At 38.2% G+C, this 144,179-nt stretch overlaps 1 protein-coding gene across 4 annotated transcripts; it reads left to right on the top strand.

The window, feature by feature from the left end:
- The first annotated feature begins 46,103 nt into the window (after positions 1-46,103).
- On the top strand, positions 46,104-142,551 carry LOC131063049 (uncharacterized). Of its 4 annotated transcripts, none has more exons than XM_057996826.2 (9): positions 46,104-46,314; positions 107,523-107,731; positions 140,264-140,347; positions 140,465-140,594; positions 140,805-140,918; positions 141,129-141,327; positions 141,431-141,476; positions 141,724-141,799; positions 141,927-142,551. In XM_057996826.2, the coding sequence occupies exons 3-9, from the start codon at positions 140,291-140,293 to the stop codon at positions 142,133-142,135; spliced, it is 831 nt and encodes a 276-aa protein (XP_057852809.1). In that variant the 5' UTR covers positions 46,104-46,314; positions 107,523-107,731; positions 140,264-140,290; the 3' UTR covers positions 142,136-142,551. The 4 variants fall into 4 exon arrangements, with proteins under 4 accessions (XP_057852809.1, XP_057852805.1, XP_057852808.1 ...); XM_057996822.2 differs by lacking the exon at positions 107,523-107,731 and adding an exon at positions 105,276-105,332; XM_057996825.2 differs by lacking the exon at positions 107,523-107,731 and adding an exon at positions 103,977-104,241.
- The last annotated feature ends 1,628 nt before the right edge of the window (positions 142,552-144,179 follow it).

The raw sequence follows: 144,179 nt of genomic DNA, 5'->3' as shown, positions 1-144,179 counted from the left end.
TTTGGTTTGAGTGAAATGATTCTCTTTACATTCATGCAAAATTGATTTGGGAATAGTTTTTTTAGATGGATTAGCAGATTTTAGGTAGAAATTGTAGGACCTCCTACTTTGGATGCGCTGGCCCTCCTCTATTGTCCTCTCTGTGTGCATTTGCAATGCCATAATTTGTGATGAAATTTCTTCTGTTGAAATGTTATTGTTAGCTGCAATTTTCTCCATCTCTTTTTTAACCTAATCCGAGGAGTCCTTGTTTCTAAGCTTTTCTAGCAATGGCTTACTTTCATGTTGACATAATGCTAAAGAGTTCCCATATTTCTTAAGCCTTGCTTGAACTACATTGATTGAATCATACTACCAGAGACCCTCATCACCAAAGTTAAAAACTGTCAAGAAATCATGTGCCACAATGAATGCTTTTCTCTCAAATGTGAACCCTCCACATGAGAAAGGCAAGGAAGGAAATATGCTCTTCTTTTGCTGACCATGGAAGTGTCTATCTGTGCTTTCCAATTGTCGTACATACTCTAATGCAAATACCCTCTCTGTCACATGTATTGGAAGTCTGTATGGTTTTACTGCCGATCTGTAAAACCTTAACATAGTGAATTCTTCCATGAAGAACCAGTCAGCCAATTCTATTTGACTTCCGAGTTGAATGTAATCTCTACAGGACATAGGCAACCTAGGCATTGGAGTGCTTGTAATTTCATTATACATTGGTGCCAAAAAGAAGTCTACAAAATGGTTGTAGTTCTTTTTGTTATCATGCATCCTTATCTTTGGGGTCCAATCATATATTGGACACTCTGTTCTCTTCCCAGTCTTCTCATCAATCTTATAGCTCACAATTTGAAGCTTGTTGGTCTCAAATATTGCACGATACTTGGATAGAAGGAGATAGCACAAGTAGGATGAGAACCTAAATGTCTTACAGGAACCTTTTTTGATCATTAGTAACTATTTTTGCATGGATTTTACAATGTGCTCAATAAAATTATATCTTACTGGCTGACCTGCACAATGGATATTATAAATCAATTCAAGAAGGCTTGCACCCACTTCCCTATCATTTTCCAATCCCAGGCAAAATGACAGCAAGGAAATAGTATCCCCAACCCATGGAACAAAAAATTTAGAATCATAAGGAGGCTTATGATTCTGATCCAACACAATACCAGTACCAATCTTTATTAGAGCTTTGATAAATGAATCTCTGCGACTTGGATCGAGACTCTCATAATTCTCTGCCAGCTTTCCTAGGTCAATTTGGACGTTTGAGTTTTGGGCTTCAAATCCTAGGTTCAACAAATGAGCAAATTCTCCCTCATTTATGGATAGAATTTCCTCTTTTGTATTTTTATTGACAATTGCTTTTTTATCTTCATCATAATTTTCTGTGCAGACCATGACAAAATCAGGGCAAGGGAATACTTTAGGTAACACCATGCTTCCCAATCCAACATCCCACGATGCGATTTTATTTGTTTTTTGTTGTAACATTGGGTTGAAAATAGTAAATTTTGCCGTGGATGCATCTGTCACCTTACTAGACAATGTATATCTAATATCTATGATACGCTTTTTACCATGGATAGCAGGGTCATAAATATCATGGTATTCATCAGTGAAACCTGGTGTTTTAACCAGTTCGGTTAGGTACATTTTGTTTTTCGCTTGGCTTCTTGTAGAACTACTGCTTCGCGTTTTCCCCATCACTATTATTGTTAATAATTCAAAATAATGCTAGATAAAAACCTGAAAATGCTAACCCTCAAATTGGACCACGGGATTACCAAAAGCAAAAAAGGCAGGATGTAGGTGTTCTAGATTTCCGGGTAAAATTGGAATTTCTATTTCACTAGATTGGCGCAGACAATCTCTGTTGCAACTTGCATTCCTCAATCTAGTAGTTGTTTCCGAATCTCCCTCGATTTACAGGTTTGTCCAAGAAATGAAAGACGATTATGATTTACGAGTCTCTTATTTTGAAAACTCTAAAAAGTAGAAAAGTAAAACCTAAATGGCAAAATATCAAGAATCATGTTGTAATTTTATTAATTACTATTAATAACTATTTGATGCCGAAGGACAAAACATTCATTACTTCAGTATAAATTCCGAGGACATTAAGAATCATGTTGTAATTTTATTAATTATTATTAATAAGTATTTGATGCCGAAGGACAAAACATTCACTACTTCAGTATAAATTCTGAGGACATTAAATGTAATACGTTCAATTCCGGGCGAAGTTCTCCCAAATGTGTTCACTTCCCACATTCGGGCCGAAATCCACCCTAAGCCGTTGATCTTTGCTCATCCAACAGACGAGGGACCAAGGTACCTGTTGTGACTTTACGGGTCTGTTTAATAATTTTAAACTTCCGTTCAAAAAAGTGCTTTATAGACTTACTTATATTTAATTAAATTTAAAACGTTTCAATTCTAGGCGAAGTTCTCCCAAATGTGTTCACTTCCCACATTCGGGCCGAATTCCACCCTAAGTCGTTGATCTTTGTTCATCCGACGGTCGATGGTACCTGTTTTAAGATGTAGTGGGTCCCACGACTTCTACCATTTTTCTGGCACGTCACCATAATCGTGTCACTTTTCGGGTTTGATTTTTAGTCTATTTAATCATTTTAAACCTCCGCCCGAAAAAAAGCTTTATAGACTTAATTATATTTAATTACATTTAAAATGTCCAATTCCGGGCAAAGTTCTCCCAAATGTGTTCACTTCCCACATTTGGGCCGAAATCCACCCTAGCCGTTGATCTTTGTTCATCCAACGATCGATGGTACATGTTTTAAGATGTAGTGGGTCCCACAACTTCTGCCATTTTTCTAGCACGTCACCATACTTGTGTCACTTTTCCGGTTTGATTTTTAGTCTATTTAATCATTTTAAAATTCCGCCCGAAAAAGAGATTTTTAGACTTAATTATATTTAATTAAATTTAAAATGTCCAATTCCGGGCGAAGTTCTCAGAAAGGTGTTCACTTCCCACATTCAGGCCAAAATCCACCCTAGCCATTGATCTTTGTTCATCCAACGGTCGATGGTACCTGTTTTTAGATGAAGTGGGTCCCACGACTTCTGCCATTTTTTCTGGCACGTCACCATACTCGTGTTACTTTTCGGGTCTGTTTTTAAAGTCTACTAAATCATTTAAAAATTCCACCCGAAAAAGAGATTTATAGTCTATAGACTATAGACTTTCACTTAATTCTATTTAATTAAATTTAAAATGTTCAATTCCGAGCATTGGGCAATAGTTTGAGATAACTATTAAATATAATGTTAATAATAAATATTATTTGTAATTAAAGATGTGCAATAGTTTGAGATAACTATTAAATATAATGTTAATATTATTTGTAAAAAATTTAAATTAAAAAATAGTATAAAACATGAAACTTAGTTTCTAGAATAAAACAAATAACTAAATAAAAATATAAATTTTGATATGCAATTTGAAAGATAAAAGTTTAATATTAAAAAGAAAACATTCAATATTAAATCTAAAATATTAATTTAACGTTTAACAAAATTCTTTGAAAATATGTTTACGATATATAATTTTCAAAAATAGTTTTAAAATATATATAAAATTTCAACATAAATTCAGTCTATTAATTTAAAAAAATGTGCAACTGCAGTCCTCAACCTGTTAAGGCGAGCAAATTTGGAATGTACAAATGCCAAGGTGGCAATTAATTGTTGCACAAGGAGTTGTCTGCGGCATGCTGCATGAAAGGAGGAAGGGGAGGATGGTAAGAAATCTTTTTCCTGATCTCATGGCATTAATGTCTTATCGTGCACATTCATTACTCGGCCTGTAAGAGTTAAGACGGAGGTAGATTTTTTTACCTTTTCATCTGTGTACCACTTTTTGCTTTGAAGCAACTGCAGAACAAATCTGTAGTTCGTAGAATCGTACCTTCTGTAAGACATTTTTTGCAGGAAGTGATTTTGAAATTGCAGGTGACAATGGAGGCCAATTTCACACTTCGAACAGACAAGAAGTTGGTGCCCTTTTTGGGCAAAGTATCTGATAAACAAATGCAAGGACTGTTCAGGTTTAAGGAGGAGAAGTTGTGGGTGACAGCTCAACCGATGCTTGCGGAGGAGATGGCACATATCAGTCACCGGTATAGAACTAACATGGAGGTTTACTCTCTGATTATGGTATGGGCCTGGAAATTCAAACCGGAGGTGGAAAAGGTAAAACTCACATTGGTCAAATTGATTGATGGGGAGTTTTTGATTAACCTGGATTCAATCTTGGAGTGGGTGGTGCCGGGAGTTGGCATTCGAATTATGGAAGGGGGCGACCAGGAGGAATTGCTTCCTTTTATTCATGGCCCCGAGGATGAAATCAAATACCAGTGCCGTGAACTAGCTCGAGTGGGGTGGGAAGTGATGAAACTCTTTGTTAAATTAACGAGGGTGGATGAAGTCATGAATGCTTTGCATGTGGTGGCAAGGATGGAGGTTGGTAGGGCATTGAGAGATAGGGCTGAAGAAGGAAGGATCATACAGCTATTGGCAAGCTTGGAGGGCGACCCCGAATTCTGTTTCCTAAACTGCATTCCAAAAATGAAAGCTGAAGCGGCAAAAGGGAAAGCCAAAGCATCAACCTCTGAGGAGGGAAGGGACTAAGTGGAAGCGACCCGGGGGGATAGTGAGACTGAGTGAGCGGCCTATCGGCAATGAACTAGTTTTTTTGTCTGCTTGCTATAAGTTGTGGACAAATTTTGTATCTTGAAACGTTTCAATTAATTGAATAAAAATACCTTGACCGATAAACTTTTGTATCTTGCAACTTTTGAAATTTTGTATTTTGAATGACTATATAGTAATAGTATATATTTATAAAATTATAATCAACCATAATCAATGTACAACTAATTAATGGAACGGATTGAATTTTTTTTTTATAGCATTACATAAAAAGATCACGGTATTAAATTTATTTCCATTGTTTAACAAATAATTGAAATAACGTAGCTCATATACAAAAAGTATTTGAAATAAATTAATTAATAAAAATGAAATAGAATTATAGAAAGCATTTTTATATCCATAAGACTGTAAGAGGCAAAGTGAAACAAACTAGAATTTGAAAAATTATCATTAATATTTATGCTTTTGAAATTTATAATTTTTTCGTCAGAGACTTGAGTCCCCCAAAAACTTAAAAGCCAAAATGAGTGAGCCACTGGCACTCAGCCTATTAGGGTTCAAGGACATAGGAAAAAAAAACTACAGGTAGTGGAATTGTTTACAATTTTTCCCTTAGAATCTGGCCCTCCTTCCATGTAGAATTCTTCAGACAGCATAAGCTGAGAGAATTCTTCAAGCCACATGTAGTTTGGAAAGTCGTCCAAGAGGAATCATTTCTGGAGGAAGTCCCTTCCAATCCATGCCCATTTTCTATGACACGTCAGCTGCTCCGCATTTAGGTTTAGGAGAAACGGTTGCCTGGCCACTGGCAATGTTTGGTCAAGGAGGAGAAGCTTGGATAAATCACTCGCCCAAGGGATCCCCACCCCTACTTCTGTAAGAACAACAAGAGTAATGTCGTCTTCGAGGAAGTCTTCCTTAAAAACCTTCCTCAACAGCATCAACATATCCACCTTGTCTCCTCCCAAGTCCAGAAGAGATGCTAAGAAGCAGGATGTAAGGTCCCTGTTAACACGGTACCTATTTTTGTTTCGTAGAAATTCTCTGCCTAGCACCATCCGCACAGCTTCATTGGTGAACAACCCAACCTCCTTGCAGACTGATTGGAGGGTTGGGTCTCTAACAGAGCCTAGAAAGGCCCTCTAGTCCTTTTCAGAAATGCTTCTCAAGCGGATGGGAGTGTCCATCTTGAGAAAATAGATTAACAAATTAAACAACCTGAGCAGTGAGCCTATAAATCTAAAATACTGTGAGCTCTGACGATTTATCTACTAAATGGCAAAGGCTAATTGAAGATGAAAGAAGCAAAGATCGTATATAAATTGTTGAAGCTCTTGATTGTAATAATTACTTCTTTAACAATATTAACTGCTATAAAAAAATTTAAATCTTTTGTATCTCTGCAAATCTTTCCCATAAATGCACGAGTGTGCGAAATTGGAACAGCTATGAACTAGTACCAAATTGGCAAGTATCACATTGGAAGTCATGGGGACAGAGTGGATTGCCGTAAGTGAAAAGATATGTATTAAATGAATGAAATTATTGATCGTGATTCATGACATTTGATACGTGTCTATTGAATCCAATTCCATTTCGGGCACTTTCTGGTGAGCTATGTTCTCTTCAGAAAATTGGGCCGAAACAAAACTTCAGCCATTGATATACGATCATCGAACGGTTTAAAATCATTGATAGATTTTAGGTATGTGTCACCCTTTATGTGTCAAAGAGGCCGCGCTTATTGATACATCGTGTAGAGTCCGGAATCAATGTATTATGTGATGTGATGTGATGTGCCTTGTCTATTAATGGCAATGAATTTATGAAATCACTAATGAATTATATAGTGTACCATAAATAACAAAATATTCGCCAAAACAAATTAAAAAAATTTCAAGCGGTGGATAAAAATCGCCAATACATTTAAATAATTTTTCCTTCGGAGTAAAAATTTTCACTCCTACAATTATATATTTGTTCCTTTTAACAATAATTATTCGCCTCCCACAATAAATATTTTCCCCATAGAACAAGGTATTATTCACCAGAAATTTATGGCATTTTAACACCCTAGAAAAAAATCGCCAATACAAAATAATTTTTTCGTCATTTAAAAAAATAATTTCGCCATCGATATGAAAATTTCCCCCTGAAAATAATGTTTGATTCGCCAGGATTTTACACAGTTGCCCGGGGGGGTTTCTTAAAGTTATCCATGGAAAAGAGGGTACCTCAAACATTTTGGAGAGAAGCAATCAGCACTGCAGTTTACACCCCGAACCGAGTTCAACTGAAGAAAGGAACTATGAAGACACCATATGAGATCTGGTATGACAAGAAACCTAATGTAAGTTATTTTAAAATCTTTGGAAGTAGATGCTATGTTCACAAAGATGACAGAAATGGAAAGTTTGATCAGAAAAATGACGAAGGAACATTTCTTGGTTATTCTTCTAGAAGTAAAGCATTTAAATGTCTGATCAAATCATCTAACAAAATAGTGGAAAGTGCAAATGTGAAAATTGATGAATTTGTAGAAAGAAATGATGAAGGAAATTCCAAAGAACCAGAAGATTATGAAGAATTTGTTTATGTTCAACCGAGAAGTCCTACCGAAAAAGTTGCTAAAGAAAATGAAGATAATGTCCAGTTACCGAGTGATGAAGAAGATCATACAAAACCTACCGAGCCTATATTAGCCAAATATGTCAGAAGACATCATGCATCAAGTCAGATTATAAGAGATAAGGATGATCCAGTGATGACAAGGGACAAACTGAGACAGAACACATGTCTGATATCTGAATTTGAACCGAGAATAGTAAAAGAGGCATTTAACAGTGAAGATTGGGTAAATGCTATGACAGAAGAGATTGATCAAATCAAGAAGAATGACACATGGACACTGATCCCAAGACCGAAGGACAAAAATGTAATCGGTACAAAGTGGATTTTCAAAAACAAGCTAAATGAAAAAGGTGAGGTCATTCGAAACAAAGCAAGACTAGTTTGCAAAGGTTATGCTCAAGAAGAAGGAATAGATTATGGTGAGACTTTTGCACCTGTGGCTAGACTCGAGGGAGTAAGAGCATTGTTGGCATATGTTGCTTTCAAAAATTTCAAGGTATCTCAAATGGATGTTAAATCTGCATTTTTGAATGGTATACTAGAAGAAGAAGTTTACATTGAACAGCCTGAAGGATTTGTTGAAGACAAGAGTAAAGATCAGGTATGTAGATTAAACAAAGCTTTATATGGTCTGAAACAATCACCTAGAGCATGGTATGAGAGACTGCACTCTTACTTAATCAAGATTGGTTTTATAAGGACAAGTGAAAACAACAATATGTACATGAAGAATGATGAGGACAATGGAATACTGATCTCAGCCCTATTTGTTGATGACATTATATTTTGTGGTAATGACTCCTTATGCAAAAATTTTGGTAATGAAATGTGCAAAGAATTTGAGATGTCACTAATCGGCGAGATAAAGTATTTGATAGGTTTACAAATACTGCAAATGAAAGATGAAATTTTCATTACTCAATCCAAGTACATAAAGGAAATCTTGAAGAAATTTGGAATGGAGGATTCTAAACCAGTAAGTACTCTTATGACTACTAACTGTAAACTATCAAAGAATGATGAATCTGCATCAGTTGATGAGACACTTTACCGATCTATGATTGGGAAGTTGCAATATGTTGTGCACAGTAGACCAGATATAACACATGCAGTAGGTATTGTTGCAAGATTTTTTCCAGATCCCAAGGAAACCCATATGACAACAATCAAGAGAATTTTCAGTTACCTGAGAGGCACTGAAGATTATGGCTTAGTATATGAAAAGAGAAATGATTTTGATTTAAAAGTTTATACTGATGTTGATTGGGCAGGCAACATAGATGACAGGAAAAGCACAAGTGGTGGGGCTTTCTTCTTAGGAGAAAGACTAGTAAGTTGGCTTAGTAAGAAACAAGGATGTATTTCACAGTCAACATCAAAAGCTGAATATGTTGCTGCAGCATTGAATTGCACAAATATAGCATGGATCAAACAACTATTGGAAGGTATAAATGAGAAGGTTACCGAGCCAGTAACTATATTCTGTGATAATACTAGTGCCATCAACATTTCAAAGAATCCAGTAATGCAATCTAAGACAAAACATATCTCTATAAAGTATCACTATCTCAGAGAAGAAGTTCAAGAGAAGAAAGTTGTGTTGAAATATATCAGTTCAAAGGAGCAATTAGAAGACATCTTCACCAAGCCATTGCCAAGGGACACTTTTGAGTATCTCAGAAGCAAGTTAGGGGTCCTACCCCTATCTTCTACTCACTGACAGAGTTCAGTGAAAGCATCAATTTGATGAATCTACAGAATATTATGTGTGGATTGATGTCGATTTACACACTTTAGAAGGTTTTCTAAAGGTGTGCAGGAAATAGTGAATAGAGACAAGTTGCTCTGATTGAGACTAGAATGACACGTGTGTTACACAGCAAGGCAAATCACTTCACAGAGGAAGAGTTCATGATTTAGTTCTTTTACTTTTTGTCATTGTTGTCAAAGGGGGAGAAGACTAAATGATTGACTGAATGGTAAAGCTCTAAATGAAGAAGATAACATAATACTAATGATAGGGGGAGAAGATTACAAAAGGGAGAAGACTAAATGGAAGACAACATGAGAAGTCTAACACCAATCTGAATCTGAATCAATTTGAATATCTTGTTGGTATTACCATTTAAAAGTTGGTTTTGCCATCAATGCCAAAGGGGGAGATTGTTGGCATTTCAGTAGAAAGAAAGATTGTTGGCATTTCAATAGAAGGAGATTGTTGATATTTATTAAGGATATTGAGAAGGTTGTTGAAGATTATTTGATATAACTGAAAAAGGATGATAACTATCTTTATAACATTATTTTGTCATTGATGTCAAGAAATTGATTTTCTGATTCAGTATGATGTTGCCATATCTTAAGAAATATGTTTTGATGAGTATTAAGTGGTTGGTAAGTGACACAGAAAGAATGTGATGAATAAGGGGAGAAATAAGATATTCAATGGGCAACTATTACCGAGTTAGACAATGATGAGATCATGATGTTTAGATTGTTTTGATATCCTACATATGTTGTTGATTATAAGGTTAATATTATACTATGTCATCGAGCAAAGAACCTAGTCGGTAAACCCTAAGGTTATCGATATCGGTTAATGAAGGTGGAATGTCTATCGAGTAAAGTTTAGTATTTACCGAGTTGCAACCACGTTATGACAGATCATATTGGATGAATACAAGAATTATTTAATGAAGGACAATGATGAGCTGGAGATGTATAAATGAATGGTATGTCGTGCATGAAGTTTGTTAAGGATCTACGACAATGGAAAGTCAGGAGGAAGATCTACAGCGCATATTGAACCGCAATAACCTTGTGCAAGTTCCAAGAAAGGAATGCAAGTCCCTAGGTGAGGTAAAACATTTTTAGATTGAAGGATACATTGAACCTGGTCAAGTTTGAAGATCTAATGGCTAAGATTGATCATGGGAAATGTGATCAAGGAGATTAAACGGTTAGCAAATTGTTTATAAATAAGAAATTGTTGATAAACAACTTATGCGGGCAAGTGTAAGCACAGGGATGCTACATAGTGATTACCGAGCACAGAAGCTTGAAGACTTGTTTGAATAACAGAGTAGGGAGCCCAGCAGAGGGACAAGATAAGTCCTCTGATAAGATTATTTTGAGCAAATAAGAATCTGCTTTAGCATTTTAGATGTGAAGTTGCAGATATATTTATTACTGTTGTTTATTTTGTAAGGGACAGAAAATCTCTTAACCGAGTGGACTTAACAGTATTATTTGTAAACCCTCTAGCAAGGTAACATTCTAAATGAGTGTTTGAAATCCTTTGACAAGGTCACTTCTAACAAAGTGAAGATCCTAACAGATCTGAGGGAAATCCCTTAACCGGGTCACATCTAGCAATGTGTTTGTAATCTTTAACAGGATTTGCTTTTCACCGAGCATACTCTAGAAGAGTATATTTCTTAGTGGGTCCGAAATCCCACAGTGGTTTTTCCCTATTTGGGTTTCCATGTTAAATCTGGTGTTATATGAGTTATGATGATTATGTGTTTATGAGTTTGCATGTTTAGCAGTTTTTGGTTATCTTGCTGAAGTTTAAGTTATCAAGGTTGAATCTGTTGATTTTATGGAAGATTAAGTTTGTATGATTCACCCCCCCCCCTCTCATCTTGTTAGTTATTGGCATCAGAACTTTACAAGATAGTTAGAGCTATGCTAATTATATTTTCTAAATACCAAAAAGACATTCTTATCATATGGACTATAGGTTCAAGGTATGCAATCACTATCCTATCGTGTATTGTCAAATTCTAAAAAAACAAAATTAATTGAAGATTAAATTTTGAATAGAATAAAGGCTTGAATAGTTTTCAATTAATCTAAATAATTTTCCACTACTTTTGGACCTATCAATCCTATCTCTCACCCCATACGAACCCATAGGTGTTATATAGTCATCATTTATTGGCCTATTAATTAGACTAAGGTTTAATTAATATCCATATTCTTCCAATCAGTCTATTAATCAAATTAAAGATTTGATTAAAATCCTTTTCTTCTAGCCTAACATATTAATTAAACTAAGGTTTGATTAAGTACCCTTTAGCCATTTAATTGAATAAAAATTATTTATTTAATTAAAACCCCCTTTTCCCCTTTTAATTAAATTTACATTTGATTAAAAAATTCCTTTGCATTTAAATAAATTATTATTTATTTGTGAATAGTCCCCCCACTTGCAAAATCCTACAAATGCAAGTTGCACCCCTTTTGGCTAAAATACATCTTTTATTTTATCTAAAAATGCCTATTTCCCTCCACTTGCATTCTCCTACATTTTCCATTAGCATGCTAATATTCTTCTAGAACCTCTCTAATCCCTCATTAATTAGCCTAATTCTTCTAATTATGTCACATCCCTAAATTTAGGGGAGACACTTCTCCAAATTTGAAAGAGTCTTCTAAATGCATTTAAGACTTTATTTTATTCAACAAGTTAACTTGTTGAGTCTTCCAAAGTTTGGAAAGCTCTTACATGAGACTTAAAGGTTATCTAACTTTCAACAAGTTAACCTCCAAAGTCTTCAAAAGGAATTTAATGTCTCTTACAAGACATCATCCTAGCCCATGATGGTTGTCCCTTTGACCATCCTTCAACTTTGCACAAGAGTTTGCCTCTTGGACAATAGCATGCTCCCTTGGATAATAGCATTATCCAATGATATCATCCATTGAGGTTATCCCTAATGCTTGCTTAGCATCCTCTCAAGCCATCTCAAGGTGACATTCGTCAACTTGGGATTGGATTAAATTCCCCTCATGGATTGATAACTTTCCATCCTAGCCCTTGTTGAGATTGCTCAATCTCAACCATCCATTTCTCTAGTTTTCCTATAAATAGATCCCCTTCCTTCACTCTTTGGGATCCATCATCTTGTGCATCAAACTTATAGTCATTTTTCAGGTTATCAAGGAGATCAATTTGTCATCTTCAATCACTTAGATCATCTTAGTTGCATGTTAGTTTAGCTTTCATCATGTTGATAGTATTGTGCTAATCCTATTTTCATGCTAGCTTAATTCATAGCCATTGTATATCAATTTCATAGCAATATCCATGTTAGTTTAATTAGCACACCTGACCTTTCAATTTGGAATCAACCTTTGTCTCATATCTTGCATTCCATCTTTTCATATCATTTGATCATCTATCTAGAATCTTAGTTGCATTCATTTTGATCTTGGCATATCCTTCAATCTAGTTCTTTAGGTTGACATCTAAAAGATCAAGTGATCTTCCAAGTGAGAGCCACCTTGAATCTTGAAGATCCTTGGAGATAGAGGAACATGAGATGTGCTTGGGGTTCTTGATTTTGAAGCTAACTTACTTTAGTTTCTATTTTGATTTCTAACTCTAACTATTATTTCTTTTTTTTAATTGGGTGCTTGAGGTGGAGGTTTCACAATAAATTGTGTAAGTATTATTATGCTACTACAATTGTTCTAAATCTCTTCTTGTTAATGTTCCTATAAAGGCTCAAGCTTTGTAATTGCGTTGTAATTATTGATTATTAAATAATACATTGAGTTGTTTTTCTTTTGAAAATGTTTTCCCACGTAAACCACTTTGTTATGGTATATTGGTTTTGTGTTTATTTATTTGTAACTATGTGATTACTTTGATTATTTTGCACATACCTCCTCTTATAGATTACTATAAGAAATACATTCTACCACCTTTGCTTCCTTTCATTTGTAACATTTTGCAAATACTACACTATTTATTCTCCTTTACATCATATATTTTTTTATATGCCTTACTTTAACCTCTTTTAATTTTGATAATAATTATCCATTTGAAATATATTTTAAAATTCATTAATTGTAAAAAAAACTCAAAACAAATCTCTTTACTAATATTTTTTTATATAATTATATAAATAATTTTGCTACCTATTCTCAATTCAACTTGCTAAACTTGTGTACAATTTATAAAATACATTACTTATAGGCACTTACCAACATCCTCAACTCCAAATTTAATTTCACCAAACAAAAGTTAGTTTAATCTAGGTATTTATTTAGATAGGGGAAGTGTACCAGTAGCCGTTATAGCTAACTTTACGCACCCACAAATTCTAAATGGCACATCAGATTTTGAGGATTTTTTTTGGTTGTCTCTCATGCAACTTAACTGCTTATAGCTATTGTTTTGGCTTCTAGGTAATAATGATTCACGCTGTGGGATTTGTTATATGTGCAAGGGTAAAAAAGTACACATTTCAAAGTGTAACCCAATATTTGCTTAAAGATACCCCCAATAACTATGCACTTAAAATTGCCAATACTTATGCACAAATACCCTAGAAGTAGATGCACTATGTGTACCAATAAAGGTGTACAAATGAACCAATTATGATCTAAAAATGAAAAACTTTTGATACGTGCGAAATTTATAAAGAAACTTTTAATTATTTATTTTTTAATTTTTTTAAAGTTAATAATTAAAAAATTGAATATACAAGAAGTGATTCGATTTTGAAAAATGAATCGATGCTCTTCCCCTATGTTGTTCTAATTAGTCGATAGGCTATTTAACATGGTCATAGCCCACCGGTGTTGCCTCACGCACGTCAGAAAGGAATCACGTGCGACCAGTTTCCTTCAACTCTAAAGTAAATTCGTTGTGAAGTTTCACGTCAGAATATTTGATTTGTCCTACACCGTTTGCTTTGTTGGGTGCATATTTTGTCACTACCGTACCAATGACAAAATATATGATTCACACACAAATATGTTGAGAAATTAATCTCTCCTCTCATCATGGGGAGGTTCCCTTTGAAATTTCTTCTCTGATTAACAAGAAACTAAAATTTGTGGGTAAGTTTTGGTCATATAACTCTCTTTTTTCAGAGTCTATGTATTCTCCCTCCACTTTGTTACAATTCTCTATCACTTTTGATACTTAAAGAAATGAACAAATTAATCCAACAAACTATACCAAAACTTACAATCAAGAAGCACAAAGTCTTTCTTGAATGTAACACTAACTTAAACTAATTATCAATAATGGTAAGAAATCCAACTTGCAGCTCAAAGTTTTCAAGTGCACTTTCCCAATCCTTAAAAATACAAGTAGTAGCAGCAATACAAAGTCTACCTCTAATCACTTAACATCAAAAAATTTCTCAAATATGCAAGGAGCACAAAGTCTACTTCCACAATTAGAGAGCTCTCTTACCCACATAACAATATCACCAATACCAAGGAATTAAAGAACATATATAAGCAATGAACATAGGAACATTAACTCATATAAACAATCTTTGACACAACATAAAGTTTGAGATCAAATAGAATTGCTTTCTTTATTTGATTGATTGAATCTTCACAATAAAAGCTCAAAGTCTTTGTTGAGGCAAAAATTCAGTAGAGTCTTGCTTAGCATAATAAAAGATAAATATGTACAAATGAGGGTCCTCCTTATATAGGAAAAGAGTGGAGAAAAATGTGGGCACAGTTGACTAATTCAACTGCACAATCCCACTTGACTAAAACTACAGCAGAAAGAAAACATGCAGCTGCGAGAAAACTCACAGCATCTAACTATGCAACTACATGAAAAGAAAATGTCAAAAAGGGGACACTTTATTCATCTTTCTCCTCCTCATTAGATTTCTGAAATTCTTCGAACTTGACCAGGATGGCCTCCATCTCATCTTTGTCCGGCATTGGGGTAGAGTCGGTGATGATGCAAATATGGGAAACTGCATCTTCAACCTTTATGTATTTCTTTTTCCCATCTTTCAACATAGACGCAAGGATCTCAAAATTGACTTGAATTTCCAGCAATTTATCAAAGGCAATCAATGAGAAATCTTGTCCTGTACAATGATCCATTAGGGAAAGAAATTCTTGTGTGATGGTGTCATTGGTCACAAGGTTTTGATTATCATCATATAAGTAACAAGGAATGTCAGCAGTTATGGCTGAAATAAGATCAATCTCATTATCACCTTTCTTCCTTTCTTGATCCAACTCTACAATCATCAACCTTATTGTTTCTTTTTTGTGAGACAATAATGACAGGATTTGAATATACTTCTCTCTAGTTGGAATTACCTTATTCTCCACGAGGACATCAATTATGAAATCCTCCATTTTATTCCAAAGTGTCGCACTTATTTCAATATCTTTTATTTCTGGAGATAAAGAAGTTTTAATACCTTGCATTTGACTTTGAATAACTTCAAAATCAGCCAACAAATAAATTGTTGAATCTAGAAGATGAGAACCTTCTGATTTCAATCGAGCAATCCACTCATCCACTACTCAAAACTTGATCCCCACCTGTTCAACCTTTTTGAGAGCCTCGGTATCCATTAAGGAAACTATTGGCTCGATTTCCTCAAAGGATTGTGTAACCTTGAGAAGCACACTAGTTAATTGCTCACATTTTTGTTTTAACTCATTCTTCTCATCTCTTTCCTGATCAAATCTTCACACCAAAGAATTGAAAGAAGTTTGGGAATCCAACTTAACAATTTCATGCGTTTCCACTCCAAGTTCCACAGTATGCATAGTATAGTCTTCAAGTTGTATATTACCTTTATTCTTGTCTGACGAAGGCACCATAACCTCGACATATTTCCTTTTGGTAGCTGGATCCACTAGCACCCGAGAAATAGTCTTTGATTTTTTAGGACCTTTGGGTTTGGGAGGAACCAATTGTTCAAAATCAAATTCATCTAGTGAAATCACTTGTTTCTTTCTTTTGGGTGCTACTACATCCATCCATGGTGCTAATTCTAGGTTAACAGATGGAGTTGTAGCCTCCTGTTGACTATCAACCAATATTTGAGAAGCATTCTGACTTGAATTTGCAGCGGTTGTGGATGCCACCACTGGTATCAAGGCTTAATTGTCTAGTGATATGCCAGTTGATGTAGCAACAGTAGTTGTTATTGATACCTCCTTTGTAACAACTATAGATGGAAGAGTGGAAGGTACACTAGTGGTAATCTCAGTACTCACATGGGGTGGAACATCTACTACAATCATTGTGAAAGGTAAAGTCACCATCTGTTGTTCTGCAAATGCCTGCTCCATAGCTTCAGTAAAATCCAACATTAAGGATTCAATAGTGGATGAAGGAAAATCATCCAAATTGGAAACATTAGACAGTGTGAAATACTATTGAGTAGTCTGTAGTTGTGGTATTTCAATATTCAACTCTTCATCATCAAATCCCTCATCTTCTTGATCTAAATCAAATTCAATAGAATCAATAACAACCCCTGCATGAGTTGATACATGTGAGGTGGTTGGAGTATCACTATCTCCTTGATGTGTTGGTTCTTCAACCTATACTTCCTCTTGATGAGGAATTTCCCCTTCTTCTGGTTCTTTTTCTTTCTTAGTTTCCTTAATAAACTATTGCTATGGCTCTTTTGTTGTCGACTCTTGCACTGTTGAAGAAGAGTCACCTTTTTTAGACCCTTTGATTGTGAATTTAATTTTAGGACCTTTACCCTTAGATTGTGTCGAAGGGATTGATGGTGGTGTTTGCAGATCTGCTATGCTTTTGGGTCGAAGGGATTGATGGTGGTGTTTGCAGATCTGCTTCGCTTTTGGTCCTTGCTTCGACTATAGCTTTTTTACCAACCAGACCATCACTGTTGTCATCATCACCAGAACTGGCAGGGAGTTGTTTCATTCTGATCCTCTTCTTTAGTAACCAAGCATTAGTATGTGCCAAAATAGGGGTAATTATTTGAGTAATAGATTTACTCTCCTTCTTTGACCATTGCATAGGCGGGAGTGGAGAATCAACAATTTTTCATTCATAATAGACTGGGTTTACTATGTCATCAATATCCTCCATGGTCATCGGGATTTTGGCCAAATCCAAATTTTTCAATTTCCTCCAATGTAAGGCGGTTGAAATCCATTTTCCTTACATCTTCTTCATCTTCACAATATGCCCATACATCTTTAAACCTGAATACACGAGTTTAATTTCTTTTGAGTTTATTTTTCATGCCACAAATCAAAATTATTTCGAGCTTTGAACCTCCTCATGGTATTGCATTGCATTTCCTCTTCCATGTTCTTAGCCTTGGGATTGGTCATAACTGAATATCAGCCAATAGATTCTGGGAACTTCAAGCCAGTCTTATGAGCTTGTGACTGCTTTTCATGTACACAAATCAATTGCTGACATAGTTCATTAGTATAATTTTTTCAGATGGATATCTTGGCAAAACAAAGGGTTCTTCTGAGAAACATCCTATCCGGATTTAAGTGAATGTAGGGAACTAAAGAAAGACACATCCGAAATGAGAAACCTTACTATATGTTGCTTCTGACAATCTCTTCTTTTGCAAGTCTTTGTCAAACATACACTTCCATACAACAAAGCAAGCGTCATTAACCCTTCTAAAATGACTCCCTTGATTATTGATTGTGAGTTGATCATAATAATTTCAAACAGGTACTAACCTCTTGTCACCCTTTATAGACATACCTAGATATTGCCTCATGCAGGCAACTTCATATACAAGGTATGAGGTCATGTAGAATTTCAGTGTTACCTTGACCTCTTTCAATTATGCACAAAGTGCATCACTGATTTTCTCACCCCAATCTATCTTGGCAGCTCCTTTCCTGATTATATTCATATAGTAACACATCCAGTTTTGAAAATAGTGGGAATTCTTCAAGCCTTTTACTCGTGCCAACATGGTTACCATCTCATTATATTCCTCATTGAAGTCACTCCTATGAAAATAATTTGGCCATCTAGAAGTGGTGGAATTTCTAGCAGTAGAGAAAAAAAAATGTATTAATTATTTTCTTACACTTTGCATCATTTTTCTCAAAATATTCTTGAGCACTCTCTTGATTAATATCAGCTACTTCCTCAACTGCAGAGCCCTTGAACACACTGTCAAAGAAAAAGTTGTTTAATGTCATAACTACATTTTGCTCAGCATCTTTTACCTGTCTCGTATTTGGATCAAAATGATCTACTACTGCAAGTACGAAGTCTGGATCATGAGCTACTACTGGAAAGTAAGCATACTTGTGCAGCTCTGATTTGATTAGGTTCGACAGATGTGAAGGATATTTCTCAACTTGATCAATGAATTACTGCATACTAACATGACCAATAACTATATCCCTTATCTCCTTGATACTGGAGTGAACTGAGCTTTCTGGATACATATACAAGTATTTATCATACTTGTACTTCATCTTTTTTGCTGATAACTTGTTTGGGGAGGATTCCAATTGACTTGAGGAAAGCTCTGATTTGTCTTGAGAGGGCTTTGACATTTGCAAAGTATTGCATTCAACACTGAGGATTAGCTTTTTTGACAATCATCATCATTATCAGAAAACCGAATTTTCTCAAATGGATCAAGACTTCCGAGCCAGAATGGACTTGGGAACAAAATTGTCAAAAACTGGCAGGTCGGGAAAAAAGTCTGATCTGCACCTTAAGCATCAAGATTTGCACATTGGAATTTAAAGTTTGATGTGTAAGTTGGGAAGTATGCACAAAAGATGAGTTTGGTATGCTTGGGGAAGAACAAAGGTTGACATGTAAAGTTTTAAAACCCAACATGGCAAATGGATGAAGTCGGTCTTACATATCAGACTTTAAAGTCTGATATATAAGACAAAATCCACCTGCTAACACGTCAAACCTGACCTGTTAGCAAGGAACGACATTTCCTGCATATCAAACTTCAAGGTCTGATATGTAGGAGAAATATTAATCCATCACCCTGTATGTTGGGGTTTGAAACCTGACATGTAGGTGAAGAAAGGGGAAGAAAGGAATCGGGGCAATTGGATTTTAAAATCCGATGTGCCCCAATTTTGATAAATGAAGAAAGAGGGGAAAACAACAAACAAAAACAAAAGGAAAATGCCAAGACAGGAGAGAAAACTTGAAACAAAACAAATCCTACCTCAATGAAGACGATTGGCAGGAAGGAGGATTCAACAAGACAATTGAGAGCCAGAATGGAGGAGGAGAGCTAGAGAGCACGCGAGGAGCATCAATTAGCAAGAAAAATGAGAAATAAAAACCCAAAAATCAATAAATAAACCTCCTAATTGAGTAATTAATGACAACATTAATGCCAAGTGTGCCATGCATGTCGGGTTTTAACACTCAACATGCGGGGAAAAACTTCTTGCAAGTCAGACTTTAAAGTCCGACATGCGAAGGGAAAAGTCCATGTAGTTCGGACTTTAAAGTCCAATCTATAGGAAAAGAACTACCTGCAGGTTGGACTTTAAAGTCCGATCTACAGGGAAAGAACCACCTGCAGGTCAGACTACCAAAATATTGCACATCAGACTTTAAAGTCCAATGTGCAATTCTAACAAAGAAATACCCTACATGTCAAACTTTAAAGTCTAACCTGCAAGCAAAACTGCAAAATCTAAAGAACTTAAAAATAAGAGAAATAAAAGGCGAAAAGCAAAAGAGGCTAACCGACGGAGTTGATCAACTTTTAACAGTTGGCTTTAAGTGGGGAACAAGCTACACCGCTTGAAGCTTGTAGAATCCAGAACTTCGAGTGCCTGTATCCATTGGGATATAGAGTCAGGCAACAAAAAGAAGAAAAAAAAACAATACAAATTTATTACAAGAGTACAACTTCCCTTTTTACGTTGCTCCTCATTGAGTAAAGAGCTTCAAATGTTCTCCACTATGAGGTAGTGAGAAAGGGGTACCATCTGCATATGCGAGCAAGTAACTATGCTTGCCACATATTTCATGAATAGTGAAGGGGCCTCTCCATAAGGAATCAAACTTTCTGTGCAAACCCTTTGGTTCCCTCCTCTTGTCTCATAACAAGAGTTGTTCACCAGCTAAGAACTCATGAGAAGTCATCTTCTTATCAAATAACACCTTCACTTGGCTTTGGTGTGCAACAATCCTATCCACCACCTCTTCTCTTGTTTCTTCCAACTAAGAAAGGAACATAATCCGCTTATCAAGCGAATCTCGATAGGTTTCATCTTCAACGGCCTTGGTGAGTTTCAATGCTGGAAGTTCTAAAGTAATAGGAATCTCAGCATTCAACCCTTAGAAAAGTTAAAAAGGTGACATACCAATTTCTCTTTTTGGAGTTATATGATCCACCCATAGTGTATCATAAAGAGCCTTATGCCAAGTTCGTTGTCTCTCATCAACAAGCTTCCTAATAATAGTAACTAGATTCTTGTTGCTTGACTCAGCCTAACCATTTCCTTGCGGATAATAGTTGGATGAATGTAAAAGGGTAATACCATAATAAATAAAAAATCAATGATTCCATAAGATGAAAAACATGAAGCATTATCAGTTACTATCTTATGAGGAACACCAAATCTTGAAACAATGTTTTCTTTCAAGAACTGACAAACCACTATTGAAGTAGCTTGTCATGTTGGAATTGCTTCCATCCACTTGGTAAATTAATATGTCGCAGTGAGAATACACATATGGCCTGCACTGGATGTTGGATTAATAGGACCAATGAAATCTAATCCCCAATGTTGGAATGGTTCTTCAATTACTATTGGCTTGAGAGGAAGCGCAACTAGCTTAGGCTTACCAACAAACTGTTGACATTGTTCACATTTGTGAACACAAGTGTACGCATCTTTAAACAATGTTGGCCAATAGTATCTTGCACATAAATTTTTACGTGCAGTGACAGGGGCAGAAAAATGTCCACCACAAGCAAGATCATGGAAAGCTTGAAGTAACCTTACTTGTTGTTGCTTGTCAACACAATGCAGGAAATTTCCATCTAAGATCTTCTTATACAAACCACTATCCCATAAGACAAAATTCACCGCTTTAAGCTTCAATGTTCACCTTTCATTGTGTGATAAGTGCGAAGAACACTCTCCATATGTTAAGAGGTATGCCAAGTCAGAATACCACTCATCAGTGGTGCTAACAAATAGAACCTTGGGAAGATCTTGATTCATGCCTTCATTTTCCAGCACCACTTCATCAACTGATTTGTTATTAGCTATTAACTGGCACAAACCTTTTCCACGAACCAACTTAGTAGGCTTAATCTCCATGTCATATTCCTGAATCTTAGAAATGCAGTTGCCCCTTTTAGTTCCAAACTCTTGTTGCATTAGAATTGACTTGACAACATCATCAAGAAAAAGTGCAATGACATGTGAATTTAAAATATAAAACCTAAAATGTTTCACCGCTTTAACCATGACAAAAGTATGTTTCTCCATTTCTGAGCATTTCAATTCATGAGCTTTCAATGGATAACTGATGAGCAATGGGTGATTCCACACCCTCATTATTTTTCTGCATCAGTATGGCCAAACAGTTATGATTAGATGCATAGATATACATGATAAACTCTTTAGTGTAACTAGGACACACCAGAACTAGGGCATTTGACATGGCTTCCTTAATATCATGAAAATATTTATTTCCTTCAGGGGTCCATTTGAAAATATATTTCCCTTTCATCATGTCGACAATGTGACGAGTCTTTTTAGAAAAGTCTGGAATAAATCTTCAAAGGAAGTTTAATTTACCAAAGAAAGAATGCACAACAGTCTTGTTGGAATGGAAAGATCACAGATAGCCTTTACTCTTTCGCCATCAATTTTGATACCTTCTTTTAAAACAATATGCCCAAGTAACTTACCTTCAGTAACCCCAAAAACAGACTTCTTAGGGTTAAGATATATTCCATGTTGACGATATTTCTCCAACACTTGCCGCAAATGATAGAAATGATCTTGACGCTCCTTCGAGAAAACTATTAGATCATCCAAATAAACTGCAATGAACTTACCAAGAAAAATTTGAAAAGCCAAGTCCATTGCACGTTGGAAAGTCACTGTAGCGTTTATTAACCCAAAAGGCATCATGCGATATGCAAAAGTACCCCAAGGTGTGGTAAACGCAATCTTGTGCTGGTCTTGTTCAAGAACCTCCACTTCATTATAGCTCGAAAATCCATCCAACATAGACATGATCTCAGATCCAGTAACAACTTGTAAGACATGATCCATAACTGGAAATGGATAATTATCTTTCAAGGACTCCTGGTTCAAATTTCAAAAATCAATACATATCTGGATCTCACCATTCTTCTTACGTATGGGTACAATATTGGCTATCCAAGAAGAATGATGAATGGGGAAGATTATCCTTGCCTTCAATATTTTCTAAATTTTAGCAAAGATAGTATCAGAGATCTTTTGGTTGTACTGCCTTTTCTTTTGATGGAAAGGCGTGACAATCGACTGTAATGGAATATCGTGACGAAGTGCTTTGGGGCGAAAAGACTTTAGGTCTTCATAGGAGTAGGCTAAGACATCAACATATTGCTGCAATAACACAACAAATTTATGTCTTTCTTCTTGTGAACAACATTTTCCAATGTTGATCAGCTTTGGATTGGTTTCAGTCCCGATATTCACTTGCTCATATTCCATTAAGCCTGCAACTAATTTTTGTTGTTTTTTGACATAGCGATCATGCTTGTCAAACAATTTTTCAAGAGAAACCAGAGCCTTACAAATCTTATTTCCTTTCAATTGTAGAAATTTCTCACAAGTTTCTGCATCAATACTTTCAATAGTATCCTTTGAAGGGCACTGACTACCTTCAAAGTACAAGTCATCAAAATTGTCAGCAGTCTATAAGAAATTGATTATAGGAAAATCGTCATTAAACACTTACTAATGATCAAAATTGTCAGGAACACTTGGATGAAAGAAAAATTCAATAATATATGTTGATCCCGAAAAATCTTTGTGAGTAACCAAAGAGGTTGCAGATACTACTAATGAATCCACTCTGTCATTAAATTCACGGGAAACAACAGATATATGAAATATTGGCATTACAGTAAGAAAGATTGTTGATATTCAATAAGGATATTGAGAAGGTTGTTGAAGATTATTGATATAACTGAAGAAGGATGATAACTATCTTTATAACATTATTTTGTCATTGATGTCAAGAAATTGATTATCTGATTTAGTATGATGTTGCCATATCTTAAGAAGATTGATTAGAAGAGAATTAAGATGTCGGTAAAAGACACAGAAAGAATGTGATAAATAAAGGGAGGAATAAGTTATTCAATGGGCAACTATTACCGAGTTAGACAATGATGAGATCATGATGTTTAGATTGTTTTGATATCCTACATATGTTGTTGATTGTAAGGTTAATACTATACTATGTTACCGAGCAAGGAACCTAGTCGGTAAACCCTAAGGTTATCGATATCGGTTAATGAAGGCGAAATGTCTACCAAGTAAAGTTTAGTATTTACCGAGTTCTAACCGAGTTATGATAGTGCGCATGAGATGGATAAAAGCATTATTTAACGAAGGACAATGATTAGCTGGAAATGTATAAATGATTGGTATGTCATGTATGAAGTTTGTTAAGGATCTATGGCAAAGGAAAATCGGTAGAAAGATCTACAACGCAAATTGAACCGCAATAACCTTATGCAAGTTCCAAGAAGGGAATGCAAGTCCCGAGGTAAGGTAAAACATTTTCAGATCTAAAGGATACATTGAACCTAGTCAAGTTTGAAGATCTGATGGCTAAGATTGATAATGGGAAATGTGATCAAGGAGATTTAGCGGTTAGCAATTGTTTATAAATAAGGAATTGTTGATAAACAATGTATGCGGGCAAGTGTATGCACGGGGATGCTACATAGTGATTATCGAGCACAGAAGCTTGAAGACCTGTTTGAATAATAGAGTAGAGAGCCCAGCAGAGGGACAAGATAAGTCCTATGACTAGATTGTTTCGAGCAAATAAGAATCTGCTTTAGCATTTTAGATGTGAAGTTGTAGATAGATTTTATTACTGTTATTTTGTAAGTGATAGAAAATCTCTTAATCGAGTGGACTTAACAGTCTTATATGTAAACCCTCTAGCAAGGTAACATTCTAAAGAGAGTGTTTGAAATCCTTTAACAAGGTCACTTCTAACAAATTGAAGATCCTAACAGATCTGAGGGAAATCCCTTAACAGGGTCACATCTAGCAATGTGTTTGTAATCTTTAATAGGATTTGCTTTTAACCGAGCATACTCTAGAAGAGTATATTTCTTAGGGGGTCCGAAATCTCACAGTGGTTTTTTCCTATTTGGGTTTCCACGTTAAATCTAGTGTTATGATTATGTGTTCTTAAGTTTGCATGTTTAACAATTTTTGGTTAAGTTGTTGAAGTATAAGTTACCGAGGTTGAATCTGTTGATTTTATGGAAGTTTAAGTTTGTATGATTCACCCCCCCCCTCTTGTCTTGTTAGCTATTGGCATTTGTACTTTACATCAAGTATTAGAACTAATAATTGGTATCAGAGCTAAGGACTTCGAAAGAAAATTTTTTAAGGTACTTGAGGCAAAGATCCGAAGATGTATAAAAGGGATGCACCGAAGTTGAACAAGTCAAGTTTCTCCACATGGCAGAAAAGGATGAAGCTACATTTATCAGGAATTAGAGAATATGCAACATATTATTTGGAGAATGATTACATTGCACCGAGCACCAACCCTATGACCTTGGAAGAGATTAAAGCAAAGCAAGAACATATTCAAGCTATGATTGAAATAACATCAACATTGATCGACTCAGAGTTTAATGATCTAGAAGGCTGCAATGATGCAAAAGTAATGTGGACTAAGCTCACATCTATGTATGGAGGTGATGAACATGTTCAAAGAGCAAAAGTAGATAGTTTAAGAGGACAACTTGAATCCATGAGGATGAATGAAGGTGAGAACATTACCCAATACAGTACAAGACTAAAGGAGATTGTCAATCAAATTAAAGGAGAAGGTGGAACTATTGAAGAAAAGGATATAACAAGTAACTTGTCGAGAACCCTTCTACCAGCTTATGCTATTTGAGTCTCTGCAATCAATGAATTGAGATCTGTGCCTAACATGCCAGTTTCTTTGGATGCTACTATTGGTAAGCTACATGCATTTGAGTTAAGTAATTTTGATAACAGTGGGTCTTCGGTAAATAAAGTAGAATTTGCATTCAATTCTTTTCATATTGGTGAATCTGATGATTACAATGATAGAATGAGTAAGTACTCTGAAGGAGATCACAGTGGACCAAGTGAAATATTTTGCATGAACATGGAAAAAGTGCACGTACTATATGAGGAAATCAAGAAGTAAGAAGAATTTGAAGCATTATTAGCCAGAAGGTTACCGAGAGGAAAAGGTAAGTATAAAGGAAAGCTACCTTTAAAATGTTTCAATTGTGATAAAATAGGACATATGGCTTCTAACTGCCCTGACAAAGAATCTAGTGAAAAGAGAGAATATCGAGATAACAGGCACAAAGATAACCAATATAGAGGACACCGAGACTTCAAAAGGAGAGATAGAAAGACAGGTCTAGAAGCAGATGAGGAATCCAATGATGACAAATATGATGAAACTGATACTGAGGAAGTTGTTTATGTGGCTATTAAAGATGGATCTGATGAGGAAAGGTATGAAGAAAAAGCCCTAATATCTCACATAAATAATAATGATTCTTGGATCATAGATAGTGGATGCTCACATCATATGACAGGTGATAAACACAAGTTTGTTAAACTAGAAGACTATGATGGAGGCTATGTAAGATTTGGTAATGATGCACCATGTTCGGTGAAAGGTAAAGGATCTATAACACTTCTTGACAATGCTAAATGTGATGATGTATACTGGGTTGAAGGATTGAAATACAATTTGTTTAGTGTATCGCAGCTAAACAATATAGGATACTGAATAGAATTTCAGAAAGGAATTGTCAAAGTTCATGACAAACATGGAAAGTTAGCTGCTACCAAGACACAAACAAAAGGTAATACATTTCATCTTGACTCAACTCGGAACAAGTGTCTTTATGCAAAGATAGATGATACCTGGTTATGGCATAAAAGGTTTTGTCATGTAAATTTTGATAATCTGATCAAAATAAGTAAGAAACACCGAGTAAGTGGTCTACCAAGTCTTGAAAAACCTGTGAATGCTATGTGCCGAGGATGCCAGATGGGTAAGATGACAAGATCAAGCTTTACAAGTAAGTCCTACACTTCTAAAGGAATTTTAGATCTAGTACACACTGCTCTTTGTGGTCTTATGAAAGTTCAAAGTTATTATGGTGATAAATATTTCATATTATTTGTGGATGATTACCCAAGGATGATGTCAGTTATGTTTTTAAAAGAAAAATTAGAAGCTTTTCAAATGTTAAATGGTACAAGGCAAGAGTTGAAAATGAAATAGGAAGACAACTGAAATGTCTTAGATCTGATAGAGGAGGAGAATTCACTTATGATGAATTTAACTTATACTGCAATGATCATGGTATAAAGAGGCAAGTATATGCACTGAGAACACCTCGGCAAAATCGGATAGCCGAGAGAAGAAACAGATCAATTATGGATTGTGCAAGAACCTTGATGATAGAAAAGAGGGTACCTCAAACATTTTGGAGAGAAGTAATCAACACTGCACTTTACACCCTGAACCGAGTTCAACTGAAAAAAGGAACTATGAAGACACCATATGAGATCTGGTATGACAAGAAACCTAATGTAAGTTACTTTAAAATCTTTGGAAGTAGATGCTATGTTCACAAAGATGATAGAAATGGAAAGTTTGATCAGAAAAGTGAAGAAGGAACATTTCTTGGTTATTCTTCTAGAAGTAAAGCATTTAAATGTCTGATCAAATCATCTAACAAAATAGTGGAAAGTGGAAATGTGAAAATTGATGAATTTGCAGAAAGAAATGATGAAGGAAATTCCAAAGAACCAAAAGATTATGAAGAATTTATTTATGTTCAATCGAGAAGTACTACCGAGAATACTACTGAATAAAATGAAGATAATGTCCAGCTACCGAGTGATGAAGAAGATCATACAGAACCTATCGAGCCTATATTAGCCAAATATGTCAGAAGACATCATGGATCAAGTCAGATTATAGGAGATAAAGATGATCCAGTGATGACAAGAAACAAACTGAGACATAACACATGTCTGATTTTTGAATTTGAACCGAAAATAGTGAAAGAAGCATTTAACAATGAAGATTGGGTAAATGCTATGACATAAGAGATTGATCAAATCAAGAAGAATGACACATGCACACTAATCCCAAGACCAAAGGACAAAAATGTAATCGGTACAAAGTGGATTTTCAAAAACAAGCTAAATGAAAAAGGTGAGGTCATTTGCAACAAATTAAGACTAGTTTGCAAAGGTTATGCTCAAGAAGAAGGAATAGATTATGGTGAAACATTTGCACCTGTGGCTAGACTTGAGGGAGTAAGAACATTGTTGGCATATGCTGCTTTCAAAAATTTCAAGGTATATCAAATGGATGTTAAATCTACATTTTTTATTGGTATACTAGAAGAAGAAGTTTTCATTGAACAACCTGAAAGATTTGTTGAAGACGAGTAAAGATCAGGTATGCAAACTGAACAAAGCTTTATATGGTTTGAAACAAGCACCTAGAGCATGGTATGAAAGATTTCACTCTTATTTAATCAAGATTGGTTTTATAAGGACAAGTGATAACAACAATATGTACATGAAAAAAGATGAGGACAATGGAATATTGATCTCAACCATATTTGTTGATGACATTATATTTTATGGTAACAACTCCTTATGTAAGAACTTTGGAAATGAAATGTGTAAAGAATTTGAGATGTCACTAATCGGTGAGATAAAGTATTTTATAGGTTTACAAATATTGCAAATGAAATATGAGATTTTCATTACTCAATCCAAGTACATAAAGGAAATCTTGAAGAAATTTGGAATGGAGGATTCTAAACCAGTAAGTACTCCTATGACTACTAATTGTAAATTATCAAAGAATGATGAATTTGCATCTGTTGATGAGACACTTTACTGATCTATGATTGGAAAATTGCATTATGTTGTGCATAGTAGACCGGATATAGCACATGCAGTAGGTATTGTAGCAAGATTCTCTGTAGATCCTAAGGAAACTCATATGACAACAATCAAGAGAATTTTCAGATACCTGAGAGGCACTGAAGATTATGGCTTAGTATAAGAAAAGAGAAATAATTTTGATTTAAAAGTTTATACTGATGCTGATTGGGCAAGCAACATAGATGATAGGAAAAGCACAAGTGGTGGAGCTTTCTTTTTGGGAGAAAGACTAGTAAGTTGGCTTAGCAAGAAACAAGGATGTATTTCTCAATCTACAACAGAAGTTGAATATGTTGCTGCAGCATTGAATTGTACCAATATAGCATGGATCAAACAACTATTGGAAGGTATAAATGAGAAAGTTACTGAGCCAGTAACTATATTCTGTGATAATACTAGTGCCATTAACATTTCAAAGAATCCAGTGATGCATTCTAAGACAAAGCATATATCTATAAAGTATCACTATCTCAGAGAAGAAGTTCAAGAGAAGAAAGTTGTGTTGGAATATATCAGTTCAAAGGAGCAATTAGCAGACATCTTCACAAAGCCACTGCCAAGGGATACTTTTGAGTATCTCAGAAGCAAGTTAGGGTTTCCTACCCCTATCTTCTACTCACTGACCGAGTTCGGTGAAAGCATCAATTCGGCGAATCTACAGAATATTATGTGTGGATTGATGCTGACTTACACACTTTAGGAGGTCACCTAAAGTTGTGCAAAAAATGAATAGAGATAAGTCGATCTGATCGAGACTGAGATGTTACACTGCAAGGCAAATCACTTCACAGAGGAAGGAATCATGATTTAGTTCTTTTACTTTTTGGCATTGTTGTCAAAGGGGGAGAAGACTAAATGGTTGAAAGACAAAATGGTTGACTGCATGATAAATCCCTGAATGATGGAAATAACAGAAGACTAATGATAGGGGGAGTAGATTGCAAAATGAAGAAGACTAAATGCAAGTCAACAGCTCAGAATCCTATTGAAAATGGAGAAGACTTCAGAAGATAACAGATCAAGGATAACAGGAGAAGTCTAACAACAATCTGAATCCGAATCAATTTGAATATCTTGTTGGTACTACCATTTAATTGTTGGTTTTGCCATCAATGCCGAAGGGGGAGATTGTTGGCATTACAGTAAGAAAGATTATTGATATTCAATAAGGATATTGAGAAGGTTGTTGAAGATTATTGATATAACTGAAGAAGGATGATAACTATCTTTATAACATTACTTTGTCATTGATGTCAAGAAATTGATTATCTGATCCAGTATGATGTTGCCATATCTTAAGAAGATTGATTAGAAGAGAATTAAGATGTTGGTAAAAGACACAGAAAGAATGTGATGAATAAAGGGAGGAATAAGTTATTCAATGGGCAACTATTACCGAGTTAGACAATGATGAGATCGTGATGTTTAGATTGTTTTGATATCCTACATATGTTGTTGATTGTAAGGTTAATGCTATACTATGTTACCGAGCAAGGAACCTAGTCGGTAAACCCTAAGGTTATCGATATCAGTTAATGAAGGCGAAATGTCTACCGAGTAAAGTTTAGTATTTACCGAGTTGCAACCGAGTTATGACAGTGCACATGGGATGGATAAAAGCATTATTTAATGAAGGACAATGATTAGCTGGAAATATATAAATGATTGGTATGCCGTGTATGAAGTTTGTTAAGGATCTATGGCAAAGGAAAATTGACAGAAAGATCTACAACGCAAATTGAACCGCAATAACCTTATGCAAGTTCCAAGAAGGGAATGCAAGTCCTGAGGTAAGGTAAAACATTTTCAGATCGAAAGGATACATTGAACCTAGTCAAGTTTGAATATATGATGGCTAAGATTGATCATGGGAAATGTGATCAAGGAGATTCAGCGGTTAGCAATTGTTTATAAATAAGGAATTGTTGATAAACAATGTATGCGGGCAAGTGTATGCACAGGGATGCTACATAGTGATTACTAAGCATAGAAGCTTGAAGACCTGTTTGAATAACAGAGTAGAGAGCCCAGCAGAGGGACAAGATAAGTCCTATGACTAGATTGTTTTGAGAAAATAAGAATCTGCTTTAGCATTTTAGATGTGAAGTTGCAGATAGATTTTATTACTGTTATTTTGTAAGTGACAAAAATTATCTTAACCGAGTGGACTTAACAGTCTTATATGTAAACCCTCTAGCAAGGTAACATTCTAAAGAGAGTGTTTGAAATCCTTTAACAAGTTCACTTCTAACAAAGTGAAGATCCTAACAGATCTGAGGGAAATCCCTTAACCGGGTCACATCTAGCAATGTGTTTGTAATCTTTAACAGGATTTGCTTTTAACCAAGCATACTCTAGAAGAGTATATTTCTTAGTGGGTCCAAAATCCTACAATGGTTTTTCCCTATTTGGGTTTCCATGTTAAATCTGGTGTTATGAGTGTTGTTATGATTATGTGTTCTTAAGTTTGCATGTTTAACAATTTTTGGTTAAGTTGCTGAAGTATAAGTTATCGAGGTTGAATCTGTTGATTTTATGGAAGTTTAAGTTTGTATGATTCACCCCCCCCTCACATCTTGTTAGCTATTGGCATCTGTACTTTACATCAAGTATCAGAACTAACATGAAAGGCATCAAATGCCTCAATCAAGTCCCAAACAAGATTATGATAATGCCTTAGCCTATCGCTCCTTGTCTGATATATATTTATGACTTGACAAACAATCAACTCAACATCTCCTTGAGCATGTAAATTCTTAATCCCCTTCTTTTGGACAACATTCATCCCCAAAAAAAGAGATTCATACTCAGCAGTGTTATTTGTATTGTCAAACTACAATTTGAAAGAAAAAAGGAAAAATTTACCATCAGGAGATACCAAAACAATATTGGCTCCTGATCCGATAGAAGAGCAATTGCCATCAAATTCTAATATCCAAACATCATTTGGACTTCCAATGCTGACATTATCAAAATTGAGAATTTCCTCTTGTGAGGTCGAAGATCCCATAGATTCCACAACAATATTCTCACAATCACACGAAATCTCATTAAGTGAAATGACATATTCAATTTTAGAAACAACTTCTAACTCATCATCAACATGCAAGAAATAATTACCCATACCTAATGACTCAAAAAGAATCTGAGCCCGTTGATCATCATATTTCACAACAGTAAACTATGATTCCTTTTCTAGATACAACTTCTTGATCTCCCCCTTGACAAGAATGTGTGCTTCAATCATATCAATGTTTGACTCTCCTCCAACATCTCTACAAAATTTTCTTCCCACTAATACGCCATAGGAAGCCGACACATCGGCTACCAATACCGTCATCTTGATCTTTTTCTCTGGGAATGCAGCAAACACAAATTGTGTATCCTTGATATGACCTTTAAGGGGAATTGCTTGTTATCCATGGAAAAACATCTATCAAATGTTTAAGTCAAAGTTAAACCAAGGGCATTGGCAACTTTTGCTTGCATAACATTATCAGATGCTCCATAATTGATTACACAATTACTTATCTTATAACCATTTATCAACAAAGAGATATAAAATGGTTCTATCTTTTCTATGGGAGAAGGAGAACTCACTAAGTTATTTTGAAATGAGTTAGACTTGGGAAGATTACTTGGGGAAGTATCTTTTTCTTTAACGAACTTGACCAAATGGTCAAATTGATCTAGATTGGATCTTAAAAACTCTACCTCAGACATTTATATTTTAGTTTTCCTAGCATGATCTATAATATAAAATGACTGAAAAGAACTCATCAAAGATTGACTAAGGTTATCATTTTGGAAATTCGAGATATTAGGTGCACTAGTCTTCGATGCAGGTGTAGAAAAATTGATAGCAGTCAAAGAAGCACTTAGAATTTTATCCTTCACAGTGTCCTTTGAGATGAAATTGTCTTTTGGGGGATTTTGTACAGGAGTCCCACACTTAGCAATAATAACTCACAAACGTTGATAATCCTTGGTTTGTATAGAATCATCACTCTTCACATTGACAGGCGGTTGTGCTACCTGTGCTTGTGAACAAGTGAATACTGCAAAGACATCCCCATCACGTGCATCTGGCACATCATCTTCTTGATATTGCATAAACCTTATATTAGAGTTGCCAGCCAATTCTGCATCATCTCCTTGAAATAAATTGGCAGCTTTGTCACCAAATGGAGGAAGATCATTTTGTTCAGCTTCGTAATAGCCCGTAGTTGAATTTTGGGGCGATGCTTCCAATGCAAGTCTCTTTGGAGCGGGAGGTAATTTGTTTAGATTATGTATGGCATAATTGGAAGCATTATTTGGATGTCCTTCTTGGGACATCACAGTAAGAAGTATTTCCTTGTGAGGAAATTTTCTTCTTAAGTGCTAACAACTCATTTGCTAGCTTTTGAATCATGGGATTGGTAGAATTCGTTCAAGAAAAATATGAATCAACAATTTGATTATTCTTGACCTTATTAGGATCTCTACTTATCTTACCAGCAAGGATAAGATCATGTTCAACCGACATGCCATTTGTTGTGTAGCAACCAAATTTGCAGGATTATCCCTACGCAAAACAAAATTCACTTCCGACAGTTGAGCGTTAATAAAGAAACATTTTAAGTTTCTAGCAGTTGGTTGTGAAGTGACAGGAATATGATTGTGCAATCTATTGAACTTTGCCACAAACCCATGCATGGGTTCTTGCGGTTCTTTTTTCATTTGAGTTAATTGCGCTAAAAGTGCATGATCATCTTCGGTAGGCTTGAAATGTGCCTCAAACCTTGATCTAAGACTTTCCCGAATCGTGATACAATTGTTCAGAAGATGATAGAACCAATCAGAAACAACTCCATTGAATGTTTCAATGAACAATCTCACCAAAACATCTTCATGTTCAACACCGAGAACCCCGCATGCAATATAAAATACAACGATGCGCTTGTCAGGATGTTGAGAACCATCTCCCAAAAACTTAGGCAAATTATTTCTTGTGCCTTTGGGAAGTTCGTGTAAAGGCACCGTCAGACTCAATGGACCAAAAGAGGTACCCCAAGGACCAACAACATCCATCCTTAACGGATTATATGGTGGTATTACAAAAAGATTTGCAAGTGGAACAACTAAGACTTGCAAACTTGACGCCTCACTTGGTATGGGAGATCATTGTGCAGTAGGAGGAAAACTCCGTGTCCACTGCAAAGGAGATTGCATCCGTGGAGGTGTCACAAAGGGAAAATTATGTTGTTGCAAAAACTCAAAAATAAGATCAACAACTCCTGCTAATCGTTGTCCACGAGTATAACTTCGATCAACCAGATTATAATATTTGAGAAAATCAGCAATATGAATATTAGAATGAAAAACACACTGCAATCCAAAAAGAAAGTACAGGTTGCATGTCACTCCCCAATAGAGTCGCCAAAAAAATATTGGGTGAATATTTTATCACTAGCGTACCAATGACAAAATATATGATTCACACACAGCTATGTTGATAAATTAATCTCTCCTCTCATGAAGGGGAGGTTCCATTCGAAATTTCTTCTCTAATTAACAAGAAACTAAAATATGTGGGTAAGTTTCGGGCATATAACTCTTTTTTTTCAGAGTCTATGTATTCTCCCTCCACTTTGTTACAATTCTCTATCACTTTTGATACTTAAATAAATGAACAAATTAATCCAACAAACTATACCAAAACTTACAATCAAGAAGCACAAAGTCTTTCTTGAATGTAACACCATCTTAAACTAATTATCACAAATGGTAAGAAATCCAACTTGCAGCTCAAAGTCTTCAAGTGTACTTTCCCAGCCTTAAAACTACAAGTAATAGCAACAATACAAAGCCTACCACTAATCACTTAACATCAGAAAATTTCTCAAATATGCAAGGAGCACAAAGTCTACTTCCACAATTAGAGAGCTCTCTTACCCACATAACAATATCACCAATACCAAGGAATTAAAGAACATATATAAGCAATAAACATAGGAACATTAACTCATATAAACAATCTTTGACACAACACAAAGTTTGAGATCAAATAGAATTGCTTTCTTTATTTGTTTGATTGAATCTTCACAACAAAAGCTCAAAGTCTTTGTTGAGGCAAAAATTCGGTAGAGTCTTGCTTAGCATAATGAAAGATAAATATGTACGAATGAGGGTCCTCCTTATATAGGAAAAGAGTGGAGAAAAATGTGGGTACAGTTGACTAATTCAACTGCACAATCCCACTTGACTAAAACTATAGCAAAAAGAAAACATGCAGTTGCGAGAAAACTCACAGCATCTAACTATGCAACTACATGAAAAGAAAATGTCAAAAAGGGGACACTTTATTCATCTTTCTCCTCCTCATTAGATTTTTGAAATTCTTCGAACTTGACCAGGATGGCCTCCATCTCATCTTTGTTTGGCATTGGGGTAGAGTCGGTGATGATGCGAATACAGGAAACTGCATCTTCAGCCTTTATGTATTTCTTTTTCCCATCTTTCAACATAGACGCAAGGATCTCAAAACTGACTTGAATTTCCAGCAATTTATCAAATGCAATCAATGAGAAATCTTGTCCTGTACAGTGATCCATTAGGGAAAGAAATTCTTGTGTGATGGCGTCATTGGTCACAAGGTTTTGATTATCATCATATAAGTAACAAGGAATGTCAACAATTATGGTTGAAATGAGATCAATCTCATTATCACCTTTCTTCCTTTCTTGATCCAGCTCTGCAATCATCAACCTTATTGTTTCTTTTTTGTGAGACAATAATGACAGGATTTGAATATACTTCTCTCTAGTTGGAATTACCTTATTCTCCATGAGGACATCAATTATGAAATCCTCCATTTTATTCTAAAGAGTCACACTTCTTTCAATATCTTCTATTTCTGGAGATAAAGAAGTTTTAATACCTTGCATTTGACTTTGAATAACTTTAAAATCAGCCAACAACTTAATTATTGAATCTAGAAGATGAGAACCTTCTGATTTCAATCGAGCAATCCACTCATCCACTACTCGAAACTTGATCCCCACCTGTTCAACCTTTTTGAGAGCCTCGGTATCCATTAAGGAAGCTATTGGCTTGATTTCCTTAGATGATTGTGTAACCTTGAGAAGCACAATGGTTAATTGCTCACATTTTTGTTTTAACTCATTCTTCTCATCTCTTTCCTGATCAAATCTTCGCACCAAAGAATTGAAAGAAGTTTGGGAATCCAACTTAACACTTTCATGTGTTTCCACTCCAAGTTCCACAGTATGCATAATACAATCTTTAGGTTGTATATTACCTTTATTCTTGTCTGACGAAGGCACCATAACCTCAACATATTTCCTTTTGGTAGTTGGATCAACTAGCGCCCGAGAAATAGTCTTTGGTTTTTTAGTACCTTTGGGTTTGGGAGGAACCAATTGTTCAAAATCAAATTCATCTGGTGAAATCACATGTTTCTTTCTTTTCGGTACTACTACATCCATAAAAAATACAAAAAAAATCATAAAAAATAAAAAATACAAAAAAAAATCATAAAAAATAAAAATCGTTACTTGGTGAAAACCTAGAAAACATACACCTTGTGACAAAAAAATTAAAAAATCGAAAAAAAGTAAAGAGAAATAAATTCGTCCAAAGGTGAAAACCACTTCAGTGGCGCCCTAGGCAAGTACCATGGTGAAAACTAGGTTATTGGTGCCATGTGTAAAGACATTGGTCCTCCCTCTTTCAGGATTCCATCTCATCCTTTCACTCTTGCACACACTGATAGCCTATCCTGATGGGGTTCACCTAGTTTGCTCAACACTTCACCTAGTTGGTGTTGCTCAATTCCACCAACTCACCAGGCCTAGTTGCTCTCTAGACCTCCAAGTCCTTCTCAGTCTCTTCTAGGGCTTGATTCTTGATCATTCTAAGGTGTTTGCTTCAAGTGTTTTGGCTAGGAACCCTATCAATTCACAGTGCTTCCCATGTGCTCAATTATGGCTTCTTGGCTTCAATTTGTCAATTTGACCCCCTACCATTGTGAGATGATGCAGAGGTGTGGAGGTCTCTTCTTTTATGTTTTGAATGTATTTAGGGTCCATTTGAGGTTTTCAACCATTTGCTTTCTTACCGATTTCAATATTTTGCCTAGAAAAGGGCTACAAGGAATTAGCCCTATTAGGCTTCCTAAAACTAATTTTTTAGGGCTTGAGTGAAAACGGTCCAAAAGACCCCCTAGAAAGTTTGGTTTTTCTTCAATGGTTCGTCTAACCTCAAGACATTTTTGTGTTTTTGGCTTCTTATTCCACTGTACAATATGCTAACCCCAAAATGAGGGTTTTGAAGGGTTTCTAGGCCTTCTAGCCGGCAGTGACTGGTCAAGTTGGGGTTTGAGAATTAGATGACCTTGTCAAGGCTTCTCCTTGCTTTGGAAACTCTGTTCCAACTCCATGGACCCCTCCAAAATTTTAGAAAGTGATTTGACATTCACCTCTGCACTTTGCACAACTTTTTCACCTTATTTCCTCTAGTCGGATTGCTCCTCGACTTGCCTAGAACAAGGTGTTAGTTATTTTGAAACTCTTCTCCAGAACTTGTCCCTAAATATGTACACTGTACAGGTGGTTTCCCTTCATGTACCAACAAGCCGTGATGGCAGCACATGTGGAATTCATGGGGCAACCATTTTTACATAAAATTGCCATATACAAGCCAAAATTGGCTGTTTACAAACTAAAGCAAGAAAACACTATTGAAAACTATCTACAAAGATTGGAATGAAACCAAAAATACTGTAACACACTATAGAAACTCAATCCATTTTTGGATCAATGGATTCAATCCATTTTCAATTATAAAATGAGTAAAATCAAGCCAAAATGCTGCCAACTAGTCTGAAAATGAGTAGTTTCAGATTGTTGAACTTACAAAAAACATTCTCCAACCTTGGTAGCCATGCAAGAGATGGTACTTATAGTTTTTACCACATGTGGAGTCATCCTAGGGCGTTGGACAATCCCTAACTCCATCGCTAACCAATTCAGGACAAAAGTTGTCATGACAACTTTTTGCAATTTTGCACTTTTGCACTTTTTGGTCTTTCCAACCTATGAGACCTATTCTAAGTCATCACACATGAATTTTAAAACATTCCTAAGACTAATTTAACCCTCCCTAATCCCTATACCAAGTTTTGACATTTTTGACCATCAAGAAGGTCAATTACCTACTCAAACCCACTATTTACACAAAAATGCAAAACCTAAGAAGAATGAACTCAACGTAGACCTACATTGACTCAAAAAATTAACTTTTGGACCCTCCTAGAGTCCTTATTCACTAACTGACTTGGCTAGGTTCAGTACAAGCCAAAATTGAGAAAACTACTAGCCTAAGTCCTAGGTGCTCCTACACCATATCCATCCATAATAAACTTACCTATTCCCATCATGCCTTGTTATTGATCTACCTAACATTGGTTAGCCATTCATGATAAACCTCCTATTTCACCCCTTTCCATCCATAATAAATCAACTCCTATATGTGGCTAAGGAAAATCCTACGTCTAGTGATGGGTGTGGAACTAAGAGCATCACACATTCTGAGGAGTATAGTTTCTTCCAGTTTTCTTTAGTCTATTCGCGCACAATCCACAATAAAGAAACACTTGCATCACATATCCACAATAAAGTTACATCTTCTCCACAATAAAGTATCAGTTTTATGGATTCATTCAGTTTCAAATGATACACAAACATCAGCAATGGGCTTCAACAAATCAACTCTTTCACCAAACTCAGACAACATTATGGTTCAGTGCTATCTATCCTTTTGTGAAAGTAAACATTGTGACCACAATCAAATAGACTTATACAAGTGACAAGAGACACTAAACTTGAGGACTATGGTGGATGTTGGTGTCGAGCCTTGGTTTTCTTTTGATTTTATCTTTTTTGGTGACATGTCTTTTAGCTTTTCCGGGATGTCTCTAACTTGACGGCTGTAATGACCTTGTGATTGAGCTTTATCCATGGTTGTGTAGAGGTTTTACTATTGAGTCTTGTTACCCAAAATCTATTAATTACTATATCTCACACATAAATCAATAGCTCTAAGCCATTACAGATACCTAGTTGGTCATGTGGCTAGTGAAAAACCAAAATTTATACTTCAGTGTTGTTGTAATTGTCATACCCAAGTAGGTTTCATTACTTTCAGGTTCTAAGGCTCCTGGTCACTACACCTCTGTTGATGACTTATAGATAACATTGTGATTTCCCTAGTTTCTTGTGTGTATTGCTGTAATAAGAATAAGACAAATATGGTAATGAAAAATTTAGTTTGGGGGCAAGTACAAGTGTAGTATTGGTTTATGGAATGTTCATGAATGTTGACAAAATGCATATAATTGAAATACCACTTTAAAAAACTCAAAATGCACCAGGTTCGCATCAGTCACTTGTCAAACCAAAAACTAAAAGAATCAATCACTTTAGTAGCAGTAGATAGTTGAATGGCAATTATTTTCCAAAATACCTAGTGAGTTGGAAGATAATTTTGAATGCTTAAAGGCAATGCCTGTATGCGTGGCAACTGTTTGACGATATTCCTCATTGACCATTTAGAAGATTTGTGGTGAATTGGACAACCTATTACATTAGGATAGGAACACTTTTTCTTTATAAAGGCAAAGTAGTTGCATACATATTTTACAACATGGTATGAATGTAACAACTAATCAATCACCCTTCAAATAAAAATAGCTAGTAGACGTAATAAACTTGAACAAGGGTATACTTAATGTTATTGCGAGGATACTAAGATAAGAATTGATTGTAATAAAAATAATATAGCATTCACTCTGTTTTATGTCAATATTGAATTGGTTAGAGATCAAATTAGGTTATGAACCTTTAATGTTAGTTATTGTTGCTGGCACAAAATAAGAGTATCAATGTAATTGATTGTCTAACCTCTGTCAAATACACCTCTTGATTGAAATTGAGGTGATCTTAATTTAAAAGTCTTTGCATAGATCTTAGCCCCTTTTCCATTAGTTAGTACAAGGTGTCAAGGTCTAACCAAGACTAACAAGTGACACAAGAATGCTTTACATGAACTAGTTAATGTGTTTGTAAATTTTTGAAGAGGACTACTAAAAGCATCTTGGAGAATGCTTTGACAAGGGGCTAACCCTTTTGAAACTTAAAAAAAAGGAAGACCTGATAAGTATTGAAAAAATCATAAGGAGGACTAATTAAAAAAAGGATCTTGGATAAGGCTTCAAGGAGGGACTAATCCTTTTGATACTATTAGAGTAGAGATAATTATGTCAACCAGGTTCTACTACTAAATTATCCATTGTATTGACTAGAGGTAGCATTGAAGAGTGCATTCACTTAGTTCTTCTATCTTTGTAAAATGACCAATAGAGAAATGAACGCTCGATACCTATATCACGTGCATTGAAGAACTTGACTGAAAATTGAGGCTATTAAAAACAAAGGATTGAATAGTTTGGGAGTATGTTCACTTTATAAAGGAGAGCACATAAGCTACCCTACTTTCATTAAGCCTTTACCTTTCAGTCAAGGTTCACATAATCTTGTGTCAAGCTTCCCATTATCTATCTATCATCTATGTATAATAATAATAATATTTGAGCAACACCAAAGAGAATCTAAAGCTTCTGTTCGAAAATAAAAAAGAACAACTAGAGGGTTTCATGAAGAACTGGGTTCAAAAGAAACATGCCTAATAACAATGACAAATATTTGATCTATACATGACTATTTAAAAAATAACAATCTAGATTAGGAAAGAACAAGGGAATGCTAATTTAATAATAGAAATTTAAGACTTCATATAAATTAAAATCATAGCAACCAATATAAAAATGTAACAAATAAGTAAATCAAATCCATTTTGAAATAAAATATTAAAAAATACTTAGAACATTTTCTAAAGCATAGGGAAAGATACTTCTAATAAGAGTTACAGACATTGAAAAACAAAAACAAAATGTAAAAATCTAGATTTTAAAGTTGTATGAAAATCATATCAATTTTAAAACAAAACTAACCAAAAAAATTATATACATACTTACCTCTTACAGCTCTCACATAGCCTAATAAAACTTCTTTGTTGCAACCTTTTTTATATCAAGTTGTTTCTAAAACATAAGTCAAGAATTAAGCCTTAAATTATTAATAATAATGATAGAAACGTAAGACTATACATAATTATTTAAAAATAAACAATCTAAATTAAAAACAATGCAAATAAATTATGCCAATAATAATAATGTAAGATTGTATGTAAATAAACATCATAATAACCTATACACAAATAATACACAATTTTGTTTCCAAAGTCCTTTACAAATTCATTACATGGACCGTGGAAAAATCATGTCTTTAATCATAGCAATTTTCATAACAATATAACAAATTATATATATATATATATATATATATATATATATATATATATATATATATAATTAATAGTATACTAAAAACAACTAGAATTTTTGATAAAGAAGGAAAGATGGTTCTGAAAGTACATATAAACAAGAAAACCTAGTAATCTTTCCCCACTTATCTGGCTGGTTGGGATAATCCACCTTCAAACTTGAGGAATGGCATAAGATGGACAGTTCCTCCCATTAGATTGTGCAAACTAAATTTTGATGGTGCATCTAGAGACATTCCTAGAATATTTGAAGCAGGTTATATTTAAAGAGATCACAATGGTTATTCAATTGGATCAGCCACAAAACATCTAAGGCATGGAATAAAGAATGGAAGCGAGGCTCAAGCGCTTCTCTTAGGTATGCAAGCATGTGCCCATATGAGGGCAACTCTATAGTTATTATGATATTGCTATCAAGATTCGAGAGTGTTGTTTTTGAGTCAAATTCCTTGATCCATGTTTCATGCGTAGTGCCTCACAAGAACCCATCTCTCATGAGAATGGATGATACACTTAGCACTCATTGCATCTAGGTGATGCTCGCAGAGGTGAAGCATTGGGCCTTCCCGAGAGGTCACCCATCCCATTACTACAACTCAAGTGTGCTTAACTATGGAGATTACCCCAAGGTCAAGCTCACGTAGCTCTCTACCCTATTTGCAAAACCTTCAGCAAGTGTTGTGCCTTATGACCCATTCATTATAGAACCCCTTTAGCTCATCAATTGATAAGTAGGAGACATTTAATCACATAGTATATTATCAATGCCAAAAGGAATAAGGGGCACAAAGTTAGAGAATAAGGGACACAAAGTTAGAGTATTAATACAATCCTAAATCAAATTTGGCTATTGTCACATTTAAATAGTCCGTAGGGAGATTAACTCCCACATGGAATACTTGACCAACTTTGCCATAGACTATGACACGAGGTGAATTGTTGGTGACAACTTAAAAATTTGAAAGAACAAAATGCCCAATATATCCAATGATGATCTGATGTCATTAAAAAAGCAGGTTTCACATAGTGACAGGAAGGAAAGTTGTCCAAGCATGTGCAATTAAGGAAGAATGTCACTTCACAACTAAAGTATTAGCAAATGGAATATCATGGGAAGATATGAAGCCTATGCAATATTATGCAACTCTTCTTACCTATTTTTAGCGGCTTTCCTCCTAGGAGATCATGGCTACCATTGTCAAGTTGATTGCCAAGAAGAAGCAAAATTCTTTTTATGGGGGATAATCCAAGTTACATTTGAAAAAGATATTAAAAGTGAGTGTGATAATAATAGTCTACACGATCAAGGTACGTGATCATGGTGACACTTGGGGATTTGTTTCTCTCAACTTCTAACAAATACCATGTTAATAAAGACATTTCTTCCATGTTTGTTACAATGTTTTTGGAAGTAGGAGAATCAAAAGATGTGATCAAGTCTATGTCTGAGGCTTTGATAAGGCCACGGTGGTGTCGTAGGCTCAATTATATTCGGGACAATGTTGCCTTTGATGTTGGATTTCATCCTGGTGCAGGTCAATGGTTGGGATTCAACACTGCTACGACTGTATAATGGATCTTGTTTGTCATTAGGCAGGAATAGTCAAAGGTCTGTTGTAGTTCATTTTGTAGGCTTGTAGGGTAGTAATATTGTGCAAGAATGTAAATATTATATAATATGTTTGATATTTCAAAATGATGGACTCTACAACACTTCCCTGGAGGATTTTGAACTCATAATCCCACTAACTTTTATATATTGGCCCTCCATGAAGGATCAACCTTGACTATAAATATACTGGTTTTTAATATATGGGTAATGGCTACAAGAAAAAAATAAAACACCGTAATCTAAATTTAAATAATAAAAATAAGAAAATCAATACCTAAAAAAATCCACACTACACAGACCTGCATGCACCAATTCTCAATTCCTCAAATATAAATCCTAATGTTCAAATCTTACACCCAATTGTAAAAACCCAATTACATAAAAAGTGTCCCAAAAAAGTCCTTTAGATTTTATTTCACTCAAGTTAGCTACCATACGATACAATAGTAAACTGGAATTAAAAATAAATAAATTATTGAAACTTTTTTAACCCAAATAGGTGTTGCCATTACATTTTGAAGGCCCCAAACCCCCTATTTTTACTTTAAGAAGTATGCCTATTTTAGATGAATTTGATTTTTAGCTTTTTTTTTGCTAAATTCAATTTTTGTTTTTCAAATCATAACTTTTGATGCTAAAGTTAGATTTTTGCAAACAAATATAATTGGAAAGCTAGTTCTGTATACTTTTAATGGTGCAATTTTTATTATCAGAACTTGTGGTTGGTAAAATTTATTTTTAATTGAATTCAGATCTTCTTTTTTGGCTTTCAAGCTCATACTCTAATTTTTGTAATTCTTGTGTTGTTGAAAGTCATGAAATCCATGCTTTTTTCTAGCTTTAGCTCTAGGTATATTTTATTCAAGTTTTTCCATATTTGCATTCATAAAGGATTACTTGGGCACATTGACACTTGAGAAAGTTTTGCTTTGATTAAATCATTTCATTTTAGTTGCTTGTCATGTATTGATATCTAATTTAATCATTTGAGGAGTGTATTTTTGTTATATTCTTGGGTTTTTCTATTTATATTTTTGTGGGAATTTTGACAATTAATAGTTATGAGTCTTGATAGAAAGACATTTGACACATTTTAGTGGCTTAAACTTTTGATATCTTTATGGAATCCTAATTGAATTAGAGACACCTTGGAAGAACTCACTTTGGGGTAATAATGATGACTGCATCATCATAGAATTGATTGGTACAATTACTAGTATTGATATTCTTGTGGAGATATAAAAAATGAGTACTCGCCAACACTTTGGACTAATATTTGGGAGATCTTTGGAGACCCTCATATCTCTCCATTCCCAAATGATCCTATTGCAAATTGTCTCATTTCCCTTGATGATGTAGATAATATACCCTTTAATGATGATACTTTAGAGGAGCTTGACTATAGTGAATATCTTGAATTTCCAAATGACAAGGAGAATTCTCTTCTTACTTCTCCTCTCCTATTGAGATCACATCCTCATCTACTATTGCTTCTGATAATACTTGTGTTGCTACATATAGGCTTCTTATGATTTAGTGTAGCAAGATATCCATCATATTGAAAATACAATGACTTGGGATGACTTCTTGAAAGGTACTTTAGAATTGTTTGTGGAGTCTCATATTGTAAAATTGGGAGACACTATTGAGGATAGCCGTCTCCTCTTTGATGTTACTTTGCATGGAGTTGCATCATCTTCTTCAAATGGGGGATAATTTAGATACTCTTGTTTGACCTCTACCTCATCATTTGTCATACTCTAACATTGATGCAGAGACCTTTGACGAGCATTTACATGAGAGACACATGTCTTTGGAAAATATTCTACATCCATCTACACTAGGTTCTAAATTATCATTTTCGATAATGTGGCCTAGAATGCCTAATTTGGAAGGGGCAACTTTTGACATCAACATGGACATACTTGAGCAATTACTAGAGACTCCATATATATTGAGTTTTCTTCCCTCCAATTCTTATTTAGAATGAGAATTCTTCCTGCATTTGTACTTGTTTTATTTACTCCCAAGGGATGAATGTTGTTTATAGGCATTGAATTATCTTTTGTCTACTAGCACTTATCATTTTTACAATAAAGTGTATATTTTGGGGTGGGGGAGAGTGGGGAGGAGGGCATGGGCGGTGGAAAGGGGGCTACATAGTCTCTCCTTTTCCTTCTTATGGAGGGGTCATTGATTATATATTGGTGATACTTGAGTAGTCATTGGGGGACATATCGAGTCCTCTTCCTTCTTTCACTTTCTTGCATATCCTCTATTTTCTCCTTTTCTCCATTTATGATAATTTTTTTTACATGGGTACATTAACATAGCCTTGTATCTAGGACCCATCATTGTAGCCTTGCAATTTTTCTCGTTCTCCCTAAGTTGTAGTTAAGAAGGGGGGTGTTGGTGTGAATAGGGATATTATCTAACTAGTTTCACTATTAGGTTCCTTTCACACCTTATCATTTAAGTTTACCCGTGATACATATGAGATACTTATTACTTTATGTGTCATATCATAAGATTAAGACACTTGTTATAATCTTACGATATCCTATTTCTCACCTTGGCCTATATAGCTAACAAGTTCCCTTTGTAATTTCAATTCATAGCAGATTCTATCATCATTGTATATTCACAATCATTGATAGGAATACAATTTATTCTTGTCACAGTGGTCTTCCCATTTCATTGTGCTTTCCATTAGGCTTCTAGATCTTCAATGGCCATCTCCATAGCCAAATCTTATAGACTCCAATATAATAAAAAAATAAATAAAAATTTGGTACTTTATTCTTATCTTCAATATAATTTTTTTAAGCATATAATAAAAATATTCGTTCCAATGCAACTAATAACAATTTCATTCCATACAAAATAAAATTGACTTCAATATAGTAAACACAATTCTATTTCATAATGTTGTTCCACAACCCTTCAAATATGAAATTTGAATTGTGAGTATAAAGAAAAAAGAATAACCAATACAATACAAAATAAATAAAAATAATTGAATCCATTATAAATTGTTTGATAGCCAAATTAATTTATTTGATACTGTAGACACCTAAAATTGTACTAGTCTAATTAAATAAATTATTTTAGCCTAAGCCTTCTATTAATTAAATAAATTATTTATTTATTTAAGTAATTCATTTATCCTTTTCTAACCTTTCCCAATTTGAATATATATTTTATTTATTTAAATTATCCGTTTTCTGAATAAATTTAATTGGTCTCATCTCATCTTCTATTAATTAAATTTATTTATTTAATTGGTTTCATCTCTTCTATTGATCTCATCTCTTTTATTTATTAAATTATTCCTTTTCTAAATTAAATAAATGGTCTCATCTTTATTTAATTAATTAGTTTTTTCCCTTTATGACAAGTGTCATTCATTTCTTAATTCACCTTTAACCAACTCTCTAGTATTTTCCTATTTCTTATACCTATCCTCTAATCCGAGTCAACCATTTATCTTTTCACTTTTTAATCCTATCCCTCCATTTTCTAGGATGTTTTCTATAAAAGAGATCTCTTTCCCTCTCTTCCAATTAATCAATCAAGTATAAACACTTTGTCTACATACTCAACCAAATAATCACTAACAACGATTAATCTATCATGACAACTATACTAATAAGATTATTCAAAAAATAAATTTAATATTTTGAAACAAATTTAAAAAATAGTCAGGAACAATAAAATATAGGTTAATGATGTTATCTATCATGGCAACTTTTGAAAATCGAAGTGTGCATAAATTTTCATCCTGGTTGGGAACTCGTGCCTTTCAAACAAATGCAACGGCAAAAATTGGCAGCATCTTGGAGGAGGTTTGAAAAAGATCAGTGAATTCTCTTTAAATTCTGCAAACGCGGAAATGGGATTTCCACGTTTTCCAGAGGGCATCTGAATGATCTATTGTAAGTACTGTCAACACCAAAATTCTCCATTGAAATAAGAACTATAAAAATAGTCACTTCTAAAAATCGATGCCCCGAGCAGAGTAGGATGAGTAAGGGCTCCAAGAAGGTCTGGTTAAGGATTTAGAGGTCTCTCAATTTAAAAAAAAATCATCGAGTAAATTTGATTGGGAATTTCTTCAATCTTGGAATTTCTGTTTCTATTACACACATAAGAATGATTAATGTGTAAGGAGGGTAGAAGTGTGATTAATTGTCTAATTAATTTTCATTTCGAGGTTTTGCACCCATCCCAAGTCATGCAGTATATATAATCATCTATGCTATTTTTATTTAAAAGTGAATTTGTAACTCAAATACATTTTTCTAGATCATTTAGCGTGCTCCTAAATGTCCATTTGAAATCTTTCTATGCTTTTTTTCCAATGAATTTCTTGTTTTCAATTTAGGGTGCGGAAAATTAAAGAAAGTCTTGTACACGAATGATTCAACCTTGTGTGTTTTTAAGAACAACACATAAACCGAGTATACTGAAAGTTCATGGTTTAATAGTAGTTTCTCCAGGAATTATGTCCTTTTTTATTTAAATTTTGTTTTGGTAAATTGCTTGTGTTTTAACCCTCCTTTTTTCTTCGCTCACCTAGAAAACATGCAGTGTCCATACATTCGGCATTATGCCATTTAGCTTTGATGCCATGGCCAAGGAAATCCATAACAAGTTGACTGAGGACTGATACCCGGCTCTGTGATATATTACTGAATTGACACGGTGTTGTATCCTTGTCTCTGTGACTTGTGCTTGTTTCTGTTTCGCTGAACTTGGGAGAACATAATTGATGTATGTGAGTAAATACTAGAATGTGAAATAATTACTCTGACAATGTATGGATATTATTCAAGTGAATTGCTGTAACATTGGCGAGGTGTGATATCCTAGTGGAAGATTTGAGTGGTTATGTGAGCTCACTTATGTCGTGCACATCAGTGACTGTGTAAGTTAACGTTTTGATACAGCCATTGTTGTAAATGACATTGTTTTTTATCTAGCCAAGAAAGAGAGTGCATAGATCACAAGTTCATAGAAATTTAAAATCTTAATCGTGATCATTATGCACTAGATTATTACTTTGAACTACAACCATGAATTATTGTTATTTGATCTTCTGATTTTTAAATAGCTGGTTTACTGATTTTTAGTGCCATTATGGGCTCAGATACCATTGATTGGGGCCACATTCATAGTGAGTGACATTGATAAGCAATGTTCACACTTTAGAGCCCATAACACATCCATTTACTACAATCCACTTTACATATGCAATATTCACACTTTAGAGCCCTTACAGATTGATTATAATATTGTAGAATCCAGGAGTATCAATTGTTGAAGACACTGATCTATTAATCCTCACTCAATCAGATTTTACTAGGGACTTTATATTTTAATCTTAGAACCTTATGACATTTAAATAGAAAGTAAATAATTATAAAATATTAATAATGTTATAACCATGAGATAAAGTAATAACTATATAGGCTCATGAATGGGCTCAATCGGGTGAATCTGAATTCCATTTTGTTGGTGACTATTGAATGGATTTTCCCTGATGAAGGTTGGTTGAAAATTAATTTTGATGGGACATCAAAGGGTAAGCCGAGGCCTTCTGGAATTGGATTTGTTGTTCGGGACTGGACAAGGAGTATACTAGCCATGGGGGCTCAAAGAGTGGAAGATGGTACAAATAATACTGCGTAGGCACTGGCGGCATTAAATGCAATAAAATTTGGGAAGAAAATGGTTATCACTAACTTGCATCTTGAAGGGGACTCTTTAATCATTATAAATGCTATTATTTCGGGAGAAATTCATGCTTGGCATTTGAAGAAATTCATAGTGGCTATCCGTAATGAGTTGGCAATTGTCCGGGATTTCCAAATCGGACATGTGAGATGTACGGCAAATCAGGTTGCTGATTCGTTATCAAAGTGGGTAGTGAATTTTCAAGAAGTTGGGGAAGTAGGAATTGAGGATTTTCACGCTCTCCCAAATAATGATTAAATTCCTTGGCATGTTGTGAAATGATATTTGCATTCATGAGGAGGAAAGGGATGTGATTGATGGGATGTTGGGATGGCATTAAATTGAGAGGACTCGTTTTCATCTGCACTTCATTTTTTCATGTGCGAGCTGGTGGGAGAAAATGGAGGCGAATTTCCCTCTCATCACCTCCAAACCCCAAGCTGCGTTTTTTGGGCTTGTTTCGGCTAGACGGATGAAGGGCCTAGTTATGTTTGCGGATGATGAATTCATCCATTTGATGGAGTTGCTATTGGGGGAGGTTTTTCTGCATGTGAAGCACAAGTATTAGACAAACATGGACATAGTGACTGCGGTGGTTGCTTGGGGGTTAGAGTTGGGAGATTCCACAGAAAATGTCCTGTGGTTGGTGTTATCAATTTTGGAGGACGAGTGGCTGGTGGGTTTGAATTTGGTGCTAGAGTGGGTGTTCCCTAGAGCGGGCTTTGATGTTCGAGAAGGAATTGAAAACCCCACCTTGGCTGAGATTTATGAGCTAATTCCCTTCATGTGTTGGCTTGTTGGGTATAATCGTGATGAGTGGCGAGCTGAGGCCCTTATTGCTTTGGACTCGTTGAAGGCGTTGCTCCGATAAAGAGAAAGGATTGGGGGTGGTGCCATGGTGGTTGTGGAGGGTGTGGTTGGTGACAGAGGAAGGCGAGGACAGAGGTGCGAGAGGGTGGCAAAGAGGAAGCAGGGTGCATGTGGCTCAGGTGGTGGTGCAAAGCGATGAATATAATGTCCTTGGTTTAGGTTTTTTCTAGTGGTCTCTGTTTTTTGATCTGGTTGTTTTTTTTTCTGGCACACGTTGGTACTAGGGGAGAAGTTTTTGGATACCCCTTTGTATGTAATTTTTTGTCCTTGTAAATAGGGCTTTGGGCGTATGGGTTTTTTCCAGTTCACGGTAATGGTTATACCTGTGTTTTTTTTGGAATGTAACGGGCTATGGGGGGTGTTTGGGTAGGTAGATGCTTTTGCTTTGAATTTTTCATCTCAAAGCTCGATGAATGATGTTATACTGCTCATATATGTAAGCTATTATTTTCATAATTAATAAAATATAACAAGTATTATCGACCAAAAAAAAAGTAATAACTATATAGTAGTAATATTAATTATGTATTTTAATTTCATTTAATAAATTTAATGAAAGATTCAGAAAACTTTGATTTCTGAAAATAAAAGAGGAGAGGTGATTGACCAGGGAAGGAGCCAAACGCTTAGAGAAGTGTAGAAAGTATGAGGATAATGGCACAACTATGCCAGAAGGAATTATGTCATATGTAGGTAGGAGACTAATTTTATTAACTTGACACAATGTTAAGATCTCTCTAAAGGTAAGAAACCAAAAATGGATGCAATTAATAGACTATGAAGCTATTGCCTTTAAGTGAAAGATATATATTTTAATTGAACATCACACCTCCCATTGCCAAAAAGCTTGTTATAGAACTAGGATGCCAATCATCACATCCCACTTGGTGATTTGGAATTTGAATCTCACTTCCTTGTCATTTCCCCTAAAAAGGGGAATTTGAAGGACTCTCCCCATGTTCCTTTAGATGGGATTCCCCCTTTTCAAATTCTTGTCCTCATGATGTGCATGGTTGTTCTAGTTTTACTCCCCATTTGCATGAGGCTTTTTCAAAGCACAAATTATCTAGTACTAATCAAGATCCCAAGATTCCAATAAGTTTGAAACCAAAGCCAGATTTAGAGATGGAGATACGGGGGCAAACAGGTGAGCCAAAAGGATCAATATTGAGCTTTTGAACACTACTGAGTGTAATTTGCAAACATTGGCACTATCTAATATGGATTGGAGTCAAAAGGATAAAGGATCTTCGCAAAGAAACAATGAGCAAAAAATGTCTTCATGTTTGTCCAAAGAAGACAAATCTAACAAATCTTAGTTGAAAATTAGAGATGTCAACCAACTCCCCAAAATTTTGGATTGAGCTTCTTTTGCTCCTTTCAGTACCTTTGTCAAGATATGACTATTGAGTGTCATATACTAAAACAAAATGTATAAGTCTTAATTGCCACACCTTTGAATACTGACAAGTGGAATAAGAATTTCAATTTCTGTAACAAAGTAATCAAGTCAACAATTTTCGATGTGAAGGTTCCAATGGAAAATTTTTGGTGTGAGGACACTCTTAGAATATCTATGAGCAGATTATTGTTCTTTGAAGTTCTAAACTCAAGAAGTTGAGTTTGTCTAGTTCCACCTAAAAAATGCAAACAACAAATCATATTCAATAATGCCTCCTTTTGCTAACTAGAATGAAGCAAATTAAAGTCTCAAAGTTTAAGCTATTTTATCCATGGAGTTTATAACAAATTTGTAGTGTACAAATAACCAACAATAAGTTATATTAATGTCAACATGGTTGACTCCTATTAAAAAACTATAAGCGACTATGATTAATCATTAAAGTAGTATTGCAATAATGTGACTTTGAAATTTATAATCTTTCAAGTGTATTGAAAGAAAATATGGTATAGTAGCACATTGTTGATATCTAGAAAGACCTTTTGTCTCCTTCAATGTCAAAATCTTGGATAGTTTGATGACTGATGCTTGACTATTCTTTGTCCCAATTGCAACACAATAGCCTCAATTTTAGAAGTTAGGTGTAATGTCCCCATTTTAGCCTGTTATCAGATGATGTGTCATTAGCCCATTTTGCCTTGGTCTCGAGGGCTAACCAGGACTTCACAAGGATCAGAGAGGGATTTGGCCTAGGCAATTTCAGTTTCAGGCCAATCAGAGTTGTTTTGGTAGGGTTTCCGGATACTTACAATTTATAGTAAGTCAGCAGTGGCTGGGAATATTTGATGCATTTTATGTTGTCAGTATTTTGGTGATCTTAATTCTTCATCAAGTTTGCAAAAATTAATGAGCCATTTATTAATTGGGCGATTAAGTAAAAATTATTAAAGTTAAATATTTAACTTTAATGAAATAATAATGCTGGGACTAATGTTTTAAGGGAAAAATTAAAAGTTCCCTTTAATGAGGAGACACAAGGGGGATGATATTATTTTTATTATAACTTGTTCAGTCCCACATTTATGGTGCTTTGGGATTTGTGCCCAAAAAGTGTGTTATAAATGAGAGCTTTTAATGCTGAAGAGGTTATCTTGGGAATGGTGATATTTTGAAATTGGTGATTTCTGGAAAAATTTCAGGAGTCTTGGCATTTGGGGATGAAATCCCTCAAGTGTGGCACTTCTCTTACCTGTGAAAGACCAGGTTGGGAAGTTATTTTTTAAAATCAAATTAGTTTGGGATGGACAGAAGTTCTGAGAGTCCCAGCTGAGAAGAAATTGAAGTTCATAGCAGGTATTTTATTCATTTTCAACGCTGGATAAGATGCACATTGCTCATATTGTGTTTGGCGTAGCATATTGCAGCCTTACTGGAGGTAGTCACAGAGTAAATCGCAACATCCTTGTGGGATAGGTCATACTACTCAGTGCAGGAATCAGTGGAAATAGTGTGTGGTCCAGCATGGAGCTGAAAGGAGGTGTGGTCTGCCAATAAGCAATAACGCAGGTCCATTGTGGATAAGCTGCTGCTAACTACAGACAGAAAACGACTTGACTGAGTTCATCGTCCATTTTGTGTCACTTGGTGTACAGATGTTAGCAAAAATGTTGTGCATAGTGTGTGTTTAAAGAATGTTAAATTAACAAGAAAAACAAACTTAAACGCACCTGGTAACAGCAAAAACTCAGGCATTTGAAATAAGAAGAAAGCTACAGAACTTGGGTTAATGTAAGGCAACTGTTCATTAAAATTCCTCATAGTCAGTTCTGGGAAAAAAGTGAAGCGAAGGGGCAGCCTTAGCTACGGCAAACCCACATGCTGTGTGAAGGAATTAAGCTGGGCTTAATATACACTTACTTAGCTGAGTTATGGAGTTCACAAACCTGCTGAAGACGAAACCATTTTGCCATTGAGTACAAATGCACCACAGAAGTTATCTTCCAGCAAAGGGAATCGCTGCAACTTAGCTGCTATTGACGGCTGTATCACTGCGACTTTATGAAGACAAAATATAATCCTTGATGGCTGTAATGAAGATAGAAGTTATCTTCCAACTTGACGGCTGTAATGACCTTGTGATTGAGCTTTATCCATGGTTATGTAGAGGTTTTACTATTGAGTCTTGTTACCCAAAATCTATCAATTGCTATATCTCACACATTAATCAATAGCTCTAAGTCATTACAGATACCTAGTTGGTCATGTGGCTAGTGAAAAACCAAAATTTCTACTTCAGCGTCGTTGTAATTGTCATACTGTTGACGTGTATTTTGTACACAATCATACACAGAATAAAATACCGACAAGCATCTTATCCTCTCTTGAGAAAATAGTCTCTAACTGCTGAAGATCTGCAAAAAGGATCAGTTAGATGGACTCCAAGGTTCTTTTAGTGGGGTCTCCACGTGTGGACAAGCTTTTTAGTGGTATGATGTGATTTGCTGTTTCCTCCAAGGCGTCTTACGTATTCAAAAGCTCGAAGATTTTACTAGACTAAAAGGAATTTTCAAAAAATGGAAAAAGGACAGGGTTTAAGAAAGTCTAATCTAGCCTAACCCTATGAATGACTTAGCATGAATGAGATTTGGCAAGACTCAACCAACTTCAATTTTGCCATAAGATAACAACTCAATTGAAATTAGTGCGATCTTCTAGGGTAATAATGGTATTCAATGCATCAAAGACCAAGGACACTACTACGAAGGTACATATCCTAGATGCGAAAATGCTTGAAGATTAAGGACTCAAAATGTTTTCCAGTCGACCACGCAAGGCGTTCCTACAATCAGCAGGAAGCTAGTGGTTTGGATTGCGAATCCTACCAAATATCAAATCTCACACTTAGTCTTTCAAATTAACAAACTACTTTGATTGAGCGTGATTCAAGTACATCCAACAACCATGAAGATAACTTATGAAATTTGCAACAAAACACCATAACTTCAATATTTTATTGATTTCCAAGTCATCATATACAACAATTGCTTGAATTTCTCTCTTCAAGACTCAATCTTGCTACAAAATAAAAATTGCTTACAACTCTAATCTCTCTATTTCACTCTTAACTCTATTCGACTATTAACTCCTATTCTATATCAAATGAAATGAAAAATGGGGGTATAAATAGCATCCCCAGTTACAATGAAAGGTCCAGATTGAAAGTAAATCAATGGACAAGATCATGACACCTAAACCCTAATTAGGGTTTGTTACAAATGACCTCCTTTTTACTGAACAATATTAAATACATAGCCAAATATTAAATTTGGCACAAAAATCTAGGAGGTATCAACCAATGAGAAATAAGATGTCATGTCATCTGTAACAACCTTTCATCTAGAATCTTATTCCCTTTCCAATTCTCTTTCTTAGCGTATGCAATGAATTTTGTCACGATTTCTTCGATTTCTGTGCTTGGAATCTCGGGAAGATTCTTGATACTCTCTTCTAAGTGGATAACCTGATCAAATGCATCTAGAAGAGCTGTGTCCCAAGTAGGTTCAAGTTCCTTCGTTCTATCAATCAGGAGCATGGTGGCATACATCTGATCATACTGCTCATCTGTAACATCTGCGTCCTTGCGAAAGATGATCTTGATTCTATCCTCAAATTCCTGGATATCCACATCTGTCTCGACCTCGATCCTTCTGCCAAGAATGGTACGAAGTACCTCAAATACTCTGTCCTGGATCGGATTGATCACCTCCTCAACTTGACCACATCTAACACTGATGTCCTCAAAGAGAACACTCTTTATATGGAGTAAGGTTGACCACTGAAACAAACTGTGAGAATCACCTTCTAAGATCCTCTCTTGTGCTAAAATTCTTCTGGATGTGTGTCTTATAACTTTCAAGACAGGGATGACAACGTCCTTGGTATGGGCAAATGCAGCTACTGTTGCCATCAATCTGTGAATAATCTCAAGAACTTGGATAGCCTGATGGGTGATCTTCGACATCCTTGTAACAAACTCAATGGCCACCGTGTGAGATCTATCCATCCAACTACATGTACGCTGGACCATATTCCTGAATCTTTCTGCTTCATTGATTGATTGAAGGGGCAATGCCTGCAATGGTGATCTAACTGGATCCTGACGTCCCAAAGGTTCATTGATGTGACTGAAATATGTCCTCCATGCACCGACCTCTTTCTCAAGCTTTCTATTCTTTTCTACTTCTTCTCTAAACTTATCCTTCAATGCCTCAAATGTGTCGGTGGCATCATCTAAAGTCTGCTCTGCTGTGGATGGTCCTAACTCAATAGTCTGTATATGATAGTCCTCTGCTAGGATCTCACCCTCATATTTGTCTGCTGCCGGTGTAGCTATCTGCAGTTTTCTAGATCCAGTCTCATCTCGAATCATCTTGGACATCTTTGTAGCCTTCTTCTTCTCTGTTGTCATATGTGAACGTCCAACAAGGCTCTCTAAATCAATTGCACTGTCCTCGTCCTCAATTACGATCACCTTAGTCAACCTTTCCTTCAACCAATCTGGGATATTTGATCTTGTCTCTTGAACTTGAATTTCTTTATGTACCATTTCTTCTTGTCTGGGAGGAGATGTTACTTCATTATCATTATCTAAATCATAGTCTTGGAGAGATCCATCGGATGAAACATGCTGTGCCTGTTCTTCCTCCTGTCTGTCATTCTGTACCATCGATTCCATGGATTCTTCCACTCGAACTGTTCTATCCTCTGGCCTGGAAGAAGTACCTGGTGTTTGATTTTTGTTAGCACCTTGCTTTTTCTTGGAAGGCTCTTTCTTCTCTGATCTTTCCTTTCTCTTCGAACCTCTCGAATGGAGATTGCCCTCACTGGCACATCGAAGGTTACCTTCACCTGAATTCCTAGGATTAGGATTGCCTTCACTAACACTGGCTCCACCTTCGGCTGGCTTTTCTTCCAAAGTAAAAGACATGGCTATGCCTTGTTCTCTCAACTTCTGATGCTGAACGTCTACCCATCTGCGAGTACAAGACAAGACTGGTGCCATCAATTCATCAAAATCCACGGCCTCGGGCTCATTCCAATTCAAACTTATTGTTTTGCTTTCTCTATCATACGAAGATTGGATGTGCCTGCCGTTGTCCTGAGCTTGGTCGGCTACTCTGTAAATCTTACATTTCCTGATGAAATCCAGAGGCAATCTAGAATGTATCTTTCGTTTTACTTCGAGATCATCTAGGAGATTCATCATAAAATCTTCAATCTGGTACTCATGTCTAAATCTTCTACCGACCGTCTCCTCTAAATGTCCATGTGGATCAAAACTATTCCTCCAAGCAAAAGATGAAAAAGGATACAAGGCTAACTCCTTCTCTGCGTCATCCATGGCTAAGACATTAGGACATACCTCAACTGAATTACCCAAAATAATAGGTACCTGAACTCCATTCTGATGTCTGTGTCTGAATGCCTTCACATATGCTGCCAACTGCCTTGTTACTTCAAGTAACACAATTCTGTCTGTCGGGTACCTCGACAACATGTATGGAGGTAAAGGACATCCATACACTCTAATGTAAGTGAATTTGGGAAACTGAATGAACCAAGCACCGTACCTCTTGATGAATTCCTGGGCATCCTGAGATAATCTGTTGTGAATTCCTCCTTGCAACGTCCTTGTGATGTTCATCGTGAAAGTATCATTGATTAACTTGTAGTTCTTCCCTGGTGGATGATGCAAGTAGGTATAGGATTCACAAACTCTGACCTCACCGGGTCCTCTTCCAATCACTCCTCTGTGAGGTAGTCCTGCGTACTCAACGCTCCTGATTAAGGCATAGATGACGTATGAACTCATGTGGAAGGACTTAGTAGCCCTGAGTCTTCTCAACTGTACGTCCAAGCAATGGCTAATTATCCTAGCCCAATGTATTGTACCCTTTCCTTGAACAATCACCTGGATGAAGTAAAACATCCATTTCTCAAAATAGAAGGCATGAGGTGCTCCTGTAACTCTGTTGAGCATGGTGATCAAATCTCTGTACTCCTCTTGGAAATCAATCCTGTGTGGTGTGTTCGGTACTTTGCTCAGACGGGGACGACTCTTAAGTAGCCAGTTCTTGTTGATTATGCTTAGGCAAGCATCTGGATCATCATCATACACTGATCTGGCTCCTTCAATGCTCTTGTATATCATGTCCCTGTGCTCTGGAAGATGGAAGGCTTCACTTATGGCTTCCTCTGAAAGGTACGCCAAAGTGTTTCCTTCGTTGGACACAATTGTCCTGGACTGTGGATTGTAATGACGGGCACACTCGATCATCAACTCGTGGCACTGAATGGCTGGAGGAAAACCGGCCGCCTTAATGATGCCACTCTCTATTATTCTCCGGGCGACAGGTGATGGCTTGCCGATGTAAGGAACCTCTCGGAACTTCTTCGTGCTATAGTTCCCCATGTTTGTATCTCCAATGTTGTTCCACTTAGACACGATCTTGGTCTCCACTTCTTCGGTCTTCTGATCTTCTTTCATGAGAGCCGAGCGACTGGTGGATGCTCCCGCCTTTGGAGTCGCCATACCTACACAACATTTCATTATAAGAAATAGATTTTGCAATAAATAACGTAAATAAGAGAGATAAATTTTAGGAAATCTTATGATAAGTCTCTAGAGTTATCATTTCCTAAAATACAACGATTGAGCTAAGAGATACTCAAGGATCAAAATTTCAAAACTTGAAATATGACGATGAATGAATAAAACAATAACAATAAAATCGCCATACCTCGATAGAGAGCTAACTCTAGAATGCAAAAACAAAATTTGCCTAGGCAAAATTGAGGTATAAAAGTAATCTTCAATATGATCTCCTCAAAATTGACTTCGCCACCTCTGGATAGAATGTGATCTTCACTTATCGCCTTGGACGTGGTCTCAAATGGATCTTCAAATTCGCACTAACAAATCTCCAAGTCCTTAGCAAATTCCCCTTTGGCGTGGTCTTAGATAGATCTTCAAATTCGCATCACCTTTTGATTGCTTACGCCACCTTGGATGGAATTCGCACCTCTCCAAACACACTTCGCACTCCACGCAAGATGATACTAGCGCCACCTTTGGTTTGAAATCGCACCACCTTTGAATGAATGAAACTCGCACTACATTCGCCTCTTCTCAATTCGCATGAAGGAAGGTAAAATAATGATGTAGAAAATGATAATTCTATCCCCCTTATATAGCGCATTCATCCTTCACCCCTTAGGCCGACTTAACAAAAATAAAACCATTTTAAACGATTTTTAAATGATTTGCAATAACATGACAAGGCCGACCTCCATATATGAGCGCTTGAAATTGATTTTTTATTAATTAAATAATTAATTATTAATGCCTTGCGTTTTTTATTTGCAAATTTCGATTTTAATAAAGGCAAAAATAATTAATAAATGTCTAACGCCATATTAAATGCCAATTTAAATAGGATTTTCAATTTTTAAATCGATTTAGCATTTAAGGAAATTTGAATTGTTTAATTTGGCGCCAAAAATATGAAAATAAAGGGACATACCTCATCGCTCTGGTCCCTTGGAGAGGGACAGGAGCGATCCATGATTTTGGTCTAGATTCTTGCGTTTTCAACGTTTAACTCCTTTACTTCCATGTCCCAAATTGATCATCTGGTGGTCCTTTCGAATTTGAATGCCTTTCTTGTGCGAGCAAATGCATCTCATGATCATTATCGCCCTGGTCCCTTGGAGAGGGACAGGAGCGATCTCCATGTCTTCATGTTCATCTTGTATCTTTGACCTTCGAAATATCAATGTTTGTGTTCTTTTGCGTTTATTCCCATTTGCTTTTATTATGTGTTTGGATGCATTAAAGGGACCATCGCCCTTGTCCCTTGGAGAGGGACAGGAGCGATCCATTATTTCTCCTTGATCTTGGCGATTTTTAAACTTCGATCTCCTTTGCAATGTCCTTCAAACGTCGTCCTTCGCACTTCCTAACCTCGCTTCGCCTTGATCTTTGAAGGAACGTGAGTGTTTTGATAGTATCGCCTTGGTCCTTGTCCAAAGGACAGGAGCGATGTGGGGCCTTTACACGATTTGGCGATGTTTGGACGTTCAAAACTCTTGTTTATCACCTTGTTGTCATACCATGGACCCTCCAGAACATTGCAATATATTGTCCTTTTGTATGAAATGATCAATACATCTAATATCGCTCTGGTCCCTTCCTGAGGGACAGGAGCGAAGTTCATCATTATGTGCTTGTTCTTGTTTGTACCAACTTGCAATTATCTTCATTGCGTGGAATGACGTCCTTTCGACCTTCTTGGTTGCTCGAAACTTGTTTGCCTTTTGAAATCTACGCCATTATGTAAATATCGCTCTGGTCCCTTCCTGAGGGACAGGAGCGAAGTGGGTCTTTAGAGCGCAAATCCTTCCATGTGATGACCTTTACAACCTTGCGCTTGATGGAAATGCCTTGAAATGTCTTCGCCACCCTTCGTCTTGACTTGGAGCGGTCTTGAACCTTGGAGGAACGACCTTGAACTTGCGTAGAGAGTATTATCATCATCATCGCCCTGGTCCCTTGGAGAGGGACAGGAGCGATCCTTCCCTTGTGGCCACTATCTCACTTTGCCTGGTTCCAAGTTTATATTCAACGGACTCGTCCTTCTTCCCTCCATTCGTTCATGCCTTGACATCATTTGTAACTTTGCAAGAAAAACAATTATATCAAAAATCGCTCTGGTCCCTTGGAGAGGGACAGGAGCGAACTAGGCATTTAGCACTGGTATGGACGTCCAAAAAATCTTCAAATTATATTCAATGCGTTCATCTCATGTTTTCCCTTGTTTTTGAACGTAAACTTGCCTTGACCCTTGTCTGGATTTTGCAAAATGGAGGAAATCGCTCTGGTCCCTGGGAGAGGGACAGAGCTACAAGGTACCTCGCCCTGGTCCCTTGGAGAGGGACAGGAGCGATTTGGTCAATATAGGTCATTCTCCTTCGTTTTTGCATCTCAAATTATATTCATTTGGCAAAGCATCTTCTCTTGGACGTCCTCACATCATTAAGTTGTCGAAATCTTGCAAGGACGAGGCGAAATTTAATTCGTAGCTCCGGTCCTTCACTGAGGGACAGGAGCGATTTTCCTTCTGGAGGCCTTTCTGTGCTCATGAAAATCTTCAATTTATATTCAATGGAAAGATCTCGTCGTTCTTCATCACTTCAAACGTAAAATTTGTCTGGACTCTGCAAGGATGATGAGATATTTGAAATTGAGCTCCCGTCCTCCACTGAGGGACAGGAGCGATTTTGCTCCTACAGGCCAAAATAACAAGATTTTTCACATTTTAACACTTCACGAGGCGAAAACAAATCAATTCCAATGCCCAGGATCAAAATTCAAAAAGGTCAAAATTTGGTCAAAATATTCAATCAGACAAAAATTCATATTGACGGTCAACACTTAGACAAGTTTAAGCTCTGCATGAACATTCCAATTGAAAATTAGACCATTTTGGCGAAATCATTGCATTCAAAATTTGCATTCTAGAAAAGAAGCTCAGAAGCTCTCAAAAATGACTGGATTTTGGCTTGAAAAGGCAAAATTTAAAACCCTAAGGCTTGGCCCTAAATCCAGACGACTAACCGACTAACAAAACCCTAAAAACGAAAGCGAAAACGAGCGAAAAACAAGCAAAAAGAGGGGGTCCCCATTTGGTATGGGGCGATGTGTGAAATGGTCACAACATCTGGCGACACCACTGAGAAATGTTGCAAAACATTTGGGAATCAATCTTTCTAAAAGAAGACTCAGAAAACCTCCCTCAACAAAACCAGGAGTTAAGAAACACTTACAAGAAGAGACCATCATATTGAGACAAAGTATCAAGTCCACAGTTACCCATGTGTGTGCAAATGCGTTAATTCCCCTCAACAAGACAATCATGATCTTCAGGTTCCCCTGTGATAAGCTACGTAGTTCTTCTAAACTCCAAAAGCATCCTGGATAGAGCCTCGCTGCCAGTCAGACGTCCATAGTCCCGACGAGGTTATCGCCGCAAACTCACGAATATTGCTCCATTGCCAGCCAGGCGTCTATAGCCCCGATGGAGTTATTCGAAAATTCCCTTTAGCCAATTTGATATTTCCTTTTAGCTCATTTCTTTTCTTTTGATTTTTTTCTCATTTTTTCATCTTTTCTTTTGATACTGCTTTTCAGTTCTGTCAATTCTTTGGCTCGTGAGTAGTGAAACTCACTAGGGTTTGAGGATTGCGGTGGCGCTGAAGCTAAACTTTAGATTTTTCACCGATCACGGCTTCGCCTGTAAACCATAATGACTCGGAGATTATAAGTATGTGAAAATATAATAACTGGAGGACAAAAATACGTGAGTTCAATAAGCTAATCTACTTCAATGCAAATATATCCTGACTCAAAGCTTCATTAAAAGAAACTCCCTTGATAATTCCAAAAGACCTCATGATTTTCCAAATGCATCCAACAATCCAGCAGGAAGTCAGAGCGTTATAAAACAAAATCACCCAATGTCAAATGGATACCCCTCAGGACAAAACAAACTAACCTAAAACAAAACACCTAAACTAAGAAAAACAAAAGGGCAAAAGCAAAACGGGGAAAACAAACAAACGGAAAACAACGAAAGCAAACTAAACTAACTATGTACATGGGAAGGCCTTGGCATTTTAGGATTGGAAATAATGTTTGAGATATCTCCCATTGACAGGCAACGGGATGTCCTCTCCTGTTAAAGTCTGCAACCTAAATGCATTTTCTCCTAATATCTCTGAAATTTGATAAGGGCCTTTCCAAAGCCTATCAAACTTATCATGTTCCCCTCTTTTCTCATGTGCTTTGTCCCAATACAGGACGAGATCTGAAATTCGGAACGCCTTGACTCTTGCTTGTCGATCAAACCATCTTTTCACCACTCCTTGGTGTTTAGCAAAATTTTCTAGCGCTTGATCTCTTTTCTCCTCTAAGTTCATCAACTGTGTCAACCTAGCTTGCACTGCATCTGTGTCTTCCACGTACTCCTGGATGAATCTCAAAGTCGGAATCCTGAGTTGCATGGGGAAGACTGGGTCTTGGCCATAGACTAGAAAATAAGGCGAAATGCCTAATGCGTTTTTTGTTCTAATTCTGTCTGCCCATAAAGCAAATCTCAACTGGGTGTGCCATTCTCTGGGGCTTCTCTCTAATAATTTCTTGATAACACTGAGCAAATTTTTGTTTGTGGACTCTGCTAATCCATTACCCTGAGGATAATAATTTGATGAAAACTTGAGGGTTATCCCGTACTCAAAAGCCCAATTTGAGAATCTCAATGATGTGAATGCCGATCCATTGTCGCAAACCAACGCATAAGGGCATCCAAACCTCGTGATTATGTTCTCCTCTAGAAACTTGATTACAACTTCAGTAGAACAAACCTTAAGTGCCTGTGCCTCTGACCATCTGGTACAATAATCTGTAGCTGTAATGATGTACTTGTGTTGTGCTGAGGATGCGGGGTTGATGACACCAATAAAGTCCATTCCCCATTTAGCAAATGGTCTGGCTTCAATCACCGGATTCAGTGGCATGGCAGGATTTCTTTCTCTAATAGCTGCGACTTGACATGTGTGGCATGTCTTAATGTGATTGAATGTATCTTTAAAAAGCGTAGGCCAGTAATATCCTGCTCTTAGGATCTGGTGAGCTGTGGCGAGGTTGGCTCCATGTCCGGTTCCAAACTTGGAATGGAAATGTTCAATTATCTGCTTTGCTTCGTCTTTGCCAACACATCTCAGGTATACTCCTTCATAGTTTTTACGGTATAAAACAGATCCTTGAAGCACATAATGTTGACACTTTAATCTTAATGCTCTCTTTTGTGTAGGTGTCATATGAGCAGGACATCTGTGATTAAGCAAATATGTCACAATGTCTTCGTACCATTCATTGTGTGTGACATCCTCTAATTCATAAATTTGTTGGACTAATCCTAGCCCATCTATCGCCAATGTCTGCGCCAAAGCTTGTCCTCGGACAAGTTTCATGGGCTGTATCTCTATATCAAATTCTTGGATAATGGCGACCCACTTTCCTCTTCTCTCTCCTAATTCATTTTGCATGAGAAGAGTCTTGACTGCTGCATCAGGCACTATTGCATAAATCTTGGCTCTCAGGAGGTAATGTCTGAATTTCTTAACTGCCTTTACTAATGCGTATGCTTGCTTTTCAACGTTTGGATATCTGAGTTCTGCATCTTTCAATGGGGTGCTCATGAAAGCAATTGGATTTTCATCCCTCTCTTCACTTCTTTGGGTGAGAATGGCGGCACAAGTGTAATCAGAAGCGAAGGAATATAAATAAAATGGTTTGAGATAATCTGGACTAATCAAAACTGGTGCTTCCATGATTGCGGTCTTTATTTCTTCAAATGCCCTTCTGGCTTGTGGAGTCCACTCGACCTTTGCATCTTTCTTTAACATTTCATTTAGTGGCCTGACAATCTCGGCAAATCCGGTAATGAACTTTCGGACGAAGTTGATCTTGCCGAAAAATGATTTGAGTTCTTTCTTACTTGCTGGCAAATTGATAGTAGATATGGCCTTCACTCTCTCAGGATCAATAGATATTCCTTTCTCTGAAATGACATGTCCTAAAAGCTTTCCTTCTGTGACTCCAAATATGCATTTCTTTGGATTGAGGGAGACACCGTACCTTCTACATCTTTGGAAGACTTTTCTCAAATCCTCCACATGATCTTCTCTCTGTCTGGAAAAAACTGTGATGTCATCCATATATATAATAATGCTTTTACCAATTAAATCTCTGAAAGCGATATCCATAGCTCTCTGGAATGTGGCCCCGGCGTTTATGAGTCCAAAAGGCATTCTCTTATAGGCAAATGTTCCCCATTTGGTGGTGAAAGCAGTCTTCAGTCGATCTTCAGGTTCGACTAGGACTTGATTGTATCCTGAATATCCATCTAGGAAGGACATCATCTGTGATCCATTGACGATCTGCAGTACTTCATCTAATGATGGGAGCGGATAGTTATCTTTCTCTGACGCTCTATTGAGATTTCTGAAATCAACACACAATCTGATCTCTCCATTTTTCTTTCTAACAGGTACCAGGTTGGCGACCCACGTCGAGTGCCTTACTGGGAAGATGATTTTAGCAGTGAGCAACTTCTTCACTTCTTGGTATATCAATGGTTCCAACAAAGGATTGACGGGTCTTTGCCTTTGCCTGAATGGCTTGCTTCCTGGCTTCAACGGGATTGTGTGAGTGATAATCGCAGTGTCGTAGGTCTTGAGATCTTCATAGCTCCATGCAATGACATCTGGGAAGTCCCTCATGTTCTTTAGGATTCCATCTTTTTCAGTCGCTGTGCAGGACTTTCCAATGAAAACATTCTTAACTTGTGTCTCGTCACCTAGATTGATCGCGTCGCACATATTGCCTTCTACATTGTGATTTTTCTTTTCTTTCAACTTGTCAGGATCAAAAATCCTTTCTAATTCAACCATTCCTTTCGGAATAGTGTTTGTCTTTAAGTTCAGAACTCCTTCGGCATCGAACTCAGCTTCACCTACTTCATCTTCATCTATGATCTGTGTTAGGAAGACGTCCATGCTGGTTAGGAAGTCTAGAATGTGCTTGTCATCTTCGAAAACTTGGAAATTGGTGATGTTATCTGGGACTGAAGGGACTGATATTAACTCGATGGTAAACTTCCTTAATCCTTCCATCGCTAATGGAATCAATGAGCTCGCGGCCTGTGCAAGTGAATTGGCCACTTGATTTTGATGTCTATAAATTGAATTGATATTGAAAGCATCAAAACTTTCAATTAGATCCCAGACTCGATTTCTATACTTAGTTAGCCTTTTGTCATGGCAAACATATTGCTTCCTAATTTGCCTTATTGCGATTTCTGAGTCTCCGTATACTTGCAGTATCTTTGCCCTCTTTTGGATGGCTAACAGTAATCCATGAACCAAAGATTCATATTCTGCTACGTTGTTGGTACAAGGGAACTGCAATCTGTGAGCGGCAAGGTATGTTTCTCCTTTAGGACTAATCAGTTCATATCCAGCTCCGGATCCTTGTTTGGACTTAGATCCGTCGAAGCTTAGTGTCCATATTTGATTTTCTTGATTGTTTGTTTCTGGACTTTCATGACTTTCATTTGTTGTATCGGACGAAACTTCATCTTCCACAGAACTTTCGGTGTCTGTAGAGCTTTCATCTTCTGAATCTAGAATTTCTTCTATGATTAGTGTCTGTGGGACTCTTTTGTATACTTGTTCCAATGCGGTCTGGCATAAAGCGCAAGATAATTCTGAGTGGACGGCATTGTGAATTCTACACCAATTTGGAAGAAGCAAATCTCGGACGGATGCTAGATTGCCAAGTTGCACGCTTTGCTGGATGTTTCTTTGTACGAACCTTCTGAAGTTTTCAAACATGCCTTCGTCTTCTTGGTCGGATCCTTGATCGCTTTCAATGACGATCTTAGTCGACTCCATAACCTCCTGCTGGGTATTTTCATCTTGTATATCTTGTATCATCAAGATCTCCTCCACTTTTGGCTTGTATGTTCCTAAGTCGGACTCTAAAAATAGGACTTCATTGTCTTCCCCATATTCAGTTATCATCAACCTCAACCTTGGGGTGCTATCAATTTTAATCTGGTTCGGGACTCCTCTCCATGATAGCCACATGTGTGCGAAATCGGTCGATACATATCCATTCAATTTTCGGGACCAATCTCGACTCAGGAGCATTCCATATGAATCTGGAATATCCACTACTGATATATCTATAAAATTCTTGACTCTTGGGTCTGCGGCCAATTGCATATGAATGTTGTTCAATTCTCCCATGACTGGAACTTCTGTCTTGTCAAGCTGAGTGACTTTTCTCTTGGTAGGTGCGGGAGTTATTCCAAGCCTTTGACAAACAGCCAGGGGCATGACATTGCTTGAGGCTCCAGAATCATAAAGGCAATTGTGTAATAGTTTTCCAAATATTCTGACTGATAACAAGAACGGGGCCGGTTCGTCCTTTCCTTGAGAAGGAGCTGAATTTTCTTCACTTGATTCTTGATGTTTAACTTGATTAATCTTTGAATGATCTTCCTTTGCTGGGCTCTCCTCTTTCGAGTGACTGGCTTTGCTTGTAGATTTACCTTTCTTAATCACATCTTTCTTGATTGTGACTTCCTTTTCGGGAAGAACCAAGTTAGTAGTGAGGTTCTCTTTTACTGTAGGCTGAGCTTTCTTTGTTTCGCCTCTTTTGAGTAATGCTTTTCCTTCCAACATATCTTCCTTTTTAGCTGGGAAGGTTATAGTTTGAACCATGCACTCATTTTGTTCGGGTTGTTCTTGAGAATCGGCCTCCTCTTGAGTCACATTGATAGTGGCTTGAACATTTGACCTTGTTGCACTAGGTTCACTCAAACTATTGATCACTGCCTCTTTAATTTCAGACACTTTGAGCAACTCGTAGAGTGGAAGGCTTATCTTGACTTTCTTAAGTTCATCTAACACCAAGGTGGCCAATCTTTTCATTTCATTGCCAGCGGGAGGTGAAATATTTCTTTGTCTGTATTCTTGAGTGTTTTGCGGGTACTCTGGAACATTGCTGGCTTGGGGATCTGGCGGAGTTGAAAAATTGTTTGGGGGAATCGATGTTGTTAAAGGTTCAGGATTCCTCTGATTCTTGTGATAAACTCTTTGGTTCACTCCTCCTGATGATTGATGGAACACCTCCTTTATTCCCTCTACTAGGACACTGTCATTTAATGGTGGGAAATAGTATTCTGAATCCTCTACAGGTCCATTTGCAGATGCTGGCGGAAACTGAGATCCTGGTGGTACCATCGGTCCATTGGCCGATTCTGGAGGAAATCTCCCATTTTGTACTTGACTAATTTCTTCTTGTGAATATCTGCAGGTTTCAACGATCATGGCTTGACCATACTGCGTGGTTGGAACAATTTCGTACCCTGTGGTGGGAGGATTTTCAGGTGGATTGGTAGTACGCATCTCTTGTTGGAAAATGTCGGCCGCAATTTTAAACTCAGGACACTGCAACTCGGAATGTTGGTTCGTGTTGTGGAGTCTGCACCAACTAGACAAGGCCGCTTCGGCTAAAAACACTTTGCTTGAAGAGGGGTTTTCTTGACTTTGCGCATTTGGTGGATTATCCAAAGGCGTCACCACATTTCCATTGTTTGGAGCCGTGTTCCATGGTCTTCTTTGGAAACCTTGATTGTTGTTTCCTTGATAATTGTTTCTAAATCCTTGATTATTATTCCCTTGGAAATTTTGGTTGTGATTGATCCTTTGCATGCTTTGGAGCTGATTATTCTGATTCCTCAAATGAGTTACCTCGGTTGATAACTTCTTGACTTGTTCAATTAGCTCTTTCATTTCGTCTTTCTCTTCTTGTGTCCTTGACGAATTTGTAGCATTTTGCAGGTACACAGGTTGAGCGGGTGGGGCTTGAGAAATTGGAGCTCCTGGGTGAAGGACCAACTGATTTGCCGGCTGTACGCTTGGATAGGTCGCTTGCGGAATTGGGTTCATGACCGGAGTTTGGTTGGCCAAAGCCGTACCAACTGCTTGCATCTGGTTAGGTGCTGCGACGGATCCTATATGTAGTAGTGGTCCAGTGATGTTTTGTCCCATGTGCTTACTCACTTCAATGGCTCTTGTATAGGCCGCATTTAGATCATTCGGAGTTGGATGTGTCCTTACGAACATAGCTGTGAGATGATCTAAGGCTCCATAGTAAATTTCCCTTGGATCTGCAATAAGATAAGGAGGACGTAACATTGTGTATGCCCGGTGAAATCTGTCGTTGAAGGAAGTAATAGGTTCGTGCTCTCTCCTTCGAACCTCAACAAACAGTCTGTATAACTCTGCTGGTGTAGTTGGGATGCCAAATTTAGCAATGAATGCGTCTTTCATCGCGTCCCAAGTCTTGATAGATCCTGTAGGTAAGTGAATAAACCAAAAGTATGCCTCTTCTCCCAATGAGTAGGGAAAAAGCCTACATGCCACATCTCCATATTCAATTTATCTGTTACGAAGAAGGTCCTCGAACATCTTGATGTGATCTTCTGCCGTGCGATGGAAATCACTAACATTGAACTTGGAACAAAAGTGTTCGGGATTCTTCGGCATATCATGATAAACTGCAAATTCCAACGGTGATGGATTGTTGACTAGCCACGTCGCACCATTAAGTACATGAGGAGGAGGAGGTGGAGGTGGAGCACGATGAGCCATTGTATTCCTTGAAACTGAACTTGATGAACTAGCTTGGCTCTTTGTTTGTGAAATTGCCTGGATACTAGATTGGATCGCCGCTTGTACTTGTTCTTGAAGAACTTGTGATGACTCAGGAGATCCTTCCAATCTTAGTTTGAACTCTTTGGGAGTATCCTCTCTCTTAACTCGCTTTGCTTTGGAAGTAAATTGAAGTTCACTTAAATCTTTGATGCCTGGTGTGGACCTCAACAACCTTTGATGTTTCTCAGGCGAGAATGAACCAATGCGATCCAGCGTGAAGTCTTGCAATGATTATTGTAGGTTCCTTTGATTGCGAAGATTCCTAGCTATGACCCTTTGATGTTCTTCGGCTCTATCTTCCTCTTGCTCTAAGATGATTCTGACTCTGTTATATTCGACTTGACTTCTCCTTGCATTCCAAGCTACTTGATTCAATTGGGAAATGATGTCTTCTTGGGTATTGCCTATTTGCAAATTGGGTTGCACCACTTGATTCAGTCCTTCATTCGGCAACACCATCGTACTTCATGATCATGTTTGCAATATTTTTCTCTTTTCAAAATTTTCGAACTTCGAACTTTGAAATTAAAGAGACCTCCCTCTAGCGCCAATTCTGTTGACGTGTATTTTGTACACAATCATACACAGAATAAAATACCGACAGGCATCTTATCCTCTCTTGAGAAAATAGTCTCTAACTGCTGAAGATCTGCAAAAAGGATCAGTTAGATGGACTCCAAGGTTCTTTTAGTGGGGTCTCCACGTGTGGACAAGCTTTTTAGTGGTATGATGTGATTTGCTGTTTCCTCCAAGGCGTCTTACGTATTCAAAAGCTCGAAGATTTTACTAGACTAAAAGGAATTTTCAAAAAATGGAAAAAGGACAGGGTTTAAGAAAGTCTAATCTAGCCTAACCCTATGAATGACTTAGCATGAATGAGATTTGGCAAGACTCAACCAACTTCAATTTTGCCATAAGATAACAACTCAATTGAAATTAGTGCGATCTTCTAGGGTAATAATGGTATTCAATGCATCAAAGACCAAGGACACTACTACGAAGGTACATATCCTAGATGCGAAAGTGCTTGAAGATTAAGGACTCAAAATGTTTTCCAGTCGACCACGCAAGGCGTTCCTACAATCAGCAGGAAGCTAGTGGTTTGGATTGCGAATCCTACCAAATATCAAATCTCACACTTAGTCTTTCAAATTAACAAACTACTTTGATTGAGCGTGATTCAAGTACATCCAACAACCATGAAGATAACTTATGAAATTTGCAACAAAACACCATAACTTCAATATTTTATTGATTTCCAAGTCATCATATACAACAATTGCTTGAATTTCTCTCTTCAAGACTCAATCTTGCTACAAAATAAAAATTGCTTACAACTCTAATCTCTCTATTTCACTCTTAACTCTATTCGACTATTAACTCCTATTCTATATCAAATGAAATGAAAAATGGGGGTATAAATAGCATCCCCAGTTACAATGAAAGGTCCAGATTGAAAGTAAATCAATGGACAAGATCATGACACCTAAACCCTAATTAGGGTTTGTTACAAATGACCTCCTTTTTACTGAACAATATTAAATACATAGCCAAATATTAAATTTGGCACAAAAATCTAGGAGGTATCAACCAATGAGAAATAAGATGTCATGTCATCTGTAACAACCTTTCATCTAGAATCTTATTCCCTTTCCAATTCTCTTTCTTAGCGTATGCAATGAATTTTGTCACGATTTCTTCGATTTCTGTGCTTGGAATCTCGGGAAGATTCTTGATACTCTCTTCTAAGTGGATAACCTGATCAAATGCATCTAGAAGAGCTGTGTCCCAAGTAGGTTCAAGTTCCTTCGTTCTATCAATCAGGAGCATGGTGGCATACATCTGATCATACTGCTCATCTGTAACATCTGCGTCCTTGCGAAAGATGATCTTGATTCTATCCTCAAATTCCTGGATATCCACATCTGTCTCGACCTCGATCCTTCTGCCAAGAATGGTACGAAGTACCTCAAATACTCTGTCCTGGATCGGATTGATCACCTCCTCAACTTGACCACATCTAACACTGATGTCCTCAAAGAGAACACTCTTTATATGGAGTAAGGTTGACCACTGAAACAAACTGTGAGAATCACCTTCTAAGATCCTCTCTTGTGCTAAAATTCTTCTGGATGTGTGTCTTATAACTTTCAAGACAGGGATGACAACGTCCTTGGTATGGGCAAATGCAGCTACTGTTGCCATCAATCTGTGAATAATCTCAAGAACTTGGATAGCCTGATGGGTGATCTTCGACATCCTTGTAACAAACTCAATGGCCACCGTGTGAGATCTATCCATCCAACTACATGTACGCTGGACCATATTCCTGAATCTTTCTGCTTCATTGATTGATTGAAGGGGCAATGCCTGCAATGGTGATCGAACTGGATCCTGACGTCCCAAAGGTTCATTGATGTGACTGAAATATGTCCTCCATGCACCGACCTCTTTCTCAAGCTTTCTATTCTTTTCTACTTCTTCTCTAAACTTATCCTTCAATGCCTCAAATGTGTCGGTGGCATCATCTAAAGTCTGCTCTGCTGTGGATGGTCCTAACTCAATAGTCTGTATATGATAGTCCTCTGCTAGGATCTCACCCTCATATTTGTCTGCTGCCGGTGTAGCTATCTGCAGTTTTCTAGATCCAGTCTCATCTCGAATCATCTTGGACATCTTTGTAGCCTTCTTCTTCTCTGTTGTCATATGTGAACGTCCAACAAGGCTCTCTAAATCAATTGCACTGTCCTCGTCCTCAATTACGATCACCTTAGTCAACCTTTCCTTCAACCAATCTGGGATATTTGATCTTGTCTCTTGAACTTGAATTTCTTTATGTACCATTTCTTCTTGTCTGGGAGGAGATGTTACTTCATTATCATTATCTAAATCATAGTCTTGGAGAGATCCATCGGATGAAACATGCTGTGCCTGTTCTTCCTCCTGTCTGTCATTCTGTACCATCGATTCCATGGATTCTTCCACTCGAACTGTTCTATCCTCTGGCCTGGAAGAAGTACCTGGTGTTTGATTTTTGTTAGCACCTTGCTTTTTCTTGGAAGGCTCTTTCTTCTCTGATCTTTCCTTTCTCTTCGAACCTCTCGAATGGAGATTGCCCTCACTGGCACATCGAAGGTTACCTTCACCTGAATTCCTAGGATTAGGATTGCCTTCACTAACACTGGCTCCACCTTCGGCTGGCTTTTCTTCCAAAGTAAAAGACATGGCTATGCCTTGTTCTCTCAACTTCTGATGCTGAACGTCTACCCATCTGCGAGTACAAGACAAGACTGGTGCCATCAATTCATCTAAATCCACGGCCTCGGGCTCATTCCAATTCAAACTTATTGTTTTGCTTTCTCTATCATACGAAGATTGGATGTGCCTGCCGTTGTCCTGAGCTTGGTCGGCTACTCTGTAAATCTTACATTTCCTGATGAAATCCAGAGGCAATCTAGAATGTATCTTTCGTTTTACTTCGAGATCATCTAGGAGATTCATCATAAAATCTTCAATCTGGTACTCATGTCTAAATCTTCTACCGACCGTCTCCTCTAAATGTCCATGTGGATCAAAACTATTCCTCCAAGCAAAAGATGAAAAAGGATACAAGGCTAACTCCTTCTCTGCGTCATCCATGGCTAAGACATTAGGACATACCTCAACTGAATTACCCAAAATAATAGGTACCTGAACTCCATTCTGATGTCTGTGTCTGAATGCCTTCACATATGCTGCCAACTGCCTTGTTACTTCAAGTAACACAATTCTGTCTGTCGGGTACCTCGGCAACATGTATGGAGGTAAAGGACATCCATACACTCTAATGTAAGTGAATTTGGGAAACTGAATGAACCAAGCACCGTACCTCTTGATGAATTCCTAGGCATCCTGAGATAATCTGTTGTGAATTCCTCCTTGCAACGTCCTTGTGATGTTCATCGTGAAAGTATCATTGATTAACTTGTAGTTCTTCCCTGGTGGATGATGCAAGTAGGTATAGGATTCACAAACTCTGACCTCACCGGGTCCTCTTCCAATCACTCCTCTGTGAGGTAGTCCTGCGTACTCAACGCTCCTGATTAAGGCATAGATGACGTATGAACTCATGTGGAAGGACTTAGTAGCCCTGAGTCTTCTCAACTGTACGTCCAAGCAATGGCTAATTATCCTAGCCCAATGTATTGTACCCTTTCCTTGAACAATCACCTGGATGAAGTAAAACATCCATTTCTCAAAATAGAAGGCATGAGGTGCTCCTGTAACTCTGTTGAGCATGGTGATCAAATCTCTGTACTCCTCTTGGAAATCAATCCTGTGTGGTGTGTTCGGTACTTTGCTCAGACGGGGACGACTCTTAAGTAGCCAGTTCTTGTTGATTATGCTTAGGCAAGCATCTGGATCATCATCATACACTGATCTGGCTCCTTCAATGCTCTTGTATATCATGTCCCTGTGCTCTGGAAGATGGAAGGCTTCACTTATGGCTTCCTCTGAAAGGTACGCCAAAGTGTTTCCTTCGTTGGACACAATTGTCCTGGACTGTGGATTGTAATGACGGGCACACTCGATCATCAACTCGTGGCATTGAATGGCTGGAGGAAAACCGGCCGCCTTAATGATGCCACTCTCTATTATTCTCCGGGCGACAGGTGATGGCTTGCCGATGTAAGGAACCTCTCGGAACTTCTTCGTGCTATAGTTCCCCAAGTTTGTATCTCCAATGTTGTTCCACTTAGACACGATCTTGGTCTCCACTTCTTCGGTCTTCTGATCTTCTTTCATGAGAGCCGAGCGACTGGTGGATGCTCCCGCCTTTGGAGTCGCCATACCTACACAACATTTCATTATAAGAAATAGATTTTGCAATAAATAACGTAAATAAGAGAGATAAATTTTAGGAAATCTTATGATAAGTCTCTAGAGTTATCATTTCCTAAAATACAACGATTGAGCTAAGAGATACTCAAGGATCAAAATTTCAAAACTTGAAATATGACGATGAATGAATAAAACAATAACAATAAAATCGCCATACCTCGATAGAGAGCTAACTCTAGAATGCAAAAACAAAATTTGCCTAGGCAAAATTGAGGTATAAAAGTAATCTTCAATATGATCTCGTCAAAATTGACTTCGCCACCTCTGGATAGAATGTGATCTTCACTTATCGCCTTGGACGTGGTCTCAAATGGATCTTCAAATTCGCACTAACAAATCTCCAAGTCCTTAGCAAATTCCCCTTTGGCGTGGTCTTAGATAGATCTTCAAATTCGCATCACCTTTTGATTGCTTACGCCACCTTGGATGGAATTCGCACCTCTCCAAACACACTTCGCACTCCACGCAAGATGATACTAGCGCCACCTTTGGTTTGAAATCGCACCACCTTTGAATGAATGAAACTCGCACTACATTCGCCTCTTCTCAATTCGCATGAAGGAAGGTAAAATAATGATGTAGAAAATGATAATTCTATCCCCCTTATATAGCGCATTCATCCTTCACCCCTTAGGCCGACTTAACAAAAATAAAACCATTTTAAACGATTTTTAAATGATTTGCAATAACATGACAAGGCCGACCTCCATATATGAGCGCTTGAAATTGATTTTTTATTAATTAAATAATTAATTATTAATGCCTTGCGTTTTTTATTTGCAAATTTCGATTTTAATAAAGGCAAAAATAATTAATAAATGTCTAACGCCATATTAAATGCCAATTTAAATAGGATTTTCAATTTTTAAATCGATTTAGCATTTAAGGAAATTTGAATTGTTTAATTTGGCGCCAAAAATATGAAAATAAAGGGACATACCTCATCGCTCTGGTCCCTTGGAGAGGGACAGGAGCGATCCATGATTTTGGTCTAGATTCTTGCGTTTTCAACGTTTAACTCCTTTACTTCCACGTCCCAAATTGATCATCTGGTGGTCCTTTCGAATTTGAATGCCTTTCTTGTGCGAGCAAATGCATCTCATGATCATTATCGCCCTGGTCCCTTGGAGAGGGACAGGAGCGATCTCCATGTCTTCATGTTCATCTTGTATCTTTGACCTTCGAAATATCAATGTTTGTGTTCTTTTGCGTTTATTCCCATTTGCTTTTATTATGTGTTTGGATGCATTAAAGGGACCATCGCCCTTGTCCCTTGGAGAGGGACAGGAGCGATCCATTATTTCTCCTTGATCTTGGCGATTTTTAAACTTCGATCTCCTTTGCAATGTCCTTCAAACGTCGTCCTTCGCACTTCCTAACCTCGCTTCGCCTTGATCTTTGAAGGAACGTGAGTGTTTTGATAGTATCGCCTTGGTCCTTGTCCAAAGGACAGGAGCGATGTGGGGCCTTTACACGATTTGGCGATGTTTGGACGTTCAAAACTCTTGTTTATCACCTTGTTGTCATACCATGGACCCTCCAGAACATTGCAATATATTGTCCTTTTGTATGAAATGATCAATACATCTAATATCGCTCTGGTCCCTTCCTGAGGGACAGGAGCGAAGTTCATCATTATGTGCTTGTTCTTGTTTGTACCAACTTGCAATTATCTTCATTGCGTGGAATGACGTCCTTTCGACCTTCTTGGTTGCTCGAAACTTGTTTGCCTTTTGAAATCTACGCCATTATGTAAATATCGCTCTGGTCCCTTCCTGAGGGACAGGAGCGAAGTGGGTCTTTAGAGCGCAAATCCTTCCATGTGATGACCTTTACAACCTTGCGCTTGATGGAAATGCCTTGAAATGTCTTCGCCACCCTTCGTCTTGACTTGGAGCGGTCTTGAACCTTGGAGGAACGACCTTGAACTTGCGTAGAGAGTATTATCATCATCATCGCCCTGGTCCCTTGGAGAGGGACAGGAGCGATCCTTCCCTTGTGGCCACTATCTCACTTTGCCTGGTTCCAAGTTTATATTCAACGGACTCGTCCTTCTTCCCTCCATTCGTTCATGCCTTGACATCATTTGTAACTTTGCAAGAAAAACAATTATATCAAAAATCGCTCTGGTCCCTTGGAGAGGGACAGGAGCGAACTAGGCATTTAGCACTGGTATGGACGTCCAAAAAATCTTCAAATTATATTCAATGCGTTCATCTCATGTTTTCCCTTGTTTTTGAACGTAAACTTGCCTTGACCCTTGTCTGGATTTTGCAAAATGGAGGAAATCGCTCTGGTCCCTGGGAGAGGGACAGAGCTACAAGGTACCTCGCCCTGGTCCCTTGGAGAGGGACAGGAGCGATTTGGTCAATATAGGTCATTCTCCTTCGTTTTTGCATCTCAAATTATATTCATTTGGCAAAGCATCTTCTCTTGGACGTCCTCACATCATTAAGTTGTCGAAATCTTGCAAGGACGAGGCGAAATTTAATTCGTAGCTCCGGTCCTTCACTGAGGGACAGGAGCGATTTTCCTTCTGGAGGCCTTTCTGTGCTCATGAAAATCTTCAATTTATATTCAATGGAAAGATCTCGTCGTTCTTCATCACTTCAAACGTAAAATTTGTCTGGACTCTGCAAGGATGATGAGATATTTGAAATTGAGCTCCCGTCCTCCACTGAGGGACAGGAGCGATTTTGCTCCTACAGGCCAAAATAACAAGATTTTTCACATTTTAACACTTCACGAGGCGAAAACAAATCAATTCCAATGCCCAGGATCAAAATTCAAAAAGGTCAAAATTTGGTCAAAATATTCAATCAGACAAAAATTCATATTGACGGTCAACACTTAGACAAGTTTAAGCTCTGCATGAACATTCCAATTGAAAATTAGACCATTTTGGCGAAATCATTGCATTCAAAATTTGCATTCTAGAAAAGAAGCTCAGAAGCTCTCAAAAATGACTGGATTTTGGCTTGAAAAGGCAAAATTTAAAACCCTAAGGCTTGGCCCTAAATCCAGACGACTAACCGACTAACAAAACCCTAAAAACGAAAGGGAAAACGAGCGAAAAACAAGCAAAAAGAGGGGGTCCCCATTTGGTATGGGGCGATGTGTGAAATGGTCACAACACATACCCACGTAGGTTTCATTACTTTCAGGTTCTACGGCTCCTGGTCACTACACCTCTGTTGATTGGCTTATAGATAACATTGTGATTTCCCTAGTTTCTTGTATGTATTGCTGTAATAAGAATGAGACAAATCTGGTAATGAAAATTTCAGTTTGGGTGCAATTGCAAGTGTAATGTTGGTTTATGGAATGTTCATGAATGTTGACAAAATACATATAATTGAAAGACCACTTTAAAAAACTCAAAACGCACCAGGTTCACATCAGTCACTTGTCAAACCAAAAACTAAAAGACTCAATCACTTCAGTAGCAGCAGATAGTTGAATGGCAATTATTTGCCAAAATACCTAGTGAGTTGGAAGATAATTCTGAATGCTTAAAGGCAGCACCTGTATGCATGGCAACTGTTTGTCGATATTCCTCATTGACCGTTTAGGAGATTTGTGGTGAATAAGGTAGCCTATTACATTAGGATAGGAACACTTTGTTCTATATTACGGTATGGTAGTTGCATACATATTTTAAACATGGTATGAATGTAACAACTAATCAATCGCCCTTCCAAGAAAAATAGCTAGTAGACGTAATAAAATCGAACAAGGGTATACTTAATGTTATTGCGAGGATACTAAGATAAGAATTGATTGTAATAAAAATAATATAGCATTCACTCTGTTTTATGTCAATATTGAATTGGTTAGAGATCGAATTAGGTTATGAACCTTGAATGTCAGTTATTGTTGCTGGCACAAAAAAAGAGTATCAATGTAGTTGATTGTCTAACCTCTGTCAAATACACGTTTTGATTGAAATTGAGGTGACCTTAATTTAAAAGTCTTTGCATAGATCTTAGCCCCTTTTCCACTAGTTAGTACAAGGTGTCAAGGTCTAACCAAGACTAACAAGTGACACAAGAATGATTTACATGAACTAGTTAATGTGTTTGTAAATTTTTGAAGAGGACTACTAAAAGCATCTTGGAGGATGCTTTGACAAGGGGCTAAACCTTTTGAAACTTTAAAAAAAAATGAAGACCCGAGAAGTATTGAAAAAATCTTAAGGAGGACTAATAAAAGGATCTTGGATAAGGCTTCAAGGAGGGACTAATCCTTTTGATACTATTAGAGTAGAGATAATTATGTCAACCAGTTTCTACTACTAAATTATCCATTGTATTGACTAGAGGTAGCATTGAAGAGTGCATTCACTTCGTTCTTCTATCTTTGTAAAATGACCAATAGAGAAAAGAACGCTCGATACCTATATCATGTGCATTGAAGAACTTGACTGAAAATTGAGGCTATTAAAAACAAAGGATTGAATAGTTTATAAAGGAGAGCACATAAGCTACCCTACTTTCATTAAGCCTTTACCTTTCAGTCAAGGTTCACATAATCTTGTGTCAAGCTTCCCATTATCTATCTATCATCTATGTATAATAATAATAATATTTGAGCAACACCAAAGAGAATCCAAAGCTTCTGTCCGAAAATAAAATAGAACAGCTAGAGGGTTTCTTGAAGAATTGGGTTCAAAAGAAAGATGCCTAATAACAATGACAAATATTTGATCTATACATGACTATTTAAAAAATAACAATCTAGATTAGGAAAGAACAAGGGAATACTAATTAAATAATAGAAATTTAAGACTGCATACAAATAAAAATCATAGCAACCAATATAAAAATGTAACAAATAAGGAAATCAAATCCATTTTGAAATAAAATATTAAAAAGTACTTGGAACATTTCCTAAAGCATAGGTAAAGATACTTCTGATAAGAGTTACAGACATTGAAAAACAAAAAGAAAATATAAAAATCTAGATTTTAAAGTTGTATGAAAATCATATCAATTTTAAAACAAACCTAACCAAAAAAATTATATACATACTTGCCTCTTACAGCTCTCACAAAGCCGAATAAGACTTCTTTGTTGTAACCTTTTTTATATCAAGTTGTTTCTAAAACATAAATCAAGAATTAAGCCTTAAATTATTAATAATAATGATAGAAATGTAAGACTATACATAATTATTTAAAAATAAACAATCTAAATTGAAAACAATGCAAATAAATTATGCCAATAATTATAATGTAAGATTGCACGTAAATAAACATCGTAACAACCTATACACAAATAATACACAATTTTGTTTCCAAAGTCGTTTACAAATTCATTACATGGACCGTGGAAAAATCATGTCTTTAATCATAACAATTTTCATAATAATGCAACAAATTAAAAAAAATATATATCTATTTTTAAACAAAATTAATAGAATACTAAAAACAGCTAGAATTTTTGATAAAGAAGGAAAGATGGTTCTGAAAGTACATATAAACAAGAAAACCTAGTAATCTTCCTCCACTTATCTGGCTGGTTGGGATAATCCACCTTCAAACTTGAGGAATGGTATAAGATGGACAGCTCCTCCCATTAGATGGTGCAAACTAAATTTTGATGGCGCATCTAGAGACAATCCTAGAATATTTGAAGCAGGTTATATTTAAAGAGATCACAATGGTTATTCAATTGGATCAGCCACAAAACATCTAAGGCATGGAATAAAGAATGGAAGCGAGGCTCAAGCGCTTCTCTTAGGTATGCAAGCATGTGCCCATCTGAGGGCAACTCTAATAGGTATTATGATATTGCTATCAAGATTCGATAGTGTAGTTTTTGAGTCAAATTCATTGATCCATGTTTCATGCGTAGTGGCTCACAAGAACCCATCTCTCATGAGAATGAATGATACACTTAGCACTCATTGCATCTAGGTGACACTCACAGAGGTGAAGCATTGGGCCTTCCCGAGAGTTCACCCATCCCAATACTACAACTCAAGCGTGCTTAACTATGGAGATTACTTCAAGGTCAAGCTCACATAGCTCTCTACCCTATTTGCAAAACCTTCAGCGAGTGTTGTGCCTTATGACCCATTCATTATAGAACCCTTTGAGCTCATCAATTGATAAGTAGGAGACATTTAATCACATAGTATATTATCAATGCCAAAAGGAATAAGGGGCACAAAGTTAGAGTATTAATACAATCCTAAATCAGATTTGGCTGTTGTTAGGGAAATTAGACGAATTCACGTTTAAAGAGTCCGTAGGGAGGTTAACTCCCACACGGACTCCTCGACCAACTTTGCCATAGACTATGACATGAGGTGAATTGTTGGTGACAACTTAAAAATTTGAAAGAACAAAATGCCCAATATATCAAATGATGATCCCATGTCATTAAGAAAGCAGATTTCACATAGTGACAGGAAGGAAAGTTGTCCAAGCATGTGCAATTAAGGAAGAATGCCACTTCACAACTAAAGTATTAGCAAATGGAATATCATGGTAAGATATGAAGCCTATGCAATATTATGCAACTCTTCTTACCCATTTTTAGCGGCTTTCCTCCTAGGAGATCATGGCTACCATTGTCAAGTTGATTGCCAAGAAGAAGCAAATTTCTTTTTATGGGGGATAATCCAAGTTACATTTGAAAAAGATATTAAAAGTGAGTGTGATAATAATAGTCCACATGATCAAAGTACGTGATCATGGTGACACTTGGGGATTTGTTTCTCTCAACTTCTAACAAATATCATGTTAATAAAGACATTTCTTCCATGTTTGTTGCAATTTTTTTGGAAGTAGGAGAATCAAAAGATGTGCTCAAGTCTATGTCTGAGGCTTTGATAAGGCCACAGTGGTGTCGTAGGCTCAGTTATATTCGGGACAATGTCGCCTCTGAGGTTGGATTTCATCCTGGTGCAGGTCAATGGTTGGGATTCAACACTGCTATGGCTGTACAATGGATCTTATTTGTCATTAGGCAGGAATAGTCAAAGGTCTGTTGTAGTTCATTTTGTAGGCTTGTAGGGTAGTAATGTTGTGCAAGAATGTAAATATTATATAATATGTTTGATATTTCAAAATGATAGACTCTGCAACACTTCCCTAGAGGATTTTGAACTCATCATCCCACTAACTTTTATATATTGGCCCTCCATGAAGGATCAGCCTTAACTATATATATACTGGTTTTTAATATATGGGTAATGCCTGCAAGAAAAAAAGAAAACACTGTAATCTAAATTTAAATAATACAAATAAGAAAATCAATACCTAAAAAAATCCACACTACACAGACCCGCATGCACCAATTCTCAATTCCTCAAATATAAATCCTAATGTTCAAATCTTATATCCAATTGTAAAAATCCAATTACATAAAACCTAAAAACATTCTATTGTACATATAGGTGAAAACCCACATTCCTCAATTCTGCATCACACAACACAATCCATAAAATTCATCTTCTTTTGCCCATTTCACAGAACATCAAATTTGCAAATATTCTTTCACTATATTTATAAACGATGCACTAAAATATTACTTGTGGATCATATGGAATCGGATACTACATATTTAATTGTTGTCCAAGATTTTTAAAATGATAATCTGGGCATAAGCTCAGCCTGAGACAAAATGGGAGCTTTAGAATAGGGTTTGAATATTCATCAAGCTTACAGGATAGAGGAGTTTCGACAGAAATTGCCATTGCCCTTCCTTCGTGTAAGCAATTTTTAGAAGCCAGTCAAAAGGCAAGTGAGTTGTTTGACAAAATTCCCTAAGAGAAGCGTCGTCTTAGGGGATACTGAAATGTTCGTTTAAAGGCCTCGAGGAGATGTAGTCGCGTAGAATGGCATGATGACAATATATACAAAATGGATTTGGTTAAAAGGCATTTAGCAGCTACTGCATCTGCCTAAATAACGACTTTCAAGCAGGGTACGGATAACCATCACAATACAAAGAATAGAGGATTTATGCTAGCTACTGAAAATGCAACTAACTTGACCTCTTAGACCATAAACTTAAATATTCTTTACAAAAGATTTCTAACATTTTTTTTTTGAAAGGGAATAAAGTTTAATCTCAAAATTGTAGAACTCAATGCATTCAAATAGAAAATACGGTAAGTGGCAGCAAATTGGATATTATAACTAAATGCTAAATTTGTGAAAGAATTAAAATTAAATCTCAATATTACAAAATTCAATGCATTCACATAGAAAATACTGTAAGTGGCACCATAATGGAAATTCAAGTTACTCTTCAAAAACAAGCATAGAAGTATACAGAAATTTATACCCTAACATTTCTTGCAACTTAAAAGCCTCGTAAACACCTAAAATTGAGGAAAAAATGCATCAGCAAGACAGCTAAACTCTCTGAAGAATTTCCGAAACACAACAAACATCAATAACCGCCTCAATTACACCTGTGGGAATTTTTCCCAGGCATAGAGCACCGCCCCTTAGACAAAGTACAGTGGGAAACACTCTGAACAAGAGACGCAAAGTGTCATGTTCCTGCCGAGAGTTAAAAATGAGGATGGTAGAGAGGAGTTAGAAAAGGTTTATGTTGATGCTAGATATATGAGATTGTTTGAGTGAAACAAAAGGTAATGGATAATAGTGTTGAAAACAATTTAGTGATAAAGAAAGTCATAATGATAATTGTAATGATCGTGGAAGGTTTTGATAATTTTGTATAATATTGATACATACATAGATAAAATTCCTATTTGTATTTTCTTTATGATGTAAAGAAATGCAATAGAAGAGAGGACAAAACTTTGATGGAGTCAATTTGAACGTGCGATAGGAGATTAGGTTGTGTAACTTATTTCAAGCCAATTGACTTCAATTTAGCAGCAGATCGGAGTAGAATTTTTTGTGAAGTCTGAAATGATTGGTGAATTTTCTATTTGAAATGAAAAACATATACATTGTATTCATAGGTCAATGCCATAATGGTAATTTTACTTAAAGTTTATGTAGTCTTTATAGAAAATTTGTCTAATGTTTTCTTCGACATATGGATTACTCAGAGTAAAACCCCTGCAAGAATAAGGCCGCGCATAATCTTTGTGTACATCACAAGGTGCATAAGGTACAGTATGTGTATGGGTACATTTAAACATGAAATTTGTTTGCAAATGCTACGAATGTCCTTCAAATATAAACCGCATCCATTACATGCAAGCATATTATTTCTATGAAAAATACCATGCAGTGGATATTAGTGGTGGACAACCAGTAGATGAGGCACTAGCAAATAATATTGGCATTGATGTTATCAAGTGCACAATTGTACATGATGTTGATCTATTCATCTATATTATATACCTAATAAAACATCAATACTATCTAAGGTTTTTGTAAATATGAAGAATTGCGACTGCTAGAAGACATTGGATCCAGAGATTTCTAGTAAAGTGAATTTGATAAAAAACATAATATAATAGAGACAATTATTCAATTTCTGTATATTTTATACGGAATTAAACATTGTTAGTATTTAAGATTTACAATATGTGCGTAATTAAGCATAATGAATGGAGGAAATGCAGACCAAGTTCTCCGAGCACAATAACATTTGCAAAAACCGTTGTATTTCTGTATATCACATGCTCAATTAAAGGACATCATCATCAAAGATTCATCTTATTGACGCAATTGAAGGCTGTACAGTTTATAGATACTTCTGCAGATATAAATGTACCAGAAACAAATAGGGGTCACGTTAACAGTCTTTGTTGCTTATAAAGTGCGTACATATAGTCCTCATTGGCTTGCCGCCATTTTGTAACTATATTCATGCGTGTTGTGCATGTGTTGGGTGGATGTTAGATTGATAGGAAACCTGTGTGGTGGCTGGGTGCTATAGACACCAAGGTGCATAGGTATCTGGCTATAGGATTAGGGCGCAACCCTTCCCAGCTGTAAAAGAGGAATTCATTTGGGTAATCAGCACTCAAATTCGACATCAAATAGAATTAACGTTTTTTAATATGTTTGTCAAATGACAAATTAGTGGGAAATACAGCAAACAAGATTCAAAATGTAAGTTTTTTAATATGTTAGCATTGGGAATGTGGCTTGAAAGCATGCAGGCTGCAAGGTGGAGGCGTCGGAGATTGTGGAGATAAGAAAGGGGTCCTTCAATTGCTACAGGAAGTCCTTTGGAGGGATCCATTTGCACACAATTGTGGGCATTGATTGTGCAAGAGAATCAAATCATTCTCTCTAAAGTACTATCATAATTCGCAAGCCTATTTCCAATAGCCTCAAGTCCTACTTCACAAAATTACAGAGGTAAGTAAAGTAGTCAAACCCTAAAAATATTGATAAACAATTAGAGGATCAAAGGTGGGGAACCATGGTTTCATGCAAAGAAAATCAGCTTTGTGTTTTTGAGCTCTTGCGTTTAACACAACTTCTTATCCTTGAGAGAAACAAATTTAAGGATAAAAACCCTTGCATAGGGGTAGATATTCATTTCATTCTCTAGGCCCTCCTTCTATGACTCTTTGACCTAACTATGAAAATCGCTCAATTTGGGCCATATTCTGGAAAATTTGTAGATGAGGGCACGATTCGTTAGAAGTTAGAAGTCACGGTTTTCTATTTCCACATCCATATAGATTTTGGGAATATGATTTGATGTGTAGAAAGGTGGAGGTAGGGAATCACATGTAGACTTTTGTGCGCCCAAAATTGAATAAAGGGTTGTGTTGGCAAGCGAACGCACAACCCTATGTGAGTTGTCTCTTGGCTTGTTATTCATGTTCGTAACATAGTAACCAGCCTTCAAGTCTTGTTTTGGTTGTGTCCTTAAATCTAGATGTTGTAGAACCTAAAATCACCATGTTTTTACCTACCCCACTTGATTTTGTGCTTGAACCCATACTATCTCCCTTTAAGGCATTAAGGTCTTCCTTGTAATTGTGTCCCTCTTCACTCTTTGTTGTGTGTGAATGACTATTGTTTGTTGAGTGAGGTTTAGGATTTGTGTTTCGTCAAGTGGTGGAATTGTGGAGGCTAAAGGCAAAGAAATGAATATTTTTCCCTAATTGACCCATACAAGATAGTTATTTTCTTTTTGGTCGGTAATAATGATTTTTTATTAAGTATTAGGAAAGAAGTAACATTACAAAAATTGGGCCTAATTAGCACCCAGAATAGCCCATAAACCCACTGATTGTCTACAGCCTACCAATTTACATAATTGTTTCACAGCGTTTAGCATATCTGCACACTACATACCCCTAAAAAATTTCAGAGCTAAAGACAACAAAAAACAGGGACCTCCCACACTATCAGTAGACACTCATAACATTTTCATGTGTCCATAAAAACCTGATTACAAAACACCCCTTAAAGGGCCATAAGCTGTAATTGAAAAGACCCAAAAACCGATATCGAACTGACTGTCGAGCAGACTACCATGTATAAACAAAAAACCATCAGCAAAGAACTCAAACCCGAGCCAGTCGATGTCTAGCACTATGCCGCCTCCTAGGAATGAAACTCAGGAACCAGGGCCTCCGGCTTCCCCACGCAAGGTGATGCTTACTTATTGCCTCCACCAACGAATTCCATTATGTCCGAATGTGACTCAAGTAGAGTCTTTGATTTACCATGTTGGGCCATCGCACAAAGGGAACAAATCCAAGCTCCTCCACCACAATTTGACTCTCGAAGCATTCACTATAATCAAACCCGTATCCTGGGTGCGCCTATTCCAGGATAGAGTCCATTCCAGTAATTAAGTCCTGCTAAAAAAGGGAATTCATGACCTAGCGAATGTCATCTTCAACTACCCCCAATTCAAGACCCAATGCCATAAGTATCATTGCGATGTCCACATTACACTTCCATCTATGAGTTGCTTGCTGGAAAAATAAACCCAATGTCCTCTACACTGCATTCACCACCTCCTTTGCTGGGCATTTGAGGAGGAGTTTAAGTCTACGGTTCTCTACCGACCCATAAAGAGCCTTCTGTTGCTTCTGCGTTTGGAAGGTGAACGTAGCCTCCATCAGTCCACCAATCTACACCTGCACATAAAATCAAAGACCAAGCCAAACAGGAAATATGAAGAAAAAACATTGATCTTGGCTTCCTTAAAAAGAAGGCCGGTTCGTGTGAGCTATCAATCACATAAGTGCCGAGGCTCCTGATAATAAATGCGATTTGCTTTGAACATCAAATCACCACCTTCTCTCATAGAAAATGTCATCATAAAAAAGAAACCTGTTTGAGAATAACCCACAAGCCTCGGCTCACATCACCGCCGCCACTGCCATCATGAGAGCAAACCACTTGCAAAGGAGAGGAGATAACATTTACTCTGCCAATATTACATAAGGCAAAAAATAAAAGATAAAAAATAAGTCTTGTATTACACAAAGTTCTCACGTGCCCCCGAAACCCCATAACTGTCATCTGCGGTCTGAAACTACACTCTTGGCTTGTAAACATAATTTTGGGTCATTACTATTTAGAGAGATTCATCCAAATTTCAACTCACCATCAAAAACTTCAAATCTTGAATCCTCCTCTTGATTAAAAGACAGGGCCTATTTAGATAATTTATCCGCCACCTTATTACCCTCCGTCCTGACATGGCTGACCACAACATCTTCAAAGGAGTTCAAATCCGCTAAGATCAGATATAAAAATTCTGTTAATGCCATGCCTTGATTTCTCCATTTTTAATAGCTTGGATTATGATCAACGAATCCCCTTCCATATGTAATTTTCTAACCCCCATTTTTCGAGCACACTGGATTGCCAACAATGCTGCATATGCTTCAGCTTCATTATTAGTTCCCTTCTTAATACGCTGGGCCCCAAATTTCAATTTCACCAATTTGCCACCATGATCCCTAAACACCACCCCCACACCAGACAGACCCATTTTGAATTGTGCAGCTCCATCAAAATCTGCTTTGATCCACCCCCTCGGGTGGAACCCACTCTGTGGGTGAATCACATTTGTTACTTCACTTCTTATTATTCCAGGCCCCATGTCTTACTTTGATATTTGGCCATAATTTTTGGATTCTCTTGTCCTCTAGAGTAAAAGGGACGCTCATGGAATCCAACTGGGAAGCTGCAGCCCCTAGAGTTTCTTCGATTGCTTAATCAATTCTATTTAACAACCTCCTAACATCCTCAGACTTATCTTGAAAAATCCTACGATTTCTTTCCTTCCATATTTCCCATATCTCAAGAGATGGACAAATATTCCATACGCTTGAAAAGGTTGATCGCTTGTTTTGCCTTGGCCAACTTTCAAATTCATCTTTGAGAGAATTCTGCAGAGGGCCGTGCCAATGTAATTTTCCCTTAACCATTAACCAACAGTTTTGTGCTAACTTGCATTGTAATAAGAGGTGATCAAGATCCTCTTCAGCTTCCCCACACATTATGCACTTGGTGGGTCTTGCCAGTCCCAAACGCTTCCTTCTTTCACCTGTGAGTATTCTCCCTTTGATAGCCAGCCATGCAAACGCTCCTGCTTTGGGTAGACAATGTTTGTACCAAATTAAATCATTCGCTATTTGGCTATCTTCCACCAAGCCTTCCAATATCCGATAGCCTTCCAATATCTGATAACCTAATTTTACTGAATAGTTACCATCCTTGGATCCACACCAGACCACTCTATCCTGATCTTTCGTGATATAAATCTTTCTCTGAGCTAAAATCTGTTTTAAAAGTAGTTGTTGCTTCTGAAAGTCCTGTGTTTGAAAGGTCTTTCCAACACCAGACCTCTCCCAACGGACTTTGTTTAACCTCCAAATAGTCTCTGACCTTGTCACCCCAAATGTTGCATAACTGTGTTTTTGTATCTGAAAAATTAGCCATATTTTTTATTACCGGATAAGCAGCCCATGAGTCATCCCAAAATTTAGCTGAATTTCCATTTCCAATATGCTATGTTAGATGATTTGTTAGAACTTTTCTACTACTCACTATGAAGTTCCAAATTGCAGATCCCTTGGGAGGATTTCTGATTGTGAAAATTCTGTGATTCTCCATAGAATCCAAATATTTAGCCCTCATTACCTTGACCCATAGCTGATTCGGATTAGCATAAATGCTCTAAGTAAGCTTTGCTCCAAGAGCCTCATTCATAGTTTGCCAATTCCTGAGTCCAACACCCCCATTCAATTTCGAACTACAAGCTTTTTCCCAGGCCAATAAAGGGATTTTATCCTGCTCATTAGCTTTCTTCCAAAAAAAATTCTTCATTTTCTGTTTAATCACATTAATGATTTTACTTGGAATTTTAAGACACATCATTGAGAATATGGGAATGGCCGAGACTACCGTTTTAAGCATTAGAATTCTACCAGCCAATGTCAGCCATTTACTTTTCCACCCCCCAAGTCTGCTGAAACAACTCTCCATCCAATTTTTCCATATAGCTGACTTATTTGCTCCCCCGAATAGGGGGATGCCAAAAAATTTGCTTGGTAAGTTTCCCAACTTCATGCCAAGTGTCCTACTAATATCCCTCTGTTTAAGGGGTTTGGTGTTAAAGAAAAAGATCTCCGATTTGAGCTAGGTCACTCTTTGACCTGACAGGTGTTCATATCTATCAATAACACATTTTATTACTCTAGCCTCCCTTGCCGAAGCCTCTCCAGCCAAAAAAGTGTCATCTGCAAATTGAAGGTGAGTAAGAGGATCCACCCCTTCTGCAATCCGCACCCCCTTCCAACGGCCAACTCTACACTCTTTAGAGATCAATCGCCCCAAAACCTCCACCATTATGATAAATAGAAAAGGGCACAATGGATCCCCTTGTCTTAAACCCTTATTTGAAGGAAAGAAACCCTGAGGGCTCCCATTGATAAGAACAGAGAAGCGTGGGGAATTGATACAACTGTCTATCCAAGCTATCCAAATCGGATCAAAGCCAAATTTTGCTAGGACTTTTAAAAGAAAATCCCTATTGACCTCGTCATAAGCTTTTTTTATGTCCACTTTTATCATCATTTTCTCCCTCTTTGAAAGCCAAATGGAATGAATTGCCTCATGTGCTAATATGATGCCTTCATTTATGCATCTGCCAGGAGCAAAATCACTCATTAGCCAAAATGTCCCAAAAATGCTGAAAAAAGAGGGCAGGGAAGCCATCCGGTCCTGCGGCTTTATCCGATCCCTTTCCAAATACTGCAAATTTCACCTCCTCCAAAGACACAACACTCAATAGCATTTTATTATACTGTTCGTTCACACAGGTGGGAATGATCTCCATGATGGATTGCATATCCTAGTCTACAATTACTTCTCCGTTGAAAGACCTCGAAAAGTAACCAATAGCCTCCGTGTTAATGGATTCCTAATCTGTTAACAACTCTCCCTCCATATTTTTAATTGAAAAGATCTTATTATAGGTTCTCCTCATGTTAACTGAAATATGGAAAAATTTAGTGTTTCTGTCGCCTTACTTCAACCAAGTTTCATGGGATTTCTGCCTCCAAAAGGTTTCCTCTCTGGCTAAAGTTTCAGAATAGACCTTTTTAAGCTCCTTCTCTTTCAAGAAAGTAGTTTCGTCCATGCCTTGTAGAATTATTTGTTCATGGAGCTGTTTTAACTCTTCCTCTAAACTCAATTTCTCATTGAAAATGTTTTTGAAAGACTCTATTCCATTTCTTTAATTGTTCCTTAACAAATTGAAGGTTTTTGAAAAAAGTGAATGCTTTGTTTCCAGTTCTTTCGGGGATATGTTTCCACCAAGCCTCCATCAAAGATCTAATATTGCTGTCCCTAAGCCACATTGCTTCAAATTTGAAAGGGCATCTATCTGGGGCTTTTTCATCCTGAATAGGGATACCTATGGGATAATGATCTGATCCCATGAAGGGAAGAACATCAGCGATGGATGTCCAAGGGCTAGCTGACCAATCGCTAGCTATGAAAAACCTATCAAGTCTTTCTGTTATGTTTAAAAAATCACTTCTTCTATTGGTCCATGTGTATTCCCAATCTTAAAGGGGATCTCAAGTAAGCCCGACTCTGTGATAAAGGATGTTGCTGAGAATAATCATTATGTCATGTTGTCGTCAGTAATTATGAGTTACGGTAGTTAGTCGTCCTGAAGGGCAGTTGGACGCGACGGTTGGTCGCACCCCTTTGGGTATTATATATTGCATACCTTTCCTTCGTAGTGGCATCATCATAGTCGTATCTGGGTGTAATGTTATAAGCACTTGATGTACATGGATTGTTGAATTAATACAAAACCTGGTTCTTTAATATATTTCACTTATGTTCTGTGCATTTACTTTCTGCGTTTAATCGTTTACCCGTATGTGGCAAACATCTGGCGCCGTTGCCTAGACATACTCGAGAAAGGAAGGAGCGGATGGCGTACGGACACGATGGGCCTACTTGTCGGTGAGATTAACCCAGAGGCCGATGATGCACAAACGGAACTCTACGACGGAGAGGACACTGCAACGAAGGAATTCTCAATCCTGCTTCAGGTGGCCATCAAGACCTACGTCCGAAGAGAGGCCATGGAGGCTGAAGTCCCAACAAGTGCCGTGTGGACCACATTGGAAGTTAGCCCCGCAGTGAATTGGTTGATGAAGCTCCTTCCCCGATTGCTTGCACAGGCATCACTGGCACAACGAACTCGCCTAGAGGAGATTACCCGTGAGGAGCGACGCCAACAAGTCCTCCAACAGTACGAAGAAAACAGCCATCGCTGGGAAGCGGAGCGTGATGACACGAGGCCAAGGGGAATTTGAACCCTGAACCTCCAGGAGGAATAAAGAACATTCTATATTATAATAATGGTGTCGTACTATTGACACAAATTGTATCCGACGGGATGAATTAATAAAGAAGTGTTCTATTTCTATGTGTGGTTGCTATTAATGGAGATATACGGGAATTAATGCCCAACCTATTAAACAAAGATAGAAATAAGAAGGCAAAATGTGAGGAGTGGGAGGCCGCACAGAGGGCCTTGATTCTGGAACAACAAGTAGAACGTAGATGGAGGCTGAGGCAACTTGCCGAAGGACGACCTGCTGAAGGGTTGCCCGAAGGGAACCAAGGAGGTGTCACGGAGGGTGCAGAAGCCGAAGAAAATTTCTACGTGTCGCCAGCACACCGTAGGGTGAGAAGCCACGAAGAGTTTTTGGAGGAAACAAGGCTACAAAGGAATCTGGTCGAAGAGACCCGGGATCAGTTCAGGAACTTATCCCTTATGTCGTGCACGGAGGACCACCGAAGGGAGCGAGTAGAGGACAAGGGTGAGAACGGAGGGGAGGGCAACCGTACGACCATAGGTGCAGAGGTGGCACAAACACATGACAGACAGGACCCCCTCTTGGGACCCATCACACCAAGTACGCGGGTACAAAACACCGTACCCCCAGTCACTCAAGCAGGAAACACCACCGGCGCCGGAGGGAGTGGCGCGGGTGCACGACGGATATAGCCACCTCCGGGGACACGACCCCCACAGACACAGCCACCTTCGGGGACACAACCCCCATCAATGGCCAATAGGCAGAAGCTACCGAAATTCATCGGCAACGGGAAGGAGGATCCCGTCAGGCACTGCAGAACCTGCGAAACCATATGGGCGGCCAACGGTGTTACCGACTAGGACGAATGGGTAACACAATTTTCAGCAACCTTAAGGGGAGTGGCCATCAACTGGTACTCCGATACGGATAAGGTCAAAGTCGGCACATGGCCCAACTTGAAGGAGTTCGAGATAGAGTTTCGCCTCCTTAGAGACGACAATGAAATAGTAGCCAAAATCTATGGCACAAAGCAGAACAAGAACGAGATGGTCTGAGCCTATAGTTGGCGGCTCAAGGAACTGTTGGGGAAAATGGAGAGTCAACCAGCAGATGGGTTGAAAAAGAGATGGTTCGTGGAGGGACTGAAACACTCCCTCCGGAAGAAGATGAAAATTGTTCCACCAACCTCGTACGAAGATGCATATAATAGAGCGATGGATCTCGAGAGCGAGACCAAGACATCCAAGAAGAAAAAGAAGAAGGATAGCTCGTCCGAGGATGATGACTCTTACAAGGGAAGCAACAGCGATGGCGAGTCCGGCAAAAAGGTGCAAGCACTCCAGAAAGACATGGAGCGAATGAGGAGGGAATTTAAAGCAATGAGAAGCACGGGTCAGACCGAAGGGGATGTATGGTGCACGAAGTGCAAAGAGGAAGGACATACGAAGGGTACTTGTCCGAAGAAGGCCTTTTGCGAGATTTGCCAAGTGATGGGACACTCCATCAAGGAGTGCCCATACAACATGAAAACACGAAACCAACAAGTATTGCTTACGCAGGAACAACCAACTACATCGGGAGGTACCGGCAGCTCCTAGGCTAACAACAATGCAACATTGGGAGGCTACTGAGATAACTGGTGGGGAGGACGAAACAACAATAACAATACAAGGAGCTGGATCCATTACGACTCCAAAGGCCGACCGATGATACAATGCAGAGCGTGCAGCCAGTGGGGGCACTTCGCTCGAGACTACCCGAAGGGAGAGGCCACACAATATTTGTGAAAATGGTGCGGACCGGGAGACCACGAAGACGCCACCTGCCAGAAGTTCGGCGTCAACTTGCTCAATATCAAGGAAACCAAAGAAGAGGAAGTGTTAGCCGTAACCCGCGCCCAAGTCAGACAAGCAACGTGCCCAGACCCGGAGACGGAGAAGCGAAGGGTACGGGAAGCACGGGAAGAAATTGAGAAAGAGATACGAGAAAGGGTGAAGGCGAAGGGTACGACGGGTACTTCCAACCGACCGGAGGCGAAGAGGCTATACTAAATCAAATTTTAAAACTGGAGGTGCCTGTGAAGGTACACGACCTCCTCCAGACGATGCCTCAATTACGAACGGCGTTGCTGAATAATCTTTCCCAACCACGCACCAATACCAACCACCGCACAAATGTTCCTGGGGGGTCTGTAGTAGACCCCATGCTGCTGGTAGTTAACACTGGAAGGAACCCGAGCATTGTGGAGATGGGTATCCTTGGCACCATTCTAACCGATACCATCGTCGATGGTGGATCAAGGGTGAATGTTCTTCCAAAAGAAACCTGGCGGAAGCTGGGGAAGCCGACACTGTGGCCATCTACATTCAATCTGCTGGGAGCAGATCAACATGGAATCAAACCCATCAAGACACTGATGGGCCAGCAAGTTGCCATCGGGATGCAACCCTTCATATTGGACTTTGTGGTAATCCCACTAAAGAAAAAAGGGTATGATGCGATCTTAGGGAGAGGGTGGCTGGTGGCAGCCAAGGGCACCCACAATGGAAGAACACTCTGTCTATGGAGAATGGAGGAAGGAAGTTTATCATAGACCTTGGGACGCAGTTGGTTAGTGAGGAACTGGCATCATCTTTGGAATCGGAGGGTGAAGGAGAAGGCGACCTGAGGGACGAAGGACGGGGCTGCAGGGAGCCCAACGACGAAGGGATTCTCAAACTAGGAGAGTGCTCCGAGGATGAGACAGGGTCATTGAATGGGCTCTTCCACTGGCAGATAGAGGATTACGAAAGGTTCTAGAGCTACAGGCTCGAAGTAGAGGAACCATAGCAAGTAACAGAGGAGGTGTACCTGCCGGAATACAGAGAATATTGGAAGGGAGACGCCCCAAACCTCAGTGACGTAGATAATCCCAAGATCATTCGTGTCGGCAATGATTGGAACCCTGTGTGGAAGGCTGCAGCCTTCAAAATCTTTATTCTTCTTCTTCTTCTTATGTACGGGAAGGAGACCGTGGTTCCTGTAGAATTTATGGTTCCAGGTCTTCGGATGGCCATTGAAAATAGACTTGCCATCAATGGGTCCAAATGAAAACCCTACCACAAGAAGCGCGTAGGGGACCCGAGCAGCTGGAAGGACACCTGAGAGGATGGAAGGGGACTTGAGAGGTCAGGCAGGCGACTCGAGAGGCACGGGACCAAAGCGGGAGACTCTCGGGCGAGGCAAATCGAGAAGGATGAAGGGCGATCGTAGAGGCATGGGACTCGAGCCGAAGACTCTCGACAATTAGATTAGAAAAAAAATAAAAAATAAAAATAAAAATAAAAAATTGAAAAAAAATAAAAAAAAGTGGTGGTGGGACCACCGTGCGGTGGGACATCGTACGACAGGACATCGTGTGGTGGAACCACCGTACGGTGGACCATCGTCGACTGAGGTCACCGGCCTCGGAGGGTGTTCATCTACCGTACACCCGTACAGCCAAACAACATCCACAGTACAACCTTCCTAGACACCATAGGAGAGACTAATCATCGTACGACACCAAGCTTCGGGTGACCCTAGTCGTTGTACGGGCTCGAGACATTACAGTCCGTAGGCCTGAAGGAGCATGACGGCGGCGGTTTAAAAGAGGGTGAAAGGAAAAATACCACGGCACGACAGGGATAAAGATGGTGATGGCACGTGAAAAAAAAAAAAAAAACGACGACCAGATTTAAAATCATTCGATGGAGTCTGGAGCCAGGACACCGAAAAATTAGAGTGGAGAAGCAGGTTTTTGGCATCTTAAAATATCACAAAAATGATGTGCGCCATGGACTTCCGTGTGGTTCTGAAGGTGTTAAATTGGTGTTGGCGGCAGGGGCGCTGCCTCTCGACCCCACCCAAGCGCACCTAGGGCGCTGCCCCAGACCCCCAGTTTATTTTTGAGCTACAATACACTTTTTGAGTTGGGCGAAGGCATCAAAGAAGTCACGGTAAGTGTTGGGGTTGTTTTGTACTGTTTGAAAGAAGCCTGAGGCTAAGCATTGGCGGGGAAGCCATAAGCCGTAGAGGGAGACGGATTTGGAGGTTGCGAACAAACAGAGTTTGAAGGAAGGCATTACAAGAACGCGAAGCCGTACAGCACCAGGGAGTTATTCAGTTCAGTTATCAGCCTTTGGGGAGTGTGATGAAGGATTTGAGGCGTCTCCTAGCCTTTGTGCCAGAAAGTTGTGGCCACTTCCAAGCATGAATGGTACGCTTTGAGGAACTCGGAGTGTGTCTCGGTTGGACATGAGGTTGCCTTGGTGGATGCACAAAGGGCTTGGGAGGAGCTGACCACCAGGTTGGAGGCAGTAGTAGCGTGAGACTTAGCTCAACGTACCTGTTGGTGTCTGTTTTATCATCTACTAAACATTAGGATAGGATACCCGAAGGTATTCTATCCTCTCCTGAAAAATCACTACTGATTCCAAGGTCTATATGTGCGAACAAGCGACTTTAGTGGAATAGCTTCTTGGGTAGTGTATGCTGAAATTTCAAGGGGTACTTACGTTTGACAAGTATCTTGAATTGTTGGACTTAGATGGATTTAGCAATTTTACGCTCTTCTTTTTTTTTTTTTGGAATTTTCTGGGATTTAGACTTTCAAAAGAAAGGGAAAAAGGGATAGAGTTTAGGAAGGCTAATTTAATCCTACGAATTCTAGAGACGGTATCAACTGGGTGCTCTCGAGAAACCAAATCTTACTTTGCCACACTAGGGACAACTACAAAAGGCCGGTGCAATCTTCAATGGGTTGTGCTTATGATCGAGATGTTGGGATGCACAGGGGATGGGCTCAGACTAACTTTGCATGGTAAGATGGAAATCATCCATTTACCAAAATTATGAGTGGAGACACACCATCAATCGACACTTATCAAATCCTTCATTCAAATTAACAACAATGAAAGCAAATCTAGATTAATTTTAACTAAGTGTTGAGGCAATTGAAACCATGCAAATCATTCAAATAATAGAGATTACAAAGCAGCGCACATGCAATATATTATCTGGAAATGACCTTAAGCAACAATACATCAAAAAACCTCACCCTTTTCAAATGAGAGGAGGCAACCTTATATAGTTTCTCAAAAATAAATGAATGGCCGAGATCAAACAGTGATTAAGGGCCAAGATTGAAAGTCCTAAACCCTAATTAGGGTTTCCCGAAATACTATCAGTTCAAGCAAATGAAAGAGTGACAAGTGGCACAACTGCTAATTTTACTGAGGTGAGTGGCCACTTTCCTCTTTCAGAGATTCAACGTATCTGGACACAATGAGCTTGACCTCCTCCATGGTGACACTTGGCAAACCGCCAATCTGGAAGTCAATGAGGTCTACATCGTCGACGCATGTGGCAAGGATGCCTTCCCACTCCACTGCTTGGGTGAGGAAGTTGTCCTCGATGGAGAGGAAGTTTGCAATCTTTGAAAGATCGCCTTTGTCAATCATCCCTGAATCTCGGAAGAAGCTCGCCTGAATCCTGGTTCTCAGGTTCTCTGCTTGTAAATGCTTCTCCCTTAGGCTTTCCTTCTTCCAGATCTCTGACGCCACACGGAAAACCTTGCCCAGGATCTCTCTAACACTTGCCTCTGTCTCAAAACACTTGGTCTCAGATTTCTTCAAAACCTCAATCCGAGTGACCAGAGCATAGTACCACGTGCCAAAGTCGTACCTGTCTTCTGTTTGTATGATGCCTGCATCCACTAAGCTCCTCTTTGACATGCCTTGGATAACCTTCAGGTGAGGGAGTATTTCATTCTAAATTTCATCCACTTCTTCCCAATTGGACGCTAGATCCTGGATACGATCAATCAACAAAGAAGTTGCCTCATGTGCCGATACTAAGTTTTCTACCAGGGTGTCAGCACGTACCGAAGCGTATGAAATCCACTCCTTTTCTCGAGTGTACGATCCCTTCATATCATCATAGTCCTTCATTGATCCCTGTTGAAGAGGCTGTGGTGGAGTAGCCGGGACTTCATGGTTGAGCGGGCTGGTAAGATGGAGAACATACTTCTTCCACTGTTGGTTCTCTTCGTCTACTTTCTTCCTCTTTTCCTTTTCATGAGCCAGCCTCGTCTTTAGAATTTGCAGGAGTCATCAAAATATTGGATCTCTTGGTCTTGGGTAGGCTTACCCATCTCTATGGTGGTAACCTTGTAATCATCTGCGGTGACATTGTCCCTAGTCTTCCCTTCTTTGGGCATCGCTATCTGGACTGTCCTGAATCTGACACTGTCTCTCTGAATCAGGGAAAACTTCCTGGTTGGTTTGGGCCGTTTAGTTATAGCGGGTTCATTCACCTTCTCCGAGAATGCTGCGGTGACCTCCTCGGTTGAGTGGGCCTCCTTGGGAACCTTGGCCTTTATCCTTGCTCTCAGCCAATCCAGAATGGTTGATTGTTCTACAGTGTTTCGATCAAACTCATCATCTGCCTCTCCTGGGTTCACTGGTATGCCATCCAAGAAGATTGTAGGGGCTTCAATCTGCCCCCTGTCTGGAGTTCGGAAGACCTTCTCCACCACTTCCTCAACTGGCTGGGAAAGCACTCTTACTTCATCATCAATCACACAGATGTTCATCTCTTGCTCCCCAATTGCACTCTGATCAGGTGCAATGGAAGCAGCACTTAGGATGGAGTGACTTTTGCTGGATTCTCTTCTCTCACCTACAACCCTTTTCCCTGTGACCTTTGTGGAGCTTCCACCCAACTCCTTCCTCTTTCGAGACCCAACACTTTCTGGATTCCGAGCATCACCGACGGAGGTACAAGGATTGACGGACAGAGTATCATCTACTCCCATTAATTCATAAGTTAAAGTCACACCTTTGGCCTTCAACTGTTTTGTCTTTTCAGATGCCCACCACCTTGAGTACTCAACCATCGACCTCATGAGGTCTGCTAGATCTGATTTCTCTCCCTCTGTCCAATCTATCAAGACTAAGGTTCATTCTTCATCTTTTCAAAACCTGGCTGCTGATGTTCTAGACTTTCTTCTACCTAATCGGCAACTCTAAATACTTCCGTTGCTCTCACCATACTCAAAGGAATTCTTGACCAGAACCTCTTCCGGATCTCGAAACTATTGGCTGCATTAGCCCAGTAGTCTTCTAGATCCAGTCTGTGCTCAAACGTTGTCCCTTCGATCTTCTTTATCCTATGGAATGGATCGAAATCCTTTCTTGCCTTGTATTGATAGAAGGGATACTAGGCCAGTTCTTTCTCAGCGGTGGTTGCAGCCTGTGATGATGGACATGTTTCTAGCCCATTACCAATTGTAGGTGAGGACGTCCCTGCCTTCTTCTGCTTATCCCTTTGAATCACTATATACTCCTCCAATTGTCTCACAACCTCGAGCAACACCACTCGGTTGGTAGGGTAAGTTGGAAGCTTGTATGGAGGCCCAGAGAATCCCTGAATTTGGAGGTAAGTGTTCTTTGGATATTGGATGTACCAACACCCGAACCGACTGATGAAGTCCATAGACTCTTGAGAGAGCCTCTGGTGCAGGCCACCTTGAAGGGTCCGAGTAATGTGCATCAGGAAGGTATCATTCACCCTTTTGAAATGGAACTTCTCCTCCATGTGGAGTTGGGGATAGCAATCATATATTGGAAATTGGTTCTCCTTGTTCCTACAAGTGAGACCTCTATATCTGTAGGTCCTGGCCAAAGAATAAAACAAGTAAGAACTCATGAAGAAAGTCCTATTCGCCTCCAGATTCCTTAGCTGGCTGTCTAGGTTGTCACTGATCATCCGGGCCCAGTCTATCATTTTTACTCCATTGATTATTTCATTAATGAAATAATATATCCAGGGTTCAAATGGAGCTCCCTGAGGACTTCCTATTATTCTATTGAGCAGGACAATCATGTCCCCAATGTCCTCCTTGAAGTATGCTCGCACTAGGCTCTTTCTCTGGAGTTTGGAGGTGCCCTTCCTTGGCTTGTCTAGCCAGGAATGGTTAACTATGGCATCATATTCCTCCAGGTGGTCGTGGTATAGACTGTCAGCTTTGTCCTTTGTCATATATACTGCGTTGTGGTACTCGGGGATCTTGAAGGCCTCTCTGATGGCCTCATCGCTGACATTTGCCAACACTCTTCCATTAGGTGCAACAATATCCTTACTGATGGGGTTGTAGTGTTTGGCACATTCAACTACTAGTTCATTGCACTGCATGGTGGGGAGGAAGCCGACAGCGTGCACGATACCACTCTTCATCATTTTTCGCGCAATGGTGGTAGGCACAAGGTTGTCCAGACCAAACATTCGCTTCTTCAACTCCCTCAGATTGATGTGTCCGAGGTTTGTGTCGCTGATGTTCTTCCACTTTGAATTCATCCTCGACTCTGGAGGAGCATCTTTGTCTACCTGGAATTTCATAATGTATAAGGCCTGCAGGAAAACAATGGAAATTTTAAAGTTAGAAAAGGATTTGCAAAGTTTTGAAAATAACGGGGCTGCAAAATGGCTAAGTGTTGGAAAATTTTCCATTTTTTATTCTCATACTTAGCCATAAAAATCGAATTTTCACCTTAAAACCCTCAGTCTTAAGGCTGGTTGTGGTCACCACCAAGTGTCAAAACTTTCAAAAAAATTTCATACTTAGCCAAAAAAAAAAAAGATTTTCATTCTCTAGAAATTCGAATAAGTTTACTAAAAATCATTTCTTAAACTCTGAAAAATACTTAGAAAATTCATAAATCTGTGTCATGAATTCCATTTCACCTTCGAATGGATGGAAGTAAGGCTGGATTTTCTCAAGAACACTCAAGAAATTCAAGAACGATTCAATAACTCTTCCTTATGCTGGTTGTCTTTCTCAAAACAATCTATGAAATCTTCAAACCGAAAATACTTTAGTAAGCTCTTGTTAGTAACTTGAACTTCTTGGTGTAGAAATGAAGTTTACAACTAAGTATTTGTAAATAAAGTTAAATCCTCAATCAGAAACCCTTAAAATCTTCCAACTCATGTTTCCAATTTTAACTTCATTCTTTAGGAAAGTGTTGTCATGTTTCCAAATTCAAAGAAAATATATTCCAAAAGTTTCCAATTTGGCTATAAGTTCGAAATATTTATTAATCTTCCAATATTCTCCTTTTGAAAACTTTCTATTTTGGATTTAAGTTCGAAATCTTGAAGGATTTTCATGACATCATTTTGTATTTTCGTTGATTTTGTTTGACTTTTATGTGTAGGTGGACTTTTTGGAAGTTTATCTTCATCTTCAAGTTTTGGCGGACTTTGCTTATCTCTCCAAGGTATGGTGGAGTTTAGAGGACCTTCCCCTATCATACTTAGCATCTACTTCCTTGGGCGGAGTTTTGAAGGGTCCCTTCAACATGGAGGGCGGACTTTGAGCACAACTCAATCAAGGCGAATTTTTAGCTAAGGCATAGGGCAGACTTTGGAACACACCCCCTAGGCGGACTTCTAAGACATCTCCAACATGGGCGGACTTCTAGACCTTTGCATCATTTTGCAAGGGTAGGGCGGAGTTTTGATGGGTCTCCAACATAGGGCAGACTTTGGACTTCACCCCTTGGGCACCCCACACACATGGCGGACTTTAGAGTGTTGGCCATCATGGCCTCTTCCAAAACATGGCGGACTTTGAAGGGTTGGCCACCAACATGGAAGGATAGGGCGGAGTTTCAAGGCCATTCACTCAGCAGCACCTTGGGCGGAGTTTTGGTGAGTCCCCTTAGGCATGGCGGACTTTGGTGGCACCTCCTACATGGCTCTCTAACCTTTGGCGGACTTTAGACTTGGCTCCATCAAGGCGAAATTTTGGCTAAGGCATGGGGCGGACTTTAGACATTGCTCCTTCATGGCCTCCATCAAGGTGTAAATTTGACTAAGGCATGGGGCGGACTTTGAAGTTAGCTCCCACATGACCTCTCTTCTTGGGCGGACTTTGGTGTCTTCTCCATCTTGGGCGGACTTCTAGCACTTCTCCTCATTGGGCGGACTTTGGAGAGTGCTCCCACATGCTTGGGCGGACTCTGATCACTCCTCCTCCTTAGCCTCCCAACCTTGGGCGGACTTTGGAGAGTGCTCCCACATGGCCTCCAAATGCATGGCGGACTTTGGAGAGGGCTCCATCATGACCTCCATTGTTGATGTTATTTGGCTAAGGCATTGGGGCAGACTTTGAAGTTAGCTCCCACATGTCCCCTTTAGCCTTGGCGGACTTTAGACTTGGCACCCACATGACCCCTTTAGCCTTGGCAGACTTTGAGGTGAGCACCCATGTGACCTCCCAAAACACGGCGGACTTTAGGGTGAGCACCCACACAACCTTCTAAGGCATGGCGGACTTCAAGCAAGGCTCCTTCATGGCCTCTCTTGCATCGTGGTGGGGTTTGAACCTGCAAAAATACTTCAAAACCCTTGTTAGCCAGACTTACAATAATTTTCAGAGAAATTTCAAAATTTCATAGTTTAGTCTAATTTAATCGGATTAACTTGAAATTTGAAATCCATGCCTAGGTGGATCATCTGAAGCAGCAAAAAGCCTAAAATCTAGGGATTTAGCTTTTTAGGTCAAAACTTGGAATTTTTGAGTTCCGGTTGAAGCTGGTCAGTGGTGCAAGTGTAAACCCTAGGTTTGCATCCCGAAAAAGCAAAAAGCCTAAAATCTAGGGATTTAGCTTTTTTAGGTCAAAACTTGGAATTTTCGAGTTCCGATCGAAGTTGGTCAGTGGTACAAGTGTAAACCCTAGGTTTGCATCTCGAAAAAGCAAAAAGCCTAAAATCTAGGGATTTAGCTTTTTTAGATCAAAACTTGGAATTTTCGAGTTCCGGTCGAAGCTGGTCAGTGGTGCAAGTGTAAACCCTAGGTTTGCAGCCCGAAAAAGCAAAAAGCAGACATCCCTAAAAAATAGGGAAAACTTTCTAAAAATAGCCATACCGGGGGATTGGGCTGAAAATGCCGAAAACAAAACTTCCTAAAAAATAGGAAAAAGCAAAAAATCAAACTTTCTAAAAATAGAAAGTTGTCCAAATTTGTCCAAATCGATTGCGATCTTCGTCCTTCGGCCTTTCTAAGCACTCTGGTGGTGTTCACATTTCGGAATCACATAACTTGCAAAAACTAACTTTCAATCGTTAGGGCCTGAAATGTTCTGAACTGGACAAGGCTTGGTGAAACTGCAGCAAAAGGTCACAGGACGCTAACAAAACCCTAGAAAGCAGGAAAATCAGAGGGTCCCCAGTAGCAATGGGGCGATGTGTGGAAAAAGGTCACAACAGTACCCAGGAGTTGGATGCCGAGAGGGCAGCGCGGGTGGCTATCGAGGACAAATTGGCTAGGGAGACAGTATCATTTGAGTAGCAGTTGGTGGAGGCTAAGACTAAAAAGCGTGTTTTGTAGACAAGTTTGGTTTAGGCACATGAGGACTGTGATGTCAAGGAAAAAGGAACTCCTTACGGAAGCAATAATGGTGACATCCGCACTTGAGCATTGGATGGTAGCAGAAAAGGGTTTTCAGGCGAGGACGCAACAGGTGTATGAGTTCCGGGCTTGAATGACGTCAGTAGTTCTCTACCTTGGTTCTGTTTAATGCCATCTCTATTTTGTATTAAGTTGTCCGGAGACGACTTCTTTTCTTGTGGGGGATGATGTTGCCGAGAATAATCATTATGTCATGTTGTCGTATTATGTTGTCGTCAGTAATTATGAGTTACGACAGTTAGTCGTCTCGAAGGGCAGTTGGACGCGACGGTTGGTCACACCCCTTCGGGTATTATATATTGCATACCTTTCCTTCGTAGTGGCATCATCATAGTTGTATCTGGGTGTAATGATATAAGCACTTGATGTACATGGACTGTTGAATTAATACAAAAACTGGTTCTTTAATATATTTCAATTATGTTCTGTGCATTTACTTTCTGCTTTTAATTGTTTACCCGTATGTGGCAAACAAAGGAATTAAAGTCTGTATTACTTTGTCTCATCTAGCCAATGCCACCTATTTTATTTGAAGGTCTGATCAAAGCATTAAAGTCACCATCTATAAGAAAAGGTTTATCAGTATCCTGTTTAAGGCACTCAGATATATCCTTCCACAACTGTTTTTTCAAAGAAGTGCTATTTGGACCATAAACATTGATCGAGTACACATACATATGAAGTTGCTTAGAGTAAATTCTCACCCATTGCCACCAATTTCTCTGGCTCATGATGTTGACTTCCATTAAGGACTCATTCCATAAAATAGCTAAACCACCTGAAGCTCCTTGAGCTTCAACTAAGACACATTTCCATTTTTTGAATCTACTATAAAAGGTATCAAAATCTTCTAACTTAATTTTGGTTTCCTGCAAACAAACAAGATCTGAGCGAAACTGATCAAGGCATCTCTTAATCAGTCTAACCTTGTTAGGGGCATTGCAGCCCCTGACATTCCACGAAAGGAACCTCATTGCTTCTGGGAAGAGACCACGTCCCTTCCCGATCTAAGTCTGAGTTTACTCTAGCCAACAACACTTCCTACAATTTCCAGTCTAACTCTGTTGGATTTAGGTCCTCTTTTCTTTTTTACCCCTGCTTTCACTTTAGCATTTTGAGCCAATGTCATTTCTAGTGATCTCTTTTCCTGATCCCCTCCTAGGGCAAGTAAACCTAGATCATCTTCCCCCTCCGAATTATCAAATATATCTCCCTCTGAGTCTAAAGAAATTAATTCCCCTGCACTATCTTTAACTCCTTCAAAGGATGCCTCTAGATTTCGAATGGGAGAAATTTAAATGTCCTTGAAAACCATTTCTTCCAGTGCTTGACCATTTGGTAGTGTTTGTGAGGAAGACCTACTGTCTTGAATATGTGTCTGCAATTGTGCATCGCTTATGAGTCCCCTGTTCATGCCTTTTGCCTGAGTTTGTGGGACTATTGTCTCTTCCTCATCACCTTTGTAATTTTAGGTGTCTACAGACTATATGTAGTATCATTTGAAGAAAGAACACTTTTTACCTTTAAGAGGATGTTGTGAGTGGATTACAAGCAAACATATTGCCCTTGCTGTCTAATTTGTATTATAAAATTGTTGTTTTGTGTTTGACCATCTAACTTTAGAGATCTATGTAGGGGAACCTCAGTGATTTGTGATCTTGCCATATGCTTGTTACACAAGTGGCAAATGGTAAATGCAAGACTTATTATAGTGTTTTGTTTTCTTCCTATTTCTAGTGAATAGCTTGAAATTCCTTACATGTTCAGAAAGGAGTAAACCTTCTTGAAATGTTTATAGAAAGCATTGATATTTCTAGTGATTAGCTTTGTCCATGTTGGTAGTTACGTGCCTTCCAATTGACATTGTGTTTTCTAATCAACCTGTATATTTGAGTTAGATTTGTTGCTCGTGGGCAAGAGATTGAGTGTTTCATGATCCCTCATCATTACTTTGATTTCTTTTAACTCATTTATTTAGACGCAAAGCCCTATTGTATTTGCAAGCAGAGTTGCTCATAAAGAACAAATAGACTTTTGACATTTAACATGTATGATTGGTGCATTGACAAAGCTTATGATTGCGTAAATTTAAAAAATAAGCAATAAAACTTTTTTCCCATTTGTTTAATTTTCCAAGCTGGTCCATGGCATAGAGAATAGTTTTGTGTCTAACATGGTTGTGTTGAACTGCTTGTTCCAAATATTGGTTAGAATCTCCTTCAGTGTCATGTACACTTTTTGCCACATCATTTGTTGTGTATGCATACATTGTCACATGGAACACAATCTTTACATTCAAGCAAATGGAGGGTAGCATTAATATATTGAATTTTATGTGGTAATAAAATAGTTGCTAAAAAACATGCCAGGAAATTTAGATTTGGGTTTGGAGAGAAAAACACAGGGATAGATAATTTAGGCTTGTAATAGTGACTTTTGCACACCCATACCATTTTTCATTTAGTTATATGTATATTTTGAGGAAATGTCTTGATTTATGTACATATTGACAATTGACATTGTCTTGTGCAAAGTTGGGCTCATTTCCTAGCCTTTTATGTATCCATACACACATATCTCTATACATTTATGCATACCCTATCCTTATGCACACACACTTCTATCCATTCACCTTATCCTAGCATTTATCACATCCACCTATGCATTTAGCTCATGCTCCATTATTATGATTCAAACATTCCTATACTCCTACCCTTTATTTCACCTCTAGGTTTGCACATTCCTATACATTCTTCCAATCCATGTCCCAACTACATTTACCTATGTACATATTTCAAGAGTAGACATTCAAATTAGAATTTTTCCCTATGAGGGCAGTTTAAGTACAATATTGTGTGATTTATTGCTTTCCTTGTATTTGAAGGCATTTAATGCATTCATTTTAATCATCAAGCAACATTGAATATGCATGAGTGATCAAGCAACTTTAATTGATGCACTAAAAGGATTATAATTTTACACAATTATTCATAAGAGCATTTGATTTTTGCATGATTGAAGATTTTTGTTTTCAGTTAGTATACATTTATGAGGGTTGGCCTAGGAGAACATGTCTTCTGCAACATAATGGAAGATCCACGATGGTACTTATAAATACCTCCTATCCACATACTAGGGAGCACCGAGGAAATGAAGATAAACTGGGTGAAGTGAAGAAAAGAAGTTTGCAAATCACATTGGACAAGTTCACAAGTGCAGGACAAGTTTTTTGGTCATGGATTCATACTTGACCTCCAGAATCCTCCCTTCACAAATTGAACAAGATATTCTGATTCTGAGGTCATTTTCAGTCTGCTATTCACTTCTCCTGATATTGAGGCACATTAGATTTTGATCCATATCAAAATTGTCTACCCATGTCTCCAAAATTTCAATTACTAGCATAATATGTCAGATCTCAGCTTTTAATTAATTAGTTTAGATTAGTTGTTCTTATGCATATGCATTTTATTGCATTAGCTTAGACTGAGTTTAAGGAAAGTTTATTTTTCTGTACTAGGACCAAATGCCATAAAGCCTGTTATAAATGGCATCTATATTTTAGTATGCATGGCTTACCTATGACAACTGTTTGTGATAAAATTAGTACTAGACCAAAGGAAAGAACCATTCCATATCATGACCTCAATTATTAAAAAGCTTGCATCCCATCTAGATTGACGGATCCCTTGACCAAATTGCTATAGTTATATGAAACCAATAAGTCATATTTATTCTTCAATGCCATTTTCACAAAAATAAAAAGGCTCACGAGAAAATAGCTAAGTTGCCTCTCCTGGGGAATTTCAAATAAAATCTCTAGAAAGACATTTAAATTTAGTTATATTATTGCTATTAAATGTCCATTTGGTGGTCTCTCCAGTCAAATTTATTAAAAGCTACCAATGTGTAACTATAAGCAACTATCACAAAAATAGGTGGCATTATCTAAGATTTCTTTATGTGGACTTACCTGGTCAGAGAGTAAATTGGGCTGAGGTATGAGAATGATCACATTTGTTTAGCCTCATGTCCTATGTTCTGTTCTCAGGGGGCTATTGTTTTTTGTTCGTTTGGAACAAGTTTGAGTACAGAGTATGCTTAAGGCCATTATCTAGCATACTAGTTTTTTGTTTTTTAGGAGGCTGTGAGGTAGTAGGTCACAAAATACCAAATTACTTGCTTACTGCTCTTATGTTGTACACAGCTTTCCTATTATGACCGTAATTGAAAGACATGGATGATAGTAATTGTATTCGCTTCTCATGACACTCTTGAATGAAATGAAATGATTTTAACTAACTCAAGTATACCCAATGGCCTATGGATGACAGATGTTACGGTTGTCTCAAGTTGATCAACCCCTAAGAGGATTTGAACTTTGGGACAAGGTACATTTGCTAATGAAACTATTTGATTTTAATGAAAATTTCTCCTTGTTTCTTTATTCTTGCCTCTGGAGGAGCTCTAACATATTCTTGTCTCCATATGCTTTGCCCTAGGGATTGCATGATAATGTGTTTCTCTTTTTCAACCATTTCTGTGGTGCAAAACACAAGCCCTGTATTACCACTCCTACTTAGTTAGTATTCAGCTACCTTTCTCAAATTTGAGTGAGTCTGAATGAGTCCTTACCTGCGCTGTAAATATCATCTTCCTCCAAATTCTGCTCATATGTAGGCCTTCTGACAATTTTCATTGTTGGGGTTGAATTCACTGAGATTGTGTTGTTTTCTCCTTCCTTTATTCTTTCTCTCCATGTTTTTTCTGAATTTTCTTTCTTGTGATTTTTGATTTCATTGTTATGATTTGAATTTGAATTTTAAAACTTAATCCAATATCTTGTTTATTCCTGTGTTTTTTGTTTTGTTCCATTCCAGAGGTCTTCATTCTGTGCAATTTTTCTATAATTTTTGCATTGCATCACATGCTAATAATACAATTGGATCCCATTTCACTTGTTCACGGAAAAAAAATGTTTTTATGATCTTTGGATGCTCTTGTAAAACTTCCTCATTAAATCAGGCTAGTCTGATACATAGTATATAAGTATTAAACAAGAAAAACATGGTTATTTTGGATGCTCTTGTACAACTTCCTCATTAAATCAGGCTAGTCTGGTACATAGTATATAAGTATTAAACAAGAAAAACATGGTTATGTTTCCAAGCATATATCTTGCTTCTTAAAAGAGAGAAATGCAATCACCTTAAATATTTTCCTATCTCTACCCAGGTCCTTGACTGTACTGGTACAACGAAAAGGTTTAAATTTTAAAACATTGGAATTCGGCACCTTAGAAAACACTTCGGACAAAATAATATTGGAGGCAAAAGTCATTCTAAATAGAAATATAAGTTATAACAAATATGGGACAGAGATCAGGCAAGTTAATAATAGGATTAGCTAAAATTCTATGAATGTTGCCGGAGAAGATAATATACGACAAGAAAAAATGAGAGTATTCAGATAAGAAAGAGTTTTTTAGTAGTCACTTAGTAGAGATCATGAAACATGGAATGCATTATCAAAAGTACTTGCCAGCAACTTAGGGGTATCTGCATATTGTCATGCTCTTGGTAGTACTTATAAGGACCAAAGTACCTTCATGCAGGTTTGCGTTCTTTTTCTTTTATGAACCTCTGTTGATGTCATTGCATTGTTAAGAAAACCTAATTAATTACTTCAAATGGGGTGGCTGTGGCTATCTTTCTGGGTCTTCATTGGAGACTGAAGAATTATGAGAATATTGTTGAGTTGACATAATATCCACTAACTTTCTTTGAAGAAATTTCAAATGGCTGGTATGCTTCTGTCTTCAACATTCCTACCAATCTATCAGATGATGTCTGTACCATCTATTATGATGAAGAGCCTTTTAACAGATCTCTATCATAGAGTCCAATCAAGCAGATACAAGTCTCATTATGTCTCGCAAGGGTTTCTGTCTCCTGTTGTAACTTGTTCAAATAATATTTTGTTTCATTTAATTAGTATATTTTTTAGGACCCAAACAATTGGGATATTGCATTACTTACGTATCATGTTTGGGGATGATGCATGTCAACTTGTGATTAGGTTGCCAATTTTATAGTTGTAAAAGCGTGTCTTTTCCAACATTAGAAAGTGAACTGCATTGAAGACTTAAGCATAGTAAGAAGGCATATGCAAACTTCTTGGAGGCATGTAAATACTCATGCTTCTTTCCTTGGTCTAGTAGCCATGTTGATACATGGGAAAATGTGTCTTCTGAAAGCTGTCTGAAAATCTAAAATTCTATTTCAAAGTAGGTCAAAGATCTCAAATGCCATGATCAAATTGGACTAAGCATTAAGCTCTTAAACTATGCATACAAATTTAATTTACTTCAAGCTGTAATAAATGTATTTTTTTTAATATAATTCTTTGAATGGATATTTTGTTAGAATATAAGGAGATGAACTCTTTTTTTTAATTGACACACCAATATAGCATTATATTATGGTGTTATTGTCTATATATTTCATTTTGCGCTTATAGCTTATTTCTTTTTAGGGTATTAGAGTGAAAAGGCGTTGAGTTTGAGATTAGTTGATTATCAGGTTTTGAAAGAGAGCTGCTGTATTCGTTGTGAGATGGCAGTAGAGGTGCCAGCATGATATTGTCATACCCAATTGCCAAGAAGCACGATGTCGACGTCAAGCTACATCTTAGTTTTCGTTTGGAAGGAAGGAAGCCACTATTCTTAGACATGTTCAAGGCACAAGCTCAACAGTCATGAAGGGCAGAAGAAATTGTGGAGAAAAAACTTGTGGGTCCTGGAAAATACTATCTTGAGTAGAAAAAATCATGTTTTAGGTCATGATTTTCATATCAATTTTAGTGGTTTGCTGTTGTGGCACTATGTGAGTAGGAGTTTTGTAGATATAGTTGTGATTTCCATATCATTTGTATGACGTTTACAATGGCTAGAGTTACTTTTTTGTTTCGACTGGGGCACAATTTGTAGGTATTTCAGTTCTTTTAAATTTCTTGCAAAATCTTGTAATTTCATTGTTTGCATTCAAATCACTTTGAAGAAATCTGCACTTCTATATGCATGTGTGACTTAGCCCCCATGTTTACCAGTGAAAGAATAGAGGTATACCCTTTATGACCCATTAAAAGAGACTCAAAATTCATAATTTTTTTTAATTTTTAGAATGGAAATTCCTTGTAGATTTTTTTTGGTCTCAATTTCCACATTTGGAAAGTGAAAATCAATGCAATTGATGAAATGAAACCTGTGGGAATAGTAAATGGGAATGAGAAATCCCCATCAAATCCAAATAAATTATTGGAATGATAGAGCAGAGATAGTAAAGCCTATTAGAGTAAAATTATTTATATAATGGTAACTCAATGTATTTTAGTTAGATTAGCCCAAAGGGCATCCTTTTGTAAGCAAATGTTCCCCATTTTGTTGTTAATGCTGTCTTCATCCTATCTTCGTATTCAACGAGTACCTGGTTGTAGCCTGACCAAAAAGGACATCATCTTTGACCCATTCACAATTTGCAAAACTTCATCAAGAGACGGCAGGGGATAATCGCCTTTTCTGAGGTTCTGTTCAAATCCCGGAAATCAACACATAATCTGGTTTCTCCGTTCTTTTTTCTGACTGGGACCAGGTTGGTGACCCACGTTGAATGACATACTGGGAATATGATCCCTGCTGTTAGAAATTTCTTTACTTCCTGATTGATAAGGGGTGCTAACAGCGGATTGACTGGCCTTTGACGCTGTCTGAAGGGCTTACTATCCTGCCTAAGAGGAATTGTGTGTGTTATGATAGAGGTATCATAAGTATTTAGATCTTCATAACTCCATGCTATGACATCAGCAAATTCCTTCAGGCTCTGAATTTTTCCAGTCTTTTCTTCTGGTGTGCAAACTTTACCTATGCACACATTCCTGATATCATCTTTATTTCCCACATTCACTTTTTCATACTGGTACCCATCGATATTTTGATTCTTCATTTCACTGATTTGGTCTTGATCAAACATCCTTTCTAGCTGTATCATCCCTCTGTTCAAATTCAAGATGCCATCATCGTCAAATTCAGCCTCTTCTACTGTCTCGTCCTCATCAATTATCTGAGTTGCAAATACATCTGAATTTGTCAAAAATTCTTGAATATGATCATCATCATCAAACACTTGGAAATTTGTGACATTGTCTGGGATTGATGGAATCAATGACAATTCTATGGAAAACTGATCCATGCTCTTTATAGCGAGAGGTTCAAGTGAACTTGCTGCCTGGGCTAAAGAATTGGCAATCTGATTATCTGCCCGCCCCACTGACTGAATATTGAAAGCATCAAAGCTCTCAATGAGATTCCAAACTCGGTTACGATAATGAGACAATCTTTTGTCATGGCAGACATACTGCTTTCTTACTTGTCTCACTACTATCTCTGAATCTCCAAAGGCATGTGTAATGTCCCCTACTTGGTTCAAGACCGTTTTAACTGTAATTAATTGATTTCCAATATATTTATAACTTAACTAAATCGATTAAGAGACAAAACTATCTTAACATGAATCCAACCTAGGATGTTCTACCTTTTCTTTAGTCCATCAAGTACTAGCTATCTCACCATACTAAATAATTATTTATATTTTTGATTTATAAATCATTTACGCATTTATTAATTTTTAATTAATAAATACTTATTATTATCAATCAATTAATAAATACTTTGTTTTGGTGATATTTATGTATCTACTAATTACTTATTATATAAGTTATTAATATACTGTTGCTTAAATCAAGAATCATTACCATATTCAGTGGTTGTAAAGGCAGACAGATCTGACGCACGTCAGATCTGGTTTGCCACTGTATGTGTAACTAAGTTTGGCTGTCATCATATTGCAGTCCATACTGATATTACTATTATTATTATTATTATTATTATTATTATTATTATATTAATATTTTATTATTATTATTATTATTATTATTATTATATTCTGCAGAAGAACATTATCGAACTTCATATATATATAAGCATACATATTAAACAAATTCCCATATGCACCAGCAAGAATAAAGATGTTAATTAATAACAGTTCCGATCTGATCTGGACGATCCTTATGTTCAACGATCTAACCCATAGTCGATTTCCTCCACGGAGGTCTGCATAGTATCTTCAATCTGCAGAAGTAAAGAGAATTCTGCTCTTTCTGATGTGTGACTCTGGAATATATGCTTTGAATCTCCTTTGTGGATTATAGCAATAATGCTACAAGACCTGTGTCTGATCTGGCAATGGTAATATGCTGATAATTCACTTCAATCACATATAGTGATGAAGTACGAGTGCTGTCTCTGATTTGTACTTGAAACACGTGCAATATCTTGGTGCTGTTTCTGATATAAACTTTGAAATATGCAACCTTTATGCCAAAGGCAATGAATGCTTGAATGAGCAGATCCGGTTAGGATGCAAATAGAAAACAAGACAAATTCCATTCATGGCTTCAAATGATTATTGATCTTGTTAAATATTTTTGGCACTGGATAGATGCATGTCTTTGGGAATGGACACATCATTCCTTTGATCGCATCTCTACAAATTGTGCCTCTAACTAATAGCTGATCAAACTTGTTAATTGCTGCCCCTTGTCTAATGATTGATTGAATAACTAATCGATTGATTAGTTAGTTGCTGATTGGATTGTTAATGAAAGGTATGTTTCTTGACCCGCCAATCCTTATTCCCTCGATGATGATTGATGGCCAATATGGTGGTCTTCTATGAGCAGCGATCTCTTCCTTGTGCGACGATAATGTTATTAATGTTTGTTCTGCTTGTTACTCCATGCTTGATATAGTAAATTGTTCATGGAGGCTTCAATATGTGTATTGCTTTATGTTGATGATGATCTAGGTTTAAGTATATGGGATCGCTTGATGTTAACTCATAGACATATGGCTTAGTTGATTTGACTCAAGCCTTGAACATACAAATGGATGAGTAGCATATCTGTTTCAGACATAGTTGATCACTCGGTTTGCTTATGTCTCAAAGTGGAGTTGTTAGTGGTACCATGCTTATTCCAATATCTCCTCTTGACATGAAACAATCCGCCTTATTGTCTATCCTTTAGAAGACGCCTGATGGAAAATCGTGAAGTCCTATAAGTAAGATGATTTTTCGAGATATGATATCACTTCAACTTTGATTCACTTGATTTATTCATATTTGTGGTCGATCACTTATATGGTTCATGAAACATCCTTTATTACGGGCTAACCATCAGTAATGGTACAATGCTATGTACAATCGATACTTTTACTTGCTAACTAACTTGAAGTGTCATCGGCTACCCTCAAAATGGAGTATTCACACAATAATGGAAGATCCAGTTACCGCAAAGTCCAATACTTGACCCTTAATATCGTGGTGCTTGTAAACGGAGATTCGTAGCAGAGGAGATCAAATCGTCTATATTAATATTTCACTTTTCGCTAGGTAACTCGACGTCCTTTCAGTTTATGGTAGTCATCCGATCATAGGGAAGGGTCGTTGTTTGTCTTTAATATTAATAAGTCAGTGGTAAGCAAACTCTATTATTGTTTATTTCTATAAACAATAAATGATCAATATACGTATTATTATCACTTTTATATTCTTGGATTTATGTTTATGTTTATTATTATAGATATTTTAATTTATTTCTGATTTCATTTATATGATTACAGAATTAAATATTAATTAAATAATAATATTTAATAAATAAATAAATATTTAATAATTTCAAATAATCATTCATTAATATTTATTATATTAATTAATTATAATAATTGTTTCATTATGCTATATATAATGATCAAGGAGGGGACATGACATTACATCACCAGGATGTGGGGTTATGACAACCCTCTCACTTTAGAGGAAAATCGTGAAGTCTCATAAATGAGACGTTTTTCTAATATTATTAAATGTTAATTAATAAATGTTTTAATTATCGTATTTATTTAATTACAATAATCCCATGTCCAAAGAGGGGTTATGACAGCATGCAAAATTTTGGCTCCTTTGCTTATAGCGAACAATAACCCATGAACCAATGATTCATATTCAGCTACATTATTAGTGTAGGGAAACTGGAGTCTGCGAGCTATAAGATACATTTCCCCATTGGGATTAGTTAACTTGAACCCAACTCTTGCTCCTTTCTTTGAATGAGATCCATCAAACCTTAGGATCCAAACTTGCTCTTCTGGTTGAGATGATACTAAAACTTGTTCTTTTATCTGAGAAGATGGTGGGACTTTAATGGTGCTACGATCAAGGCAATTTAGCAATTGATCTATTTCACCCAAGTTCTTGCTTGATTGTTCGAGAGGATGATGAAGCTTGAATTTCAAAGGTACGATTGCGACGGTCTTGTAATTGATCTTTTTCTGTGTATTCAACTATGTTTTCTTGAGATTCATATGATGATCTTCTTTACTCTCTGTGTCACTTTTCGGATCTGCAAACTGTAGGAGCATTTGACGAGCTTCTTTGATTGCTTTGTGGCACATCTTGCAAGTGAACTCTGAGTGAGATGTGTCATGGATCCGACACCAGATGGTTAGTAGTAGTTCATGAATATCGCTTCTCAACTCTACTTTCTGGCATATACTCGTCCAGATAAACTCTCTGAAATTCTCAAATAGTTTCTCATCTTTATTTTGGTCTTCTATCATTGCAGGTTCTGATCCTCCTTCGGTGCTCTTTCCATTAGATGATGTTTGCAACATCAAGACTTCATTCGCCTTAGGTGCGTAGGATCCTAGGTCTGTCCCGAGAAACAATATCTCATTGTTTTCTCCATACTTTGTAATTATCAAATTAAGTCTTGGTGTGCTATCAATTTTAATCTGATTAGAAACTCCTTTCCATGGCAGCCACATGTGCGAGAAGTCGGTGGAAATATAACCATTCAGCCTTCTTGACTAATCTCTGCTCAACAACATGTCGTATCCATTAGGAACATCTACGACAGAAATGTCGATACAACTTTGAATTCTCGGGTCTGTTGCTAGCTGCATGTGGATGTTATTCAGTTCTCCCATAACAGGGACCTCTGTTTTATCCAGCTATGTGACTTTCTTATTAGTCCTTGTAGGAACAAGTCCCAACTTTTGACAAACGGCTAGCGGCATTACGTTGCTAGAAGCACCAAAATCAACTAGGCAATTGTGTAGCATTTTGCCAAATATTCTTACCGACAACAAGAATGGGGCAGGCTCATCTTTACCCTGGTAGAAGACTACAGGATGCTTCTCTTGTTTCTCCTCTTCTTGTTTCCTTGAAGGAAATCTAGTCTTCTGTGAGGCCTGTGGCAACTCATTCGTTAAAATCTCCTCCTGAAATATGTCTGTGTCCATAAGGACCTCTTCTGGTGTCATATCCTTTTGATTCTCAGATGATGTCTGGATCATTCCTAAAAAATTAGGACGCTGTTGTGGAGCATCAAATGACATCTCTGGTTCATTTTGGACAACATTAGTATTGGCAGGAGCATTGAATGATCCTCGATTTGCGGTGTTTTGTGGAGGAGTTCTTGGAGCAGCAATTTCATTTAAATTGCCTAAAAGGGCATCTCTAATCTCAAGAACTTTCATTAACTCGATTAAGGGCAAGCTAACTTTTATCTTCTTAAACTCCTCCAATACAAATGAACTTAATCTTTTCAACTCCTCTTTGGGACTATCTTTTGTTTGTGCTTGAGTTGGTTCTGGTTGAAGAATTGTTGGTTGCCTTTGCTCGACTTGTGATGCATTCGCTGGCCTTGTTCCATTAGATTGGATATTGTGTTGACGGTACTCGGGAGAATCCCTAGGAGTAGTTGGGGTATTGGTAGCATTGGGATTTGGTGGCGTATGGAAATTATTCAGAGGAATAGACGTGGTTAAGGGCTCAGTATAACGAGTATTTCTCTGGTATACCCTAGGTTGGTTCCCATACGTTTGTTGGAAGGCTTGTACTTCTCTAGTTCCTTCTACCAAGGCACTGTTGTATAATGGAGGGAAACTGTAGCCATTAGCTGAGGATGGTTGGTTTGATGCGACTTGGACTTCTGGTTGACATTGTGGCGACTCTATTGGGCCATTAGCAGACATGGGTGGGAATCTTTGATTGGGCTGATATGATTTGACATTCTCAACGACTAAAGCTTGATCATATTTTTTTACGAGAACCAATTCATATCTAGTTACTTGGGAATCTTCAGCCTTTGAATTCCTTTTTTCACTTCGGAAAATATTTGCGGCTACTTGAAACTCGTGGCATTATAGTTCAGAATGTTGATTAATATTGTGCAATCTGCACCATCCTGACAGAGCAGCTTCTGCTAAAAATACCTTGTCTGCAAGACGATTATCAACAACAGGTTGATTATCCAAGGGAGATGGCACAGTGCCATTATTAGGTCCGGTTATCCATGTCTTCTTTTGGAAAGCTTGGTTGTTGTTCCAAAAACCTTGATTGTTCCCTTGATAGTTCTGATTATCCTTTTGGGAATTTGCACCATCCCTTTGGAAATTCTGATTATCCTTTTGATACTCGGAAGGACCTCGTCCTTGGTAATTCCCTTGGTAACTTCTTTGCATATTCTGTATTTGGTTATTTTCACCTTTCAAATAGGTCACTTCAGTTGACAGCTTCTTGATTTAATTGATCAGTTCTCTCATTTCATCTTTCTCTTCCCGAGTTTGACTTGAGGTTGTCGCATTCTGGAGATATATAGGCTGTGGTGGGGGTACTTGTGAAACAAGTGCTCCTAGATGGAGGACTAACTGATTATTTGCAATAGGTACTGGGTTCATCACAGGTGTGCCCTGGGACAATGCTCGATTAATGCTTTGGATTTGACCTTGCATTGCGGGATTTCCTAAATAATTGAGTGGTCCTGAAGCATTACCCACCTCTAAATCATTGCTGATTTCGACAGCTGAAACATATGCTTCTTTCAAATTAGTCGGGAGTGTACTTTTTAATTTTACAAACATGGCAGTAAGGCGATCCAAGGCTGCATAATAAACAGGCAATGCTGCTACATTATTCAAATTGTAAGGATCTCTCAGTCTTGTGTAAGCTTTGTGGAACCTGTTGTTGAAAGTGCTAATAGGCTCATGCTCTTGCCTCCTTTTTTCTATAAATTGCCGATATAAATCGGACGAAGAAATTGGTGATCTGAACTTTTCTAAGAAGGCGTCCTTCATTTCTTGCCAATTATGAATGGAGTCGACTGGCAAGTGGATATAGCAATGAGAAGCTTCTTCATCAAAAGTGTACGGAAAAAGCTTGCAAGCAACATCTTCATGTTGGATATCCTTGTTGTGAAGGAGATCTTCAAAAATCCTTATATGCTCATCAGCTGAGTGGCTCAAGTCGCCACTATGAAATTTGGAACATAATTGTTCCGGATTCTTGGGCATGTCATGATAGGCTGTAAAAACCATAGGGGATGCATTAGCCGAGCGCCACATCATTGGGACGTTTGCTTGATGTACTCATGTTGGAGACTGTTGAGTAACCAGTGGCGGAGTTGCTGGAGCTGAAGCTCCTTGGATTGGGAATTCTGGCGGGTCTATTTGTGTAGCTTGTGTTTTGGGAGCAAGCGTTTGGAACAAATTGGAAATATGGAACAAGTTGGAAATATCCTCTTCTCATGGAACGTCCCCACTTGATAGGCTTTCTTCTCTACCTGTTTCAACTATCCTTCTCCTTTACTTGGATCTAGTAGGGGATTCTAACTCCACAAATTCCTCGGATGAACTCGGGGCTGATCTTAGGATTCTTCGAAATTTGTTTGGGGAGAAAGAACTTATGCGATCCAGCGTGTCTTTAATTTTGTCGAGGTTCTTCAGGAGCAAGTACGGGAGATGGTTCAACTTCTTGTGGTGGCAATAGACGTTGTTCTCTTCGTATTTTCGCGTCAACGCAATCAGCAATTTCTTCTTCTTCTTCAAGAATGAAGCACATTCGACGCCAGTCAGGATAATTTCTTCTTACACTCCAAGCTAAGCTGTATAATTCTGTGATGACGTTTTCCTACTTGTCGCGAAGACTCAAGTCCATCTGTACTACTGGCTCTAGATCTCTGCCTGGTTCAGGAGGAATGATTGGCAGGCCCATCTTTCACCATGTTATTTGTGGATCGGATGGAAAATTGTCAAATTTCCTTAAGGACTTGGCGCCGAAGAGCCAAAATTCTTTGTTTCTTCAAATTCTTCTCAATTGCTACCTCAATTTGTCGACCTTTTTCTTCCTCCTCAGTGATAGTGTGACTGATTTGCTTGAATTGAGAATGATCTAATTTTGATTTCCAAACAAGTGAATGTAGGTGATCTGCAATATTTGTTTGACTTAGTCCTGGTTCAGGTTGCTCTAGAGGCAGATCAAATGGAAATTCATGCAGCAACACCATGCTGCATCATAACTACTACCCAAAATTGTGAGCAATCACTCGTTTCTATTATCATGCCCTCCTTCTATCACCAATTTATGTTGGTGTCTGTTTTATCATCTACCAAACATTAGAATAAAGCACCCAAAGATAATTTACCCCCTCTTGAAAAATCACCGCTTATGCTAAGATTACTAGAAGATCATATGGCGATTCCAAGGTTTCTTTTGTCAGGTCTTGACGTGTGGATAAGCTCAATGGGCATTGTGATTTGCTAGTAATACACAAAGCGACTTACGTTTGAACGAATTGTCAACAACTTTGGGATTTTCGAGGTTTAAGACTAAAAAAAAAAAAGGATAAAAGGGATAAGGGTTGAGAATTCTACTCTAATCCGGTATTGATTTAGTGAACTCAATAAACCACACTTTGTTCCACCTCACTTAAGACAACTTACACAAAGTGGATGCAATCTTTGAGGGATGTGCTTGTGATTGGAAGTTTAAGCATGCACAAAATGAAAGCTCAAACTAACTTTACACAGTGAATGAAAATCATCCATTCACCAAAAGTATGAGCGGAGATACACCACAAACCAATACTTATTAGATCTTTCATTCAATCTAACAACATGAAATAAATTCTAACTAATGTGTTGAAGAAATTGAAAACCTTGCTTAATCACTCAAAACAATAGGGATTACAAAGCCTTATGAGAAAGCAAACATGTAATATATTATTTGAAAAATGACCATGCAACAATATTTCAAAATCCTCACTCTCCAAATGAGAGGAGGCAACCTTATATAGTAGTCCAGAAATTATGAACGGTCGAGATCGAACAATGATCAAGGGCTCAGATTAAAAGTTCAAAACCTTAATTAGGGTTTCCTCAAACTCTAATAGTTAAAAAGAAGGAGGCAAGTGGCGCAACTACTATTCTTACTGAGGTGAGTGTCCGGTTTCCTTCTTTGTAGATTCGATGTTCCTGGACACAAGAAGTCGCACCTCCTCTAGGGTGACACTTGGCAAGTTGCTAATTTGGAAGTCGACTATGTCCACATCATCAGTACAAGTGGCGAGAGTGTCTTCCCAGTCAGTTGCTTGTGTCAGGAAATTTTTATCTATTCGTATGAAGCTTGAAACTCTGGAGAGATCCTCCCTGAGAATTGGCCCTGAAACTTTGAAGAAGTTTCCGTTGAACTTTGGCCCTCAATTCTCTGCATGCAAATGCTTTTCTCGCACCTCATCTTGTTGCAATATCTCAGCTGCCACAAAGAAGACCTTGTCTTGAATATCTCTGATGGTCTTTTCAATCTCTGAACACTTAGCCTCGGATTTTCTCAAAGCTTCAACCCTCTTAACTAAGGCAAAGTACCAAGTGCTGAAATCATATAGGTCACCATGTTGGATGACTTTTCTGTCTATAAGATCCTGCTGAGAAGTCATCTGATTATTTTCAGGTTTGGAATTATTCTACTTTGAATATCCTCAATATCTTCCCAAGCTTTAGCTATGTCTTGAAGTCTGCTCAATAGGGAAGAGGTGGAATCATGTGCTGATATCAGGTTCTCAATGAGTATGCCAGCACGTTCTGAGGCCTCAGCAGTCCATCCTTTAGCTTCCCTGAAAGTTGTCTTCATGTCCTTGTAATTCTTAAATGATTCTTGTGGAAGAGGTATGGGCGGGGCTACGGATACCTCCTCCCGATCGATGGGTTTTGTCAAATGTTGAACATATCTCTTCCACTACTCATTCTCAGCTTCAACCTTCTTTCTTTTTTCCTTTTCCTTGTTCAGTCTTGCCTTGAGGGCGTTGCAGGAAATATCAGAGTCTTGGACCTCTTGGGTTTGAGTAGGCTTACCCAAGTTCACAGTAGTAATTTCATAATCCTCAGGAGTGATGTCATCCTAGGTCTTCCTTGTCTTAGGTACAGCTACCTGAACTGTCCTGCATCTTGCACTATCTCTCTGAATCAAGGAGAATCTCTTGGCTGGCTTGGGCGGTTTCATCTTGCTGGATTTATCTAACTCAGCCAAAAGTTCAGCTGTATTATCTATATAGTGCACCTCCTTAGGAAATTTGGCTTTCATTCTTTCTCTTAACCAATCAGGAATGGTTGACTGCTCCACGCCACTCTCGTCAAAATTATCTTCTACCTCCTTCTGTCCAATGACTATACCATCCAAGAATTCTCTTGGCTGCTCCAAGTTCTCAACTTCGATAACCTCAGCCACTTTGGGTTCTTGTTCTGGTTCCTGAAATGGGAACCAAACTGGTTCCTCCGCGATCTTCTCAATGACAGGAGAAGGAACTCTCATTTCTTGTTCTTCTATCTCAACATCTTGCTCTTGCTCATCAATTATCACTCTTAGTGGCGTGGTAGAGGAAACACTCATGGTCGAGTGACCTTCTCTTGACTGTTGTGGTTCGCCTACATCTACCTCTCTAGTGACCTTTCCTTTTTCCCTCAATGAATTTGCAGTGGGCTCTTTTCTTTTCCTCGATCCCACACTTTTGAGGTTCCTGTGGCCAGTGGACGTTACACCACATGATTTGAAGACATAGATTCATTTGTCCCCATAAGATCATATGTGAAAGTAACATTCTTCGCCTTAAGTTCCTTTGTCTTTTGAGCTACCCACCATTTGGAATATTCAATTACTGGCCTTATAAGGTCCCCAAGGTTAGACCTCTCAACATCTGACCAATCAATAGGGGCAAGGGGCTCGTTTTTCAGGACGACATAGTGCGGTTGCTCATACTCACTGTCCTCCTCAAGCTGGTCCACTACCCATAATCCTTCAGAAACTATGATTAAATTTAGTGGAATTCTAGACCACAACCTTCTTCTTATGTCGAAGCTATCAACAACGTTGGCCCAATAATCTTCTAAGTCTGGTCTATGCTCGAATTTCACTTCATTTACTTTCCCCATTTTATGAAAAGGGTCAAAATGACTCCTTGCTTGGTACTGGAAAAATGGGTACCACTGAATCTCCTTATCAGCAAATGCAACAGCTTGGGATGAAGGACATGTTTGTAACTCATTCCCAATAGTAAGTGAAGATGCTCCTGTCTTCTGCTTCTTCCTTTTGACACTCATAAAATTTCCTAACTGCTGTACTACCTCGAGTAGTACCATCCTGTTCGTGGGAAACATAGGCAATTTGTATGGCTGTCCTGAGAATCCCCGAATCCTTAGATAAGTGAACTTGGGGTACTGGATAAACCAATATCCAAATCTACTAATGACGTCCATTGACTCTTGAGAGAGTTGCTGATGGGGACCCCCTTTAAGGGTTTTGGTATATGCATCAAGAATGCATCGTTAATTCTCTTCAAGTGGAACTTTTCTTCTAAGTGCAGCTGGGGATAGCAGTCATAAACAAGAAATTGGTTCTCCTTGTTCCCGACAGTGCCTCTACATACAAGACCTCTATACCTATATGTTCTAGCCAAAGAATAGAACAAGTAGGAACTCATGTAGAAAGTCCTATTCTTTTCCAAATTTTTCAATTGACCATCAAGGTTATCACTAATGATCTTTGCCCAATTAATCATCTTCACTCCAGCGGGGACCTCATGGATAAAGTAGTACATCCATGGTTCTAAAGGAGCACTCTGCTGGCTTCCCATAACCCTGTTTGTGATATCCCCACCGCATCAGATGATGTAAGCCTTTTAACATAAATAAATACAAAACCAATTATTAAATGAAATACACTATTGAGGAAGTAATACTAATAAATCATTAGGAAAGAATTAATTAATTATATTTATATTCAATTAAATTAACTTAATTAATATGTTGAAATCTAATAATTAATAGTCAACGTAATCATTAGGAAAGAATTAATTAATTATATTTACTCAATTAATTTAATATATTTAATATGTTTGAGTATATTGATAGTCAACATAATTATTAAAATATAAATAGGAATCTTTATAAAGCAATATGAAGGAACCCCCCCCCCCCCCCCCCCGCGCGGGAAGAGGTGGGACAGGAAGACGCAGCCCAGGCTGCGACTACCATCACACCCCTTCCTTCGGAAGGGAAGTGGTGTGATGGTAGCCACAACTTAGGCTGCGGGCCATCACATCCCTTCCCATGGGAGGGTGCCCGTGGGGGGACACAACCAATCCCTTCTACGGGTATAAAACCCAACTAAATTCGCTGGGGAAAAGTAAGGAAGATACGAAGGAGAAGAAAAAGAGACGCTGCAGACAGACAGGTAAGAGGTCTGCGAACATGTATTAGAGTAGATAATAATAATTAATTTGTAAATAAGGAATATAGGAATGGATTAACACACACCTATTAATGAATATAAAGGTATAAATAGGCAATGATAGTTTGTATAAATATATCAATAGATATAGGGAGGGATTAATGTATAAACAAATATAGATGTATTAAAATAGGCAATGACATGTAGTATATATATAGATGAATATAGTAATAATTTAGTATAGTTAAATAGGAACTTACTGTAGGCATATGTAAGGAAGGGTGCTTAAATATTAAGGAATGTTTATGTACATAAATAACGAATACAAATTAGGATAGTAGAAATGCATGTTAAGAAATACATATGGGTAATGGTAATGAACATTTTATAAGTATATAATACATGTGAATTCAGGACTTTGTACATATGGTTATGAAATAGGGAAATAGTAATAAGAAAGCAAAAATGTAATGTAAATGTATTCACATGATGGAGGCTATAGGGAGGAAACTCCCTTAGTCTAAGGAGGGGTTATGATAATCCCTAGGGCAGTATATACTGAACATTGATATGCATATGTATGGCTTGGTTGATTAAACTCAACCAAGAAGAGACGGATCTGGCCGGTCCCCTCTGAGGACTTGGATGATGGAGGCATCACCCAAGGCAAGGAATAGACAAGGGTCTTCCTTGGATGGCTTGGGTGTAAGAGGTTACACCCAAGACAAGATTCGAACTCATCTTCGATTTCTTGGAGGGCTTGGGACCAAGGTGGGTTCCAAGAAGGCGAGCTTCACAGCCGCCTAAGGACATACTTTTGTATGGCATTCGTATCCTTTTTATTAGATGAAAATTATGATTATGTTAATTAAGTATTAAAGATAGATTGCAAGTTAAAAATGGTTTATATATATATTTATATGTAGTATTCTAACAATCTGTTTTGCAGGACAGTTATCTCTAACTAGTAGGGACATTACACTGTTCAACAGGACGATGTGGTTTCCACAATCTTCCTTGAAGTATGCCCGTACAAGGAGTTTGGGTATTTTAGAACTTCCTTTCCTTGGCTTTTCCAACCATTGATGGGTGATGTTAGCTTCATATTCCTCTATGTGATCCTTGTACAATTGTGTCACCTCATCCTTGGTTATGTAAACAGTTTTGTGGTACTTGGGGATATAGAATGCCTCTCTGATCGCCACTTCTCCGATGTTCCCAGGATTCTGCCATCATGAGCTACTATTTCTCTACTTGCTGGGTTGTAATGTTTGGAGCATTCTGCTACTAACTCAGGACACTGCATCGCTGGAAGGAAACCAACAGCTTGTACGATCCCATTGTTCATCATCCTTAGCGCGATTGTGGTAGGTAGTTGAGCGCCTGTGCCATACATTCTCTTCTTAAATTCTCAGAGGTTGATGTGACCCAAGTTTGTGTCACCAATTTGCTTCTATTTAGAATTCATCTTCGATTCCGGAGGGGAATCTTTGTCTACTAGAAACTTCATTTTGCGTGATGTCCCCACTTCGAAGGTCATCCAAATCTGCACAAGAAAACAAATAAACTTAAGTTATAATCTGCATTTTAGGTGCAATTTCAGAATTTGGAGGCTAAGTAATTTATAGTTTATTCTCTTCTCAACACTTAGCCTTGAAAATTGGATTTTCAAATACTTTGATATTCTGAAAATTTTAAGAAAATCCCTTGAAAATCATCAAACTCAGGGAGTTTTTAGTCTGATTTAATCTTCAAAATCAGAATTTGGAAAAATTTAAGTTCATTCAGACTCCTTGAAATTTATTCTAACTTGTTTAAAGGCAGAAAATGAGAAAGAAAGAAAGGGAAATCTGCTAAGTTTATTCTTTCTCTTTAAACTTTGAGGAAAAACTTGGGTTCAAAACCCAATACCCTGCCTTCAAAACTAATCTTCACCTTCGAAGAAAGAAGAAGAATGAGAAAAGAAGCTGCTTGGAGGATGAACAATCAGATGTCAATCAGAAAATTAATGAATTTGTCTTCCAAACAGTCAAGGTCCTTCCAAAATCTGTGTGCAACTTGTGAAAAATGGTTGAAAACCTCAGATTTATACTTGAAATCTTTCTCAAAATCACTTCCAACCTGCAAAAACTCTTAAAATAACTCTCAACCTGCACAAAACTTTCTCAAAATGCCTCTCAACTTGTTCTTGAAATTCGAACTTCATATGATGAAATGAGAGAATGAAAGGCATTTGTATTGGAGTTCGAATTCTTCATTTAGAAACACAGAAGATCTTCAAAAATTTGTTTCTAATTTGTCCTTCATACATCGAACTTGGACATTCAGTTAATGAGCTCGATTTGAATCACTTAGAAAGTTCCTAATTTTGGTGCTCAGTTGACTTGTCATCTCTTAAGCAAGTTCGAACTTCATCTTGCAAGTTTCTAAATTCATTTTCAGTCCATAATTTGAACTAAATCTGCAATATTCCTCTTTGAAAAAACTTTCCAATTTGGTCTCAATTCGAACTTCATCATCAAATCTTGTTGACATCATTCGAGAATATTCCTTTTTCTCAAACTTAGCATGTATCTCTCTTGGGCGGACTTTCTTTGACTTGTTTCTTCTTGAATCAAAGGTAGGGCGGACTTCATTATCATTGTGCACCATGTGTCATGCTAGGGCGAACTTCTTCACACTTAGGAACCATATGCTCATGACCTTAGGCGGACTTCATCTCAACTTGTGATCAATGAGGGCGGACTTAACTGATTTCATGCACCAAAGAGGGTGGAGTTCTTCAAACTTGTGCACCATTCCTTATATCCATGGGGCGGACTTCATCTCTTTCATGCACACCAGATTCTCCAAGGGCAGAATTTGTTAGCTTCATGCACCAAACGATATGCCTTAGGGTGGACTTGGCTAAACTTATGCTCTTTCCCCATCATCTATAGGGCGGACTTGGCTTGATGTATGACCCTTTGGAGGGCAGACTTGCTTACTTCCATGGTACCTAGCCTCTTATCCAAGGCGGACTTTATCAAGTTTGATGCTCTTTACTTAGGGCGACCTTCAACATTTGCTTGCACCTTCAACTTCATGGTAAGGTGGGCTTCATCATTGTCAGGAACCCCTTCGTCATGTTCAAGGCAGACTTCATGGATTCCACAATCTTGACCAAGGGCGGACTTCATGAACTTCAGGTACCATATGATCAAAACTTGAAATCTTAATAACTTGTGCAATTTTTACCAGATTGCCTTGAAATTTGAAAACTGTGCTTCAATCATTCACTGAATTCCTCGGGATCCCTAAAATTAAGGAGATTAGCTTTTTGGGTCAAAACTTGGATTTTAGGAGGAATTTGTCAATCATTTCAGTGCATCTCAGTGTGAATAGTGCAAACCCTAGATCCAATTTCTAAAAATAGGAAAAACTTTCTATAAATAGCCATTTCGGGGATCGTGCTCAAAATGCCAAAAACGAAACTTCCTAAAAAATAGGAAAAAACAAAAAGCAAAACTTTCCAAAAATAGAAAGTTGTCCAAATTGACCCAAATCAATTGCAATCTTCGTCCTTTGGGCTTTCTAGACACAATGACGACGTCTAGACTCTGTTCTAACCATGGCTTGCACACACTGACTCATAATGTTCAAAACTCAAGTCGTTCAAAACTGACAAACTTGATGCGAGAGGTCACAAGGGACTAACAAAAACCCTAGAAAGCAGGAGAAAGGGAGGGTCCCTATTTTCAATGGGATGATGTGTGAAAAGGTCACAACAGGACTTTAACACTGGAATTTTTCCAAAAAACACGGGTTTCTAAGGTCGTGTCAGGGGTATTTGTTTTTATACAAATCGCATTCCTATTCTTGAAATCTTGTGGATTTTATTTTTGGGAAAAATTGTGGGTCTGTCCTTGTTTGTGGGTTTTGCGTTTTTTTGCACGATGGATGTGTGTTTGTGGGTTTTCGCGAGTAGTGTTCTTCTGACCTAGTTCCTGCGACTTGTTTCTTCACACGCGGTGGTGGCGTTTTTGTAGATCATGTGACGGATTTCTGCCCTTGCCACTTGTCTTTTAACGCTTGTAAGAATCGTGCAATTAGGGCTTTGGTGGAAAAGGCTTTCCATGAGTTTTGCATGCGGGTATTTTTGAGAATTTTGTGGGTTTCTACCCACTTTTTTGAACACATAACCTAGAGTTTTGCTGTATTCTTAGCCCTGGGAGCTAGAGTTTTTAGACTCCTTTGTTGAATGTTTTTTTTGTTAAAATCTATATAAAAATCTGGGTCTGATTTGCTCGACTTAGGGTTTTTGCACCTACGAATTTGTGCCTTGGGATTTGTACTAGCAGACGTGTTTGTATCTTGGAATCTATGCCAGTTGTTTCAAACTTGATTTTAAATTAGAATGTTTTGCCTCGTTTTTTGTGCCTACACAAGATTGACCAGTTTTGATCTTGGTGTTCATGAAGGCGTATTTGACCAACATTATGTTGGAAAGCAGTCAAAAGTTCAATGGTCGTAATTACAACACATGGAAACAACGCATGCTTACAATATTTGAATATCAGTGTCTAGAACAAATTGTTCTAGGTAAGACTGCTCGTCCCTCGGTGGCGGGAAAAAACTAGGACAAGTTCGATGAGCGCAACTGAGAAGCAGTGATGCTCATCATTGATGATCAACTGTCTCAAGTGTTGTCTGGCAAGATAGTTATAGAGATTTGGACTCATTTAAAGGATCTTTATGAAACCTTAGATAAAAATAGAGCATTTTTCTTGAAGAACATGCTGTTTTCCATGACGATGGATGATAAGATGTCTCTGCAATAGCATCTTACGAAAATCAAGGATATACGTGATTAGCTGGAGGCTATTGGTCGCAAAATGGAGGAAGAAGACATGGTGGTGATCATGCTCAAGAGTCTACCTCGATCCTACGAGCATTTTATTGACACTCAATATCACTTCCACTAGTGTCGGTCTGAAGTTTCTTGATCTCTGCAACAAGCTTCTACAGTAGGATCGGTGGAAACAATAGTTTGAAAGCAGCACTAGCACATCCTCCATTGAACAAGCATTCATTGCCAAAGCTTTGGACAAGGGCAAAGACAATTCCTTCCAGCAGAAAGGACAAGGAAAACCTTATGAGAATCCCAAGAAGAATATTCAGTGCAACTACTGTCACAAGTATGGTCATATGAAGAAAGATTGCAAGAAACGATTGACGTCTGGGCAATCAAAGCAGGGTCTCAGCAAAAGGCCCATGTTGTAGAGCATACTAAGTAGGAGGATTCCGCCTTTAATGCTTTTATGGCCAACAGACCACTAAACCATGTCAAATCATCTGCCTGGTACATCAATTTTGGAGCTTCTCGACATTTCACTCATCGACAGGACTGGTTCACATAACACACACCATTCAAAGATTCTCTGATCTTTGGAGGAGGTGAAGAGTATACTGTTGTCGGCAAGGGCAATGTTTAGATTACATCTAGAGGGAAAAATCTGATATTTCTCAATGTATACTATCTTCTAGGCATGGAATGGAATTAAACCTTCTCTTTGTCAGTTAGATTATGCACCATTCTTTGAAGTTGGATGTTGTCTTCAATGCACACAAGTGCAACATTGTTGACAAGGAGACTTGCACTACAGTTGCTATTGGACTTGAGGATCATGGTCTTTACAGACTTGTTGACACTAGTGATTCTCAGGAGCATGCTATGGCAGCAAAGAGCTCTTCCCTTAGCACTCTCTGGCATCAGGGGTATGGGCACTGTTGTGACCATTTCACACATCGCCCCATTGCAAATGGGGACCCCTGCTATTAAAGTTAATTATTAAATTATTGTTGGTTACATCTTGCAAACTCAATATGAGGAGATGAATCTCCTTTGTAATTGACACCCCAATATATCATAATATTATTTTTGTGTTATTGTCTATATGCCTCATTTTATGCTCATTGCTTATTTCTTTGTGTTGCTGCATGTATCTGATGAATTTTGTGTAGGATATTTTGAATTTTCAGTATAAATGAATAATTCACTTCTTGTACCTAGTGACTGAAGGCGTTGTTCACTTGAATTCTCTTATTCATATTTTCCATTCATGCTAATTAGTAATATATTGATTGATAATGTGATATGGATTTGATTTAATCAGCTACCATGTTGCATTTGGTTATCAAGAAAAACGACTGATTAAGCTCTAATTTGTCAATCTGGTAGAAATGCCCCTCAAAGTTGATGCCATGTGTAATGTCCCCTATTTGGGAATGCCCTAATTTAGCCCTAAATCTCAATTTTCAAATATTCAAGAGCTGGGTTAGAAATATCTGATTGAAGCCCTGCAAAACAGGTTAGAAACTATTTACTACAATAATTAATTAAGCAGGCCATCTTAATTAGGAATCATTAAGCTTATAGCAGAAATAGTAACTTATTCATAAGTTATTTTAAACATGTTTGGGGAAGCTCAACCATATGAGAGCTAGGATAAGGTGACCTTGATAGGGTGTCTTGGATCCTCTACCCTAGGCCCAAGATTGGATATACCATCCTTCTTGGCCTCATGTGGCCCGTGCTATCTATATGAGGTGGTGTACCTAGTGAGGTGTCCCACAACCATTCCCCCTCATCTTGCCATCCATTCCCCACTTCCTATGATTGGACTTCTTGGTGTGTTGATTCACCATGGTAGAGGGATGAGGTTATTCACAACAGGGTGCCCTGGAAGCTCATCTCTTCTTAAGCCCAAAGGCAGTACCCTCTGTACCTCCTTGGCCTCATGGGACCATCTGTTCACTACCATGAGGTGGCGTATCTAGAAAAGTACCCCATCACCATATGCCTCTTGCAATCCCTCATTTTACCTATCATGACTGACTTCAATAAACCTTCAGAACATATGGAGGATTCCAGTATTATGCATACATTCTATATATAATAAGAAAGACAGCAAATCAGTAATCAGATACAATTAATATTCACTGTGATATATGTATAAGCATTCATAAACAGCAGTGCATTGTTAATTGAAAGTTGCAGAGATATATACAGCATTTACTATGTTATGTACAGATTCCTTATACCAACTATAGTATTCAATTGAACTGCTGTATGTTCAATGTCTCATAAAATGCCAAGTCTGATTCTTTGATGATTGATTGCTTGAATGAATGAATTCCTTTAATTGGATGATTTGAGGTATTGGTGAGTGATGATTAAGTGATTGTTGATTTGATAGAATGATTTGCTGATTGCTTGCTTGCTTGATTTATTGATTGGAATGATGATTGATAAGTGATCCTTGAATGATTGGAATGATCTCTTTTATACTTCATTGGTGAAAGGGTCTCCACCTTTCATAAGACTTGAGTCACCACCCTTCATTGCTACCTTTGAGAATAATAAATTATTCTCAAAATTGATCTCCTTCCATCTCTTCGCTAAATGAACCTTCTTTTTATATCTTCCCATGTGAGGGAGAGGTCACATCTCTTCATCATGCCTGCCCTTTGGCAAGAGACACACCATTTCACAATTTTTACCCTTTGAAATGGTACAACCCTTCATAATTTTTTCCCTTTGAAATAGACACAACCTTTCTACTTCCCACACCTTTCTTCTTCCATTAATCCTTCCTTGGTTTACATGCTTCCATTCATTTATTCCCTTCTTATCCCTTTTCAAACGATCTCTTCTTTATCTTATATCTCATGTTTGAGAGTCACAACTCTTCATTCCATGCCTTTCGACCATTCATTAACTTAATTACATTTTAATTATATTATATTATGTTTTTTATTATTTTTTTTGTCTATTATTATTAATTATTAAATCCTATTTCAAAATGGCGACATTACACCATGGTTGGTATTCTTCATAAATTGGAATACTTTGCTGTCCAGTAAGGACGACTATCTTGCATTAATGACTTCTAACTCTGCCATTTTTTATAGTTTTTTTTTTTACCATAGCAAACATAAGCGTTTAATTAGATAGTCTAGTTGATGAGATCTATCTAGGATATCTAACTTGCTACAATATTTGTTAAGGTGACTTGTTTCGTACAAGATGAACATAAATCTAGAAGGTGCAATGTTAGTCGCTAGATCAATAATATTTTGATAAATATAACACTAAATAGATTTGAATGTGACATCTCTAAGGGCAAACTATTTTACGAGGAAAACTAACTTTCTCTTTCTTGAAAATAATCACATCAGTGGCTATTTTAGGTAAATATTGAAGACCAAGAAACAATGATACATTGTATAGCTCCTCATGAGAGATCACTTTGCAAAGCTTTAAAACTTAAAGCATATATTGTGCTCATAGATAAAGAAACTTTTTTGGATTAGTATTTAGAGATCAGTTTCGATTTGATAGACGAAATAATGTTTATTAAATGATTTTTCTTTCTCCCATGCATGTGTTTTAATCTTTAAGGGCCTTTTTTATACATTAGGTATACCAAAAATGTTTTTTTGTCAATCTCCTTAATCAACACTTCTTTATAATAAGTGAATTGCCATCAATTTAACAATTCACATTCTAGTACGTTGCCATCAATTCAACAATTGACATTCTCATTGTTAATCATTTTCGTGACACTTATTTGTGTCTGTTGTATTTGAACTCTTTTGTGGTTTGGGGTTTTTAACCATTTTTGGTTTTCTCTCTCTTGCTTTGTTTCTTTGCTTTTGCCTTTTTATTATTGTGCCTGGGTCAGTTTGAAAACGAAGTTTCAACTACTTTGCTTGACCATCTTTTTTTTCAAATTTCAGGAATCGGCAAAATTCAAGGAAAAGCTCAGAAATGACTCAACAAATCTATTGAACTTTAAAGAATATATTAATTTTAATTTTATTTTAAAACATGCATATTACTAATTTGATGGACATAGTACTGATTCCTCCACATATTAATATGGATCAAAATTACAGTTCCAATACACTTAATAGACCAAAAAGAAAATTCAACTTTTCAATACATATGAAGCTCAAGATTCAATATCAACCAAAAAACAGATCATAAATTTCTTCTATGACTAAAGCTAAGAAATTTTTATTGCTGTTATGTGGTTGTAATATCCTTAGCAAGAGCGTTAACACGAGCCTTAGGTGTATGATCAAGTTGTGTATGTGGTGAAGCTGCCTTGAGGGCTCACCAACCTTGCCTATTACCTCATATGCTGCCACATTTGCTTGCAATTCAACTGCATCCTTCTCCAAATCAACATATGATTAGCATCCCAATTCAAATAGGGGTTGAGGAGTAAAGCCGCCTTGTAGGGTCTAGGGGCAATGTCCCTGGTGAGTTCTTTGTCATATTAGTTGTTGCTGTATAGGGCAGGCTTGAGGGGCAAAGCCCCTGTCACCAAGCACAAATTAAGGCCTTTGAAACCACACAAACCTTCGTGATGCATGCCATAGTTCACAATTTCATCACTTAAGGGTGAAGTTATGTATGTAGTCTTTTTTTGTTTATAATTTAAAAAAAATATATATATATTTTTTGGTCAGCCCTTGGGTTTGCTTGTCTTCAGCCCACATTCGCATTGGTCCTAGGGTCCCTCTCGGGCACCCTAGGTTCCCTATGGGTCCTTAAGGAAACCTGGGGCACCTGAGAGGGACCTTGGGCAAACGTAGTGGGGAATCTGCTTGGGATTTGGACCCGTACTGTACCCATCCAAGCACAAGGGATTTCAGAGGAACCTGGTAACAGGAAAATAATCCTCCACCCTCTAATAACTCTATCTCACTATGTATGGGGCTTCAAAGGTTGTCATTGGGGAACAACCTCTCAATACATGTGTTGAGGCGAAACATAATCTCTGCATTTGCTCTAAATCAAGGGGAGAATAAAAACTGGGATTCAAATAGTAGGCAGCAATACGGGTTCATATTTGGCTCTATTCAATCCATACAATTGTTGAATTGCTTCATTGGCTCTATCTATGGCTTTTATTTAGAATACTCCAAGGGGTTTTTATCTTTTGATCAATGGTTCTGCTACCTAAAAAAAGAGAGCAAATGAAAAGGAAATTAGAAAATTGGACTAAATCAAAAATAAAAAAGGAATAAAATAGGCAAAATAAGATATCAGAGTTTCACCAAAAATTTTTTTAACATTGTAATTAGAAAAAAAAAAATTGATAAAAAACTTACCTTGATGATCTCCTTCATGGTTTCGGTAAATGTGTTATTAATTAGAGTCTCCACAATCTTCTCCACTTTAACATTCTTGTAATAATAAATACTCTCCAACCACCTTTTGCTCAAAAACCTTTTTTTGAGGTTGGGAATGCAGTTCCTATACTCTACAAGGTGAAAAAATTAGTGGCAAAGTTTGTGACTCTTGTACGGATGAGTTTTTTTTGCCAATAGTGTGCTATATCATGAGATTCAAGATCCATATGTGATTACAAATATGTTTGGTAACATTTCTTATATCTTCCACCACATTCTTTACCCAACTTAATTTCTCCATGTCCTTATGGAAAAGGTCAAGGCAATGGGTGGCACAAGGGCTCCAAAATAGTGTGTGGCATTTTGCCTCTAGTGGTCTACTAGCTGCCACATACTAATGCATTGTCCACTATTTGGGTAACTTTTTCCAGTCTCAGCTCTATCACCATCTCATCCACCTCATCAAACAATCTACATAAGGTCTTGGAAATTTTTACTTCATTGGAGGCATCAACTAATTTCAATAAGACCTACTGACCTCCAAAAGCCACTAAGTTTTAATGAATGCCCATTCCTGGCAATTGTCCATCTGTTAGATAAAATGTTGCAGCTTTTGTTTTTCCAAGTCTGTTTTTGTTCCTCTAGTAGTTGATATGTATTTTGGATTTCATTGTCCAATAATGAGCCACTTAAGTCGTATTTGGTTGGGGCCTCGAACCTCTTGCTTGCTACAGAATGTAATAACCAACTTCTTTTAATAAGGATTCGAACTTTAACTGACATTAAACAGAATGCTATTTTAGTACCAAAATTTGGTACATGCCAATTGCACCTCATGATGCATCCCCCCATTCCATGTCGTATATTCCAACAAAGGTTGCCCACTAGGAATGTTACGAGGAACAAAAAAATGAAACTGTGGCTCATACTGCCTAATCTGTATATTCATGGCCTGATGGAAGAAGAGTCCATATCTCGCTGATTGTCTAACCCTCTAAAACTATAAAATAGTAGTGAGGCACCCGTTGTCTCTGTTGTCCTCTTTTTCTTTCCTTAAATGTTAAAAGGAGAGCTTTCATATCATTCTGAACCTCCATATTGGCCTCTTTACATGGCCGTACATCTTGGCAATGGATTTGTGTAAGGTGATATTTCAGACAATCTATACCTCCTCTCATATCCTTGGTATAATAGTTGCAAATAATCATTCTTTTCTTTGGACCTTCTATCCTATCTTTTCAACAAGGGTCCTTAGGCTTGCTAGTTTTTGTACTCGGTTGTTGATGCCATTTTTTTTTCAGGAAAATGAAAATAAACCCTGGCAAAAGGGAAAAACAGAAAATAAAATTTAGTACTGTAGCTTCAAAAATAAATTGTTAGTAATAGGCTATACAGCCTATAGTTTATTAAAATTTTTCAAAATGACTGTAATGGGCATTACAATCCATCACAGTTGCTAAATTGTGAAAAAAAATGATTGTCATGGATGTTTTGCCAATAAAGTGTAATTCAATGCATTGCAGAAATAATAGACATGACAGAATACATCATGACAGAATATAAAGGAACTCAGATCTTCATTGATTCATAATAATGTCAGTACAATGACAATGACCATACTAACTCTGTCTCCATGACCAAGGACTTGCTAATATATAAAGGTGACCGGTCAGTTACCCGGTGTCAACTGTCGACAACCGACGGGTTAACTGCCGTCATTAACTCTAATTACATTAAATGTCTTATTGCTTAATTACCCGACAACATCATCCCCCCCAAAAAGAAATGTCGTCTCCGGACGACAGACAACAAAATGGGAATGATATGCCTACAACAGATAACAACTACGAACCCCACAAAATAACAACTACACACAGACTACTGAGGGGGTAAGGGAGGCATCCCTGATGGTGGAGGGGCTGGGGCTGCTACTGCCAACTGCTCCCGAAGCTGTACCACCTGGTTGGTCCGGTATCAGAGGTCCTGCTCAGCCTGCAACTGCCGCTCCCGGGAACTCCTCACTCGAAAGACTGCCTCCATCAATTCCTGATGCTTCGCCTCCAACTCGGCTGCCAGGGTAGCAACTCTCGATTCTGCTGAGGCTCTCTCATTTGACTGCACTGCCAACTCTACCCTCATGGCACTCAATTCTCCTCTCACGGTGGCAAGGATCTCATCTGTACTCCTAGCATGGGTGCGCTGCTGCTCTAACTCTGTCTCCAATGCAGGGATGTGAGTGGCCAACTCCTTCTGAGCCCTATCCGCCCTGAGCTGAGTCTCTCGAAGCTCGAGATACCTATCTCGTATAGCCTGCTCAATCCGTCTGACCACAGATTGTGTCCGACTCCCTCCGGCCACCTCCTGGCTCTGCCACTCTGCTCGCATTTGTGGAAGATCAAGCGTCGGCCATCCATGCTGCTCAGAACACTGCTGAAATGCCACTGCTACTCCAGACGTAGCAAACGCAAGGAGTCTCCGCAAAGTGAGCTGTCCGACAGACTCCTCTACTGTCGAGGCAACCAGTAACTGAACCTTCTCCTCCATCCTGGCTAAGAACTGCACCATGGCAGTAGGTCTCCCCTCTCCAATCCGTCCAACTTGATGCTGTTGCTGCGGTGATACCGCCCCCTCCTCCACCAGTGGTGTCTTTCTATCGCCCTACTTTCTAGTGCCACTGTCCAAGTCGATAACCCCTGGAGGTGAAGGAATACAAGGGTAGGAAGGTGTGGGTGGTGCCTGCCTGCATGGGGATGAAGGTAGAGCCGCATATCTGTCTAGCCATGAATCGACATCGTCCCCCGCCGACCTCTCCTCGACCGTCCTCTGGGCCTCCTTTGTCCTAGGTTCCGTCAGGATGATGGGCATGCGTACTGGTGCACTCGCTGGTGTCGTCATCTTGGCTGTGATTGGCGATGGCTGGACTGGTGGAGGCTGAGGATGCATCTGACCAAACCCAGGTATGGGGATGGTAGAGATGGTACCCACTGTGACTCCAGATGATGCCAATGGTCCTCCCTCTCCTCCAACGGTCAGGAGTGCTGGAGTAAATACCACTTGGCAGGTCCTGCTAGCTCCCCCTCCAGGCATTCCACGATGCCCCCTCGGTACACTTGCCAACAATACTGTCTGAGTGGTGGGGGTCTCCTGCGGCGGTACTGGCTGCTCGGTCTGTGAAAGCCTGAAGGTGCTATCTTCCTCTGAATCATCCGACCCCTCACTTTCCTCCTCACTAGTGCCATGTCGTCCTGAATCCGTGTCACTGGCCGACACCACTACGTGGACCTGTCTCCTCCTCTTCCTGCTAATCTGTCCCTCGGCGGTAGTCAAAATATCCATCTCTGACCAATAAAATATAGCTGGCTTAAGGGAGTCGATGCTATCCCACGGCTGCCATCCTCTACGGTGTGGTGGCACCTGTACCCACACGGAATCTAAAAATAATCCGATACCGTGATGTGACATATAAAATACTTTATGTTTCAGCATCATACAGTCGTGGGCTCTGTCTGACAGTAGACTGGCCCAATCATACACCGTGCCCTTTTTGAATCCTGCCATCAATGCGATCATAGGTACTGCCGCGTCCGATGCTCTGCTGGCGCCAGTCAACTTGCTCTGTACTACGTCAAGTAAACATTGCCAGATGCCAGATTTTAAAAATTTCTTCTTTAGACCTCTTCCCTTCAGACCCAGGATGCGACTCCATTCTTCTGTAGTCAAGTTGTCCCTACACATTTCTTTTAGTAGTTGGGCTCTTCTTCCTCGGACAACTTTGTTACGTTTTTGTCAATCTTTTTACCCTTGTCAGGAATGCCAAATACTCTCTCAAAATCATCAGAGTTAAATGAAACAATGATGTCAGTGTGCTGGAAATTGAATAACGATGTGCGAAGTTCAGGATCATATGTTTTAATCATTTGTCGTAGGCAGGGTTCGAATTCCTTAATATTAAAAATGGGCATCTGAATAGCATCATGGACCCTAGCTCTTGCTAATTCAATTTTTACCTCAATATCTGACAGGCTCGTGGCATTTTCCCACCATTGCCTGCACACCATTCCAGCCAAACCCTCGAATAGAATTGTATCTGCGGTGACCTGCGTAACTCTTCCCTTTCCTGCATCCTGTGCAATTGCTTTGCCTGTGTCTTGGTCGCCCATTGCTACAGCAGGTTTCTTTCTGGCTTCCTTCTTGGTTTGCTCTTCTTTTTCTTGCAATTTCTTCCTCCAGTCTAGCTTTTTCAATCCCTTAGGTTCAGTCGCCATTAATCAAAATAAAATAAAAATTCCTTGCCTGGGGTTTGATTTGTAACTGTTTTGAGCCTTAACTGTCTTTCATTTTGTACGGATTTGCCTTGCTAATGTGGTACGGCTGATTTGATTGTACAGTTATCACCCGACAATTTTCTAACTGGCGAGTAGCTGATTTGTCCGTACGGACATCTTTATAACCCGACAATTTTCTAACTTGGCAATTTCCTGTCTGCCTGGGCGGACCTTGTCTCTTGCCTCCGTTGGTGATAGATTTTCAACTTGGAGCCATTTACAGCATCAGGCACCTCCATCCCGTCCATCGTCCCCAGCTTGATGGCTCCGTTCGCGCCAACTTCGCGAATCTTAAAGGGACCTAGCAATTTTACCATGAACTTGCCTGGCTTAATTTCATTTCGACCATTAAACTTCAATACCGATTGCCCCGGGGTGAACTGCATCCTTCTTAAATGTTTGTCATGCCAGGCTTTCCGTCGTTGCTGAGCTGTCTCCGTCGCCCACTGTGCCATCGTCCGTCTTTCATCCAACTTATTCAGGGCGTATAGTCTCTCCCGGAGGCTTTCCATGTCGCCTAACCTGTTGTCAATGGCAATTCTGAGACTTGGCACCATGAATTCCACTGGCACCATAGCCTCCTGGCCGTACATTAATTGGAATGGTGTCTGCCCAGTGGTTACCTTGTAAGTTGTTCGGTATGCCCAAAGTACCGACGGTAGACGCTCCTCCTAGTCTTCCTTCTCAACCCCGCAGGACTTATAAATTACTGACACCATGATTTTGTTGGTCGCCTCAGCCTGGCCGTTTGCCCGAGGATAGTACGGACTTGATAGAGAATAGAAAATTTTGAATTCGGTTGTCAACAGCTAGATAATGTGGTTTACAAAGTGCCCTCCTCTATCACTTGTCAACTATATAGATATTCCGTACAGGGTGATAATCTGTTCATAAATGAATCTCGCCGTACTAACGGTGGAGTTGTCTGCCAAGGCCCTTGCTTCGACCCATTTGGTCAAGTATTCGGTTGCCACGACAATGTATCTACATCGTCGGGCTCGACTTGGTTTCAACGGACCAATGAAGTCTAACCCCCATCTTTCGAACAACTCTTGAGCATTCGACAGGTTGAGTGGCATAAAATCCCTCTTTAACGGTCGTCCAGCGCGTTGACATGTATCACAACTTATCACCCATTCTTTGGCGTCATTATGCATTGTCAGCCACCATAACCCTGCTAGTAAGACTTTCCTTGCCGTCGTGTCCGGTCCCATGTGTCCTCCTGCGACCCCTTCATGTGCTTCTCTCAGGACTCCTGGGATTTCCTCTTCCAAGACGCATCATCGTAGGATCTGGTCAGGTCCCATCTTGTAGAGAAGGCCATTTATAAGTTGGAACGTTCTGCTTCTTAGTACAAGTTTTCATCTTTCGCCTGACGACATTTCCTTAGGAAATTTTGAAGTTGACAGGTATTCGCCCACACTCGTGTACCAGGCAGGAAGGATGGCAATGCGGAAGAGATGGGCATCCGGAAAATCCTCGTTAACACCTTTGGCCGGCTCTCCAGACTTGATCCGTGATAGCTGGTCTGCGATGACATGGCTCTTGCCAGGTCTGACAATGATGTTGAATGTAAATTCTTGTAACAGCAACAACCATCGGCTAATGCACCCCTGGATGATTGGCTTGTTCACCAGGTACATCAACGCCTGGTGATCCACATAAAATGTGAATGGTGTCGCCAATAGGTAATGTCGGAATTTCTGGACGGAGCATACCATCCCGAGGGCTTCTCTCTCCGTCATGCTGTAATTCTTCTCTGCTTTTGACAAGAGTCGGCTTGCAAAATACACTGGGTGGTCTAGCCCGTGGCTGCCAACCTACGCCAGTGTGGCCCCTATGGCAAAGTTGGATGCGTCGGCATGTACATGGAACTCTCTGTCCCAGTCTGGATATGTCAGGATTGGCACACCTACCAACCGTGACTTTAACTCCTAGAAAGCCTCTTCTTGGGCCGTCCCCCAGATGTACAGCTCCCCCCTTCGTGTCAGCATATCAAGTGGGTATGATACTTGGGCAAAGTTCTTAATAAACTGCCTATAATACCCAATGTGTCCAAGAAATGACTTGACGCTAGTGACATCGTCGGGCGCCTCCATCTCCACAATGACCCGTACCTTGTCAGGGTCAGTCTTCAGTCCGGCCTTGCAGACGATGTGCCCTAGTAACTTGCCTTGAGGCACCATAAATCTGCATTTCTTGGGATTTAGGGCGAGGCGGGCTCGTCGGCATCTTTCCATGCATTCGCCAAGTGCGGCGAGATGTGCCTCTTTCGTGCTGTAAATGGACCATTCGTCCAAGAATGCTTTGAAGTTTCCTACAGACATTTTGTCAAAAATATGGAGGATTATCCGTTGGAAGGTAGCTGGCGCGTTGCACAACCCGAATGGCATCCGGTTGTATGCATAGACGCCATCTTCTACGACAAAGGTGGTCTTCAATTTGTCCTCCTCTGCAATGGAAATTTGATTATATCTGGAGAATCCATCCATAAATGAATAAATTTCATGGCCCGCTACTTCCTCGAGGATGGTGTCTGTGAATGGTATGGGAAATGGATCTTCAATTGTGACAGCATTCAAACACCTGAAGTCTACACAGATTCTTATCTGATCGGCCTCCTTTTTCAAGGATATCACAATGGGTGATACCCATTCGCTGGTCTGGACCTTGAAGATGATTCCTGCTTTGAGCATGCAGTCAATTTCATCATTTACCCTAGCGGCATAATTTTTGTTCATCCTGTATGGCCGCTTCCGTATAGGCACGGCTCCGGGAACCAGAAGGATCCGGTGTACACAAAGTTCTTGTGGTACCCCTTTGAGGTCTTTATACGTCCAGGCAAACACATCCTTGTACTCTGTGAAAATTTTGAACGCTATCGTCTTCAAGACCGGATTCCAGTCGTCATCGACCAAAATATTTTTCTGTGTTGAAGTTTCTCCAAGATTTGTAATTTTAAGTGTGGATTCCTCGTACCTTATGGGCTTACTCTTGTCGAACTGGTGCATCATCCACAGGGGCATCCCCTTCCTTGTATTGTCCGTACTCTGGCGGGAACTCGTTCTCGTCAGGTTCTTCTTCAATCTCCAACACATTGCACCCGTACAATAATTCATAGTCTTCCTTTTGCCAATGGAAGAGCCCTCTCAAAGAATCCATCTCGTCCTCAGAACAGGCTTGAATTCCTAAGATGCCTTCGTCATCTGGTTCCCTGCCATCCTTCCCTTCGTCCGTACCGTCGTCCCCGTCGGACTCTGACTCTGATGCCAACTCTTCACTGACCAGTTGGGTTTTGAGGTCAATGATATATCTTCTGTCGGCCTTTTCCATGGACAAGGTGTTCTTTTCCCAATTGTGGTTTGCTTTTGCCGCCACCAGCCAACCTCTGCCAAGGATGGCCTCACCGTCCCCTTCGAAGCGTTCCTCCTCCCTTCGCTTATACCTCCGTTGCCTTTCCGCTTGCTGTTCCAGGATCAAGGCACGTCAGGCTACTGCACGTTCATCTATATACTCTTGCTTATTTTTGTCTTTATTCAATGTATTGGGCATTAATTCCTGTACGGCTTTATATATAACGACATATAAAAAGTAGAACACTTTTATTCATTCATCCTGTGGGATACAAGTCTATGTCAACAATATGACATAATTATTACAATGAGTGTTCTTTATTCTGCCCCGTACGGCTCAAGGTTCAAGTGTCCCATCGCATGCCATCCTGTTGCGCTTCCCAACGACTGTTGTTTTCTTCATATTGTAGGAGGATCTGTTGGCGTCGTTCTTCGCAAGCAATTTCCTCCAGGCGAGCCCACTGTGCGAGTGAAGCCTGTGTGAGCAATCGGGGAGGTGGTTCATCAATTGATTCACCGCAGGGCTAACTTCCAGTGCGGTCCACACGGCACTTGTTGGAACTTCCGCCTCCGTGGCCTCTCTTCGGACATAGGTTTCGATGGCCACCTGAAGCAGGATTGAAAATTCCCTCGTTGTAGTATCTTCTTCGTCGTAGTGCGTCGTCCGCCTCGGGGTTAATCTCGCTCGCGGGTAGGCCCATCGCATCCGTACGCCATCCGCTCCTTTTCCCGAGTCTGTCTAGGCAACGACGCCAAATGTTTTGCCAATAAAGTGTAATTCAATGCATTGCAGAAATAATAGACATGACAGAATATAAAGGAACTCAGATCTTCATTGATTCATAATAATGTCAGTACAATGACAATGACCATACTAACTCTGTCTCCATGACCAAGGACTCGCTAATATATAAAGGTGACCGGTCAGTTACCCGGTGTCAATTGTCGACAACCGACGGGTTAACTGCCGTCATTAACTCTAATTACATTAAATGTCTTATTGCTTAATTACCCGACAACAATGAACAGTACGACCCACATTAACATTTTATAAATGACAAGCACAATGAAGAAAAAAATTGAAAATTCAAATTATACATACTTGAAAGTCTGTACAGACCTCTGAAGCTTGAAAGTCTGAACGGAAGTTTGGAAGTTTGAAACCATGCACACTATAGAACCGCAAAAACTCAACCACCCTTGAAATCCTTCGTAGCAGTCTCAAATTGCACCCTAGCTGTTGACCTAGTTGCCCATTGAAGTGTTCTTTCAGAGGACTAGAAAAAACACATTTCACATCATGCATTTGCAGTTTATTCTTAGCTGAGATTTTTAAAAAAAGACAATTTAGGTGAGTTATTTATGAGTTTTTTGGCAAATTTAATGAAAACCCTGCATTGATTTATGCTGAAAACTTGGCACTGATGTTTTCTTCCGATTACTTGGCTTGGATTTTTCTAGGTGGGTGCTCATGAGTCCTGCAAGTACTTGCAGATTTTTTAAACTCTGGTCCATAGCCGAAGTCTTATATTATTCTTTCATATTGTAATTGGTTACTTCCATAGCCGAAGGTCTTACATTATTCTTTCATATTGTAATTGGCTCTTTTTAATTACTGCTGACCTAATTTGGTCTTCTCTAGACATTAGCATAATTGCTTTCTTTCTTTCATTTTGTTCTGACTTGTGCGTGCTTTTCATCAAGAAATTATATGACTTTGGTAGCTACTTTTTAAGGTGGTTTAAGGTAGCATGTTTTGACATAAATCTTTTTATTTATCATTTATCAGATAAGCAGACAACTCATCACTTTGGCCATGGATATGACTCCTTTTAAGTTGGATATTGACGAGCTTGTAGCTGAATTTACAGAGGTGGTTTTTATCTTTGTGGATGGAATTTCTGCTATGGTCTATTCCAGTTTATGTTTTGACAAAATTTGATTATCATATGTTTAGATGTTATAAACCAGAAGTCTTGTTGGATTGTAGATTGAAGCAACAAATCTTGCACAAATGAAAATTATTTGGCGCAACAGAAAATTTTCCTTCATCCATGAGGCTAGGCCCACTGATAAGGATTCAGCATTCTTCATGCAGACATTATATGACCGTGCAATTAGTAAGCAGCCATGCATTATCTAATTAAATGCCACACATCCGTTCTTCCTTTAAGACACGCCACTGGATTTTTTCACTGGTTTTACTTTAGACATTTCTCTATTATATTAGTGTCATTTTATTTATTTTGAAATGCTGTTTATATCTGTTTTACAAGTTTGGAAGCATTGTTTTATACCCACTGATTACCGACAGAAACTAATGTACACAGGTCATATGGTTTCTGGAGGATCACTTTCAAAGAGACTAGCAGGATTATACACCTTATATTGTCTCTATGAAACACAACTGTTTGAACAACCATTCAAAATTTATTTATCTCTACGTATGCTCATAATTGTATTCCATTTTTTTTTAAATTTGGATTCAGAAAATTAATTCTGTAGATTCAAAATTGAGTAATTATCCAGCTACGGTTTGAAGAGAGTTTTGTATTCCAAATTTTTAGCTTCCGTAGCTGTTTTAACTCTTGTACTTCTCTTCTCTTGTATCTGATCTAAGGGCAGTGTTTGTTTATCAATTTATCTAAATACAGAGGACCTGGAGAAGCTAAATGTACTTGTGATTGATGCAAAGCAGAATGGAGTTGGAGTTGCTATTGCCACAGTAAAGATGATGCTGACCAAAAACATGTTTCTTTTTGGTTTTGTTGAAGTTGATGAGGAATTTGTTTTTAAAACAGTTAATGCTATGGCAAAACAGCAACACGCACATCTCCAAGTTGCCTCCAAGAAGTAACTAATGAAGCAGCTTATTTCTTTTGTCATTAAGTTCATATATATTTCCTGTGCTCTTAAATGGGGAAATTGCTGACTGATCTGTCTTTTTGGAAATCAGGCTGTTATCAAATCTTCCAATACAAAATCATGTTCACATGAATCTTGTAAGTGACATCAGATTTCGTGACTGCTATTGAAGATTGCTGAAGAACTTATATATATATATATATATATATATATATATATATATATATATATATATAGTTTTTAAGAAAAGTAAAATATAAATAATTTGTCAATTAGGCAGGAGCCTGAAATTTGTGCAAGAATTGGGTCTTTTCCAGCAGAAAATACTGAACTGTGTCTTTAACTATTTATGATGAGCCTTAGGATTTGTGTTTGCAATGGCAGGGGATGGATCTAAGACTTGATGAACTTAAGAAACTTGCTTCCGAGTACTCACAGGCGAAAGAATCAGTTATTCAAGGTATATTTTCAAAATGATCGTTGCTTTTTAGATAAGAAACCATTTTGAAGTTTATTTGGAAAGTCAAAAATCTATCGAGCTTTGTTTTGTGTGAAGAACTTTTTAAATCATCTTTGTAATTCAACAGAGACTAGTGCCATGCAAGGTGTAGATGAACTATTAGATGTTGCAAAAGAAAATGGAGCAAAAGTTGGGGACGATCTAGAGAGGATTGCTGAAATTTGGAATCAACAACGACAGTCATTTTATGTAGAAAATAGGCTAGATGAAACACATACGAACAAAGGTGCTGATGATTTTGTTCAAGAATTAGATGAGCTCTTGTCGGAAGATTAAGTGGGTCATATTTTGGTGATTTCATTATATGCAATGAATCTCATCTTACCTTCCAAAATAAAGAAAATTGGAGCAAAAGGATAAATGCAAGAGTTAAATGTACTTTGCTGAAGAAATTTAAAGGGCAATCATGTGCAATATGATTGTGTGGACATTACATTAAGAGGTTGGACTAAACGAGATCAATGATTGTTTAAAGTCAGTGTTCCCCCATTTTTCTTGTGCATGTTCATATATTATTATTTGATATCCATTTTCGTACGATCAATTATAAGGCCAATATGTTGTCAGAGTTAGTTTTGGAAAATTTGAAATTGAGCCCTGCCTCCTCAAGATTTGAGTCCTTGGACAAGGTAGTATATCCTTGAACTGTTTAAAGAAGGTGAGATAATTTGAGAAAAATGTTGCTGCTGTCATTTTTAATTTGTTCGAGTGTTCTTTTGCTGCTTACCTGGAACAGACTTTTTGAATTTGATTAGGGAACAGATATGTAAAAGCCGTTTTTGTAGCTATTTGCTCCCTGTATTGGTAATGTTCCATGGCTGCAGTTCAAATTGCCAAGTTTAATTAAGCAGTTGGTATCTGGTTTAGTTAGTGATATCAGACATCTATTGTGTTCGTTGAGACAATTGAATCTGTATGTGAGGTCTGTGTGAGATGGAATCGTTTCGAAATATGATTGGTCATAATAAGATAGTCGAGAAGGATGGCTATAGTTGACTATGAAGTAAAAGATATAGGTTTTGCTGATTGTAAGTGGAGAGTTTTTAGTTTTTATACCATTTCTTGTGAAAGTTCCAGCTTCCTTGTTCCTAGTAAGTAGTGTCATAGAATGCCAGTGGGGTATTGTTGATGTGTATTTTATGCACATGCGAACACAGAATAAAATACCGAAGTATCTTACCCTCTCTTGATTAAAGTCTCCGAATGCTGAAGATGTCGCGAAAAGGATCAATCGGGATGACTTCAGGGTTCTTCATTGTAGGATCTCTACGTGTGGATAAGCTCTCTATGGTATGATGTGATTTGCTGGAATCACAAGGGGACTTACACTTGACGACCTAAATGTCTGATTTGCTTTGAATATTGCTAGAACACAGGATTTTACTAGCTTTGATTTGAAAAAAAAGAAAAAAGACGAGGGCGATGAAAGGATCTAATCCTAACACTAAGAATGTAGGAGCAATGAATGATCTTCGATGAAATTCTAACTAAGTCTTGTTTTGACATCCCAGGACCATCTCCACAAGGTTAGTGCGATCTTCGAAGGAAAGCTTTATGATGTTCAGATCATCACTACAAGCATAGACACCATCAGGCTGATGCATATCAATGAAGAAGCGACAATTGAAGTTAAGCTTAAGCTGAATGATTCCAGTTGACTACACAAGGCAAGTCTGCAATCAACGAGCTGCTAGTAGTATGGATATACGAATTTCACCATCAATCAAACACATTTCTTCACTCATCTAATAACATGAAATCAAATATGAGAAGTATAGAGACCATGCAAATTGTTGAATCGACCCATAAATTTCACCATTTCTTCAATGAAGTTTTACAAGTCTTTTACAACAACATCTTGGCAACAATCTTTGCCTTCTCTTTCTATTCTACTCTAATTGCTATTCTATCAACTGACTATCCACTATTAGCTAACTATTCATCTTCTAACTCCTCTCTATTCGCCTTTACAAATGGAGAGTCGGGGTTTATATAGTGCCCTCAATACAGTTCAATGGCTAAGATCAATTTGAGATCAATGGCCAAGATTCTACAATGAAAACCCTTATTAGGGTTTGTTACAACAAATTCAATTCTGACCAATGAAATAATTGTATTAATTGGACACATGTCTTCTCTGGAATATTCGACCAATGGATAGTTGGGGTAGGTACATCGAAGTTTGTGCCACCTTTAATGAGTCGAGTACATCGAATCTTGACATGCTGAGGTGGACCAACCCGACTGGAGGAGTGATGACTGGGATGCCACCTTGTCAAACACTTGGTTGATGCCAATTTGGTGATGCCTTCCTTCAAAT

The sequence above is a fragment of the Cryptomeria japonica genome, chromosome 1, assembly GCF_030272615.1.
Source record: "Cryptomeria japonica chromosome 1, Sugi_1.0, whole genome shotgun sequence".
Taxonomy (NCBI): domain Eukaryota; kingdom Viridiplantae; phylum Streptophyta; class Pinopsida; order Cupressales; family Cupressaceae; genus Cryptomeria; species Cryptomeria japonica.
Note: the sequence above shows the minus strand (reverse complement) of the source record. Positions and strands in the feature narration are given on the sequence as shown.

Excerpts from the sequence above, each read along its gene's own strand:
- LOC131063049 (XM_057996822.2), top strand. The coding sequence starts at position 105,276 with ATGTTACGGTTGTCTCAAGTTGATCAACCCCTAAGAGGATTTGAACTT. Across the intron at positions 141,477-141,723 it reads ATCATGTTCACATGAATCTT|GGGATGGATCTAAGACTTGA; the intron begins GTAAGTGACATC and ends TTGCAATGGCAG. Across the intron at positions 141,800-141,926 it reads GAAAGAATCAGTTATTCAAG|AGACTAGTGCCATGCAAGGT; the intron begins GTATATTTTCAA and ends GTAATTCAACAG.